Source organism: Tenrec ecaudatus, chromosome 4 (assembly GCF_050624435.1).
Source record: "Tenrec ecaudatus isolate mTenEca1 chromosome 4, mTenEca1.hap1, whole genome shotgun sequence".
NCBI lineage: Eukaryota > Metazoa > Chordata > Mammalia > Afrosoricida > Tenrecidae > Tenrec > Tenrec ecaudatus.
The window spans coordinates 32432190-32576368 of record NC_134533.1 but is presented as its reverse complement, the minus strand read 5'-3'; positions in this window follow the sequence as shown (position 1 = coordinate 32576368).

The window sequence follows — 144179 nt, the reverse complement described above, 5'->3', positions numbered from 1 at the left end:
TCCCTGGGTCAGAAAACCTAGGACCCAATTAAGTGCCTGGGGACACCCCACTTCCCAAGTGAGTCGTCTGCACAAATGCACTCAACTGGGCTTGCTCAGTTGGCAAGGAAGCCCACTGGTCTGTTTTATGCTCTGGTCTGGCGCTGCTCTTTCTGTTGGAACCACCCTGGTGCTTTCCCTGTATCACAGACATGATTGAGGAAGTCCTGCTCCAGGTGCAGAGGACATGCTTCACTTCTGACTCTTCTTTTAGGACCGCAGTGAGATCCCCTTTCTCACTTCTCAAAGGGATCATTTTATACACAGCAAGATGACAAACTTAGCCAATTCTCATGCTATATTTCCATATACCTGATTTGCATGTTTTGACCCGTTCAACTGCTAGGCATAGCAAATACTATGTCTAGAAGTATGTATCAAATAATTCAGTGCACTACACCCCTTGTCTGCGTGTGCGGAGGAATCAGATCACTTTAGAAGCAGCAGCATCCAGAGAATTGGCAAAACAAGGCCAATCTAAGAACTGAAAAGAAAAATAATCCAGATGCATTACTGTTGCTTGGCCAAAGAGACACGGACTGGATAATGCCCAAGGAAAGGGATAACAAACAGGACCGGGAAAGTTACTATGTCCTTCCTCCTTTCCAGGCTCAGCATAGGTGCCCTATGCTGGCCATTCAAGAAGACCTGTAAGTGCTCAGAGCTCCACCACAGAGCAGAATCAAAATGATAAGTTTGGGACATGGCAAATAAAGCCTAAAAAAGTGGTAAATTACAGCGTGGAGTAAGTCAACTGAAAATAAATGAATGACGAAACTAGTGGAACTAAAAAGAAGCAAGGAACAGAAAAAGATTTTTAAAACGTTACTGATATTCAAAATGCTAAAGAAATTAGCAAATGTTGACACAAATGATGTGTGTCTGCTATTATTACTCTCATTACTATTTGACAACCCTGCCTTCTCCTAGATAAACACAATGCCGCATGCTTACAAAATACCTTGCTATGGGAAGCTGTATTTCACCAATAAATAAATTAATGCAGGTGTTATTTGAAAAACCTAATACATAAATGCATAATACAATGTTTTAAAGTTTTTTATGAAAGTAGCCAACATGACCACAAAAATATTACAGGAAAAATAACTATCTTTTTTCCATCCCCCCAAATGTATGGTGTGGTTATGAGATTAAGTTTAAGAAGTTTTCATAAGGAATAATGAAAGAATGAGGCACAAAATCAGAAAAGAGAGCAAATGAAAATTATGAGACTTGGATAATTAATCCAGGAAAGCCAAAATGAAACTTGCAGATATAAAATAGTGTTTATCAACAAGAAAAATAGTGTTTGTCAACCAAATAAAGCTGTTTTCTTAGTAGTTTCTAAAAAAAGACTCGTTTTTTTTCTACTCTTCAGCATGTATTTTGTTCTCTCTACTATTGATATAGTTCAAACACTTTACACATGTATCTAATGTCAGTTTTATTCTAATTCATGCTTCTTTTCATCCTTCACAATGTCATATGATATTTTTCACTTTATGTCTATATTTTGTCACCCTACCTTTTAATATAGTATAAAGTTATTCACATCAGCCTTATTCTTAGTCATTTCTGCAAAATCTCTCATCTGCCAACTAGAGTATCTTGTAGAGACACCGTAACGGGCATCCTAATGATTTTGAAACTTATCTGTCTTGTTGGAGGGTACCTCTCTCCACTCCCCATTTCTGTTACTTCCCTGAATTGCATCTTGCTTTGACTCTTATTTTTAGTGTGACCTCAAGAACACCATTAAGTCTTTAGGCTTCGGGTCCTTCACTGTGAAATTCAAGCATCATGTGGGATATCTGCTTTTCCTTTAACCTCTAAATCCCAGATTTATTTTGTTAGTGGATCATGTGTAGGTCACCTTCTTATTGGAATACAGACATATATCCTGGAAAGTTAATAAAATATGGAATCAGAAATATCTAATGAGATGCTAAGTGAATTATTCATAAAGTTTTACTCTGCAATGCACAAAGAACTGTGTTATTCCCAAATGAATGATCCCTTATGACAGATTATGATTAGTTTGAGCTCCTATGGAAATAAAATAGCATATTCATTGTCTAAAAGATATTCAATTCAATTGGAAATAAAACACATTATATGGAAATTTGTATTTTTAGAAAGGACTTACTTAGGAAAACATTTTGGAAATAGAATATATTTGACAAAAGATCTTTTCGTTGTGACTCCTGATGTGGGGAGTGGTATTTTCATTGATTGCATTGGTATTGTTTTTCTGTGTTATGCTTGAACAAAAGTTATTTGCTCCAGCTTTAGTATTACTTTTATTTATTTATTTTCATTCTTCTTTTTATTGAATATTCCTTTTTACATTTGTCTTTGTGACTCCAAAAGGAATGAGATTAAGTGAAAAGAGAGAGAGAGGGCAAGTCATGGAGGCAGGAGAAAGGTAGCTAGATGATTGATAGATACTCAGAGATTCAGAGACTCAGATAGTTAGAGAGATAGATACTCAGATTCAGAGAGACTCGATAGAGAAATAGATAGATACTCAAAGAGATTCAGAGAGACTTGATAGATGATAGATGATAGATAGATAGATAGATAGATAGATAGATAGATGATAGATACTCAATGAGATTCAGAGAGATTCACATAGATATTTGATGGATGGTTAGATAGATAGATAGCAAATACACAGAGACTCAGCAGACTCACATCAAGAGAGACTCAGAGAGACTGGGAGAAAGGAAAGAAGCAATCTGAACTTATATCTTTGGGTTCATTAGGAACTTCGTGGTTGTGAGATAGAAACACATTTATCCTTTTAATGCATATCATATCTAATGATGAAAATTTTCATTTAACTTGGAAAATTCAAATGCACGTTGGCCTTTAGGTGGTCTTCTTTGAAGAGAAAATATAAAGGAATCAGATGTTAAGAGGTGAATAAAGCATGCTGCTCATTACAGTTGAGATCTAAATTGGTGGGGGGTATGAAGTTGGAGGAGAAGATTCAGATCAGACTAAGATTATCAGTTGGGTAGAATCTTCATGCTAATTAGGAAATGAACGCACTCCATCTTACGTCTGTGATTTGCCTTTACAGTGATCGTGTGTTTGCACTTTGCCCAATGGAGAAAGAAATGTCTCGTTAGTGCAGACAGTTCATGTGCCTCCCCATGTGCTTCAATCTAACGGAACATTGATTGTTTACAATTTATTAAAAAGTACTAAGCAAATGGAAGAAATATGTTTTGCCTAATTGGTATAAGAGATGTACTTAATGTGCAGCTCAGAATTTTTCTCTCCCCAAATCTGACACTTTGTCTTATGGTGCAAAGGCACTTTTGAAGTTCACTTAATTACCTGTCTTATTAAAACTAGAAAGTTACATTTCAAGGTCATCAGCATTCTGAAAACACGGTAACTGTTGAAGTAAAGGGAAAAAGGTGCATTTAGAATTTCTTTGTGAGTTAACAAAACTTTTCACCTTCTATAAACCCAGCCTCTGAATTTCTGTGCAATGAAGGAGAAATAATTGACACCAGTTAAAATATTTATCTTTATAATTTCTTCTATTCATGACATGTCAACTACTATTTATTTGGTGCTACATGTAAACATTGTGCTCTAGGGAAGTGAGTATTATAAAAGATGTATAAAAATTATTTTTTCCAAGACTATATTCTACCTGTGAATACAAGCAGGCCAATCAGCATATCAGAAGAGAAGAGTGACTATAAATTACGATATGTTAAGAAAATCCCTCTGTGTGTAATGCCGTTTGCTAAATCTAGCAAAGGAAATACAACTGCTATGCCAGATGATAGTAAAGCAAATGCTTGTATAAATTGGGTGCACATGATAGAGGAGAGTTAGGGAAATGAAGGAAATAGAGAATAAATGTTTCAATGTTGAATGTAAGATGGCAGCTTGGAATTTAGTTGAAAGATACATTTTAAAATAAATTAAACAAAATTTATATTATATGCAAACATACATACACTCAAATAATAATACCAATGCCAATTATATAGGCACTTCCAGTGTAGTTAAAAAATATCTCTAGCATGGTGCAAGTCACAGTCTTAAAAGAGAAGACATAATGCCATATTCATGGTGTCATTGATCCATAAGGATACCAGGTGTATTTTTGTTATTCATTTAACAAAAAATTTATAATTAATTCTCCCTTTACTGTTTAATACTTTCTTATTCTCAGTATCATTGTCAATACTGTACCAATAATGAAGGAGATCCAAAGCAACTCAATTGAACGAACGTAACAAATATTTGCCAATAAAATGTCCATGATTGTAAGCAGTGTGTCTTAGAAAATGAAATCAGAAGAGATCCACATTTAAGCAAGGCTTAAAGGCAGCAATGTGTATATGTTTCCAGGCCTATAACCTTCTTTGTGATAGACTTTTCTAAATGCATTGATACAAACACCTAACAACCCCATGCATGCACCTAAATGATATACTGTAAGATAGTGTGGTTAATTATTTAAATTTTTATTATAGCTGGAATTGAGATGCTAGACTTCAATACCTATTCTTACATGTATCAAAATACAGAGTTCCTGAAGCACATTAATTTCCTTCGAATGATGTAGTTACTTGAGCTCATCCTCGCTTGAGGATTTCCTTGGAACAGAATACACATTACAATTATTTGTCATATATGGATATGCAATGCAGAAATATGGTTGGATTTTTTAAAGAGCCACATTTGAAGAAGAGTTCACAAGTTAGACATTTTGAGATTTCAGCCACTAAAACTATGCAGAGCAACCAAATCCATGCAAATTATTTAGACTTTTACATCTAGTCTTAATTAAGACCCCCAAAGAAAGATCAAAGCCATAACGTATGATTCCACTTGTTACATTTTAGTTGACATAGTTGATTGTTAGAGAATTGGGATAGTAAAGACAAATTGAGTTAAGAGAAACATATCAGGTAACTGAGTACAAATATTTTGACAGTTAATACTTTCAATAAGCCTGAACAGAACTGCAGTTTGTTTTATGAATGTCAAATGAAGGAAATAATTTTCTGAAGTAAGAAAAGGTAAGGCGAACACAGCCCATTTCCACTAGCCTTCTTTGTGGCAACAAGAAAGTATAGCCCAAGGAGTGGCTGATTTATAACTCTGGTGGGTAACTGTGCTGCAGCTCATCCACCAGCAAAGCATGCATGTTCATGGACTTGACAGTAGCAAGTGCCTTTACAAAGGTGTTGAAAAGACACAGAGAGTGGGTAATCTTCACTCGACCCGTAAGTCATGGGCACAGTAGCAAATTCTGTTTCAGAAACCTTCACCTGACTGCCTCACACAAGCAGGATATGGGGGCAAGCAGGGCATAAAAGTTTAAGTATATGTACAAATATACATTTTTTACGAAGGAATGCAATTTTGATTTCATTTAATTTTTGTGACATTTTCATCAAATTATAATCAGTAGAAAATTTGGTTATGTAAAAAGTTCATTATCATCAAGGTGAAATGAGGAAATGAGGTCTAGCTTCACTCACAGGGAAAATAAATGTTTCAGGAAGATAGTGAATGCCAAGTAGGCGTCCTTCTTCTTCCCACTCCCACGCAGACTCCCCAATGTTTCAAACATACTTACTTAAGTGAACCAATGTGTTAGCCTTTAGAAGCATATGAAAAAGAGTGTCGTCTGTCCAAATGAGCTGTTGGAATGAAGTAGCACTGGGTGGATTGGCTGTGGTTAGGCTATCAGTAGAGAGCTATTATGATTTTTTTAATGAAACTTTCAAACAGCACACAAAAAATTAGAGGAAAATTCACTTGCTTCAGAGTGGGTAATTATATGCTAGTTCTCTGTGAAAGAGGATCATGCCAATATAGAAATTCTATATTACATTATTTTCCCATCTACTTTTATATGTGCTCAATAGAAGATGTAGCATCAGCAGAAAGCATGGCGGGAGAACGGAACCCATGGCACTGGGGGCTTACACAGCGGAGGATCCGACCATACTGGCTGCTGTACACTGGGAAGAGGAGTTTGAATGCTGATGACTTTGTTTAACCATGATGTAGGTGTGCATGAACATTTTAAATAAAGATAATATTGGAGATGCAGAAAATCTGTAACACAAACAAATGTGTCCCATCTTTTAGGTTCCTTCTAGCAAAGGCCAGGTTGGTGCATGAAGGGAAGGACAATTAGAGGCTTTAGCACTTCCCCGTAGGAAGGCCAGAGTGCTACTTCAAATTACTTTGCTAACCACATTTGGTATCTCATAAATTCCACAGACAGGCAAAATAGGAAAGTTTTATAAAGCGTAAGCTCAACTGTCATTGATAATGAAATTATTTACTGTGAATTTCCTACTTATAAAGTTGTCTTGGGAAGAGAGATAAAAATAGTGAGGACTGGGGCTCTCTCTCTATGGTTATGATTGCAATATTTATTGAGTTCTCCAAATGTACTAAAATCGCAAGAAATATTGTAGGCTGAAAAATTCTCAGAAAATAAAAGTAGAAAATGTATTGAAAAGTTTGAAAGAGAGCTTAAGCATCCTATAGGTTGCTGAGGAAAGGAAGAAGAGAGCAGAAAGTATAGAATTAAAATGTAATATCAAAAAAACTATCCTTGAGTCAGTCCAGGCTTACAGTGACAGTACACAGGGTTCCTGGGACTGTCACTCGTTACAGGAATAAACAGTGTCATCTTCCTTCCTGGGAGCAGCTGGTGGGGTTTCGCCATTGACCTTGTGGTTAGCGGCCCAGACTCTAATCCCTCAAATCACTTTGGAAACCTGATGGTGTAGTAACGTGTTAGTCTGGAAACCAGAGGTCAGAGCTTCTTCATAGCTGAAAGATGGGCCTCTGTGCATCCAGAAAGTTTATAGCCTCAGAAGAAAAAATGACCACATTTACTCTGTCCTATAGGGTCACTGAGTAAGAACAAACTTAATAGTAGTGGGTGGTGGTGGTAGTAATCATCAAATTTACCAAACAAATAGCTTTGCTTTAGATCAAGTAGAGAATAGCTCATATGATTCAACTAATCTAATATGGTGTGTTGAATATCCTATATAGGATGAGATAGGTGATCTGTTTATATAGTTTGTGATTATAGGGATGGGTACATCATCTTATCCCCCAAGCATATGCATACTTGTCAGATGATTAAACAAACATAATTTTAATAAAATGGATGTATTGATGTTGTTGTTAGGTGCCTTTGAATCAGTTCAGAATCAGGATGACATTACCCTATGCATAACAGAGCTAAGCACTACCCAGCCCTGCAACGTCCTCATACTGTTTCCTGTGCTTGAACTCATTGTTGCAGCCACTGTGTCAATCAATCTTGTCTAGAGCCTTCCTGGTTTTTTTGCTGCCCATCTAATTTACCAAGCATGGTGCCCTTTTCCAGGGACTGGTTGGTCTTTTCTAATAATGTTTCCCAAAATATGTAAGACAAATTCTCACCATCCGGAGCACTCTGGCCAGGCTTGTTCCAAGACATATTTGATTGTCCATTTAGTATACCACGGTATTTTTTATATTTTCCTCCAGCAACATAATTCAAGTGCATCTATTTTTCTTTGGTCTTCCTTATTCAACCATACCATGACTTGGGTCAGTTACATCTTTGCCTTCAAAGTAACTTCCTTGCTTTTCAATACTCTAAAGAAGTTTTGTGTAGCAGAATTCCCCAATACAAGATCTCTTTGGACTTTCTGACTGTTGCTTCCGTGAACATGGTGGAGCTAAGCAACACAAAATCCTTGACATCTTCAGTCTTTTCTCCACGTACCATGATGTTACCTATTGGTCCATTTGTGACACTTTTCATCTTTTTGACATTGAGTGTGAATCCATACTGCTTGTTGCAATCCATAATCTTTATCAGCAAGAGCCTCAAATCCTCCTCATTTTCAGCGTTTTAGGTTGTGTCATTTGCATATTGAGATTTGTTAAGCCATCTTTGAATATGCATGCTTCATATAATCCAGTCTCTGATTATTTACTCAGCCAACTGAATAAGTATGGTGTAAGGGTACAACCCAGATGCACCTCTTTCCTCATGTAAAACCACACACAAACCACTGTCGCACAAGAAACTGACAAACCAGTGGTGAGGATTTAATGAGAGGAACTTCTAAGTAAATATTGAAGAAATACTGCTATGTTTTTCTCTAAGTATGACTATGTCTATCTATGGTAATCAAAGAAAGTTAGAAAGAAGAGTTCTAGAGAAAATGCAGTCACACAAAACAAGGCTTGAAATTATGAGTTCTGGTCCGCAGGAAAGGACTCTGCTAACAGAAAGTGCAGCACAGGAGCATGAAATGACAATAGGAGTTAACCAGATATTCTTATTTTAATAATATGGGAAAAGTGCTTGAGGAAAGAATGTTTGAAATGGGAAATTTATAATATTTCACAAATCACATTATAAATAGGCTACTGAAAGCACCCCACAGTGTACTAAGACAGCCTTAGTAGGTGATTCCCAGATGCTCATCTTAGATGGATGGATGCCAAGATGGGTTAATAGATTAATTGAACGATACATTGATACTTAAAAAAAAATAAGTGAAGCAGAAATTGGATTGTATCTTTTAGGTGATCATCAGTGGTTTAAAGCCATTAAGGAAAAGAGACAGATGAACAGACATGTAATTTTTGGAATATCTGTTCACTGTGTAATATGAGGGCAAAATATAATTAGATGAAGATAAAACATGAGAGACCGTGACATACAAATTAATTTCATAGAAGCGAGTTCAGGTGAGGGATCAGTGAGGTCAAACCTAAAGAGTAAGATTAAAAAGAATTACAATCATGCACTTAAAGTGTTTGTGGCCTGCCCACCTTGAGCGCTCGCTAATGCAAATGAGTGACATAACACTTTCATAGAGTTTTGATCATGCAAATAAGGTGCATAGAATCCTAAGAAAGGGATTGGTCCATTCAATCATCCTTCTGGGCTTGAAATAAACCCTTTGAGGGGTGGATAAATGAAGAGAAAAGAGGAGAGCAGATCAGAGCACATCCTTTAGATCCCAGGTTCTTGGGCTGAAAACCGCTTAGACCCAGGTGACAGAGAAGGAGAAAGGATAGCGCTACCACACCAGCTTGGCGCATGACAGAGGAATGGAAAGAGAAGGGGCAGAGAAATGGCAAAAGCAAAACCAGTAAATCACCAAGTATAGTGCAGTGAGCTTCCCAGCCTACATAGAAAGGCCCTTACAACTGGTGTGCCAACTCAGAGACAGAAAGCTGAGCACCTTGCACAGGGAGCTATCTAGTGGCTTGTGATGCCCCCAGGCTCTTATTGGTGGAATTGAAGAGTTTTGTGTGGTAGTTACATAAATGTACGTCAACTCGAATATGTAAAAGGGTAGTGGTGGAGTCCTGCCGCTCAAAGAGGTCACAGCCTTATGGTGCTTCCTTCTCTTAAGGAGGGTCCTGGGAACCTGGCCCCCTCCCTCTACCATCACCTTCCTGCTGCTGAGCCACATGGAGACCTGCCAGAGCCCTGGAGATGTATGTGTCTGCCACCGTTGGATTCACAAGACTTGGCACCCACATTTGTCATCATTGCTTGCCGCTGTGTGAGTCTGAAGAAGGACCTATGGACCAGTGTTGGATTCCTGGACTTGTGTAGGACCGGCCTGGGGTGTTTCCTGATTTCCTCTTGATGTAAAGCTCGTTCTTACACATGAGCGTCACTGGATTTGTTCCTCTACTCCTCCTGGCCCAACATTGTGCGTTACATTTTGTAACAGGTATCCAAGCAGGGCAGAAGGTGGAAGGGGCCAAGGGCCGGAGGGAGGAGAAGTGAAAAACCAGAACAAACTCTGCTTGTGAGTACCACCGAGAACTTTCCTGACTCATAAACTGTATTTTGAATCATACCTGATCTTAATTTGTCAACTTTTCTTACCCGAATAAACCCCATAACTCTGAGTATGATTTGTGAGTTCTATGTGCCCAATGCAAGGACTTACTGGCTCCAGCCCAGAATTGAGACAGCCTTGGGAGAAATGACTGGTGTCAGATTTCATAGAAATATTTCAGTGGCGATCTATGACTGGTCTTTGCCTCAGTGGATTGATTCTTGGTGCTGACAAGAGATTCCTTAAATCGTGTGGACTTAGATGAGGCGCTCTATTACTGTCCCTACATCATTCTTATAAGAATGCAATATCACCACTAGAATAATTATTGTTTATTTAACTAATATTAAATGAACATTTAGATTTTAATATAAAATAGATAATATCTTTACCAACAAATATATGGTATAAAATTTGGCCACATATACTATTCAAAATAGATGTAGAATAAAGAAATATGAACCCAAAGATGGAAATGAAGAAAAGAGTATACAAATTGTATAATAACAGAGATTGGCCAATGTATTAGTAGGTGTATTCACAAAGGTATTTGACTCAAACTTGGCAAAGCATTTAGTGAAATAAAGAACAAAACTCGAAAAACTGTTTGTTTAGTAAAACCAATAACTGAATATCAAAGGATGTAAAGTTAATTAATTTGTTTTAGAGTAGTTTGTAGGTAGAGAATAATGAGGAATAAACAAATATAAAAGAAAATCAAGTCATGAAATCACAAAAATATTGTTAAGTAATAAAAGCAGAACCAGAGCCTTAGAAATCAAATAGAAAACAATATAAATAGATGGGAAATGAATAAAGATGGCAACTGAATTAAAAATAACAGAGAATAAGGAAAATAATTATAATTGCACATACAATGCCACGTGTCTGCTTCAAGTGATATGAACTGGATTTGTGACGATGAAAATGCAGCCCACTATGACCAAAATGAGGGGTCATATAATATGCAATCAGGGTGTGGCATCATAAGTGAATCAGAAATCTATTCACTGAGCTCAGGATACAATGTAAATAATACTGAGCAGTCAGTCAATGCTGGAAGCACCAGAAAAAAGGGATAGGGATTGGGGGTGGGGGTTTGTACAGAATATCAAAAAATAAATCCATATAGAAATAAAAAGAATATATGATACACTTTGAGAATTATATCTACAGACATCATATTGTGTCTAAATAATAGGAAAGTGATGCAAATACTGTGAGAATCCGATGATCATGAAATAGAATAAAATTTTAATAAGATCAATAAACTATTCTCACAATTAAATTTAAAATTTATTATATCTAAGTAGAAATCATAGAAAACAAGGCATTCTACCTAAATTTGTTTCTGCTGGCATTGCCAAAGCCTCATTTGTATTGAAAATAGTAAATTCCTCTGAGGAAATATAAATTATTGAATTAAAATTTCTGCATAGAAAGATTTATTGAAACCATGAACATAAGTTAATAGCAGAAAGTTTGTTTCAGTAGATTACAAAGAGATTGCAGAGCCTCAAAAACATTTTTTTAATCAGACAGAGTCATAATATGGGGGATTTAATAAAATTCATGGAAAATGGAATTAAAGATAATGGAGTTTTTCAAGAACATTTTGAAGACCCACCTATAATTTGGATTGTTACACTGAATTAGTTTTTAATTCACAATGAAATTATTGTCACTGTAAATTCCAAGTCTATGTATTAATAAGTAAAAACAGAGGAAGAAATGAATAAAGACATGAGAGAAAAAGAAAGGCAAAAACAAGGAAGGAAGAAATTAAGGAGGCTTTTGGGGAAAAAAATGACCCTTCTATGAGCTCTGGCTAATGCCTTTCAGGTTTTCAGTTCTGTTTCTCACATTGTCATATCTGTCAGAGTTTCATAAATTCAAATTTTCTCCCTGAAAATGTCTCAATTGGATTCCTCTGCCCAATTCCTGGACTTTTCACACATCCCAATTATTGAGGTTCCTTCCCCCCTCTGTTCTGGGAATTAGGTTAAATCCATATTGAATGTCTTTATTCTTGGTCACATAATTTTTATGCTAGTGTTTTTAATTCTCTTTCTCTCTCTTATGATGGCGAAGACCCTCCAGTGCTTTTCTGGATATGAATATCTGAGAAATTATTTTCATTTTTATAATACTTAATTTTGAAATACCAGAAGCTCTCACACACTATTTCTACATTTATGAATTCTATATGATAATTTTGCATATTGAATAATGGAATATTAGTCATTTAAAAATTCTTGTATGTTGATTCTTCCTTTTGTCACAGGATTTTAGGTTGGATGATCGCTTAGGGAATGGTAATACTCTCATAGTTAATGCTAATAATTGCAAGAAAAGAAGGGATTACTTTGAAAATGGCTGTATCATTTTTTACCACGAACATGCCAGGACTTGTCTTTCAGGGTGTGATACTACGGTGGCTGTGCATTGCTGTGATGCAGGAAGCTCTGTCACTGGTATTTCAAATGCCAGCAGGTTCCCTCAAAGTGAGCAGAGCTTCCACACTAAGAACGGATGAAGGAGGAATTCCTTACAGAAGGCTGAGCACTTCTGGGAAGTTGTTGTCCTGACAGATAGTCACTGCATGTTCAGCAAAACAACACACTATGCAGTCCTGTGACATCCTCAAAAGTGTTCTTGGGCAAGAGCCCATAGCTTCAGGAGCTAGGTCAATCCATCGCCTTGAGGGCCTTTCCTCTCCCTTGTTGCCCCCTACTTTACCAAACACGATGAACTCCTCCAGAGATTGGTCTCTCCTCACAACATGTCCAAAGCATGTCAGATGATGTCTGGTTTACTTCTGCTAAGATAGATCAGCTTGTCCTCTGAGCAGTCCATGATAATGTCAATATTCTTCTCCAGCACCACATTTCAAATGCATCGATTCTTGTTCAGTCTTTTTAATGCAAGATTCAACTTTCCATTGCACATGATGCACTTGAAAATACCATGGTTTGGGTCAGGTACACTTAAGTCCTCAAAGTGGCATCCTTAATTTTCAATACTTTAAAGAGATCCTGTGTATCAGATATACCAATTTCAACTCCCCTTTTGATCTCTTGATTGCTGTTGCCGAGAGCATCGATGGTAGATCCAAGCAAGACAAAATCCTTGGCGACTTCAGTGCTTTTGCCATTTAGCAAGATATTAGCTAGTGGTCCAACTGGTAGGATTTTGGTCCTTTTTACATTGATTTGTACATCTTTTTATTTTATGTCACACACTTCTTTGTATAATGCAGCTTCTCTGCCAATCTGCTCGGCATACAAATTGCACAATATGGTGAGAGAATACAACCCTGAGGCATCCATTAACTGATTTTAAACATGCACTATTCCCTTATATTATTTGCACAAATGATTTTTGATTCATGTACCAGTTCCTTATGAGCACAATCAAATGTTCTGGAATTTCCAGTCTTCTCAAAGATATCCATAGTATATTCAGGTCCACATAATCAATGAAACACAAGTAAATGTATCTCTGTTTTTCTCTGATTTCAATCAGCTCCATCTGACATCAGCAATAATATCCGTTGTTCCATGTCCTCTTTTGAATCCAACCTGAACCTCTGGCAGTTACCAGTCAATACACTGATGCAACAGTAGTTGGTTGATCATAGCAATATTTTACTGGCATGAGATAGTAAAGATATTGTTATAAAATTCGAGCATCCCATTGGGTAACTGTTCTTTGGAATGTACACATATGTATTTCTTCCAGCTATTTGGCCTAGTATCTGTCATCTAAAGTACATAGCATAATCTGGTGAGTACTGCCAGTGCTTTATCATCTTGTTGAAATTTTTCAATTGGTATTGTATCAATGCCTGGAGCTGGTTTGGGGCTAATGCTATCACCGAGGCCTGATCTTCTATCATCAGCACCACTGGTTCTAGCTCATGTGCTACCTCCCCAAATGGTGGACTGTCAGCTAGTCTGTTTTAACACAGTGACTGTATATTCTTTCCATCTTCTCTTCATGCTCCCTGCATCATTCAATCTTTTGCCCATATAATCATTAAATATTGCATCTCAAGGATTGATTTTTTTCCTTGAGTTCTTGTAGTTTCAGATATGCTTAGCATTTTGTTCCCTTTTGTTTTTCTAATTCTAGGTCTTTGCACATTTTATTAAAATACTTGCCTTTATCTTCTCAAGCTGCCCTTAGAAATCTTCCATTCAGCTCTCCCATTTCATCTTTTCCTCCCTTTGTTTGCTTTAGCTACTCAAATATGAAGAGCAGGGTTCAGAGTATCATCTGAAATTCACTTTGATGTCTTTTATCTTTCTTGTCTCGTTAATGAATCCCCTTTTGCTTTCTTTATGAATGATATTTTTGATTCCCTTCCACATCTTGTTGGGTTTTCTTTCATTAAAGTTCATTGCATCAAATCTATTCTTGAAAATCAGTTTGGATACAGTCAAGGTTAGATTATGGCTATCGTGGACTTATTTTAGTTTTTATTAGCTCTAACCTGAAATTACTGAAAGGAGAGAAATACTAAAAATAGGTTACTTGTGTTTTCTTGACCATGTAAAATCCATTCAATTAATTGTGGATAACAATGCAAATAATATGAATACAGCTCCTCCCCCTGGGGCCCAGAGATATATTATATATAAAGTCTTGAAATTTAGTGTGTCTTGGGGGGAGGGGCACCACCGCCTGCCCCTGGGGTCCTTTTTTATTTTCTGAAAATCACTCTTGGGACGGCCTCCTCGCTACTGGGGGCATATGCCCCAGCCCCCGCACCACCCCTGCTGCTGCCTGGGCAGGGGTCAGGGGGGGCACGGTGCCTGTAATTATTGAAACATGAATTCAATTAAAAATATATGAATACAGCAGTGTGTTCAGGTAGAATCTGAATATAGACCAACAGCCAATTGTTCAAACAGAATATGTGATTGTTAATGATTTAAAATAAAAAAAGGTGTTCATCAACATTATTTCTGCTCGCCTTACTTATGCATTCTGTATGCTTAGAAATTATTTGAGAAGCTTGACTTTTTAAAGAGTCTGGCTTGGGTGTTGATGGAAGACTCATTAAGGAGAGCAAGATACAGATGACACCACCTTGCTTGCTGAAGCACCTACTGATTTCGTTCAATTACTGTAGCCTTCCGTATGGATTATACTTCAACAGAAAGAAATCAAAATCTTTCAATTAGCAGCATCATGATAAATGGAGAAGGATTTAATTTGCCAAAGATTTCTTTTAACTTGGGCCAATCATCTGCAAGAGAAAGCTCTTTAAAGTTTTAAATAGCAATGATGTCATTTGAGGATTAAAGTAGACGTGGCTCTTTCCATAGTAATCCCAGTAGCTTCACATTGCATCCAAGGGCTGGGCAATGAGGAAGACTAATAAAGATTTGATACCTCTGAATGTTGGTGTTCCAAAAATATATATTGAATATATCATAAACTACCAGAAGAATAAACAGTCTGTGATGGAATATGTACAGCCAGATGCTCCTAATAAATGAAGATCTGCTCCCATCTCCCCTCCTCCCAGATCCCCCTGGAAACATGGGTCCCATTCGTTTCTTTTCTGAATTGTTTATCCCACCTATCTTATCTAGATAGACATGTAGATACATTAATAAGTGCAAAAAACCTGGCAAAGCCAAATAAAACCACAAAGGAAGTCAAGTCAACAAAATAATAACAACAAAAAGAAAACCACTGACAAAATGGAAAGGTCTATAAATAGTCCAAGGTCTGTGTTGGCCTTTATGAGTGTTTTCCTGTTGAGTCTGATGGGGCTCTGCACTTTGTCGCCAAAGTCTATTTTTGGTATTCCCCAGGGATTTCATCACTTTGCTCTCCTGGCTGCTTTGTGGCATGCCCTTAGTGTTTTGCCCTAGTGTGATGGGGTCGGATCGTGCACAGTTCCTACACTGTTTCCAGTGTTGTCCCCTGAAGCTAATGGTTTAGTGAGGGGTATCATATCTCATAGTGGGGAAGTCCTGGTGGACAAAAGGAAGGGGTGTGGGGATGGAACCAAGCCAGGGACAAAGGAACAACAAGTGAACTAAAATCAATGAAGAGAAGGGCATAGGATGCTTAGTGGGGCTTAATCAAGGGCAATGTAGCAGCGAGGAATTACTAAACCCGAATGAAGGCCAAACATGGTGGTGGGACAAGAGGAAAGTAAAAGGAATTAGAAGAAAGAACGTAGAGGCAAAGGACATTTATAGAGGTCTAAATATAAGCATGCACATATATAAATTATATATACACACATACATACATACAAGAAGGGAATAGAAATATATACTCATATCTGTATATTAGGAAGGTTGCAGATGGACATTAGGTCTCAACTCAAGGACTCCATCAACACAAGATCTTTGTTCTAACAATTCAGCATTCTGTGATGCTCACCTTCCTGGCAATATTGCTGAAGACAAAATGGTTACATAAGCAAATGTGGTGAAGAAAGCTGATAGTGCCCAGTTATCAAAAGATATAGCATCTGGGGTCTTAAAGATAAACAAGTGGCAGCCATATAGCTCAGAAGTGGTGAAGCCTACATGGAAGAAGCACACCAGTCTGTGTGATCATATGGTGCTGATGGTACCAGTTATCTAAGACCCAGAACAAAATCATACCCAAGGTGAATGGGGGATTTGTGGGGGGCATGGAATGGAGACCCAATGCCTATCTGTAGACAATTGGATATCCCTTTACAGAGGGGTCACAGGGAAGAGATGAGCCAGTTAGGGTGCAGTACAGGACCGATGAAACACACAATTTTCCTTTGGTTCTTTGGTGCTCCCTTCCCCCCACTATTATGCCCCTCAATTATATCTTACAAAACGGATTAGACCAGAACACGTACACTGCTACAGGCATGAGATCGCAACACAGGGAATCCAGGATAGATATACCTCCCAGAGCCAACAATGAGAGTAGAGATACCAGGAGGATTAGGGGATGGTGGGCGTTGATCACAAGGATCAACCTATAACCCCCTCTCAGGGGGGTGAACAATGGAACAGTGGGGGAGGGGTGACAGAGGACAATATAAGATATGGAAATAATAATCTATAACTTTTCATGGGTTTGTGAGGGAGAGCAGACAGGGGAGAGAAGGGGAAGAAATGGGGAGCTGATATCAGGGGCTCAGGTGGGAAGAGAATGCTTTGAAAATGATGATGGCAGCATATGTGCAACAGTGCTTGACACACTGGATGAATGCCTGTATTATGATAAGAGATGTGAGTTCGCCCAATAAAAGTATTAAATTAAAAAAAGAAGAAAAAATGAAGATTTGCAGAAGGTTATGGATGGCAGTGGGATCCCAAGACTCATTTGTGGGAACTACATAGGGAACAAGCCTCTGGAAAACTCCTTCTCACCATTCAGGCATGGGAGGAAAGGGGTTATTAAACAGAGGGCATTGAAGAAATGAGTCTAAAAGATCAAAGGAATGAATCTGACTTGAACATTTAAAACTTTGTCAGTTATCCTACCTGTGATGCATGCTGGACTCGATCTGGTTTTCAACATCTTCTGTAATTTTGTTTTCCTTTCTTTTGTTGTTGCTCATTCATATTCGGGTGTATCTCAAAAGTATTATGTCATTGGAGGTCACCCTCTTAGAGTTGTGTCATTTGGTTTTTTTTTTTTTCTGTTTTTTGGTAAATGAAACTCAGGAATGATGAACCTATAGGGACAGCAAGTAGAACGAGGCTTCCAGTGGCTGGGATACAGTGGTCATGTGGGGGGGTGTGTGAAATAGAGATGAGGTCAAAGAGTCCAGAAAGGAAAAGAATGTCTGGAAACTGATTGTGCTGGCAATGGCATAGTTCTGCTTGATGTGATTGAACTACGGAATTATACGATATATGCATAAACTCCCAATTAATGATAAAATAAATGAAGGTGATGAGACTTTGTCTCCTATACTTTGGACATGTCATCAGAAAAGGTTGGTCTCTAGGAAATGACACTATACTTGGTAAATAGAGGGTCAAAGAAACATAAAAAGACTCCAGATGAGTTGCAACAATGGGGTCAAACAGCAAAAATGACGAAGACAACATAGGTCAGGGCTGTGATTTGTTCTCTTGTAAACAAGGTTGCAATGAATCAGAATAACTCAAAGGCATCTAACAAGAACAACTATCCCATATAACATTTTGGATACTGACATTATCTAATTCCCATTATCAAAGGGTCAGATAAATATTTACAAAATGTATTACTCTTATAATGTGATAAGTAGAAATAAAAATGTGTGAAGGCAATGGAATGAATACCTGCTATTATCTCTCGCACTGTTTATGACAGTTTGCAAACATGTTTTAAAATCCTTTGACATTCTTTCCATGAATAGTTAGATTTAAATCTCTCTCTTTCAGAATATGTTCTAGCTTTAATGCCAAGCTTCTAATGGAGAGAACACTGCATCAATGATGCTGTATGTTGTCCAAGTTTAAACCATGTAGCTTCCACCTGACACTGTCTCGGGATGACTTGTCTCATTCTCTCTCCCTTCGGACCCAGCTGCTATGTTAGGTTGATGATATTTCTAAAAGAAGTACAGAGATAAATATTTGGTAGATATTTATCCAGTAAATCCAGTTGAAATCCCATATGAAAACTATGTTAAGCCTTGGATGAACCAAGAAGCCTTTGGGATTAAACAGCCCTAAGAGTAGCCTAATTAATTACCCAGTGCACATGTGGACTTTATTATAATTGTTTGGGTGCTGACATTCTAGTTCTCAATGGACATAAAATAAATGCACTAATGAGAAATAACTGTCCTCTAGTAACCCTGCTGGCCTAATAGTTAAAGTGCTCAGGTTCTAACCAAAAAGGTGTATGGCTCAAATCTGCAAGGCTCTCTTTGGGAGAAAGATGTAGCAGTCTATTCTCTTACAGTTTCACTGCCTCAGAAGCCCTGGGACAATTCTAATTTCCTGCCATCATTGCTGTAAGAACTCATTTGATAAGAATGAGCTTTTTTTTTTTAAAGAAGCCATTTGGCATGTAGATGTAATTTTTCATATTTAATCCAAAGAGAAAGGAATTTAGATTTTCCCCTCCTAATGAGGTGTTTACATTATGGTCCACAGTTCTAACCCCCTAGGCTGCTGTATAGGAGAGAGATGTGAATTTCTGCTTCCATCCAAATTTATAGCCCAGAAACCCCCTTTCATGTGAATTTATAGCCCAGAAACCCCCAGAAGCAGTTCTACTTGATTCTATAGGGTCACTATGATGGCAAAGCAGAATTCACTGATAACAATGAATAAGATCTGGCTTGAGACATGTTTGGATGTGGTCTAACCCTATGGAGAAGAGTCTAACTTCAAGGAACCCTGGCTGATGGTGATGTGCATTATCCTATTTATCTCTGCCCTGTTTATTCTATAAATAAGAAATGCATGTTGATCGTACCACTAGAGGCATCTTGTCTGTGCTCTGTTCCAAACAATCTTTCACTGGAAATTTGTGATGAGTGGCATTAAGTACAAATTACAATGTCATAAAGAACCTTAACCAGAAACTGACTCTCCCCTGACAATTCACTCTCATTCACTCAATGCTGACTCAGAGTGACCCTATAGGGCAGGGTAAAACTGTCCCTGTGAGTTTCCTATGTAAATTTTAATGAAGTAGAAAGCCTCATCTTTCTCTCATGGAGGACCAGATTGATTTGAACACTGGAAATTTCTGTGAAGCAACCTAATGCAAATTCACTAGACCAGCAGGGCTTTTTATAAAATTCCTAGCTGAGTGTATTTCCCCATATAACAATAATAAATCATTGTTGTTATTCATGTCATTAATTTCTGGCCTATATTTTACCCATTAACAGGAAGCTTCAACATTTATCTATCTATTTATCTATCTACCTGTCCATCTATCTCTCATGTAGAGTGAATGAGGTCTTGGATAGAGCTTAAACTGAAAGAATACTGGGGTCAAACAACAAAAACATAGAAGCAAGCTCACTCAGTTCTAATGAGCTTGGAATTTGATGTTTAAGTAAAATAAAACTATATATAAAAATTTAATGGACTAAACCTAGAAGGAATCCTAGAGATTAGACTCCCACTTTATGTTCTTAAAGAATGTTGAAATCTATTTACTGAATTAATAAGCATGTTAGAAACTAAATTCTGGCCCTAGTCCACATTTTTCCAGTAAGTACACATCTGCAGATATATTTCCTGGTAGCTTTTACCTACAAGTGAAAACTACTGATTGCTATTCATAACGGAGAACAGCTCAAAGCAAGAGTTTTTCACCTCTTTCCATCGCTGAGACCGTGAAAACTGTTTGCCTTGAATCATATTCTGCTGCTATTTTCCCCTATGATATGACGAAACGGCCAGACCAGATTTCAGCAGCACAACTGTGCACAGAATGAAAAATAAACCCTGATAAAGCCGTAGACATGGATGTCTCTTTTCCCACTCTATTTGACTCCTTCCACCTGCTGCTTACTCCAGTAAAAAGAACCTCCTTCAAGGCTTAACCGATACTCTGAACAAAATAATGGTCTCACAAGAGGAAATTAAAAAAAAAAAGACAGCAAGAGTGTTGGAACATGTTTTTGCATCCCAGATTTAGCATTAGAATCCTTTATTTAAGCCAGTGGCTCATTGCCCTATGTTTATAAGCCAGCATTTAAGGGCATGGATCTGAAAAAGCAGCAAGTATAAATGAACGTGTTAGTAGAGCTTGATATGTTAATTACATTGACTGAATTCTTGCCTTCCACGTAGGACCACTGGGTTTGATTTTGAGCCAAAACATCTCAGGCAAAGCCGTGATCCAGCTGTCAATGGAGGCTGGTGGGTTACTTTGAGGCTGAGTAGGTTGATTCAGCACAGGGCTCTGGCGAAGGTGATTTAGGAAGAGTCTGGTCTTCTACCTCAAGACATCAGCCAATGAAGACTTTATATATCACTGCAGTCTTATCCTATTTTTCATGGGGTTGAAATTAGTTTGTAGACAACTTCACATTAGCAACAACAAAGTAAGAAATCAATTGAATTTCAAATGGGTGTCCACGTAAAACAGGGTAATCCTTGGCCAAGCCACTTCTAGAAATCCCGTTACACTGACAGCTTTTGCATTTGGAACAGTTTTTTAGATACATAGGCCTGCAGATAAAGTGCCTGCTAACAGATAAAATATTTATTTACAGATTCTATTTGTGGGTAGCTCTCTGGGTTCATTTACTGGTAGCTGAGGGGAACAAGATAGCCATTGAAAAAGATAGCTTTGTTTGCTTGTTGATCCAAAAAATGCACATGTACATTGAATACGTTGTTATTGTTGCTGAGTCTGCTTTGGATTCAATTGAAGTCATAGAAATAGCATATGACCATTTTCTTGAATGTAATCTTTATAGAGAGAATCATCGGGTCTTTGTCCCTCAGAACTGCTTTAGTTCTGCATCTCCAAGCTTTTTATATTAAATATACAGTATGTGAAATTAAATGCTGATATCCATACATATGCACTTCATAGAAGAAACATTTTAAATTACTTTAATCACACATTTATATGGAATGTGTCCTAATTTCAAGTCATCCTCACTTTCAGCAAGGAAGGTTGTGTCATCTGCATATCACAGGTTGTTAATAAGCCTCCTTCCAATCCAGATGGTGCATTTTTATTCATATAATCCAGTTTCTCTGATTATCTGCTCAGCATGCAGAGGGAGTGAACATGATGAGAGGATACAACCTTGACAAACTCGCTGAAGACTTTCACGAAGTGCAGCCTGCAGCATGGATCACAGCTCAATGTAAAGAAAACCAAAATCTTCACAATTGGACCAATTGGTAACATTATGATCAGAAGAGAGAAAAAGTGATGTTTAAAGGATTTCATCTTACTTAAACCCACAATCAATGTGTTCAGGGAAGCAGCAATCAAGAGATCAAATGAAGCAGTGCATTTGGTAAATCAGCTTCACAAAATTTCTTTCATGGGTTGAAAAGCAAGGTTGATAATTTGAGTCCTAAGGTGCACTAGGCCCAAGTCATGATGTATTCAGCCTCATAAGCATGTGAAAGTTGAATATTGTATAAGGAAGACTGAAGAAGAATTGATGCATTTAAATTATGGCGTTTGAAAAAATATGAAAAGTATCATGGATGGCAAAAGAATGAACTAATTTTATTTGGAAGAATTATGGCCCAAAGATGCATTAGATGTGAGAGTGGTGAGGTTTTGTCTCAAGCTCTTTGGCACACGTTCTCAGGAGGGACCAGTCCCTGTAGGACATAATGCTTGGTAATACCAAGGGGCAGGAGAAACAAAACAAAAACAGAAAAGAGGGAGATCCTTGACAAACTGGGTGGTCACGGTGATTACAGCAATGGGCTCAAATACAAGAAAAATCATGAGCATAGCTGATGATGGGGTGGTGTTTTGTTCTCTTGTCCATCGGGGTTACTATGAGTCAGAACTGGCTTGAGGGGACTTACACAAGATGTCCTGGTTTTGATTTTGTTTTAAAATTCTAATTAAATTACTCTTTGTATCATATCAATCACTACTTCCTTTATTTTACAGTTTCTTTCTAGTCCAAGGTGTTTGTCAGAAATACCTAGGATATACGTTCAAAAACAGACTTAACTTATATGACCCGAGCCATAATGAATAGGTAATGCTGACACTATTTATTTTCAATTTGAAAATCATGTCCATATAAGTATAGGAAGATACAACTTGGGGAGAGGAGCAGGTCCACTCATGACAAAGGAAAAACTAAGAGGGAAAGAGAGAGAGAACTGCAGCCTAGCCCACCAAACTCCAAGGACGATATTCCTGCTCAGATCAAGCAATGCACAGTCAGGACCACAAGGTCGGCCTCATCATGACACACAACATTCCCTTACTGACCCAGAGCCCTATGGGGATAACATTGGAGATGCAGTGTGGGGAATTGTGGCCGACCGCCCCCGCTCCCCACCCCATAGACCGGGGTGAAACACAAAGGGAATGCAATAGAGCAGCAAGAGGAGCAAAGCAATGAAGTCCCCAAGGAATCCCCCAAATAGATTTAGGAGCCAGTGTTTGGCACCTCATCAGACTCAATTTGAAAACATTCAGAAAGGTCAGCAGACAGACCTGGAACTATTTATAGTTCCAAACCCAGGGCCAAGGGAACAACAAGTGATCTAAATCGATGGCGAGGGGGAAGTAGAATGCCTGGTAGGGTTTGATCAAATGCAATGTAGCCTTGAGGAATTAGTGAAAGCCGAATGATCAAACATGATAGTCGGTCAAGAGGAAAGTAAAAGGAAATAGAGGAAAGAAGTAGGAGGCAAACAACATTTATAACGGTATAAACACAGGCACATACATATGTAAATATATTTATAATGATTGAGACATAAATCTATGTACATATATTACATGTTAAGTGTTAAGGTAGCGCACAGACATTTGGACCTCTACTCAAGTACTCCCTCAATGTAAGAACACTTTTTTATAATAACATGTGATGCTCACCTTCCCGGTATGATTGCTGGAGACAAAATGCGTGCATCAGCAAATGTAAAGAAAACTGATGGTGCCTGGCCATCAAAAGATAAAACGTCTGAGGTTCTAAAGGCTTGAAGTTACACAAGCAGCCATCCAGCTGGGAAGCAACAGAGCCTACATGGGAGAAGGACATCAAACTGTGTGATCACAGGGTGTCTACAATTGACCATCTCCTCACAGAAGGGTCACAGGAAGGTTCAAGTCTGCCAGGGTGAAAAATAGCACTGATGAAATATATAACATTCCTCTAAATCTTTAGTGCTTCCTCCCGACCCCAACCACTATCATGACCTCAGTTCTACCTTGCCAATCTGGATAGACCAGAGCATGTACACTGGTACAGATAACAGCTCTCAACACAGAGAATCCAGGACAGACAAACCACTGAGGAACAATAAAAGGAGTTGTGATACCATGTGGGTAGGAGGAAGGAAGGATAGAGAGGGAACCAATCAAAATGGTCAACATATAACATCCCCCCCACACAGGGTGATGAACAACAGAAACTTGAGTGATGGGGGACAGTGAATGGCGTAACATATGAAAATAATAATTTATAATTTACCAAGGCTTCATGAGTATGGGAAGGGAAGAAACAATGAGGTCTGATAACAAGGGATCAAGTAGAAAGAAAATTTTTTGAAAAGGATGATGGCAACATATATACAAATGTGCATTAATGGATGTATCGATTGTCATTAGAGCTGTAAGAGCCCCAATAAAAATATTTTAAAAAATGTGTGGGAACCAGCATCCTAAGACTTGAGTATAAATTGTTTTTAGTTGGTACATTTTCAAGGTTAAGACTATAAACTTCTTAGTCTAATATTCTCACTGTGTACAGTGAGTAACTATTGTACCTGGCACATTTGATATAAAGACAATGCCTGTGAGTATGCATTTAACTCCTAAAAGTTAATGTAAATCTAAGTTCTTTTATGTTAGCACAAGTACCAACGAGCTTCTTAGCCTACAGATGTATGGAAATGATGGTTCACTCAAGTGTATAGTTTTCTGTTTTTTAGAGCAAACAGCCATTCTTTCTGCAAGCTGGCCCTAAATATTTTCAAGAGGTTGATGAAAAACATCAGCTGAGATGACTCCATGATAACTCTCTTAACTATTGAAAAAAAAGAGAGAAAACAGAAAATGTATTTAGGTGCATAAATCAGAATAAACTGATAATAATATGTAGCAGGTGTGTCTAAGATCTTCTTGAGAGAAATCATGTGTTAATATCTACATCTTCCATAACAGGCAGCCAATTTGTTGGATCTAAAATTCCAAGTTTGCTTAAAATCCATGATGACCACAATACCTGTGGAATAACTTCTTAGCATCTCACATCTTATTCAAAATACTTTTGTTTTGATCTGTGTTTAGGATCATTTCTATTTACATTTAATAATACTTTCTAAAATGTAGTCTGTGATCTGGTTCTAACTTTCTAACATAGTGTTTGTCATATGAGTGCATGCAGGTAAGTACCCACCTAGTATTTTTCTACATTAAATATTCATAGAGAGATGAGATCAGAAAATAGCATTGATTTTCATAGCTGAGCTTTTCTATAGAATTAAGGAGTGTTCCCATGCATTAGAAGACCGATGTGGTGAATTATTATGAATTTATATTAAATAAATGCATATATATATATTTGCGTATGATTTTTTTCCAGTGGCATATATAGAAGTGTATATTATAAAGAAAAGGATAAAAAGGCTTAATCTTGGCTTGTAACTTTGCTAGAAATATCTAATAAGAAGAAAAAATAATAATATAAAGATGATTGTTTAATATTAGACAAAGTCTAAGTAAAATAATGGGGTATGAAATCTTGGCTGAAAAAATAAAGAAGGGAGGAAGTAAAGAATTCAATACTGAGAGTTGCATAGCTTTGCATACATGGAGGAATATAATTTGTGGTCCCAAAAGTGAATGCAAAGATTAGTGATGATGGAAGTCGAAATGTGGGAAAAAATGAAAGGTGACTGGTCTGCAGTGATGGAGGAGGCAATTTCTGATGATGAGGGACTGTGGAGCTAGAGGTGGAGCGTAGTAAGGGTTGCATTTTGGCCCTATAGGCCAGCTTAGAATCTGCCCCTATCAGTGTCTGAGACTCTAAGTCTTTTCAGGGGTAGACAGCCTCATCTTCTCTGTCAGCAAATAGCCCGACATGCAAACTACTACGTCTCAGTGAGCTGTAATCAACATGATGGCAGTGAGTTTGGGAGAAAGTGTTCTTATTAGATGGAGAATTCACTGAGGGTGATGGCAGGACTTGGGACAAAACTTGAACAGACATTGATAATGTTCAATGAAGTAGCATGTAGATAATTTAGAGTGGAATATTATTGTCATCTTTAATTTACAGACAAGTAAGCTGTGATTCAAAAGGTTACGTATCTTACTCTAAGTACATTACCTGGTAACTGGCTAAACCAGGATGAAAAACCTCATCTTCTCAAGCCCATTATCTCACATACCCAGCAACATTACAATTTAGTATGTTCTTAAAGCTGAACCTGATATCATGCCAAAAGCTCTTTATATACGTAAAAAGTTAATTATACGTGTGAACTACTAGGAACTGTCACTCACGTGGAATAATTTTAGTGCATAGGGTGGACTCAGAGCCAATGTAACATTATTTTATCTATGGAACTCCATGTGTTTTCTTATTAAAAGAATAATTCTAAAGTTAACTTTATAAAGCAATGGATTCTAATAAACCTGAATAATTAAATAAGGGTTACCTACTATTAAAACATGCTATTCGTACACACTAATGAATAAAGAGTATAGAAGTAGATACTGTATGTATGAGTCCATGTTCTAGGGCAATATATTGGTATCACCAAGTTTCACAAATTTACCAACTGCAGATATGAGAATTCAGCATTTAGACTTACTGGGCGGGTTGATGACTGCCATTGAGTTGATTTTCAAATCACACTGACTTCATTTGAGAGAATTGAACTGCCCCATAGTGTTACATGGCTGCAATTTAAAAATATCATTTTATTGGGGGCTTGTACAAATCTTATCATAATCCTTACTTATATCCATTGTCAAGCACATTTGTACATTTGTTGTCATCATCATTCTTAAAACATTTTCTTTCTACTTGAGGCCTTGGTATCAGCTCTTCACTTTTCGCTCTTCCTCCCCCACCCTCCCTCTCTCATGAACCATTTATCATTTTTACATTTTTTTCATGTCTTACACTGACCAATGTCTCCCTTCACCCACCTTTCTGTTGTCTGTCCCCCTGGGAGGGGCTTATATATAGATCATTGTGACGGATTTCCCCTTTCTCCCACACCTTCTCCTTCCCCTCCTGGTATCGCTTCTCTCCTTGTTGTTCCTGAGGGTTTTATCTGTCCTGGATTCCCTGTGTTCCCAGCTCTTATTTGTTACCCATGTGTATGCTCTGGTCTATAGGCTGCAGTTTTTATAGGAGAAAATCACCAGGTATTTTTCAAGTGGATAGGTTTAAACCTCCAGTCATTTGGTTAATAGTCAAGTGCGTAATTAATGTACCACCATGGCTCTTTCAGATTTACAAAAGAAACAAAACAAAAACAACAAAAAACATAAACTCACTATCATGCCCCTGTGAGTTTCAGAGACAGTTACTGTTTACAGTAGTAGAAAGCATGGTCTTTCTTCCACAGAGTGGCTGGTGGTTTTGGACTGCTGACCTTTTTCAGATTGCAGCCCAACAAATAACCACCACACTAGAAATAGATATAAAAAAATGTTCAGCTCTCTATCGCATGTACTTTCTAGAAACCAAAAAATATGTGTAAATAAAAGGAGAGAGAAAGACAGTGTCCTGAGCCCCTTAGAAGGGACACAGTGTATAAAGTTCAAAATCTTGCTATTAAATGGAATCTGACTCATAGTAACCCTACAGGGTTCCAAGGCTGTAAGTCTACACTCAGCTGCTGGCCAAATGATGGTTGTCTAAATTCATCCAACCACTTCCTCCTGAGAACACCCTGGTGGTTTGCACCCATGAAGATTCCAGCAAAACAAATGCACTGCCATCAAATTGATTCCAAGTCATATCGACCCTATGGGATAAGTTAGAAATGCCCCTGTGGATTTCTGAGATTCTAACCCCTCGTGGAACTAGCAGTGTGGCTGCCTGTTGACCCAGTAGCTAGCAGACCAATGAGCAGCCTCTAAGCCACCAGTGCAGTGCAAAAGAGGCAGGCTCGCCACAAGACGGCTTGCCCTAGTGACTGCAACAATGGCTACCACACAGCAAGCATTGTCAGGCTGGTGCATGCGGGACAAGGTGGGTTTCCTTCTATTGTACAGAGGGGGAGTAGGCACTGATTCCGCGGCACCCAACAAGTCTTTACAGGATCAGAGAGACTTCTCGTTCCCTCACAAAACCTTGGGTGGTCTGAAATGCTGGTCTTGTGGTCAACAGGCCAGAGCTTACAGGAGGGCACCACCTGAACTCAGTACCTCCTGCAAGAAACTAATAAAGATATTAAGTTATAGAAAGACTTAAGATGTTTAGATGATCCTAACTGCTAGTGTTTATTGAGCCTTTATCTTGTGCCAGGCACACTTATGAATCATGCTGTTGTAAATGATCATCTCATTTATAAACGTCTTCAGCTTTGTAATTTTCAGTTATTCGCTCCCTGATGAAAAAATTGAAGCATAGAAAGTTCATGAACATAGATCTAATCACAGAGCTCCTAAGTAGTAGAACCATGACTTAGCACTTCTCTCTATTGGGATATACTGAGTACTTCTGTATACTAGTTCCCACTTATCCCAGCCCTCCTGCAAAACGACACATGATTTAATATTTCCATTTCCCTAAGAAAAATGTACAAGAAATTTAATTTTTTCTCTGCAGGATTATAACCCCCCCCAACCAATATCAGGTTAAGTTAGAATCCAAGTCCCATAGAAGGTATCATATCTGTTACCTATTATGGAATAAAGAATATCATGATACATTTATATTCTGATATTATTCACAAAAATTAAATTAAGACATCTATCAGGAAACCGCTCTATCACACCTTTCTCATTTGCAAATAGAATTTGTTTAGAAAATACGATCTTCTCTTCCTATTAGGTATATGTTGTGTTCTAGTTGCCCTGCATCTTCAGAGCCCGACGATGTATACGAAAGGTACGTGGAGTGAAGGGGTTGCTTTATTATAAGAAGAAAATTGATTACAAGGATGACTTATAAGACCAGAGGGACCAAAGTTCACAGAGCCACACAAAATAACAGAGCACATCTAATACGTACAAAGACAAGCAAAATGACTGTTTAATTATATGACATATCGAATATGGTTTTTAAAAGAAAGAAATTATGAGAGCAAACAATGTTTTGGCATTAGCTTTATTATTGGTCTGGTATATCCCTCATACAAAATAACAGATTGGGAGAGAGTTACTCACTGACCTGGCTTTCAGGCTTCCTTTTTTCACTTGATTCTGCGATTTTGGATGATAGATAGCAGCCGGTATTGCAGGCCTACAGCTTTGCTTTTCTTTGCTTTAAAAAGATGCAGCTAAGCATCCAAAGCAGCAAAGATACGGTTGATCTACAATTCCCTGCAGTGTTTAGAAGGAAAACTTGAAAGTTCTGAGCATATATAAAACTCTTCCAAAGAAATAGACATGACCTTCAGAATTGTCCCACTAAATCTAATGACAAGTTTTCTTTTTCTCTTTTCAACTCTCCTTTCTCCCAACTCAATCAGCAAAACTGCTATATCCCTAATAATTTTTCATGCCAATGCTGGAAAATGTGGCTCTTTTTTTCCCTTTATGTCTCTACTTTTCCTCTCATTTCTTAAAAAAGATGGAAGTTCAAAAAGTGTACATTTACTCATAATGAAAATAAAAAGTACCATTTGTTCAACCATTTTTTCCCTTGATTTTATTTAAGTTAAAACCAGTAGTTTCAAGACAGTTTTGATATGTTCCCTATGTTTACTTTAGAACTGCCAATAGGGTACGAAACAAGCTTGGCACTTATGACACAGAGCGCTTTTTGCAGTGGAAGCATTTCCCAATTAGGGTGGCTATGGCCACATTTATCTATGTAAAAGCAGACTATCCAACTCATCACATCTGTTCCCTATTTGTCTTCAAGTCACATATGCTGACTTTACCAACAAAAACAAATTTGTTGTAAACTTTCCCCCTTCCCTTGCAGTTGGCATAGCAAAGCTAGTGCAGATGGGCAGACTCTAAAATCCTTGCTTTCCCTCCCCCTCTCTCTCTGTCTCATCACCAGCAATACCATCAGACAAGTTCAACGCTTCCTCCCAGGTACTGAGAGACCAAGACAGAGACAGGAAGCTACATTTTAACTTGTATTCCATTTCAGGGGATTGTCATTTTACTTTATCTGCTTTTAATAAACAGTTTTATTAGGACATAATCCAAATATCACACAATTCAATAGTTTAATCTGATCAAGAAATGCTTTACAATCATACAATCATTACCATAATCAAATTTGGGACAATTGATCTTTTCTTGTACTTTTTGCTATTAGCTCCCCATCTCCCCACAACCTCCCCTGCCACATCTACAAGGAACTGTGGGACACGGATCCAGTTGCTGTCTCTATAGATTCACCTACCTTGGATTTCATAAACTGGAAAACCTACAAAAATTCAAAACAGAGTAAAAAATAAATAGCAACAATAAAAAAAGAAGAAAGCCCAGCTGAAAACATTAAAAAGGAGAACAACTTAAGAATTGGTCAAAGGGGAGATCAAATGATAAGGTGTTAGATTTTCACCAAGTTATATCTTTCATAATCCACTGTCCGATGCATTCTGTGTAATAGCCAGGTTCTTCGCATCCATAAAATTTTCAGGGTTGTGATCTTTTGGAAGAGATCACTAGACCTTTCTTCCAAGTTGCCTTGGCATGGATTCAAATAGTCAGCTTTTCAGTTAGTGGTCAAGTGCTTACCTGTGTTTCTCAAGGATTCCTATTGAGCCCTGCTCATTTGTCATACTTGTTATCGTGGAGTTGATGACCCCAAGCATTAAAGACGAGAACTGCTCTGTATGATTTTCTTGGCTTCCACTGTTATGGAGATAGATTGCCAAGAATTTCTTCTATAGCATTGCTGCTTGGGAGGCACCCACCAATCTTTACTCTTCTAGTTAGCCCTCGGGTTGATCAGAAGCTTCTCCCTTTGCCAGTCTCTAAGTGTTTCCATATCCCTGATTTTCTGTACTCCTGCCCATTCTCTGTAAGTTTTCGTTGATTTAAAAATCTGTTGATTTGAATAACCTGAACTTAAGTTTCTTTGTTACCAGGTCCTGAATAATATTATGATGAAGTTCATTAGCTTATCTTCAAATGTGGAAATCAAACGTGTGAGCCAGGATAAAGGTGATACCTAATCTTTTAAGATGTTGAATTTTGTTGAATGCCTTTTCTGCATCTGTTAATATTACCATGAGTTTCTTGTCCTTTTCTCCCTAACGTAGTGGATAATGTTGATGGATTTTTGGATTTTGAACCATCCCTGCATCCCTGGTATGAATAATGATTTTTTTCTTTGTCATGATGAATTATTCATTTTATATATTTTGTATTTTATTGGCCAAGATTTTGTTAGGGATTTTTGTGTTTATGTTCATTAGAGGTACCGGAGTATAGTTCTCTATTCTTGTAGGTGTTTTGGTATCAGTGGTTATTCTAGCGTCACAGAATGTATTTGGGAGTTTACTGCCCTTTTCTCTGTTTAAAATTGGTATTAGCTCTTCCCTGAATGCTTGGTAGAATTCTCCTGTGAAGCCATCTGGTAGTCCAATTATCTGAATATTGTTTCTCTTTATATGATTGTTCATTGTCCTTAGGTATTCTTCAGCTTCTTTGATTATCTTTTTTGATATTTTACTCACATTTATTGAATTCTGTTTGACTATCTTCAAGGTCACCAATACAATTCTCTACCTCTTTTAGCCTAGTGGTAAGGTCTTTTACCTCCTCCTTTGCTTCTGCCGCGTTTTCCATGAACTCTTGTATTTCCCTTTGGTAAGATGACCCTATCCTCTCTGTTTTTCAATGCTTTTCTGTATTAATTCTCTCATACCCTGTATGACTCTAAGCAGCATACTGAAGATTTATTTCTGTGACTGTTCAAAGTCTGCTTCTTCTATGTATGTCACTAGGTTCAAGCTCTCTTTGTAAAATTATATTTTGTTTCTCTTGCTTTCTTGTAGTGGTTGTTAATGTAAATTGCCGTCTTTTGTTGTTTTGGTGGAGGTCAGCACCATTTTCCTGGGAATCCAGGAGCCCTGTGACTTCTTTCTCAGGAGGCAGTAGGAATGCTTCTTAAGACTACCTGGAGCCAGCTGCATTCCGTGTTCAAGCTGTGTCACTTTGTCACTGCTCTTGACGCTCTCCCTACATAGCCAGTTATCTATTTGGAAGGCAGTGTGGTGGAGGGCATGGGTTCTACTCAGGAGACTTGGGTGTAGACAGGTCACAGGTGCCTGCCAATAGCTGCAGATCCAGTCTGGGTGTCAGCAATGACGGAGTCACTGGACAGGCTGGGAAAATGGGAATCTCAGCAAGTTTCCACTGCATTCCTCGTAGGCAAGAATCTGGGTAGTATGTCTAAATAGCTCCTATGGTTCCCTGATTCTGAGTCCCATTTTTAAGTTCCCTGAGTTTGCCTGGTTCAGTAGGGGGTGCTGGAGCTTTAGCCAGAGCTAAAGAAAGAGTTTCAATGGTGCAGGGGAGGGGGACTTCAACACAGTTGCGCTGTGTTTCCCATGGTTGAGAATCTGGGTGGGAAGTCTAAATTTCCCCTGCAGTGCCCCAAGTCTGAGTCTGGCCTCTAAGTTCCCTGAGTTTGCCTGCTTCAGTGGAGGGAAGCAGCTCCAACCAGAGCTGGATAAGGATCCACAACTGTTCAGGGAAAGGGAGAACTCAGTACAGTTTTGTTGTGGTTTCTTTGGGTGGGATAGGAATGGGGAGTTTGGGTCAAATCCCAGCATACCAAAAATTGAGACCCTGTATTTGGGCTCCTCATTTGACGTCCTTACCTGTCAATCTCTGATTCCCACCAAGACAGGTCTAGGCAGGGTATTCTACTTCGGTGCTATCTTCTTGGAAGTATTTTTATTTTTTAAATATTAATTTTAATTTTTTTAACAAATTCACAATCACATGTACAGTTTGGTAACTCTGGGATTCTTATTGTCTTAATTTTTTCCTTACAAGTAAAAGTGACTTCAAGATGTTTTTCCTGAAGAAATTGAGATCTTTATTCTGAGTCATTTTTCTAGATAGTTACCTTGATACTAATACATTGATAAGTGTTCCCAAATCAAATCTGAATCATTATAATCTTATGCAATCCATGGTATATTCAATATTCTTCATCACTCCCATAATTCAAAACCATAGATTATTTACTGGAATTCTTTATTTATTATATAGCTTTTACATGCATATGAGGTGATTGAAAGTGTCATAGTGTATTACACTGGGCTATCTTGAGAAACAAAACCAATGAAGCATATATATATATATATATATATATATATATATATATATATATATATATATATATATATATATATATATATAGAGAGAGAGAGAGAGAGAGAGAGAGAGAGAGAGAGAGAGAGTTTTGTATCAGGGAAATGGATCACAGAGTTGTAGTCCTAGAGATAAGATCGGATGCTTCTCCTGACCCCAGTAGCTACAGTAGCTGATGAACCTGAGATCGGTGAGTCAGGTAACAGGCTTTTGGGCTACAGTATGCTGATCTCTCACAGCTCAGCAAGCAATGGGGCAGCATACTGACAAATGTCCAGAGAACTGGTGATGAGCAGATGCAGAATCTGTTTTCTACTTATATTGGAAGCAAGACAAAAATAAGGAGATTTCATCATGGGGAATCACTGGGTCTTAATTGCTAAACCACTGATAATCCTGCTCCAATCAAGATGATACAAGACTTAACTATGATACATGGCTTGTATCAGGCATTTCTTAGTCTCAGGGATATCTTGCTCTTTAATACTTTAAAGACATCTTATGCATGCTATTTGCCAACATCATGCACCAATTGATTTTATTTTACTCTTGCTTTCATGATCATCAATTGTGATCAAAGTAAAGTAAAATCCATCTTTTTACACTTTATCATTTTATGGTTCATGGTTCAAGTTTTGGGTGTTTGTTATCTTTATGTTGAGGTGTGTAATTCATATTAAAGACTATAGTCTTTGGCCTTCATCCATAATTGATGACTTCATGGTCTCTTTGGCTTCAGCAAGCAAAATCTGCCATCTGCAATTCACAGATTGTTAATGAATTGTCTTATAATCCTGATGCTGTACTCTTTTTCATATAGCCCAGCTGTTCCAATTATTTTGCTTCGTATGTAAATCAAATACATATGTTGAGAGGACACAACCCTGATGTACTCCTTTCCCAATTTAAAGCATTTAGTAGTCCATTATTCAGTTTAAAATGCTTCTTGCTCTCTTGACAGATGCCATGTGAGTACAATTAAGTGCTCTGGAATTCATGTTGTTTGAAATGTTATCTATAGTCTGTTGTGATGCACACAAGGAATAATATTGGATTAAAATACAATATATTAATGCAAATAAATATAAAGATTAATATAATATACTACATACATAAATTTGTTTATTATACTTGACCCTTAAACAAAGAGGGGATTCGAGCCATTGACTTCTTGCCCAACCAACATTCCTTATATGATTTACAGTAGAACTTTGAAGAATGATTTTTCATGTGTTTTCAAACTTTCATTCAGGGTTTTTTTGGTGTGTGTGTGTGTGTGTTATCCTGAAGCTATTGTGAGTCCAAGTGTTGAAAATATCCTCTTGAAACATCTTGTGATACCAATTATTGTGACTTGTAACTGGAGACACAATGATTAGGCTTACACATATTAAGTAGATGCTCACAACCCTTTCACTTACCACAACTATAGTAGGAAGGACAAAAATCAAATTAAGTGGTTAAAGACAGCTCAAGCCTATATTTTTGAAGGGTCAACTGTGTATTATAGTGTTTCCAATTGACAGTGACTCTATAAGATTGAGCAGAACTGGCACATGGGATTGCATAGGCTACAATGTTTAAGGAAGCTGGCTGGCAGATTTTTCTTCTGTAAAAGTCACCAGTGAATTTGAACCACCTCTCCTTCAGTTAGCAGTCAATCTCTTACCCGGTGCTTCTCTTGCATTCTTCCTCTCTTTTCTACACACACACACACACACACACACACACACACACACACACACAAAATTATACATGCCCAAGGAAAATTTTTTGCACATATGTTCTCTAAAACAATGATATGCTCAAAGTAGTACTGCTTAAATAGGAAAAAACACAGGTACATTTATGGGATTTTTCATTTGTGAAACACTTTTTATCATTCTTTAAAATTATTATATTTCATTTTCATATTTACTCAGTTTGACCTGAATCAATATACAAGTAAAACTTAATTGAATCCAGAGAAGACTATGAAAAAGTAGTCATCATTTTGTTTGCTTGGTCTTAAGGAAAAAAAGTGAAACTCAGAAAAGTGAAATATAATGACCAAGATTATAGAGTAGTTAATACTAAACCTGACTTTTCACCTAGGTTTTCTGAACCTAAAAACCAGGACTCTTTTAGTCCTTGTCAGTTTTCCAATAGGATCCATGTTTTTAGGTATGTATTTTTATATATTTGTAGCAACCCAGTTGAGGTCAATGTTATAAGACGGTTGTATGAAGTGAAAATGCTGTTGCATGTTGTTCCTTTCTTTCAAAAAGAGTTTCAAGACCTAGATATAACTGATTAGGGCCCTTGTGGCAGAGTCGTCACAAATTGGACTGCTAGCCACGCCGTCGGCAGTTTGAAACCCGCAAGCGGTCTGTGGGAGAAAGATGAGGCTTTCTCCTGACATTCGCAGTCGTGGAAACACACGGGAGAAGGTCTAGCCTCTAGAATCCAATAGGGACACTATGAGTCGCAATTGATTCAATGGCATTGAGTTTGGTTTGAAGTTAAATATACTTTAGGGGAAGTAAAAATTTCAATATCAGTAAAATTCAACTTAAATTAGTTTAATTTTGAGTATTTCACAATCATGACCCAACTATAGAAGAAACACACACGCTATCTAGTAAGACACAAGCATGTGTGAGAAGGCACTGCTGCTACGAAACGGGAAATGTGGAAACTTCAACATTCTGGACAGTTCTTTGGCACCTCTATTTATGTTTCTCCATTAGTGGGTCTTTCCAGCATATGTCTATAAAGTAGATGAAAGTGACTGTTTTGCCATTTAAGGCACTGATAGCTACAAATTAAGTCGAAATAATAGAAAGAAATCATGACGGACTCCTAATTCCACCTTGTTTCATCAAATCACATCTGTGCACACACATGCAAATTATGATTCTTTTGATTCATATGTAGGTTATTATCTTCCTCCTACACACCTCCTGTTTACTAACCCAATGCATTTTCAGATAGCAAGGTAAATACATTCTAAACAAACTAGCAGTGCAATGACATTCATTTGAGCAGTAACTTGCCTGTGTGTGTGGCATTACTATTATTTGTGTCCTTGACTTGTGTGTGTGTTTACCATCTACAATATTTGGCATAAATAGCGTTTAAAAATGTGTATTTTAATAATTTAGTGAGCAAATATTTAATGGGGTATATTAGTGAAGTATAAGAATTCTTGTTTTGTTTTATCTTGCCCATGATTTACTGGTTTCTCTGGTAAAAGGTAAACTAAGCACAATTTTCTTAAAAAGTCATGTTCAGAATAAACTACAATGGTATTTAATTTCATTACATAAATATGCATCAAAACGGGTGCAACAGAAAATGTGACTTGCTGCTTGCAGTGAACAGTACATAGTAAGGCAGAAATATACTTATGGACTAAGCCAAATTTTTTAATATATGAAAGGTTATTCTTAAAATTAAAATAAAATGTGTAGTTTTAAAAATACATGGGTTTATTTACCAACTGATTATTTCATAAAATGTTTACGTAGTAGAACATTTTTAAAGATTATGTTAAAATACATGTGATGAAAAATTTGAATCCATATATTAAAACTAAATTAGTGAAAACCTGAATGTTACAAATGATAAGATCATAATAATTAAAAAAATAATCATTATATTGGTGACTTTTACAGCTCTTATCACAATCCATACAGACACCACTGTGTCAAGCCAATTTGTACATATATTACCATCATTATTTTCTTTCTGTCTTTCTTTTCTATAATCATTTTATTGGGAGCTCTTAGAGCTCTTATCACAATCCATACACAGCCATTTTATCAAGCACATTTTGTACATATGTTGCTATCATCATTTTCAAAACATATTTTTCTTACTTGAGCCCTTGATATCAACTCTCCATTTTTCTCCCTTTCCCAATAAAATTATTCTTATGATTACTTTTATAATTACAAATAGGTGTGTGACTATTTCAAACATTGACTCTACTAGTATGAAATCACTGGCATTTGCCCCTATTACCTATATGTTTAATATGCTCTATTAAGACCACAGTTTTCATGAGGTGTCGAAGGGATCAGGCCTAAAGCATCATCAGAAGAAAAAAATCTTACCATAGTGAATGAGGTGGGGAGTGCAGAGTGGAGACCCAAAGTCCATTTGTCAGCCACTGGAGATCCCCTTGCAGAGGGGTCTAGGCGAGGAGATGAGTCAGTAGTCAGGGTGCGATGTAGCACCCATGAAGAATACAGCTTTCCTCTAGTTCCTAAATGCTTCCTTCACCCCTCCCCCCCTCTATCACTATCCGAATTCTACCTTGCAAGTCTGGCTAGACAAGAGGATGTACACTAGTACAGACAGGAACTGGAAACACAAGGGATACAGGGCAGATGACCAGGGGTGTGAGGGGCGTTACTGGGAGCGTAGAGGGAGGGTGGGTTGGGAAGTGACCTCCTCCCTGGGGGACAGACAACAGAAAAGTGGGTGAAGGGAGACGTTGAACAGGGAAAGATATGACATATGACAAAATAATAATTTATAATTACCAAGGGAGGGAGGAATGGGAAGTGAGGGGGAAAATGAGGAACTGCTGCCGGGGCTTTAGTGGAGATCAGATGTTTTGAGAATTATGAGGGCAATGAATGTACAGATGTGCTTTGCACAATTGATGTATGTATGGATTGTGATCAGAGTTGTATGAGCCCCTAATAGAAAAGATTAAAAAAACCCACAGTTTTAATTCACTTAAAAATAATATAATCTATAGGTAGAAAATTTGAAATACTTGACAATTTTCATTGATTATTTGACCTGGAAAAGAATAATTTCTATATATTCTACATATTCACAAAAATATGAAAGATTTTTGTCATTTATTTTGAAATGTATGTGCATATTACATACACAGAAATGTGCATAATATTTACAAAAATTTCCAAATTTGTCAACTATAGTAATTATATGAATTGGTTGAATATTTTAGCATGCAAGATTGATTTCCTCTCTTGAAGCTAGGTTTGACTAAGAGATTCCATTCTGGCTGATAAAATATAAATGTTGTTTGTAGTTTACAACAAGTTTCCTAAAACAAAGGGAACACAATTCTCTTCGTCTCTTCTCTTTATTTATCACTTCAAAAGCCCTATTTAACCATGAAATGCCTTCCAGATAGGCGGAGCATGATGCTAAACAGAGCTGTCGCTGTGAAGCTGTTATGTCAAGTGCATTCTGCCTTACCATTCTTACACTTACAGTCAGACTAAGAAGAAAGACTGAGAGTCAGCAAGAGAATTAGAAATGAATTCACTTAAATAACTGAGATCTTCCTCACTGAAAGACAAATGTTTGGAATTGTTTAGGCCACTCTGAGGAAAATGTGCCTTGTTGAAAACCCAAGTACCCTGTATTTACTATGACTATATTTGTCCATGTGTTGAAATAGATATAGTTTTTAAAAAAATCAAGAAGGCAGTGTTTCAATCAAATGCTAGTCAAAATGACCTGAGAGAGAATGTGAGAATGTATGTTCAAATGTTAAAAATCCTTGTCCCTGAGGATAAAGTTGGAAATATTTTTTTCATCATATTTATGAAGCAAGTTTATATTATTTTCACTTTAAAAAATCTTTGCTATATTTAAAAAATTGTTTAATTGAAAATATGAAAGTCTGAGCACACATGCACGTTTATACAATAATACAAACAAATAAATAATTTACTGTTTACTTATATAAGTGATCAAATGAAAACTTCAGTTCCTACATACTATAAAAGAATAGAATGTGACAAAATTAGGGTTGAGGTCAAAAGGCCTAGCTTCAAGGTTAGACTCTTTCATGTAGCATTTCTGATTGAATATTCTTCATCTGAAAACGGAAATCCTAAATGTGTACCATACTCTCACAGCATTGCGGTAAGGATCACATATTCTAATTTCAAATATAGATTTCCTCTTTGAAAGGCTTCCTACAAATGATCATTCTTGCCATAATTCTATAACATTTGTAATATATGCTAATGTTAAATATGAAGGCATCCCTTTTTGGAAGTCATTGCATCTACTATCTCTTCCCTGTATGATTGATGCCAAGGATGACTAATTCTTGATGAAAACATTAATTCTCCCAACTACGTGGACACCTGCCCCTCCCCCCAGAAGAATTTACTTCAAAGGACAGCACTGAATCTGCAACTCAGGGAAAGGGACATGTCTGAGCAGATCATATGGGAGTAAATGAAGGGAGAAGAGAGATTGGAGCACATTCTGGCCCACCAAGCCCTGAGGACAATATTCCTGCTCAGAGCAGACAATCCACAGAGAAGACCACATGACTGGCCCCACTATAAGACACGATGTCCCTCAATGACCCATAGCCCTACAAGGGACAACACTGGAGACACAGTGTGGGAATTCTGTCCAATCTGATCCCACCATACCGAGGCAAAACACTAAGGGCGTGTAACGGAACAGCAAGGGGAGCAGAGCAACGAGGTCCCCAGAGAATAACAAAAATAGACTTTGGGGCCAGCACGTGGTGCCCCAACAGATTCGACTAGAAAACACCCCTAAAGGCCAAAAAAAACAGTCATTGAACTAACTACAAACTTTTCTTTCTTGTGTTTTGTTTTTTGTCATTGGTTTAATGGTGGTGTAGTTATTGTTTTGTTTTATTTTGTTGCTTGATTTTGCTCTGTCTTGTTTTTGTGCATGTTATTATCTCTGAACGTCTGTTTAAATAAAATAGACTGAATGAACAATCTGGAGGAGAAAACAATGGGACCGACAGTTCCGGGGGACATGGGAGAGGTGGAGGCGAGGGGAAAGGTAGTGGTGTTAAAAACCCAGGGACAAATTAACAACAGGTGATGCAAATCAGTGGTGAGGAGGGTAAGCAGACCTGCTAGGGCATGATCAAGGGCAATGTAACCGAGAGGAAATACTGAAACCCAAATGAAGTCTGAGCACGAGAGTGGGACAAGAGGAAAGTCAAATGAAGTAGAAGAAAGAGCTAGGAGGCAAAGGGCATATATGAAGGTCTAAATAAAGGCATGTACATATGAAAACATATTAATATTTGAGGATAGGGAAATAGATATTTGTGCATATATGTATAGGCTTAGTATTAAAGTAGCATGTGGAGATTGGGTCTCCATTCAACTACTCCCTCAATATAAGAATACTTTGTTCTATTAAACTGGCAGTCTATGATGCTCACCTTCCCGACACAACCGCTGAAGACAAAGTGGGTGAATAAGAAAATGTGGTGAAGAAAGCTGATGATGCCCAGCTGTCAAAAAATATAGCGTCTTGGGTCTTAAAGGCTTGAAGATAAACAAGCAGCCATCTAGCTCAGAAGCAACAAAACCCACATGGAAGAAGCACACCAGCCTGTGTGTTTACGAGGTGCCGAAGGGATCAGTTCTCAGGCATCAAAGAACAAAAAATCAGATCATTGTGTGCTCACCTCCATGACACGATCTCTGAGGACAAACTGGTGCATAAGCAAATGTGCCAAAGAAAGCTAATGGTGCCCGGCTATCAAAAGGTATAGCGTCTGGGGTCTTAAAGGCTTGAAGGTAAACAAGCGGCTATCTAGCTCAGAAGCAACAAAGGCCACATGGAAGAAGCACACCAGCCTGTGTGATCATGAGGTGTTGAAGGGATAAGGTATCAGGCATCATCAGAACAAAAACTAATTTCATTGTGAATGAGGAGGAGTGTGGAGTGGAGACCGAAGCCCATCTATAGGCAATTGAACATCACCTTAGAGACGGATCGCTGGGAGGAGACGAGTCAGTCAGGGTCCAGTGCAGCAATGATGAAACATACAACTTTCCTCTAGTTCCTAAATGCTTCCTTCCCACCTACTATCACGAACCCAATTCTACATTGCAAATCTGGGCTAGACCAGAGTATGTACACTGATACAGATAGGAACTGGAAACACAGGGAATCCAGGGTGGAATGTCCCTTCAGGACCAGTGCTGGGAGTGGTGATACCAAGAGGGTGGAGGGAGGGTTAGGTGGAAAGGGAGAACTGATTACAAGGATCTACATATAACTTCCTCCCTGGGGGATAGACAACAGAACAGTGGGTGAAGAGAGACGTTGGAGAGTGCAAGATATGACAAAATACTAATTTATAAATTATGAAGGGTGCATGAGGGATGGGGGAGCTGGGAGGGAGGGGATAAAATGAGGACCTGATCCCAGGGGCTTAAGTGGAGAGCAAATGTTTTAAGAATGATGAGGGTGATGCATGTACAAATGTGCTTTACATAATTGATGTGTATATGAATTGTAATAAGAGTTGTATGAGCCACAAAAAAATGGATTCAAAAACATTAAATCTAAGCTACCTAATTCAGAATAATATAATACTAGCACATAACTGTGGGGAAAGACTGGCTACATATTCCCTCAAACCGTTACAATCTGGCAAACTCAGTGGCAGGTCTACCCTGTCCTATAGGGCTGTGATCAGTAGGCATTACATTTTTTAAGTTAATATAATATCTCTTAGTTTTACTCTTCTTGGATATATGCTAAGACATTTTGGCAAGTCTCAAATAATTTACCAGTGATTCCTGCTGTCTTCACTTTCTGGAAGAATTTTCTAAGGTCACACATTTGTTTGTGAGCTCTATCCCAATTAGTCAGCCGTAAATTGGTGTCTTACAACAAAGAACTCGGTGCTTTTTGAGTTCTGTACTGTATACGTTTCAACTGAAGAATTTGGAATGGACATATTCCTTCCATTCTCTAGGGAAGAATATTTCTTTTCCTTTTCCAGATTCTGTTGGCTCCAGGAATTTCTTGGCTGTGGCAGCTAACTCTAATCTCTGCTTCCATATTCACACGCTCTTTTTCATTATCTGTCAAATCACCCTCTCCTCTCTTTTATAAATCCATCATTCCGTAGATTTTGTACCTCCATAATCCAGAATTGTTTTATCTCGAGATGTTTGATATCCAAAGACCTTTTTTTTTTCCTATTTTTAAATAAGGACAAATTCAGAATTATCAGGATTTATCATATATGTTGGAGGGATCAGTTCAACCCATACAGGATAGAAACCCAAAATATAGAGTATTTCTTCCTTAAATGTTTCAAAGAAAATACTGCATCTAGATTTCATCAAGGACCCATATTGGTGTACTACGATTAACTTTCCCCAAACAAAATTCTCCCTACTGCCTCTGAAGTGATGAATTACCTTCATGGAAAATGTCTTTTGGTAGACTACATTGGTATAAAAATGAGTTTGCAGGTATAGGTTTGCATGAATGTAGTACCACGATAAATGTACCACTGGTAATGGGAATGGTATCACTTACAATGATAAGTGTGAATTCTAAATTTTGGACATTATTAATTATTAACTACAGCTCTCTCTCACACACAAATGTAATGCAATAGCACACCCTCAATATTGTGGGTTGGTGGGAGGGGATGAGCAATAAAGGAATTAAAATAAATAAGAGGTTGGTTATGATTCTTCATCCCTGACTTTGCCATGACACACAGGCTTGCAGGGAACGGAGAAGGCCAAGAGGAAGTAGCCTGAAACAGCTCAATAAGTGAATACCGCTGCACTCAAAGAAAGTGTTTGTGAAGTCTGCTCAGACACTCTGGCTTGGGAGAGTGACGGTCATGGGTCTGCACCGTAGTAGGCACTCTTTAAGGCCTCTCTTCTTTCCCAGCTGCTGGTCTTTCTGGCATAAAACCCCCAAGGCAGCGGGCAGTGTTTATTTAATTCTAGATGAGAGAGGAATCCACGAGATTATTGCGTGAAATTTTGATTCATCTCTTTCTAGAATTTTTTAAAAATACAAAATAAGCTGAAGGGATTCATCTTTCATATATCAATTTTGAAGGCAAGATAAATCCTCCATATTACAACTGATGTATGTTTTCTATGCATTTGAGAAATATATTTTGATCATTAGTATGTCAAAATTTTAAATGTTTGCATTGCAATTATTTTACAATGAAACATCAAAAAATGTTTTATGAAAGACTCATCAATGAACACAATTTATTAAAATATATTATTTATGCTTCTGGGTTGTACCTAATTGTGTAACTTTGCTCAATTCACTATTCCTTCAGTTAGCCCAAGTAAAAATATAAATCATGATTAGGATTATGTACATACTAATGGGAATATAAAGAAGCTATTTAAAATAACTATACATAAGTGTACACATGTGTGGTCTTTACCTTCAAACTCCACAATCCAAGTCTAGTCACGAGAAAATCAGCAGCTATATCTCAATTGGGAGATATTTTACACAATATAAGATCAGGACTCCTCAAAACTGGCAACAGAATAAGAAAAACATGAGAAAGTATCAGTCAGGAAGGACCAACAGGGACATGGCAGCAAAATAAACTTTAATATCTTGAGTGAATCCTGGGTATTAAAAAAGCTTAATCAGACCAATTTACCAAATCTGAAAATGTATTGTTTCAATTAATTCGTAAAAGGTAAATTTTGATATCCTTAACTTCCAAGTCCCACCTACCCTAAATCCTTGCTTTATGGCAAGGATTCTCTCCCAACTAAACTAAAATCAGACCAGTTAAATCTGGGTGACTGGTACTTTGAAAAATGACTGGCCCCACTGATGCATATGTATACTATGCCAAAACAGGCTATCCATAACAGTAATCACAAATTTCACATATATTGTTAATTAGTTGTGACCTTGGAAAACCAAATTAATCTTCAGGAGCTTCAGTTTCTTCTTCTGTAATATTTTATTAATTTCCCAGGGATTAAAAAATAATCAGTTATTTATTCTATCATAATTGTAGAAGCCAGAAGTTTAAAATCAAAATGGTGGCTAGATTGGATTCTTCTAGAGCAGTGGTTCTCAACCTTCCTAATGCTGCCACCCTTTATATAGTTCCACATGTTGTGATGACCCCCAACCAAAATATTATTTTCACTGTACTTCATAACTGTAATTTTGGTACTGTTAGGGATTGTAATATAAATATCTGATATGCAGGATGTATTTTCATTGTTACAGATTGAACCATAATTAAAGCTTAGTGATTAATCACAAAACATGTAATTATATATTATGAAATACTTATTTCTATTTACAAATAAATGAAAGTTTGTCCTGAGGCATGGTGCAGCATGGGTAACAGTCTTAATATAACATCGGCAAACTACATTGTTACATTTTGTGACAGTATGCATAAAAAGCCAATGTCAATGCAAAGGTTGAGATAGCTTCTTTCTCACTAGATCAGAAATTCTCAGGGAAGTCTTTGCAAGAACATGATGAAGATCATCTTCCATAACATGTCTACTTCTGTATTTAGACTTGATAACCAACCAACAGGCTGGAAAACCCTTTTTCACAAAAAATATGTTGTTGAAAATGGAAGAAGGTGCAACACAGTCTCAGAAAAAACAGGATATATATATATATGTATATATACACACACACATACATGTAGTTGATGATTTTACAGTATATGATTTTACATTTACCCAGTAATTATAATTCATGAAGTATTGTTTTACCTCCAATACTGCTGCTTTTAACAAAATAGCTTCGTTCAACACAGCAGCTGCTTGCTACACAGTGGCTGCTCTCTACACATGTGTGACTGGTCCACATAAATACATTATGGAGCCAACCCTGTCACATGCATCTGTATTTGTACAGGGCATATGTCATGGAGTTGGCATGATGATGTCATCATGTCAGGTATTCATAGGTGGGCATAGCTGCACGTTGGCAGATCCACCTGGAGATGGATAGAGGAGCGGTGTCTCGGTTCTTAAGACCATTGGAAATATGTGTTTTCTTCTGATGGTTTTAGGTGACCCCTGTGAAAGACTCATTTGACCCCATATGGATTGCGACCCACAAGTTGAGAACTGCTGTTCTAGAGGATTCTGGGGAAATACTGCCCTACCTCTCTCCTATCTCCTATAGGGAAACCTTGACTAGTGACTTATTTGAATCCCTGCCTATACCACCACCTGATATTATTTCCTGGGTATCTGTCTTTGTCTCTCCTCTTCTTCTTAGAATGATACCAGTCATAGTGGAGTAGAGGCTACCTAAGAGTAAGTTACCTCACGCTAATTTGCAAATTACATTTGTAAAGATAATATTTCCAAATAAAATCACATTCACTGTTACTAGGGGCTTAGGACTTTAATGTATCTTTTGGGAGCACAAAATGAAATAGTCACAAAGTTATATTGTCAGCAGTCAGACAGAGGGAAAATCCTAAATGATAAAATTACTGATCCCACAGATTCATAGGGAACAATTCAATTCAGCATGCATCTTCTACTTTCCACTCTCTGAAAACTGAAGGTCAAGGCCTATGTTTGTCACTAATTGATTGTGTCACCTTGGGAAATGGACTTATCCATCGTGAACTTATCCATCATTTCTTTGATAAAATTGAGAACAGATAGTCTGCTGTGTTCCCGTTATCTTTAAAAACACTCTTATGCTATTTCCCCCCTAATACAACTGCCATATTCCGTCAAGATTGGTTATAACACCTTGATCTTCTGACAAGGTTGGCGCCTGCTGCTTATCGAGCTGAAACATCCTTACCTCAAGCACCAGCATTAGAAAGGGATTTATATACAGTATTATTCCCAAGAAGTGTGCCTTTGGCAGAGGAAAACAGAAACTGCAAAGCAAAATTAGGTTTGTGCATATTTTGCTGGAAAAAGAGCACTTCTCTTCCCCTGCGTCCTACCTTTTAAAATCTCAACTTTTGCCTCCACGACCCAAAGGAAACTACACATGGTGCAATTATTCAGTGAAAACGCAAGTGTTGTGCAGAGAATCTGGACAGCCCTGAGGTTTCATAGTTTACCTTTTTGTCCCTTAGAGAAACATGAATTTATACTTAGGAATGTATCTGCGTAAACATGTTACTAGCAAGGAAAGACAAACAAACACCGACCTGAAGCGTGCTTTTTCCTAATGCAGACACAAGTACATCTTCTGTGCCATGTACCTGGATAAAACAAAGAAGGTATAGAACTTCAACCACTTTCAACCCCTCAACATTGAGTCGCTCGGCACCTGATCCTCTTTTTCGCTCTCTCTCTGCTTTTGTACGCTTAGGGAGCGCTGGTGGCATCGCAGTGCTATGTTCTGTCATAAATTGGGCCACAGAGGGTGGGAACAGGCTTGATGCTCCCTAACAACAGCAACATGGGAATTGGCTTCTTAATTTTCGCGAAGATGCTTCAGAATTGAGGCACTAACTTTTCAATATTATCGTACCCAGTATCCCATCCAAGTCAGGACTGTAGGCTCCCTGATCTTACTAAATTTAGCTTTTGAAGCATACTAAAAATATACTGGCTTAGAACTTGTTTACGTGCTGTGGTTGTTAGATATCATATTACTCTGAGTACAATCTATGAACAGAGCCACAGCCTGATGATTCATACTTGGGGGTGTAGCTTTTTATAAGGAAAAAATCAAAAACTTGCTTCTTTCTCTCTGACCCTCACCTTCCAGCTAGCTGGGACTCTGTGTCTGCCACCACCAGCAGGCACAAGTGGGGTGGCAGACCCTGAGAGCTGTCTGCACTTGGCCATGATTCCACTCTCCTTGGATTCATGAGACTTGGCACCTACCAGCCTGTGATTGTACATTTCTCTTCATCTTCCTGTGTCATCACCCTGCAGCAATATGAGTCTGAAGAAGTCTCCTGTTTAGCACCCGGTTTATGGACTTGAGTGAACTGCTCTGGGATGCCTTCTTAACGTGGAGTTACGTCTTCATAGAAAATTGTTCTTATGCATAGTATCACGGGTTTGTTTCTCTAAACAATCCAGCCTAACACATCTTTTAACCTTGGCTTTGAATTTTCCTCTAGTTATTTTCCCCTTACGGTTCAGATTCAATGTTATGTCCTCATATAGACATTTAGGGAGTCATGCCCGAAGTAAGTCTTGAACACCTCACGCTGTTATTCTTGGTTGCAGCCCATTGGTTTGCTCATTCCTTTTCTAAAACTATGTTATTGTATGAATCATCTTTTAATTTATCGTCAATCTTCTGCAATCGAATGCAAATTCCGTATAATCACATTATATCAGATTACTCTCAAAGCGCCAGTTCTACTCTGTCAGGAGGAGTGGAGTCACTGTGGGTTGCACAAAAGGGTTAATGCCCCTGACGAACCCAAAGGTGTGGTTGGAATCCATCCAGAAGTGCTTCGAAAGACAAGCTTAATGATCTACTAATGAAAGGTTAGCCTTGAGCATCATGGTGAATGGAATTCTACTTTGCTAATCAGATGACTTCGATGGAAACTCGTTTTCATGTTTAAGTTACAATGTGGATTTATACATCGTGGTACCTCTCGGTAGAATGCATTTCCTGGGGGGCCTTATGCGAACAGTTAACTTTTTAGTGAATGCCAAATGGATGTCCCACAGTGCATTGGACTGCTCTTTCTCTAGTGGCCTTCTTGTGATGTTTGTACCTGCATTAGTGGAGGCAGGGGAAGAGTGAGGCAAGGGGCTTGTGTGGAGTGTGTGAGATGAAATACACAATTGCATTTACAATGGACAGAACTTCCACCTCCCAGGAGGCACGCTTGTAGAAGGCACCTTGCAATACCATCAAGCTTTCCCCACACTTAGTGGTCACGCACAAGTTAAAACGAGCGACGGATCTCTCCTTTAAAGCGGGCCAGCACCTGCGATCATTTTTCCCAGGCCACGCTTTCAAAATGCCTGCCGGTAATACAGTAGCGAGGGGATTGACGAAGAAGACACATCCGTTTCCTCATCAGTATAAAGAGACCCACGTTATCTACCTTTGGTAGTTTCAGAACAAATGTCCTCACACATTTCCATTTACACATCTTTACGAACAGCAGGACGGTGTCGACATTATTGCCACTCGGTGTGGAAAATGAAAGTGGATATTAGACAGCTCTGCATTGGGATTTCGAAAATAAACTGGCTCGAAGCGATGATGGCTATCCACAGTTCACACGCCCTTTGGAGAGAATTCAATCTATGAAAAGAGGCTTATCTAGATGGCAGAATCGTGTACACGAGTCCCAGGAAATGAAAGTGCCTGACCACTCCCAGGTAGAGCTTCCCCTCCTCCTTTCAGTCACCCCGCGCTCGCCCCTCACAACTCCCCCAAGTCCCTGAGAGTCGAAGGACGGCCCGAGCTCATTTCAGGACGCCTTCTGCTAGTGAGCCAGCGGAGGTGCTTTACATTCTCAGAGCATCCATTTCTCCATCTCCTGCCGCAGCTGATTGAAAACAACGGAGAGCTTTCAGTCTGGCCACCAGCACCTTCGTACTTTTCTGATTCTCATTTCAGATTAGGGTTGTGTTTCTGAAATTTTGAAAAATGAAAGGTAATTCTATTCTTTCTTAAATTCATGGGCAGGCTTGTGGTTGTGTCTACTATGGTTTGTGTTCTTGTTCTTGTGAGTTGCCATTGCATCAGGTCCGATTCCCAATAACCGAATGTATAAGGGAAGCAAACAGTGCCCAGGCCGGTGCCATCCTCACGATTGTTGCTATGTTTGAGCCCATTTTGGCAGCCACTGTGTCAATCCATCTTGTCTTCTATTTCACTTCATTTCCAATTTACCAAGCAGGCTGTTTTTTTTTTTTTCAAGGGATTGGTCTCTGAAAACATGCTTATTGTTGTTGTTAGGTACCAGCAAGTTGATTTCTACTCACAGTGATTCTGTGTAATAAAGTTGAATTGCCGCAAGGGATAGCCTAGTCCATTATCTTTTTTTAAATTAATAAATCTTTTTATTGGGGCTCATACAACTCTTATCACAATCCGTACATACATCAATTAAGCAAAGCACCCTTATACATTCGTTGCACTCATCATTCTCAAAATTCACCTTCTACTTGGGTTCCTGGAATCAGCTGTTTCCCTTCCCCCCCCTCCCCCTCCCTCCCTGCTGTTATCTTTATGGGGATAGATCACCAGGTGTTGCTCCTACAGACCCACAAAACAAAAACAATTAAAAAAACTCTCAGTGCCATGGAGCCTATGCTAACGCATAGTGACCCTGTGGGCGAGAGTAGAAGGGATCCTGTGTGTTTCCAAGACTGTAGCTCTTTACAGGAGTAGAAAGTGCCATCTTTCTCCCTTAGAGCAGTGGGTGTTTTTGGACTTCTGACTTTGTGGTCAGCAGCCCAACATGTAATCACTATATCACCAGAGTTCCCCCAGAGCTACGAGGTAGGTTCAAACTCTCAACCTTTAGCTCTCACCTCTTGTATCACTGGGTTCCTAATGCATTCCTGCATCACTTCATGTTCCTAATGCAGCCCATGAAATAGGATGTTATGTGATTCAGAGATTGTGTGGACACCGTCTATGGTCTGGCCTTGCTTTTTATTTAAACATCTCTCACAGACTTTATAACAGTGATGTCAGTCAATGTGCTGAGTGGAAATCTCTTTGATATTTGGTCCTAAATCCAGGCAACGGCAATTTTCAATATCTGATATTGCTCCTTTTGCATTTCATAAACCTTAACGTTTTCCATGGAATTGATCCTTATAATAGTAAGGCTTTATATCCCAAGTTATGATTACACAGACAGCTCCATGATGGGTGTTCTGTGAAGCAGCCAAGCAGTTCTGGGGAGAATGCTACTGTTAGTTAAGTGCCTTTGAGTCAGCTCTGACTCATAACAACCCTGTGTGCAACAGAATGAAAGCCTGCCTCGTCCTATGCCGTCCTCACCTCACAATTGTTGTAATATATTGGGTCCTAATTGTAGCTACCATGTAAATACATGTGGTAGAGGAGGTTCTCCTTTTGACAGCTCTTTACCACACCTAGAATGATGTCCTTTCCAGGATGTGAGACTGAGTGTCCCCACCCTTGCCCAAGGAGCATGCTGGTTGTCCTTTTTCTAAAACCTCTTTAATCTGGTTACAACCTTCATAAAATCGAGGGAGATTGTATGCATGGTGTGCCCTAATCTCAGTATAAATTGATAGTCTATGGGATCTGGCTGATCTTACTGCTGGCTTTGGATCTTGCATCTAATTCCGCAGCCTCCTGTTACACTGTGTGCCAATCTAAAGAGCCGTCAGTTGGTGATTTACCTTGGCTTCGTTCAGTCAATATTTGACTCATTCATCTGGGTGTTGGGCAACCTGTGGCTTTCCTACTTTATCTTCCTGCTTTCTGTTCATCAGCCGTGCATCTATAGGCATCATGAGAAGCCTCCAGCTCACATCTGGCCTCTAGGCTTAAACTGGACTGAACATACTCATTTCTACAACTTTGTGGGACTTTTCCCGATTTAAATATCTTTCTATAAACATACACATAAAAGTGTCACTGGTATAGCTTCTCCGGAGAATCCAGCTTAAACGATCCTTTAACAATTTAGTGACTTCTTTCCTTAATTTTGAAAAATATAGTGTTGACTGTGATATGCCTAAATTCCCAGCATTAGAAATTATGAATTTTCCATTTTCCGTTGCTTAGTATACTTTTACTTAACTTCCAAATTGCTACTTCTCCTTTTCATCTCGCTACTTTCATCACCCATACTATTTACCTACCTAAGGGAGCCATGATGTACTTCATGGAGATTTTTTGAAAGGTAAATAAATAAAGGACTAGCAGTAGAGCACTCTGAGAGATTTACAGTATATAATCTTGGATGAGGCTTCTTCCTATGAGTCAAGGCATACAATATACAGTAGAGTTTTAAATAGAAGGTTCAGTACAATATATACAGAAACTAAAAAGAAGAGATAGTTTGATGACTATCTAGAAGTCGTATATGCTTTTTATCCTTATATGACTGGCAGATAAACAACTTTGCATATAAGACACATGAGATTCATATTATGCAGAAGAAGTTGTTGCATTCATTTTTTCCATTCTGTCATTAGTATTTCTGAAATGTTATAACCTTATGGAAGTGCAGCTAAATAGTGACTGAGTGCGGTCTGTCTCCTACTTTGGGCATGTAATCAGCAGAGACCAGCCCCTGAAAAAAAGGCATTATGGTTGGTAAAATTGAAGTTCAGCAATAAAGAGAAAGACCTTAAACAAGATAAAGGGACACAGTGGCTGCAACAATGGGCTCAAACGTAACACCTGTGAGGACACTGCAGGGCCGGGCCATCTGTATTGCTGCTGTAGGTGGGGCTGTTAAGCTTTAGAATGGACACGCCCAAAGGAAGAGACAGATTGTAAGAAAGCTAACTGCCGGGCCTGGTAGTGTGCGTGGGAGCAGCGCTAGGAACCAAGACATTCAAATACTTCGTAGCTGTGCCATTCCTTTTAACTCTTTAAGGTAACGCTCATGTTACTAGCTCTAATGGAGTGATACCAACTCAGGGCAACCCTGCCAGGGTCTGCGCCCTCATGCTGATTGGTCGGGATCAGATCATCGTGGGATGGGTGGTTTTCATGGACTGATGTTCTGAAATAGACCTTTCTTTCTAGACTGTCTTTGTCTTCAATTCCACAGAAACTTATTTGCTATCATAAATCATTGAAAACTTGGGTGTTTACTATGTGCGTGACATGTTTGGCTAGGGATCATACCTGTGTTCTCCACATGTTATCGTTATCATACCTGTGTTCTCCACATGTTATCATTGTCATACCTGTGTTCTCCACATGTTATCATTGTCATACCTGTGTTCTCCACATGTTATCATTGTCAGGTGCTGTCATGTGGGTCCCAATTCATAGCAGCTCTTTGTGCGACAGAGCAAAAGACTGCCCTGCCCTGCACTCTCCTCAGAATTGTTGTTATGTTTGAACCTATTAAAGAGGTCTTGTGCATCTTTTTTTAAAATAAGTCCTTTGAGTTCTTGACTACTGTTTCCAAGAGACATGACTGTGGACCCATGCAAAATGCAATCATCAACAACTTTAATATTTTCTCTCTTTATTACGCTGATGCCTATTGGACCATTTGTGAGGATTTTGGGTTACTTTTCACTGGATGGCAATCCATGTGGAAGTCTGTTCTCCGTGATCTTCATTAGCAAGTGTTTCCAGTATTCATTTTCAGCCAGCAGGATTTTGCCATCTGTATATCACTGATTGTTAATAAGGTTTCTTCCAATCTTGATGCTACATCTTTCATAGAGTAAATTTTGTCTGATTATTTTCTCAGCATACGATTTGAATACACATGATGAAAAGATGCAGCAAAAGAGTTTTCTTGATTTTCAACCATCGACGTTCCCTGGTTTTGTTTGAATAAGTGCATATTCCATGCACAGGTCTGCGGGAACACAAAGATGTGTCCTGAGAGTCCTATTCTTTTCAAGGTTATGCGCACTTAGTTAAATACTTTCCACAGTCAATAAAAGAAGTAGACATCTTTCTGGCATTCTCTGCTTTTAGGTAAGATCCATCTGGTGTCAGTAACAAAATCACTCCTGCAGAGTTCCACTCTGAATCTGGCTGGAATTTATGACAACTCCTAGTCCATGTATTGCTTTCTTGTTTTTAATTGTCCTCAGCAAAATTCTCCTGTGATAGCAGTGATATTGTTAGATTATATCCACATTTGCTTGGGTCACCTTTTTTGAATGGGTGAAGAAATGAGTTTCGTCCAGTCAGTCAGTCAGGTAGATAAATGAGTGCTTGTATTGATTCATCAGCTGGTTGAAACATTTTAGTTATTATCCTGTCAATTCCTAAAGTCTTGAATTATCCCCAGTCCTTTAATGCAGATTGAACTTCTTCCTTCCATAGCATTGACCCTTGATCATATGCTGCCTTTTGAAATCATTGAATGTTTACCAATTCTTTTTGGTAAAGTAACTCTCTATTCCTTATATCTTCTTTTGATGCTTCCTAAATGGTTCATATTTTGCCCATGGAATCTTTTAATATTTTTACATGAGGCTCGAATTTGTCTTCAATTCTTCAGTTTGAGATATGCTGAGTGAGTTCTTCCATTATGTTTTTCTAGCTTCATGTCTTTTCACATTTCATTTTAATATTTTCCTTGTCTTCCCAAGCTGCCCTTTGAAATTTTATGTTCAGTGCTTCTGCTTCATAATTTATTCCATTTGCTATAGCTACCCTACATTTAAAAGCAAGTCTCTTCTGAAATCCACTTTGGTATTTTTCCCCCATCATTTTTAATGATTTCTTGCTTTTTCCATGTATTATGTTCTTGATGTCATACGTCACAGTGTCTAGTCTTCAATGATTATTGCTCGATGTTTCAAATCTATTCTTGTGATGTTCTCTAAATTCATTTGGAATATATTCAAGGTATGTGTTTTGGCTGTCATGGGCTTGTTTTGATTTTCTTCAAGTTCAGCCTGAACTCACATCTGATCAATTCACAGTATGGTCCTGAGATGACAGCTATGCTTTTTGTGACTGCTGAGATGGAGCTTCTTCATTGTCTCTTTCCACAGGTGTAGTCAATCTGATACCTCTCCAGACTCTCAGGCAAGGCCCACATGTGTTGTCACTACTTATATCATGGGGGGAAAAGTTATATGCAATGAAGTAATTAATCTTGCAAAATTCCATTATATGATTTCCAGCGTGGTTTCTGTCACCGAGGCCCCACTTTTCAGCTGCTGATATTTCTTCTTTGTTGAAAGCCTGCCATTCCAAATGCCAGGAGTTACATGCATCTCGATTTCTGCCTGAGCAATTTCAGACTAAAGGATTTGGTAGAAATCTTCAATGTATTCATCACTAGCTTTAGAGGTTGGCCCATACGTTGAAATAATAGTGGTATTAACTCATCTTCCTTGTAGGCATCTAGATCTCCTCCTCTTGTACGCAGCATTGTGCTTCAAGATAAATCTCAGTCACCTTGTTGACAATGCTTGTGACAGCATTCCTTTGGTATTTTTAATCTTGTCTTAGTAAACCATGATTGTCCAATGCACAGAGGCCAATAACAGTCCACTTTGGCTCACTGATGCCTAGTATATTTATCTTTATGCATTCCATTTCATTTTGACAATTTCAAGTTGTTCCTAGATTCATATATTCATGCATACACTCCAGGTTCTGATTATCAATTGATATTTGCAGCTGGTTCTTCCCATGTTGATTCTGTGTAGGTCATATTTTTAAATGCTTTAGATAACTTTAACTTCAGTATATTGTTACTAAATGTTTTGAATTTTACATTTAAAAGAAAGTCTTCTGGGCCCCTTTTGAAACAGAACTAAATTATTTTAGTAGCAGACTTAGTTTGGGGAAAAATTTGCTCTCTATATTTTCATATTTTTAAAAGCACAACATTATATCTTAGGAGCTCTGGTGTCAGAGAAGTTATTTATTGGGCTGCTAAATGCAAGGTTAGCAGTTCAAAACCACCAGACATTCTGCAGACAAAAGGCTTGGCTTCATACTTCTGTGAGGAGCTACAACCTCCTAAATTCTCATGGGCACTCTGCCTTGTCCCTTGGATCACTGAGTCACCATTAACTTAATGGTAGTGTGTTTGAGAGTTTATTTTAAGAATCTCTTCTATAGTCAACCAATATTAAATGACTTAAAAATTTGGGGGGAAATTGTATTAAAATATCATGGAAATTTTCACAAACTAAGCCTCCCATGGAGTTTTAAAATGAGAACAGAAAATAACATGACTTTTCATGGATTTTTAAGGGATGACTATGTTTCCATATTGAAATAAAATGTTCTTTGGAGTGATGACTATTGTGGACACAGAGATGCACAAGTACACAAAAATTTGCTTACATACAGGGCCTCTAACTAAAATCTACTAATGGCTTATCATTGTTTGTCAGATAAAAACAAACTCCACCAGGGCTTACTGGGTCTTATCTGACTGGCTTCCCCTAACCTCTGACTCATATCTTACATAAACATCCTCTTTCATCCCTTTTTCTATGAAACCTACTGTGGAACGAATTATTATTTTTGCACCAAATGTTTAGTCTCCCCCCCCCCATTTTCCTGGACATAACATCTAAGCCTTTGGAAGTTGCTGTGTGACTGACATATCTGTATTATTCACAGAAGGATCAGTGGCCACAGCTGGTAGTTTATGCTAATAAGGTAATGCAAGATGGTGCTACTCAAATCAGAAAGTCCCACAATGTGTTATCACCTTGATGTCTAGGGAGTTCCCGAATCCCTAGCACCATTTCAGCAGTTTCAAAAGAGAGCTTGAAGGATGTCTATGTTTCCAAGGAGACAGAGTTCAATTCTGACATCAGTGTGAAGGGATGCAGGTGGAGAAAACTCTTCCAGACTCAGCCAGCTGAAACACTGCCTGTTCCTTGGCTCCAAAACCCTCTGTGAACACTTTCTGCACATCTAACAACAAGGGCTGTTTTCTTCCTTATACCCAAGATTGGGATTGACATATTGCGTGTCTTGATAAAGAAAGACCATAGGGCTTTGACAACTGTCACCTTCCTAGAGGAAAAGCTAAGGAGATGAAACTAGAACATGCTGTGTCAATCCTTTGTGTTCAAGAAGTTCATGAAACCCAGGATAAGGACTCAAGACTTTGATGCCTGGGACCTCTATTGCTTTCTTGACTCTTGCTAACGTCTGCTGAATTTGTTCAAGTAAGGCACATATAATCCCAGCAGCATAGTCATAATTTCCATAAACATCTGTTTGGACAGTCCTTGCAATTTCTCCTGTTCTCTGCAGTTAGTGCTGGGACGGCAGGGAAGCTGGCATGGAAATAAAGAGCACTCAGCACGTCTATAGAGAGTTGAAGGCAGCCGGCTGATCCGAGCAGTTCTTTCTTCTTCCACTTCCTTTATCACATCGGATGTTGAACACAACTTGATAATTTTTCTTGTAAGCAACTAGACAGTAGTGATCAAGTAAAACTGCAACGAGCAATGTAGCTATTAATTTATTTAAACTTACAACATAATAAAAGTCGCATAAAAATCCTGTACACTACCCCAGTGAGCTATCAAAATTGACAGTATACTTATATACCAATGTGCCGGAGAGTGACACATCCTGACTCTACAGAGAGGAAGGCATGTAGGCTTTGTATTCAGGGTTCTTCCAGATTTCTCCTTATGCTCCTCCTCTTTTTGGTGCTTCTTTGTTCTTTCACTTTTTGTATTAAAACAGCCAAATAATAGTATAAGCATCATACTTAATAAGCATAGTGTTTTCATGAGTTTTGAAAGTCATGAATTTTCAAACAACTGAGATAGTAGGAATCCTCACACTCTAGTCAAATGGTCAGGCATATGGCTGTCCTAAGAATCCTAAGTTTGTGGTGGGCGTCCCACGGGGGAGTAGAAATCTTTGATGTTGCAGCCAGTTGGTGAGAAATATGGGCAGCTTAGAGATGACTTGGCACTAAGCCCATGGAGTTTTCTGTAAAGGAATTCATTGCACAATTGATTTTACACCTATCAAGAACTCTCTACCGGCTTTTATAAATTCAAATCTACATTTCTATTTAGAATGCACTGTTGTCCATTGTCTGGATTCCACCCCTTACCCTTTGATTTCTTTATCTGTCTTCTGAAGTAACATTTAGAGTCTAGGTCAGCATCTTTTGCATATCGTGAAAATGACTATGATTCTATCTTAATAGTTTATATAATTTGTATATGCATATGCCTGAAATAATTAGATGATATTTTGATCCTTTCCAAAAACATTACCAAGGAGGATAAAATCAATATTTCATTTATTGTATATTATCTATGTCCAGGATCTTATACAGTAAATCACACATAATGGACACACAATAAGTAACTGTTAAATTAGCACATGAGTGAATTAATAAAGTAATTTTAGGTTGACAAACTAAGCAGTAAAAATGATAATCTAGATCTAGAATAACTTTCATATTTATATCAGAGTTACATTACCTTCTAAATATCATAATTTGCATAACCAGTGAAGCTTTAAAACACCATAGGTTTTTCTGCACTAAATGCAATACTTAATGATCTTTAGAAGTAGAGCTTATTTCTAAAGCAAACACTAGTATGATTTTTATGAGGATATTCCTAACCTCAGTTATTATTAACTTTTTTCTTGAATTTTCTGTTCATTCCTCTGACAGTTCCTATTTTTTTAAGTGAGCATTTTATATCACTTGCTAAAAGAGTAGAGGGAAAAATTCAGCTGCACAATAAGGATAGAAAAAATCGTAATCTTTTTTGTTAAAGGTGAAAATATGAAATAAAACTTATGAGACATGTATCAGATAGAAAAGTGTATCATAATAGCTAAAAGAATCCAATATTGCTTCATTCGATATTAAGCTGTAGTGTTTCTCCCATTGTGTTCAGGTTTTAGATGATAAAATAAAGTATTAAATCTGCTCCAAAGACATTTTTCGCAGAGTCTGATAGAAGAGACAGTAAAAGCATTTTCAGAATTGCAGTGATGTTTGTTAAGCACTCTCAGACCCAGCGTAGGGTACTTTTCTTTTTAAATCACACAGTGCGGTTGGCTGAATCAGTAACTTTAAAATCAGAAAGAAGCAGAGAGTAGTTTGCCACATCTGCTTTCCTCCACCTGGGAGGTCCATCACGGATAGGTAGCCAGTGGTCTAGATCAATGAGAATGATAAAAGGGATGCTAATTTATATGCTTATCAATTAGCAAATACACATACGTATATGGATATATATACTTGTATATGCTGAAATGTTTAAAGACATGTCGCAGTTATCCTTGACATAAAGAGAAATGAAGGGCTTCCTCTGTCTCTATGTTTTGTGGGGTGTGAGGGACATGATAACACTTTTAGCCTTGTTTATCTGTATTAAAGTTAATGTAAAAGCTTCAGTAAACTCAATTTTATACTCAAGAAGTATTTTGCATTAGCCATCCTTCATTCATCAGGAAAGGAAACGTCAACAAAAGTAAAATCAGACTGGATTTTTAAAATTCTCTGGAGAGCCTAGCAAAAGTAAATATTTTATTTTATTTTTTGTAGAATTGCAAGATACCAGCTGCTAAATGAGTGGCAATGCTGATGTTGTCCTTTTAACGCGTTCGCACTCTCCATGTGCTCAAATGACGAATCTGTCAGAATGTAAACCCGAGAATCCACATCAAGTCTTGGCACAGGGAACAATGATGTTGAAAAGACGCAGTCCATTCGATCTGAAGTGAGTTACTGGTGGGAAAGAATACAGCCATCAATGCATAGCTCACCTTGGCTTATTAAATGCATGCATTCCTGTAATACAGATGAATAAAGATCAGAATGATTAGGTATTTTGCTCAAAGCTATGTCGCTAACTCTTACCTTGGTGTTAGAATCAGGGTTCGGATTAGGGCTAGAGTTAGGGTTAGAAGCAGGCTGAAGTGAAGATGGCCTATTGGCTCTCATAAGGCAGGCACTTCTCATCTGCTCCGGCACAAAGCATGCTCCCTGCAATCCTGTCGTGATGTTGTATTTCACAGCCAAGCCTCTATTCACATACCAAAACACTGTCTTGTGTGAAGCAATGGTCCTTTTGAAGAGCTGAACAGGAAAACAGCCTTGGTAGGAGAGCAGATGATGCTTTGAGCTGCTTATCCCAAGGTCAGTAGTTCGAGACTTAAGCTGCTCCGTGGAAGAAAGATGAGACTGTCTGTGTAAAGGTGCATTGTTTCAGAAATGCTCAGGCGCAGTTTCCCTCTGTTCTGTGTAAAGTCACTATGAGCCGGAATCAACTAGATGGAAGTAGAGAATCGCAGAAGATGGACTCCAACTGATAATTTTGTTATATGCAAATCTCTATTACTGGCTAGGTGACTTTTAACATGCTTAATCGATGCATATGCAGGAGGAAGACAAGGCTTTCTACTCCAGTAAAGTGTTACAGCCTTTTGAAGTCAGAGGGGAAATCTGACCCAGTTGGATAAGCTCTGTGAGTTGGAATTGAGGTCAGGGAGTGCTTTTTCGGTTCAGGTGCCGATGTGCAGACTTTCTGATGGTTGGTACAACGTCATTATGAGTCAGAATCCACAGTGGCACCCAACAACAGGCGCACTAGCATAAACTGTGCTTCGATACACTCATTCTGTCAGAGGGTAAATAAAACTAACCACTCTTAAGGGGATATGTCGTGCACTAAATAATTTATATATATTATGCCATGTAGTTTCATAAAAACTGCATGAGGCTATTCAAATGGTCTCTGTAGTATAAAGAAAACTAAACCTTGTAGTGTTTGAATATTAGTTTAATCACCTGCCAATGAGTGACAGAGTAGAGGTTAGAAGTTATGTCAACTCCAAATTCTAAATTTCAAGTGACTCTCTACCCTCCCCTGACGCTAGTGTGTGGTGTACTTCATTTATTATTCCTCTTTTGTTCTTTTTTCTCGGCACTCAGCTCAAAGAGCTCATAGAGCCTACTCCACAGAATCTGATGACATATATGATGCTATATTCTCACCAGCCTTCCACCAAGAATATAGTATCAGATTTGCAAACTTAGGACATTATACATGCAGTTGATTATAAATGGGAAATTTCAGTCATACTTGCAGTCCCCTGCCCACATAAAGAAACAAACATGCTTTACAAAACAAAATAAATGTGAAGATTTCCATCCTAATTTGTCGATTTCAGTTTGTTTAAATTGGGTTATAGATGTCTAAGACTGGCATAGATTTAAAATATATAAGTATTTCCTAACCCAATTCAAGAATTTTTCTGCAAGTGACTCTAAGCATATGAAAATAGGAAGAAATATTTGGAAAAAAAAGATATTTAAAAAATATGTTGTCAAGGTGTTACTCCACTGATAGTATCTGGTTTATATTGTTAATGTTTGAAAAGCTTAAATAAATTGATGAACTGTATTTAGTTTATAGTTTTTCACATTGCCTTTCACACAATTTTTACATACATTTTTTAAATGAAATTATCACTAAAGACTCCAACAAGTCCACTGCAGGTTTACTTACCACCTTTTATTTCACCTTTATTTTTTTATACACTCAGACCATTACTTAGGTTGAAGGATAAGGAATCTAGATAGATTTTTAAATTTTTTTATAGAAATATACTGAATGTATTTACCCAACCCATCTCAAGAAATAAAATCAGCAATATCCTGTTGAACCCTTCAAAGATGTGTTTTTCTCTTTGCCCCCTTCTTTCCTCTTCAATAGTCTCTCCCTCCCCGTTCTGTGTTCCTGCACCACTCCTTGCCTCCTCCTAGTCACCAGAGTCTGTCATCTGGTGCATAAACCACGTTTCTTTTTGTTTTTCCTTACATGAAGGATGTTATTAAATACTTGTCTTTCTAAGATTGACTACTTTTGCAAAGCATAATGTTCTCCAGCTTTGTCCATGTCTTGCAGTGGTTAAGAGAGTTGCCAGAGTTTGTTTGTATTGATACATAAGATTCCATTGTATGAATGTAAGAGAGCTTATTGATCCATTCTTCTATAATTGGGTGTTTTAAAATTGTTTCCACGTTTTTGTTAAAAGGGGATGAACAGATGTGTGTATATGTCTTTTCATATGTGATCTTTATTTCTTTGAAGTCCAAGTTAAGTGTTTAATGATATTTAAACAATTCGTGTCCCCAAACTATTTTGATTAGTTTAGAAATATATTTCATTCTTTGCAGCAAGTAATTATCAGATCAGCCTAATGATTCTTTCCACTCCTGCATGTTTTGTGTTGATTGGCATGGTGGCATTAGTTTGACTACATGGTTCGTGATTCATTGCTTAACCTTTGAGACAGGGTTCATAGTGGTAGACAAGTCATATAGATGCCAGCTACCATGCCCCTGATGTTAATTCTAGCATCTGTCTTGTATGCACTCTTCCATTTCATGCTTTTAGCAATTGTTAAATGTTACACCATATGCTAGAAAGAAAACGTGAGTGTGGCAATTTGGTTCCCATTTATTAGAAGCAAAAGAAAATCTAATCCTTAAGAAAAGAACAAAGCATATGCATTTGTAAAATATAAATTATGGTTACTTCTTTGAAAGCCAGAATGACCATTCTTAGTGCCATGCCTTTGGGCCCGTCCCCATCAGTCTGCTTGTTCTTTGAAATAGGAAGCCAGGAATAATTCACCAGTTTTAGAAAGCCTTTGTTTCCTACATATCTTGTGTTAAAGATAGGCTTTCCTTGAGTAAATATATGAAGCCAGTTTACTAGAATTGGATATACTTTTTGAATTAGAAGGGTCCTAAGATTCTATACACCAAAAAACATGTAAATTATTTTATTTAGATTGCCAAGTGTTTTTAGTTTTAGTATTGCATTTGCAAACATCATAAGCCTTTCTGTGGACTCAGAAGGGAAGGTCTTCTGAAAAATGCTTGGCTTGAGCTCATATTTGCATGAGCCCCAAAGTCCCAAACATTTATTTTACAAGTGAAAAGGGGTCCATGGAGGGTTGATGAGCCATCCAAAATCTCAGGGCTAATTAGACACAGTCTTTTATTGAAACTCAGCCCCCCTAATTCCCTAATGACATTACTAATTCTTTGGCTTAACATTGATTTCCCTCAATTTATGCAACAAAATCTAAGTAGGTAACTTTACATTTGTTTGTTTTGAAGTATTTTGCGGGGAGGTGGGTGGAGGGGGGCTCTTATAGCTCTTATAACATTCCATACATCAATTGGACCAAGCATGTATGTCCATATGCCAACATCATCATTTCCAAAACATTTTCTACTTGAGCCCTTCATATAAGCTCCTCTTTTCTCCCCTCCCCACCCTCCCATCCCTATGGATCCTTGAATAATTATATATTGCTATTAGTATTTCATATTTTATACTGTTTTACATTGTTTTCCTTCACCCACATTTCTGATATTTGTCCCCTTCAGGGAGGGCTATATCTCCAACTTTGTGAGGGGTTCCCCCTCCCCTCCCTTCCCGCTACTCTCATGATATCGCTGCTCCCACCACTCTTCCTGAGGGCTTTATCTGTCCTGAGTTCCATGTGCCGAGAGCTCTTATTTGTACCAATGTATGTTCTCTGGTCTAGTCAACTTAAGCAGTAGCAGAAGTAGGGAGAAAACTAGCGCTTTAAAAAAATCACTTTTACAAGACAATGGCTGTTTAATAAAATTATATTTCTAACTGCACAAAGCTTGTTAAAATTACCTCAGGATGAATGTTTTATATACTTGTCTTTAAGTGCTTCCTTTCTAGAACAATGGATTTCCAAATTAAAAACAAACAAAAACATATTTGGATTCTCTACTAAAATGTGGTTTCACTTAACTCAAAAACAATTGAAAACTTTGTTTTTCTGCCCCTTTTCTTGTTACTTAGGTAAAGAAAGATTCTAGAAAAAGTTCATGACTTTTTCTAGTTTCATAAATGTATATATCTTCCCTTGCTCCTATTTGACGTGTGTATTTGTTCACATAGCTTAAGCAGCTTACATGGCCACAGTGTCTAATAGTCAAGATCATGGGTTTGACTTTTGATTTCTGGAGTTTGAATTCGGGCTTCATCATATATTAAATTTTATTTGAAGTTAAGCTTGGATAATCAATAACACATTATTTTAGTTTGTAAAACTCTGACATTGATCCGTTCACTGTTTGTTAGCATAATATCAGTGTGTTCACATAGAAACATTCACTAAGTGACCAGAATAATTTTTGATGAAGATGGTGGTAATTATAATGCTGATAGCATACAATGGTGATATTGATACTCTGCAGCAATGATAACAAGGCCATTAATTAGAAGAGCTGGAAAGAAGGTAAAGGTAAGAAAAATGTAGTGGTTTTGAAAAACTTTCAAACTTTATTATAGGTGGTGGTTATACACAATAGTATCCTTTCAAATACTGAATTGGCAAACGCTGAGACATTAGTCACAGAAGAAATACAGGATTAGTGTCCTACCAGCCTCTCGTCACAAGACTTTTGCCAACCAATTAATACATAAAATTGTTTCATATATTTTCATGTTCAGAGATACACTATTTAGCACACATTATTCATTTATTAACAGTAGCACCACAACGCACGATTGAACAAAGTTATCTACCACATATAGATTTTCCCTAAAGACATCAGAACCTTTTTGAATTTAGGAATTCCAGACAGCATGTCAGCTTTTTCTTTTGAGGGCCATTTAAAAATAGATCTCCAAGAAAAAGCACTAAAAATTACACAAAAAATTAACTAAATAGACCCAAAAGGCACTTGAGAGATGAGAGCTGAATCAAGAAGGAAGAGCTTCTTTATGTCTGACCTCAACGGATAGCTCCCTCCCCGCTCTGCCCACCTCTGCAAGTGACCGTGAAAGGGTCATCTAATAAGGATTATGTAACCACTGCCCCTAGTCAATTCCAACTCATAGCAGCCAACTCATCAACATCTCGGAGGTTGTAAATCTTTACAGGAATAGAGAGCCGCATTTTTCTATGATGTAGTGGCTGATGGATTTGAACCATTGAATTTGGATTTCTTAGCCCAACACCTACTGGGATGTTCTATCAGGGCTCCTTAATTATTGATTAGAGGATGGATACGTTAGTTAGTTAGTTGGTGGCTTTGTAAATTTAAATTTAAGGAGATTCACCTCTATCTAGCGATTATTTGATTACCCTCCCTTTAAGAAGTGGGCCTAATGACCTTCCTTTTTCATGTGTACTGAACTTCATGACTCTCTTCTAAAGAATAGAAAATGATACTAGGGATGATGTGTCACTCCCAAGATTAGGTCACAACGAATGTTCCAGAGATGGACAGACACAGTGGCTGCAGCAATGGGCTCAAACACAGGAAGAACTGCGAGGACTGAGGATAGGGAAGTGTTTTGTTCTGTTGTGTGTGACTATGACTTACAACGAATTCAAGGTGCCTAACAAGAACAACACCCTGACCTGTAGTGTGTGTGTATTTATAATATAAAAGGCTTTTATCTGTTTGAAGATGATAGGAAGAAATTAAGTCATCTCTAGAAGAAATCATATAAAAAATAAGAAATCTATAAAAACGAATATTCCAGACTTGGTTGTAGGCCTCAATGTTTGCGATGATGGTTGACAAGAAATTAAGGTTGTGTTTGACCATGACTTGAGCTGAATTACCTATCTGACTGAGAATAAGAGGCCCACACAGAATGGAAAATGCTGTGTTACCAATCTGAAAGAAAACTGCTTGTGTCCTGAGATATTTATATGCCAATGTCACTTAAAGCATTATAGACAATTTATTTGATAATCTTTCTGCGATGAAGCAAATATTATTTACTGACAGCAAGTTGGGTTCTGTTTGATCATTGATACAATACAAATGTGTTTTATTTTCAGTTAACTGTATCTAGGAAAGTCAATTGGGACATAATTCTTGGAGGTGTGGCAGCAAATGAGAATGCATGAAGGATAAAAGCGAAGGATTCTAGTTCATGATCCAAATCCTGTAAACAATGGTACAGCCCCCCACCCTCCACTTATCTTAGGGCTTCTTGTTCTGTGAGCCAGAGACTGTATAGATACTAGTCCATATAGCTAGTGCTCAGAGCTTCTAAACTGGTACCTTCACACTAAGTCGAGGTTCTATATCATTGTTGTTAGTTGTTGTAAAATGATTCCAACTCATAATGACTCAATGTGAGAAAGCAGCACTAACCCATACTGTCTCTTAAGTTAGAATCTTTCATGGGAGCAGATTGCTGAGTCTTTCTCTTCTCGAACTACTGAGTGGGTCAGAACAGCCAACCACCTGGAAAGTAGTCAGTTGCTTAATCATTGCAATTGATTAATTGTTGCTGGCTTCCATATCAGAACTTAGGAAATCTCTACGTTAGAATCTAAGAAAGCATCAATCTTTATTTTGGACTGTCTGAGACGGTTTTATTTTAGTCACAGGAATTATCTTTGATATGAAAGTATACTGTCTCCATGTTGGCAAGATTATTCAGGGGCCATTCATATTGGAAGAGGTGGGTTAACTGGCTGCCTTGAATAAAGCAATAGCACCTCCACGGCTTCCAAACCTTCTGTTTATAAACTACCCTAAGCCTGTCACTTACAATTCCCGTATTCATTATAAATCAGCAGCAAAATGTGCTGACTGTCTGTGTTGCTGTAAAACACAGCTGTTTCCATTTGCTCTCCCATCAGTTTCATTCTCACATCACCCTGTAGTGGAACTGAATTGAATCATTTCATCCTCTAGTACATGGATTGTTTGTGCAGTTTAGTGGCAGGCAAACCTTAATCCTTCATTTCACTTCCTATATCTGATCCTCAATAGCCAACAATAGGAACTTCAGCTTCCAACTTGTCATTTAGAATCTGGGCTTTAGTAACTTTGAGCATGTTTTAAAAAATTATGACACCATCGTATATCAGCTAATCATAAAGTAACAGAAATAAGAGCACAACAAAAAAGCAATTTGCCTTGTTCACTTTCAAAATGTAGTAAGTACCTTTAAATTCCAGGTAATTATGATAAGAAATATGAAAGTGCAAGATTAGGGAAAATTGAGTTTATAAATGTATATTGTTTAAAGCAGGAACAACAGATACTTTAATTATGCCACTGTAATTTCTTGTAATAATTGACATTGTGCTATCAGTATTGCCTATTGTGCAAATAGTTGACAACATATCTCAATTAAAATGTCCAATTATTGAATAAGAACAGCATTTATTACCAACACCATAGTATGGATGATGAAGTGAAGATGGGGGGGTTATTATAAATGATCAATAAATGGTTAAAGAGTATAATCCAGTGTTTGAAATATAGAAGAAGCTTTGTTTGATCTATAAATAAATGTAAAATAAATTTGAAGCAGGAATACTAATTCACTTCCTGATATTCTTTTCAAAAATCCATGGTTTTCTACCCACGTTTAGAGTTGGGCTTAGAGGTTATCTGTTCCCGCACATAAAATTCATTATTTTGTGCAAGTCTCATTCAATATACGTGCATTTTTCTTAATATAATTTTGAACACATAACTTTATAAAGTTCTACATCACTCTTGTGCATCCTATTTTCTCTAGCCACTCTGCATTCAAGAATAAACTAGTCTCGTTTGACATTCATGTTCGTCTTGTCTTTCTTTATTGTTTGAAGTGACCTTTAGCTTTCTTTATGAATGACATCCTTGGTGTTAAATGGAAATAAATATGAAATGATAGAGCTGAACAGAAAATGTCAAAGGGCAGCACAAAAAGACAAAGTAGAGTATTATGTTGATGCTTGTAAAGAGCTGGCACTAGAAAATCAAATGAGAAGAACATATTTCTTAAGCTGACAGTCTGAAGGGATGAAAATCATGACATCGGAAGCATCAAAAGAAGAGGAAGGGAGTACACAGAGTGTCTACACCAAAACGAATTGATCAACAGTCAGTCATTGCAGGAGGTAGTATATGATCAAAAATTAATTTTTTTCTTAATCAATGGCTACCATTGGTGAAAGAAAAAAAAGTTTTTTATTAGGGAACATTGAGTTTATGTTAATTATGTTGGTGGAATACTTTGAAAATGTACATCAATAATAGTTGGATAACAGAGTATAATCACGGACAAAGAAATATGCATGTAGAAGGTGTTGAATTGGAAAAATGTTTTATTGTGCATATTTTAACATATTTAAAAAATAAATAATAATCACTAATTATTACAGGGAAGAAGAAACTGTGCTAACACTGAATTTGGTAATGATGGTACAATTCTTCTGGATACAATTGAACTATTGAATTGTATGTAATGTGGAGGAAGTACCAATAAAACTGTAAAAAAATTATAGAACTGATGACATTGAATGAAAAAGCCAGAACTGAACTGCAGGAGATATTGAAAGATAAGGCTCCAGGACATTATATGCCTCAATAACTAGATGAAGCAACGAGCATCCTCACTTTGTCCACATCAAGAAATCTGGAAGTTAAGTGGAAGGATGAATCCCTGCCTATCCCAAAGCAATGTGATCCAGTGGAATATTTAAATTAATAAATAATATAACAAATATCATATGCAACTAAAATTTTGCTTAAGACCATTCAGAAGCTATTGTACCACCACATTGACAGCAGCCAGAAATTCAAGCTGGTTTCCGAATCAGCTGTGTAAAGAGCAACAGCGTTGCTGATGTCAGGTCCTGGCTAAAGCAGAGTAACAGAAAGATGCTTACATGTGTTTTATTGAGTATTATTTATTGCATTAGACAATGTAAGTCATAACAAGTTATGAATAATATCTCAAAGGGAATTGCAGATGACTTAATTACACTCATGTAGAGTTTGTGACTAGATTGAGAGGCAGTTTTTCAAGCACACTTTCTTGTTTATAACTAGGGAACTGTGAATAAAAGGTATATGCTTTTATTTTACTTATTTGATTTACACGTTATCAAATAATTAGAGAAGCTATATAATTTCAAGAATAATGTGATACCAGGATTAGAGGAAGAGTCCCACCTTTCCTTACTTGAAGCACAGCTTGATGAATACTAAATATTGCAATCATTAGTTTGGATTACATTGAAAAATAAAGAAAACAATAATAAAACTTGACTAATAAAAAATATCACTGTGAATACAGAAACATGAAAGCTGTCAAGAATTTCATTTTATTTGGATCCAAAATCAATGTCATGGAAGCTACAATCAAGTTGATATGGTCATTTATTTCTGGCAAATCTGCTGCAAAAACAAAAAAACTCTTGAAAATGTAAAGCTAAGTTGTCACTTGGAGGAGGAAAGTGTGTCTGACAGACATATGGTGTTTTCAGTTACCTCGTATGAATGTAAAGTTGGGCAGTGATTAAGGAAGATTGAAGAAAATTCCCTTGAATAATGGATTTGACAGATAATGTTAAATATACCCTGAGTGGAAGAACAAAAAAATGTGCCTTGAAATATAAACAAGAAGAAGCCCCTTAAAAGTTAGGGTTGCAAGATTTCACCATCTGTATGTGGTAGGTGTCATCAGGAGGGAGATCAGTCCCTGGCAAAGGACATTACACTTGGGAGACTTTTAGTGAAATAAAAGAGGAATATTCTTAATGAGATGAACTGACAGTGGCTGATACTATGAGCCCAAGCAGCAATGATTGTATGATAACACGATTAATCCAGTGTTTATTTCTGTTGAACACAGATTGCATCAACTTGAGTGTACATAAAAACAACAACATAACTTCATTGTGAGTGGGAGTCAACTGAAAAGGCATAACAGCAACCACATAACATATCCATGTAGTCCCTGCCAACAGTCACGGACCGTGCCATTTATTCACGGATGCCCTTGATTTTACAGTTGCCCGAAAAACACCTAATGGAATATCCTCTCAGGTGTTGACATCTGTTTGAAGAGTAAGGGCAGGTGCTATGGTTCAGACCTGATTTTGACATTCAAGGACACTGATCATAAGATGATATTTCTAAGTGAAGGAGGATTCTACCAATTTACATATTAGACAGTTAACTAGTGAGCACTTTGATTCTCTAACCTCATTAGATTTTGTATTTTATAATGCTGTCTAGAAAATTCCTTAGCTTTCTTATTCAGGCAAATGTCATTATTTAAGACAATATTACCTAGGGACGGTTGACTTTTAATTTTTTGCACTTTCTTTCCCTTGCCCTCTCTTGGGTCCTCACTCACATTATTCACTATACTAAAGATTCATTGCTGTATTAAAATATGTTTCACTGTAAAAACTAAAGATGTTCTAGTAAAAGAACAATGTCTAATTAAAATTAGAGTACAAATAATAATTAAAGGAAAAATTAAACACTAATATGAAGATCAGAGAATACAAGAATTTTGTGGTAGTTACATAATCTGTTATCAATTTGAGATTATGGGGTAAGGGGTGGAGTTTAGCCTGTTAATCCGTTCACAGCTTGGTCACTTCCTTTGGTGGCACTAAAGAGATAAAAATCTTACTAGAGGCAGAACATAAGCTCACTCCCTGTGAGACATTTCTGTCGACAAGACAAGAGCTACACGGGCGCTCTGGAGCTGGAGGAGCCACCTGAAGACCCTGCCAGCCCTGAGATGCTTACAATGTCACTGGATCCACAAGACCTTCCACCCACTGGCCTGTGATCTTCCTGCTTTCATTGTCATTGCATGTGTTTTGTGAGTCTGAAGAGGACTTTATAGATTGGTATTGGACATCTGGGCTAATATCAGAGTTATGGACTTGATTTGGACTGGGCTGGGATATTTTCTCAATATTGCTCTTGTATAGAACCTCTTTCTTATGCACACATAAGTGTCTATGAATATGTTTCACTAGTCTACCTGGACTAACACATTATGATATTTTTTTCACATTATGATATTTTATGAGTGATACTGGAGTTAAAGAATCATAAATAGAGAGTGCATGTTTGGTTGACCTCCCCCTCATGGTAGCGTTTCTTCTTTGGCTAGCCAGAAGTCAGATATTAACTGGCATATTTCTGGAAATAATATGTGAAGTTAAAGTTTTAATTATTTAGTTTGGTGTAGTCTTTGGTTATTCCTGTGTGAAATGGCAAAAATGAATGTGGTTAATATAGATTTAGAGCTCAGGGTGCAAAATTGCCCCTTGAATTTCTCAAAGCTAATCATGGCTGAACGAAGGCCAAACTGGCTGCCAGAAATCCTGGCTCTGGCTTGATGCTGTCAGAGGCATAATTCCAAATTTTGGATCAATAAAATAGTTTAGATAAGCATTAAGATAAACTAGATAAGGACTGAACTTGACTGTTTTAAGAATTAAGATTACCATATTCCCCAAAAGTAAGACATCCCCTGAAAATAAGACCTACTTACAGTTTTTCCTCTCGCTGAAATAGAAAGCATTCCCCCCCCAAAAAATAAGACTTCCCTGAAAATAAGGCCCCCAAAAGCTACCGTAACTCTGGACTCTGGACCATAGTGGTGGGCGCCGCCATGCAGCTCACTGTTGGCCGCTACACAGCCAGAGCAGACAGGAAGCAGGAGGTCTCTTTTAGTAAAACAATAAATGTGTACTGTATTCTTCTTCATGGAAAAATAAGACATCCCTGAAAATAAGACCTAGCACATCTTTGGGAGCAAAAATTAATATAAGACACTGTCTTATTTTGGGGGAAACAGGGTAGTACCTCATCCTACTTTGTTTATTCTGATTCCTTTTATTTATTGTTATTGATATAAGGATTATTTGAATGTATGACAATAGGGAGCTTGTAAACCCACTTGCCTGAGTCATGAAAATTTTGTTTAATTAAATCCATTTTTATTTAATACTTACCAGACTTTTTTTTAATGTTTATCACATATATACTGACAGCCCATTTGTAATCTATTATTGTTGTTGTTAGGTACCATTGAGTTAGCCCCCATGCATAGTGACATTATGCACAACTGAACTAAATACTAACTAGTCTTCACAATTGTTGCTCTACCTGAGCCCACTGTTGCAGCCACTGTGTCAGTCCATCTCATTGAAGACCCACCTCTTTTTCATGCCCCTCCACTTTACCAAACATGATGTCCTGCTCCTAACAATATGTCTAAAGTATGTTAGAAAAATTCTTGCCAACCTTGCTCCTAAGGAGCACTCTGGCATTACTGCTTTCAATACTGATTAGTTTGTCCTTTTAGCAGTCCATGGTACTTTCAATACTCTTCTAGCACCGCAAATAAAATGAATCATTTCTTCTACAGTATTCCTTATTCAACATCCAACATTCACATGATGTAATGGATAATACCTTGGCTTGAGTCAAGTGCACTTGAGTCCTCAGCGCAACGCCCTTGCTTTTCAAGACTTTAAATAGGTCTTGTGCAACACATTTATCTAACATGTCTTTTGAACTCTTGACTGCTGCTTTCATGAGCATTGGCTGTGGATCCAAGCAAGACAAGATCCTTGCCAAATTCAACTTTTCCTCCATTTATCATGTTACCTAATGGTTCCATTCTGAGGATGTTGGCCTTCCTTGCATTGAGTTGTGATCCATACTGAAGGCCACAATCCTTGATATTCTGGAGCAAGTGCTTCAAGTCCTCCTCACTTTCAGAAAGCAAAGTTTTGTCATCTGCATAACATAGATTGTTAGTAAGCCTTGCTCCAATCCTGATGCTGCGCTCTTCTTCATACTATCCAATTTATTTGAATATTTGCTCACCACACAGATGGAACAAGTGGTGAAAGAACAATCCATGCCATATTCCCTTGTTTTGTTTGCATATTTGCTAATTGATCCATGTATTAATTCCACTTAAGCACAACGAGGTGTTTTGGAATTCCCATTCTTTTCCAGATTATTCATAGATTTTTTATAGTCCACATAGTTGAATGTCTTGGTATAATCAATGTAACACAAGTTAACATTGTTCTGATATCCTCTAGTTTGAGTCAAGAGTCATCTGACATCAGCAATGATATCCTTTATTTGATATCCCCTTTTGAATCCAGCCTGAACCTTTGTCCACTCTCTAGCAATGTACTGCTGCAACTGCTGTTGGATATTCAGCAAATTTTACTTCTGTGTGATATCAATTATATTGTCCTATAGTCTGAGCATTCTGTTGGGTCACCTTTCTTTGGGCAAAAATATGGATCTCTCCCAGTCAGTTGGCCAAATAACTGTCTTCCAAATTCCCTGGCATAGATGTGTGCATGCTTCCAATGTTTCTTCAGCCTTCTCAAACATTTCGATTGATATTCCATTAATTCCTTGTTTTTAGCTAATGCTTACAGTGCAAGTCAAACCTTTTCCTTCAGTATCATCTGTCATTGCTCAGATGTGACCTCCTTAAATGATGTAATGTCAACTAGTCAGCTAGTTCCTCTTGGTAACAGACCAAACCAAATTCACTGCCATTGAGTCAGTGCTGACTCATAATGACCCTAATGGGTTTGCCTGTCTGTAACTGCTCATGGGAGTAGAAAGCCTCATCCTTATCCAACAGAGCTGCTGGTGGTTGTAAAATGCAGCCCTACCCAAAGCCACTCTACAGCCCAACACAAAGCCACTACTCAGCCCAACACAAAGCCACTATACAGCCAAACCCAACTACTACTCAGCCCAACAAAAGCCACTATATAGCCCAACACAAAGCCACTATACAGGCCAACACAAAGCCACTATATAGCCCAACACAAGCCACTATATAGCCCAACACATGCCACTATATAGCCCAACACAAGCCACTATATAGCCCAACACAAGCCACTACACAGACCAACCCCAAGCCACTATACAGCACAACACAAAGCCACGATACCACCCACGATACTCTCTTTGCTGCACAGAGTCTATATTTTTCCATTTTTTGATGCTGCTTTCAACTTTCAGTATTTTCCAAATAGTCTTTCAGCTGGAGACTTGAATTTTTATCTTGAGTTCTTTTAGTTTAAAATATATTGAGTATTTTCTTTTTGTATTTTCTAAGTCTTTGCACATTAATTATAAAACTTGTCTATTTATTTCAGTCACGCTGTTATTATGAACATGTTTTAAAGTCTCTTGACACACACTTTGATCATTTATTTATTTATTTGTTTGTTTGTTTATGTTATCTTCATGCCATCATTATCATTGAGTGGTAGATGAGGAAAGTTTAGTTTTTAGAGGATAGTTACTTTGGGAAGCATCTGGTCACACCACTGTAAAAATTCAGGTCTGCATGGCTCTAAGTGTTGGCCCATTTTACTCATCAAAGTGCAGAAGGAATTGGTTGAAATTCAAAATAATATATAGAGTGAGTCCAACATTCTCTTTTTAAAATGCCATGTACAGTAATCTATCCTATCTCTAATGCTTTCTTACTCTCATTCTGTATCTAGTTATGGAGCATACAAAAGGAGGCTAAGAATTTTAGTGTTTATCCTGGAAAATCAAAATCATAAAAATGGTCACACTTGCATCTGATCCATATTTAGGGAAAATAATATTAATAACGAGTGACTTCCGTAGATTACACACTTTTTGCCACTTAATTCCACATGCATGGGGGAAATAAAGAAGTTTGTAAGCCTGTTAAAACATCTTGAACATTAAAATAACAATTACTAGCTTTCATAGTATTCTTTATAATTCACAACATCAAGGAGAATCATAAGTTGGTTAAATAGAATTCAGTTTGCAAATAGGACATTGCATGTGCTTTTCTTTCTGATATATACTTTAAAGTATTCAGAAAATATACCATCATTGAGAAGACTGTTTGACAGATGTATCTATCACTAAGAAAAAAATCATGTTTTTTTTTAACTTTCCTTAGCGAAATCAGAAAACACATTACAAAGAATGGATTTATCTGAAAAAGGCCTAGTTGAAATCCATTCATATTTTTGAGAGAAAAGTTTTTTTTTTATTTTCTTATCGTAGATTGCACAGCAATTGATGTTTAAAGGACATGCTATTTATTTGCAAATAGTATTTTCCCCAATGCGGTGGGGATAATCTGAACAAGAAAAAATGGTTTTAATGGCTTAGAAAGAGTGTCAAAATGCTAAGCTAGCTGCATCATTCACACTCTATCTTACATGAATGGAGACTAAAATGATTCCAGAGAAAGTATACATTTAAAAATCATTTAATTGGACATTTTTTAAGCTCCCTCAGATACTGAGATTGTTTTTTCTGCTGCGCTGTTTGCAGGCCTATTTCAGAACACGTGGAAACATTAGAAATGGATCAAGGACTAAACACATACAAATGAATGTGATTGTTGGCTACTGAACTTGAATAGAATATTGATGAATCTTAATTGAGATCCCTTACTTCTTTCAAATTATTGGTATCATTGTAGTTTGAAGAGGATTGTGAAACATATGCTGTAGTTGAGGAACGGTGATCTGAAGTGTCTACCATATCATATTTACTCCTATTTCAAGTAAGTATTTCTCATTTTCTCTATTGAAAAGCCCATTTGGACTCTAACGTAAATTTGATGCACCCTTTTTAAGTAATCTTTCATTAAAAAAGAAGAAATATCACATTTTGTTTTCCTCCTTTCCTCTAGGTCTTTGATGAGGAGGAAATTCTTAGTGCATTTTCTTTGCCAACATAATTATTTTTCTTCCCACTAAAATGATCATAATCAAGCAAAGAAGAAATCCTACAATTATTACCCAAACAATAATAACTAATAATTATTGTATAAGTTGACGATTTCAGTTTAGACCTTGTACTGTTTCTTGTAACATACTATTTCCTTTGGTTCTATAGATTTCTGATACATCCTAACAAGAATTTATGTAGGTGAATGGTTATTTAAGGAAAAATAATTGACAAATATTTAATGAAATTCCTGCAAAAAAAGAAATTCCACCTTGATTAAATGTAAAATGTATTTATTTATTAAATTATGAATAAAAGTATACATAGACAAATATAGGATAAATATTCCAATATAAAAGATGTTATCTACAAAATATGGACCTAATTTTATCAAACTGGTATACATGAAGAGAATTGGCAAATTTATACTTTTATGTGTGTAATATAATATTAATGAGTGATCACACCCCCACTCAATTTCTGGAACAAAGTGATTAAGCTGGTATTATTTTGTACTATAATAAGGAAAAACTGTTCCTATCAGGTGATCAAAAATAATGTGAAACTATTGAATTATATCATCAATATCACTGTTGAGATTATTCCAAAATCATATCAGTTGTAGAAGAACTAACCAAAGATCAGCTGGATTTCAGATGGATTTTGACTGAAAGAAGAAAACGTAAAAATGATGTTTACCTGTGTTTTATAAACCATGCAATTGTGTAGATAATGAAAAATTACGGTTAACATGTATTATGCAAATTTCAACACTTGTCTTTACACAGAGTCTGTAGATGGATAAAACACAAATTAACTCACTGACATAGAGTTGATACTGATTCATAGCAACCTTAATAGGATAGTGTAGACTGTCACTGTGAGTTTCTGAGACAGTGAGCATTTAAGGGAGTGAAAATCCCAGTCCCTCCTGCAGTGCTACTGGTGATTTCAAACTGCCAACCTTGTGGTTTGCATCACAATGCATAACCACTAGTCCAAGAGACATTTTTTCAAACAAACAAGGGTATAATATGTTCAAACATTGGGAAAGATGTGAACCACACTTGTACCCTTTCATATTATTTAGTCAATATGTATGCTTAACAGAATTCGTATTATTATTTCAGGATTGGAGAAAGATTTATTAATTAATTATTATACACAGAAGGCACAACTTTAGTTGATGAAGATAACGATGACTTGATCTACTTAATGATGAAAGTTAAAGACTATAGCATCAGTATGTATTATGCCTGTATATGGAGCAAACTAAAATCCTAACAATTGGGCCAATAAGCAGCATTACAATAAATGAAGAAAAAAATCCATGCTATTGTAATCAATGGTCAGTGTTAATGAAAGCAGAAGAAACCAGTATATTGCATTTGGGAATATCTGCTTCAAAAGACTTCTTGAAATATTTAAAAAGCAAATATTTAGAACATCACTCTGATCACTAAGATATATGTTCCCAATACAACATTTTTCCTGCCGCTCATACACAAGCTAACACGGGAAAACAGAAAAAGAAAGATGGAGAGTTGATGCATTCAAATTGTACTGCTGACAAATGGACTACTGGTACAATGAAGCAGTCATATATATGTATATAAAATCAGAATGGTGCTTAGAAGGAAGAATTACAAGACTTTGATTCACTTTGGGCATGTCATCAGGAAAAAAGATATCATATTTGGTAAAGTAGAATGCCAATGAGAATGATAAAAAAAACCTTTACTGAAATGAATTAAATGAAATAGTCAAATAATAGTTTCCAAAATACCAATGATATAAAGATGCCTCAGGATTGGGCAAAGTTAATCTGATAGAGTAAAATCAGCAGGGTAACAAACTGACTTGATATCAACTACCAACAACATGCCCAGCACTCAGTGATGAAGAGCAAGGTTGACTGTTGATTTACATAGAATTTGGAGAAGTATGGAGTTCAGAAATTAATGGAGTAGCTACTGAAAGTGTAGAATTGGCATCCTTTGTAGAGTAGATAGGTAGGCAGAGCAATAGGGAAAAAAGATAGAAGAATTGATGCATTTAAATCCTAATGTAGTGAAAAAGTAAAGTACTATAGATTGCCAAAAGAAATAGCAATAAGAGGCTCCTTAGATAAACGATGGTAACATGGGCTTGCTTTGGACACTGATGTCGTCAGAAAAGACCTATCACTGGAAAAGAACATCAGCGTTGGTAAAGTAGAGGGCTGACAAAAGCAACCGAAAAACTCATCAAGGTGAATTGACTCAATCGATGGCACAGGGCAGGGACTTGGTAGTCAGCATCTGCTGGAGTCAATGCAACATGATTCAAAGCAATACAGAACCATATCCCACCTTTGCTTCCAAATCAAGTTAAGAAGTACTTAAAACTTCCACAAAATCTTCTTGATAAGTATACAACTTACTCTCAATATAGTTACTACAAATTTCTCTACCTTCAGGAAAAACAAATTCAAAATAAAAATTAAAAAATATAAAATTCAAACATAAATCAATACAATTTGTAGAAAACCAGGTTATACTTATTAAAATAAGATATATAAAATCAATATAATCCTATGCTTATTAAGTTTATCCTATTCTAAACTATTGTATTAGAATTAAACTAAGTATCTTTTATTGTAAATATATCCTGACTTAGCTCCAGATCTTTCCTTTCTTGGTTTGAATATAATTTCTAGGATCTATATAATATGCCTAAAATAAGCCATCCCGCTTTTTTGGGAGGGATTTATTTTCTGTAAATAATATGAATAAGAACTCAGGACCTTAAACACTTCTATACCCTTCTGGTCAATGAATATGCCCTAGTGCCTGCACTAACACCTAAGTCATTTTTCCTCTCTGAACTCTATCCAACTGTATTATTTGATTTTGGAAAAGGATTTTGAACATGGGCCTGTTTGACTAAGCAGATGACCATTTTCCTGTTCTCTCCTTTTTAAATGTTGAGTGGCAGAGGTGTATTATGGAGGGTAATGAGTTCATTATATCAGCAGAGGGAACTGCCCTTCCAACAGAACATCGAAGCCAAGTTGGCTAAGGGAAAATGCTCCCTATCACAATGAAGGAGCCACCGGAGAAAGGCTGACAAGTTGTCACCTCAAGCACAAACACAATGACTACAGGATTACAGAAATCTACTTAGTCATTTCATGAACTGAATCTTGTCTTTGGAAATGGCAAACAGGGAAGACTGTGCAGCATTCATTCATATACAAAATACATATGGACTGTCAAATGATTGTTCAATAATTTATTACCTATGCGTTTTTTGGGGGGGTGTGAAAATTGAATTGGAAAAATTGAGTAACTAATTAAAAAGAAAATTTCAGAAAGTTTGTCAAAACAGAGGCATATACAGACACTAATTCCACTATTCTCATTTTATTTACACAGATGCTGTAAATACCTATTTTTTCTTCTATTTTTTCTATACAAGCTAGTTAGGTAACTATACAGATTTGACTGTATATTCTTTTAAAAACATAAAAATGCTCATTGGTCAAAGCTATATCTACATTATCACTTAACTTTCTAACAATTTCCAGATTACAACTAGATAAAGCTCAACATTTAGAAAAATAATGTATAATTGAATAAAACCATTTACAAATAGAACAAAAAGAATTTTTATATAAAACACAAAGTAGTAATGAATCTAAAAAACATGGGGAAAATAGCTAACACCATTACAGGTTCATATATATTGAAACCAATCCTTCAGATATGAATTAAATTTTCCAGTAAAATATTAAGAATTGCTACTGAATTTGAGATCAGTAGTATTATTTGAGTTTACTATTGTTGTAGATACAAAGCAACAGAATAAACATTTCCAAGCATTGGTTGATTTTATAAATTTCCTTTGCTGCTGGCCAGTGGATGTTCTGTGGCTATGGCACAGTAGTTTGGAATTCTGGGGATGAAGAAACCAACTGATACATGTAGGGTATAATTTTTTATTACTGCTGTGCTTATCTCCTTCATTTTGTTCATCCATCAGTATTTCACACATCAAAATTGTCATTTTTGAAGGCTTTTCCCAGTTGCCTTTAGGTTGTGTTTTTTAATGCTTCCTTCGTTGAGAGAGTTGTCTTGTTCTTATAGAAAAATGCTTAGGTAAAAGTTAGTGAAAAAATTCTTTCTCTAGTATAAATTAATTTCATTTAAAAGGCAATAACAAGAAAAGGAAGATATAGACTAGACTTGAAGGATGTCAGAATGGTCCTTCCAGACAACTGAAACTACATAGAAAGCACTTAAAGATAGGTAAAATTACTTATACAATAAAAAATTATCGTAGACTAAGTACATTAAACCATAATTTGCTGACACCGAAGTTGTGAAAAGGTAGTACAATTTTGGAATAACTAAATCTTATAGCATTCTCTGAGGTATTAATTATTCAAGTTAAAAATACTGTTAGATAAATTATTTGTAGGTCACTACTATAATTGTGAAATTAGAATGAGAGGAACGGATTAGTTTACTCGTTTTCAGGATGCACATCAGGAGATAGTGCAGCGATTCTTCAACAACAACAAAAAAAAACCCCCACATTTTTAGCTTCCCATTTGTAGTGCATTGTTTTACACAGACACCATGACATTGGACAGGAGAAAAGACTATCATTCTAATAAATTATTTGGCCACTGTGAGCTATCATTTTTATGGAGAAAGTGGTTGTGATTTGGAGGGGTGACATGGCTTGTCTTAGATTACATAGTTAGGGAAATGAAGGGATTGTAACTAAAGATATATAGTTTTTTTGCCTATGGGCACTGAATAGCACATCAGAACCCCATAAGCTTAAAAATACATTGGGCATTGTGAAAGTTCTCCCCAAGGAAAATAAAATTCTGAAAGAATAACACAGTGTTCAGGCTGTTTAGGTGCCTCCACCCCCGTGCCCCAGATATATTGAATTTGTTCAAAAACTAATTTTCAACCTAGGCCATGCACCATAGCAAACAAACAAACCTAATAATAGAATATTGGCTCAGAACACTAAGCAATAAGATTAATGAAGTAATTTATTGTATCGGAAAAAAAAATGAAAGGAACTTTAAACCACAGAGTAAGTTACTTTAAATTTAAAAGTAAAGAGAAAGATATTTTTTTAAAAGCTTATATTTTGAACTTTATAGATTAAGGTAAAATTCTATTTTAAAGATTAATCTTGAGCTAATATCTTCAAAAAAGGATGATCTATTAGCTATTTTATTGATTAGTATTATCAATAATCTCTTTAAATTAAATACAATTACTTGTTTCTTTGAAATAAGCTTTAGGATATTCATTGATGTCACTAAGTTAGTGGTAATAAATAATTCCTAAGTATGGGTTTTCAAATATTTAAATATTAAATTTTACATTTACAGTGCTTAAAGAAATGACTGTTAACCAATAATTTTATATTTGACAGATACATATTTCAAGAATTTGTATTAAACTAAAACACATGAAAAAGGATTCTACTCATGAATAAAGGGTGTGGAAATAAGTTGGATTCCACTTGCCAAGTACTCAAGTTTTACCCAAACCTTAACGCCATTTATAAAAATACCCTCAAACCAATCTGAGACAAGTAAAATCTAAAATGATAAAACACCCAAAAGAAGACATAGGTACTGGATTATTCATTATACTACTAACGACAAGGTAAGCCGTTTGAACACACTAGCAGCGAGCTGCTTCTCAGTAGGAAATGGACACTTTCTGGTTTCATAAGCAGATAGTCCATCAGCCTCTAGGGAACATGTCGAGTACTTTGAGTCGGATGACTTTGAGTCTGAATTGGCTAACCATCTTAAAAAATGCAAATGATCAATAAGCACATGGAAAGATGGTTATTATTCTTAATGGAAATAGAATGAAATATCACTTTCTCTCCACTAGAATGATTATTGCTTGGAAAATAAACAAGAACAACAACTGTTGTTGGTAAGGCCACTGAGGAATCAAAGCCCTTGTCCATTGCTAGCGGGATTGTAGACTAGAGCAACCAAGATGGAAGACAGCCTGATTGTGCTTCAATGTTAAACACTGAATTCCCGTGAACTCCAAACTCACTGCCATCTTCTAACCCGACTCATAGGGAACCCACAGGCCAGGATAGAACTGCCCTTGTGGGTTTCCGAGACTAATTCTTTAAGGAAGTCAAGAGTCCCGTTTTCCTCCTCAGGAGATGCTCGTGGTTTTGAACTGCTGACCTTGCAGTAAACAGCCCAATGAATATACAAATCTACTAATAGATATAAATCATAAACTTCAAAGCAGTGACTCACATCATCAGAATTTCCAAATTGTTGCCTGGCTTAAAATTTTTTGACTCATTATTAGTTTGGCCAATTGTGTATACAAGGTGGTACCCAACAAAATCCAGAACTTGTTTTTCAAGGGTCTATATTTAAATTTTTGTACAAAACATTATCACCTTCAAAGTACTTCTCATTACACTCAATACATTTGTCAAATCTGTAATTCCATTCTTGAGAACATTTTTCAAAAACTTTATCTATTTGGTTGGCTGAAAGCACCTCCCACTCTTTGCTCCTTCACTTTGATGTCATCATTGCTGCCCTTTCATGCCCCCCTTCATTCGCAGAAGCAAAGAGAAGTCTCATGAGCGAGATCAGATGAGTTAGGTGCATGGGGCAAGAGAGACATGCTGTTTTTTGCCAAAAACCAGTACAACGAGATGGTTCCATGAGAGGCGCATTGTTGTGGCAAAACCAGTCCCCAGTTTGCCGCAAATTAGGCCTCTTTATGTCACACACATTTATGCAATCTTTTCAGAGACTCTAAATAGAAAGCTTGATTAACAGTCTAACCTGGTGGAAACACCTCCTCTTGTACGGCAAGTTGACATTTTCATCCATTTGGGAAATTGATGGACATCCAGAATGAGGTTTGTAATTAATTGACATTTCACCTTTTTTGAAAGGAGGAAACCACTCATACACTTGAGTTTTTCCCATAGTGCTGTCCTTGTAAGTGGTGTTCAATATCACAATAGTTTCCGTGGCATTTTTCCCAAGCAGGAAACAAAATTTCATGGTTGCAAGCCACTCTCTTAAATCAGCCATCACCAAGAAATAGGTTCGATTGAAAATGCTTTTACACGAAAGGCTTCCCCACTGAGTTTGTGTTCACCAGTGTGCAGTGAGCCGTCTATTCTGGGAGAAAGAGGGGCCACGCTGATTACCTCCTGTGCAGGTTCAAACATGCAGCCCGAGCTGGCAATGAAGGCTGTACACATGGAGTCCGCTCACAAGGCTTTTCCGTAGGATACCGTCTCTTCCGTATCTGTAGGAAGCTCCCTATTGTGGAAGAAGCTTTTTCTCCGTTCCGTACAGCCATAGGGTTTTTCTCTCGTGTGAGAGCTCTCCTGTTTGGTGAGCCATGACTGACAGTGAAAGGATTCCCGACACTCAGGGCATACACAGCGCTCCTCATCATTATGGATTTTCATGTAATGATCGAGGGATGTGTGATTCCTGCAGGCTTCCTCAAACTTAGGACAACTAAAGGGCTTCCCTCCACTACGAATTTCTTTCTTTTTTTTAAATCTTTTTATTGGCGCTCATAAGACTCTTATCAGTCTGTACATACATCAATTGAACAAAGCACCCTTATACATTCGTTGCACTCGTCATTCTCATAATTCACCTTCCACTTGGGTTCCTGGAATCAGCTCGGTTTCCCTTTCTTCCTCCCCGCCCCCCTCCCTCCCCAATCCCACCCCTGGTCCCTTGATAGTTTATAAATAATTATTATATCTTATCCTACACTCTCCAGCCTCTCCCCTCACCCCCCTCCCCCTTGACAATCTCCCAGAGAGGAGGTTACACATAGATCTCCGAGATCGGTTCTGCCTTTCTACACCCCCTTCCCTCCTGGTGTCGCCACTCCCACCGCTGGTGTTGAGGGGTTCGTCTGTCCTAGATTCCCTGTGCCTCACGTGGTAGAAGGCTTTGTGTCATTTTAAGGTTTCTAACTCAACAAAGCCATGCCTTGTTTTATTGTGCTTCACAGATGTTGCTATTTTCCACAAAGGGAAGGCTTATAGAAACCTAATTGAATTTATTAAGGAATTGTGTGCCTGATTTCTATCACCTTTGTGTCGTATATACCATAAAGCTTCAAAAAATGTAGATTATGGATTGTTACTATGAAAATTTGAAGCCTCATTATTTCACACACGCATAAAAAGAACAAAAAAAGATAAAACCAATATCATTGGGTGAGGGCCATATACTCAGAAATATGACATCCAGTAACCTGTGAAAGTAGTATTTTTGGAGAAATGTTTTCCTATGCAGAAAATGTTTGATTTTCAGCTGCATTTGTATTCATTTAAAATGTGTTGTCTAAAATGTGTGTGTATTTCCTTGATTGTCTAAAATGTGCATGTATTCATAATGCCCTACACTTATAAATATTCAAGTTACAATTATTTTTCTAAAATATATGAATCTATGCATCTCTAGCCTACATTTGTATTAGTCTCTCTGGATAACATTAATAATTTTAAATGTTCTAATGCTTTTGCCTAATAAAATGACATAAAGAATTAAAAAAAATAAAAAATGCTTTTACAAAAAAATTCACTGTGCCCAGAAAGAACCTTCGTAGGCAATGTTGCTGGGCGCACTCACTGAGAGCAAGTTGGTGCCCAGCATAATTCTTGTTTTGTGGGGGTAACCCCTCATATAATATATTAATCTTATTAGTTGTATTTCTGTAGAAATCTCTGGGTAAAAGAACGTGTCCTTTGCATGTTCTCTTGGATAACACACATTTTGGTCACACAAGAAACAAATTAGTGCAGCAGTTTAATTTGAATTCCTAATTTCCAGAATACTAGCAGCGTAATTGACCTCATAATCCGCTCGCTTCCCATGCCTTTAAACCTAATATCAATTCCCTCTATTAACTTTTTTTAAATTTGAAATACTTAGATTGGTTTCTGTGAATGCTAACAGATAAAGCTAACATTTATTTTTCGTGAGGATTTTTACAGAATTATAACTTTTGGATTTACCTCAGTACCAAAATCCACTGCCGTTGAGTCAATTCTGATTCAGAGCAACTCTTTAGGATAGAACATAAATGTCCTTTCTGAGTTTCCCAGGCCATACATTTTTAAAGGGGCAGAATGCCTATTTTTTTCTTTTGTGGATGATGGATTTGATCTGCTGACCCCCACTACAACACAATACACTATAACATTCAAATTCACTGCCATCTAGTCAATTCTGGCTCAGAATGACCCTACAGGACAGAGAAGAACTGCCCCTGAGGGCTGCACAATGTGAACACTTCAGTAGAACTAGAAAGCTTTATCTTTCTCGAGCAGAATGGCTGGTGGTCTCTAACTACTGACGAACCTCGTGTTACACCACTAGGTCTCCTCTACAATACCACTGCAAAACCCTCATGGAGACTGGATGAACACTCTTATTTAAAGGTCTGAGGTGGTCAGTAAGTAACTAAGTTCAATTGGCTAGAAGGCAACCTTGATTTTATTTCATGGGCATGTATGTACTTATTTAAAATATAAACGTTTATAAAGTTTTTAATCTGGAAAATTAATTACTATTCTGTAAATATCATTTGCTTAGGTTCAACCTATGGGACATGTATGATTTGCCATTCCCTAATCTAGATAACTGATTTGTTTATATGTGAAAAATCTGACACAGTGATAAATTGAATGATTCAATCCCCCGGAAAATATGGAATATATATATATATGTATCCTGAACTGAACACCACATATGAACGTCATTGCATTGCTTTTCCTCCCCGGTTCTGGCTCACGTAGCTCATTAATATAAAAGGTTCAACCTATTAGTGCCTCTCAAGGTCTAACCTATTATTGCCTCTCAAGTTCTTGCCACCTGCAGAATGGGATTTGAATTTGTTTTTTGAATGAAGACTAAGATGTCCACTGCAAACTCCATGAGGAAATTCTGCTCCTGTCAGATTTGAGTTCGGACCATCCTTTAAAGGAATACGGACTGTATGGAAATCCATTTCACTGAGCATAGGCATTTTCAGCTACTCAGGCCAGCTTTCAAGTTGTAATGTCACATTAAAGTTTTCTCAGAAATTAAACTTGGAATAGTTATATATTGATGGTGTTTTGTATTATTTACAACATAATTCAAAATGATCTGTCCTATTATGTGACTATTATATACATCCTGTCATATGACTCATAATCTACTCTTGATATGAGATTGCACTATAAAAATGGCATAGAACAAGCCCCCTTACATATATGGTTTAGCCATTTGGATAAAAATGTAAAGTCATGGAACCGTTTGATGCTGTCTTTATTTCCCAGGTCCATTAGAATATTAGACACATTCTGTATATTATTTGTGGATAGATTTTTGAGATTGTAACAAATGAACCTTGAAGGTCTGGCTGGACTCAGCACACTCTCAACCATTTTTTAGGATAAGCCTCTTGGACAAGTTCCTTCCTGAGGATTAGCCAGCCTGCAGAGGTCGGTAAAGCCATCACCCATCTCCTTGAAGAGTTTGCCTCCTCACTGAGGAAATTATACTTCAGGAAGTCAGGGAGATTAGAGTCTGTCTGGGTTGAGGGCTAGGTGTGCATTTCCACAAAGGACTGGCTCAGGTTCCCCAGGGCCAAGGTGTTTTTCATGTGCACAGAGTTCCTCCAACGTATCTTAGCATGGTTTCTGTACATTTGTTTTGTAGCTTCAAGAGATGCTTGACAACTTTAAGTTTCTTCTTTGCCCGCTTGTGAAAGAAGTGTAGTGGTCAAAATAAAAGTTCAGAGAGTTAGATGTAAGAAATTCTTACCATTCTATCTATTATGTGGAGTGATAAATATAAACAATTTTTATTATTGATATTTTAGTAGTTCTTTGTTATCTAAGTACTCAATAATAAAATATATTATAAAAGTCAAATTAAAGAAATCCTATATAAGTTAGTTATAAACTTACTAATTTTCAGGGTGATATTAGTATATTACAATTTAAGTGTATTTTCTATAGGCAGTTTCTCTTATAGATATATGATTTAGATAAAAATGGACAGTTTAATGGAATAATTCTGTTAGATCTGAAAGCTCATGGTTGATTGAAGATTTGGATGTAACATTAAAAACAAACGAGCAACAACAGCAGAAACTAGATGGCAAAAGAGATGATCCTGGAGGTTTTTCCTGGGGGAGAGGTAGGAGTCTATGGGGCTGGACCTGTGTGTTTGTTCCCAGGTGTGTTTGGTCCAAACACTGTTGATGCAAGAGGCAGACACACAGGACCTCCAGGTGAGGTTTTTCAGTTTTCCTTTCTTTTTTAAGCCTCCTTATCAACAAAAATGTCAACTTTATTAATACAAATTTCTGAATTATGAATTTAACTTAAAATCTGTTTTCTCTATTAACATATTTCCCCACTCTATTCCCTTTCCAATATAGAGATTGTCAGAGCTTTGCCATCTCAAAGTAATATATTATGATATAATACCACTATTTTCCTCATTAAGCATCTAATTAAGATGTCTTCCCTCTGGCTACATGTACTATTTTTTAGCCAAGACTGAATTAACTTATATGGAATATATAATTTCCTTTATTGTTACCAGTATACGACACATGGCCCAGAAAAGCAAGGCAAAGGTGAAACATTGAATTAAATGCTTCTTTTTAAAGGATAAAGGCACTGATGAGGCAGTAATTAAAGGACTCAATTGTTAGTAAAAAGGTCAGTGGTTGGAACCCAAACCCATTCAAAATAAACCTAATTAGCATATTGTACATTCTTAAAAATTTTCCAAACTAGAATTTATTCTTAACATCTTTAAAGGGGAATCATCTAATAGTGCATATTTTATATGAAAAGTATTTTTGTTGATATTCTTCCTATGTATCATCAAATTGGTTCCTACTAATAGTGACAATAAGTGACACATAGCAATTAATAGGTCTCTTATAGCTTAGTTATTAAATTCTGGTAGTGCATCATTAAATATATCTATTATTATATATTTTGCATATGTTGTTCCTAGGGTCGCTATGTGTCTGATCTGACTGGATATCACATAACAACAACTATAATATATTTTTAAAATAAACATATATTTATGTGTACTATGTGGTAGTTATATATGTGTATGGACAGTGTTAATATATCTAAGTATGAACGATTCAAATGTCCTGGCATTGAATAGCCTGTCAATAAATATTTGCTGAATATTTTAACTATTTCATATCCATCAAATGTTTCCTAGTGTCAAATAGTGACTTTCGTTAGCCTAACCTCACTGCTATTGAGTCAATGACGACTCATAGTGATCCTGTAGGTCAAGGTAGAACTGCTCCTGTGAATTTTTGAGACTGTAACTTTTTCCAAGAGTAGAAAGCATCATATTTCTCCATAAGAGCAGTTGGTGCTTTTGAACTAAGGACCTTGATGTAAGCAGCCAAGTAAGTAATCTCCATGTCCCCAATGGCTCTAGCATATTTTGGAAGTAATTATAGCCAGATCTAAAAGAACAGCTAAATTGCCAGTTCTAATCAATTTAGAAATAAGGCAGGATAATGTTCAAATAATTTGTCTAAGTTGACAATTCTATTGTGGAGTAGAATTGAGATCAGCCTCCAGATGGACTAAGGTAGCTCCATAGTGCATTTGATGACATCATGGTTCTTCTCAATTGTACACGTGCAAATCTTAGATGGTTTCTGCTTGTTTTACTTCTTTCATCACTATTACAGGCATAGGAGCCATGCAACAGCTGTACAGATTGGTTCCTTTTTGGCCAGTTCTGTAGGATGGCTGGCCGTGTAAATAATGGTTGATCATCCTGTTGGTACAGAATTGTCCTCTTGAACATCTCTACTATATGGTTGTGTTTTCCCATTAGAAAAAAAATGACTAATTTGTAAACTTTTGTTTCCTCAAGATCAGAAAGCATGACTCCTATTGCTTTGAACGTTTATTTTATTGGCTAGGCTAGTATACCCAAGAGCAAGATCTTGATGAGCCCAATGGACATTCAGCCCCCATTCTCGGTTTCTCTTGCCTAGCTGTACATATGGTCCTATATGAGATTTTTAATGCTGGCATAACAAATTACCACAAATTAGTGCCTTATCATAGCACAGATTTATTATTGACAAGGACAGGAAGAAGTCTGTCTTGAGACTCACTAGGTTAAAAACAATGTTCTGAAAGACTTTAATCTTTTGGGGTTGCTCTAAGGAAAGATCCATTTTCTTGATTGTCACATTGTTTAGAAGATACTCACATTCCTTGGCATTCCAATATTCAAAATTAGCAATGGTAGTTTAAGTCTTTTGAAGATTGCCTCATTCTAATGCTCTGTTTCCTTCATCTACATTTCTCTGACTGTGGTAGTTCTGCTCCCCTCTCTTCAAGGGGAATTATGATTACATTGGATCAATCTGAACAATCCAGTAGAATCTCTTGATTATCAACCATAATCCTATCTGTGACCTACCTTACCACTGCCATGTGCCATATCCACAGATGGGGGAATTAGAATTAAGATATTTGGGAGAAATCAACATCCTGCCTACTACAACTGTTTTTTTTTTTTTATCATTTGGTGGTACACATTTTCCCTACACATACAAAAAGTAAGCAAAAAAAGCATTGATACTATGGTCCCAGTTCATCCACACACAAGTTTATTATGATCAAAGCATGTTTAATCGTGGCTCTGAGATCAGTGGATGGCTACAGATAAATCCTCTCAGTATTACACTTGTCTTACTATTGTTAAAGTAACTTCCTCAAAAATAATGCAATCAAAAAGCCCAAGAGGACCTTCTGGGACAGTGAAATTCAAGGAGGAGAGTTCAGCTCAGAGGTGATGGTGGTGCTATGGGGGATTTCAAAGGACAGGGTTGATTAGGTTGCTATGCCTCTGAATTGATGTGATAGCTCTGAGAAATTTTGATAGATAGTTTTGAAGGACAATGTTATGATCATAAGGACTTCTTGGGGAAAAATAATAAAACTGAAATGGCTGCATTGGTGAGGAAAAGGCTGGGGAAAATGTGTCTAGAACTTTATTTATATCGTGACAATGTACCCACTCATTCATCCAGAGTAGCAAGTGTTGTGCTATAAGAATTTCATTGGCATAACTTTTCCTTTCAATCCTGTAGCCCTGAACTTGCCCCTTCAGAGATTGTCTTCCCCGAAAGTAAAACAAAACAAAACCAAAAAACCCATGAGGTCTCCAGATTGCCCATTTTGAATTGGTGTAAGTCAAAGAGCCTACAATATTTGGGAGAGGCTTAAAGAAATGGCAACATTTCCTTCAGGAATGCATAGATGTATGTTTTAGGGTGGATTTTCTATAGATGCAAAACCAGTGGAGCTTATAAATGTATATACATGGAGGTTTATATCAATAAAATGGGTCACACAGTTGTCACGTGTGTGAGTTCCAAGTGAGGGGCAGATGTTATGCTGGAGTTTTCCAAATCATATAGCTATAGGGCCCCATGAAATCAAGATCAGCAGTGCGATTTGTAGCTTTTTCATGGTTGTAGATGTAAATTAATTCAAGTTTGGCAGGCGAGAAGGTCAGCAGATGAGGACAGCCAGGCGCAGCCGGCAATATCAGGCCCTTGGCTCTGCTTCCAAACCAAGGACCAGAGGTCGATGAACTAGACCCAGCAAAAAGTGAGCAAACAAGCACCCCCGAATTACTTATATTTAGAGCAGTCTATTTTCTCAGAGATCTCCTTATGGGAGATAATCAGTCCTTAACTTCCACATTGATAAAATCTTAATTATTCCACATCTTAATGGAAGATGTGGCAAGAAACAAGCAAACAAAAACCATTGCCTTACATTTTGATTTTTTAAAAACATAAGGTTTCTATGCATTTGTAGCAATCCTTTCCGACTTGTCCTTATATGCAACTGCGGATTGGCATCTGCTTGAGTAGAATGCTCTGTCCTACCTTGCATACATCAACCATAACATTGCACCTCAAACTCAAACTTAAACTCATTACCATAGAGTATATTCAGACTCATAGTGTCCCTATAGGCCTGTGTAAAACTGCTCCTGTGAGATTTCAAGACTGAAACTCTGTTGGGAGTGGAAAGTTCCATCTTTCTCTCACGGAGTGACTGGTGGTTTCAAACTGCTGACCTTGTGGGTCACAGACCAATGTGTATCCATGACACCATCAAGGCTGCTAACAGTTGTCTTAGAAGGGCTAAATATGCATATATATATTTGATAAAAAATAAGTTTAATGTAGTTTGATGTAAAAATATATAAATCTTGCATAAAGATAAATACAATGGACAGATAGATGGATTGTGATAAGAGTTGTGTGAGCCCCCAATAAAATGATTTTTTAAAATATAAATACATTATCTATGCTATGTTTGCATTATTTAAAAATATTTCATAGTTTTTCCATATGCTAACCTCTGTTCTAGATGCTCGGAATAATGAAGGAAATGCTTAGAATTATTTCCCAGTGATTAGAGAGAGACAAAAGTAATGATCAAAATAAAGAGTACATGACAGTGTGTCAGGAAAGGATGGGTTCTATAAAATTGGAGCGAGGAATCAAAACACAGAGTGCACGTGAATGTGTCAGCGTCATCTTCCATATAGGTAAAGGCAGACACACTTGAAATGTCCATCACCAGGTAAATGGATAAATGAAATAAAGTATAATGATACAATACAACACTACTAAACACTAAAATGGAAAATGAAAAACCGAGATTTGATAAAATATAAGCCACTGAAATTTTATGTTATTAACTTTATGAGTATAAGCATTTGGTTTTAAAAGACCTTGAAGTATAACAGATTATAATTGTTACTTATAAAGAGCTTTGAAGTCTTAAAGCAAATCAGAAGTTGCATTTTTTACAAAATCATTTCTCTGATTCCTGTCATTCATATCATACTACAAAATGCACTGAGAAATTATGAATACATTGCATCACTTTTGTATTACCTATCTTATTCATGATAATGTTCTCTTCTTCTTTAAAAACTGTAAATACTATTTTTAAAAAGATATATGTTTCTTTGATGTTCTGTTCCCCAGATATAGAGAGTTGGCAACCTTACACTGCAAAATAAATTTTAATTTAATTATCCCCTTAAAAGATATAAAATTTAATTCACTGTAACCCTCCAGCACATTTTGTATCCTATAACAAACTATTTTAATTCCTTTAAAAATACTTTTCCTATCTATTTAATTCCACTCTCTTTTTTGAGAGACAGCAATGATTATGCTAGTTAAATTACTGTATTCAATCAGTCATAGCTCCTAAAGACAACAAAGAACTTCTCTAAATAAAAGAAAACTACTTTTAAAAGTTCCCAAGAAGAGATACGTACAGAGCGAGGCAAGACTTTCATATCAGCATCTCAGTTCCTCCTTCTCTCCTTAATGTTAGTTGTTGAATAGATTCCGACTTCTGGAGCCCCATGTGTTACATACAGAGTAAAACTGCCCCAAAGAGCTTTCGTGGCTACAATTTAACAGAAACCGATCGTCAGACCTTTTTTTGCACAGCACAGCTGTATGGGTTCCAACCACCAACCATTATTGTGAAAATGTGAATATTATCTAAAGTTCTTTACAGATTCAATGCAATCCCGATTCAAATTCCAGCATCATTTTTCAAAGAAATGGAAAAAAACAACACATATACCAATTTCATCTGGAGAGGGAAGAAGCCCAGGCTAGGTAATGAGCTGCTCAAAATGAGGAATCAAGTAAGTGATCTTGCTTTCCCTAACCTCAAAACCTACTGTACAGTTATAGTTGTGAGAACAGCCTGGTATTGATATAATGATGAATACACAGACCAATGGATCAGGACAGAAAATCCAGAAATAAAAACATCTGTATACAGACAATTTATTTTTGACAAATACCCAAATAAACATTAAATGGGAAGCATATGTCCTTCGTTAATTGGCATTGAAAAAGCTGGATATCCATGTGCAGTGGAATGAAACAGGATCCATATCTCCATACACAAAAACAAACCCAAGGTGGATCCAAGACCTAAAGGTAAAACCCAAAGCTATCAGGATCACGGATGAGAAAATTGGTACAAAACTAGGAGCCCTAGTGCAGGGAACATACATGACATTAGAATTAACAAAGGAAATATACACCATAGAAGATAAAATGGATGAATGGGACCTATTAAAAATAAAACACTGTGTTCATTGAAAGACTTTATTAAAAGACGAAAAATAGAACCCACAGACTGGGAAAAGAAATATAGTAATGACATAACAGACAAAGGACCAATTACTAAAATCTACAGAATTTTACACACTTACAAGAAAAACAATGAATAGCCTTGTGAGAAGGTGGGCAAAAGACCTGACTGATGATCCACAAGGATGACACTCAAGTGGCTAGTAAACACTTGAGGAAATGCTCTCATTCATTGACAAGCTGCGGAATGCAAATCAAAGCAACCATGCGATACCACCTAATGCCCATTTCTGTAGTCCAGTTAAAAGCAAAATAAAAACCTGAGAACAAGAAATGTTGGAGAAAGTTTGGGTGTGGTTAGATGGAAACTCCTCTCCACTGTTGGTAGATATGGCGATACCTGAAACAGATGGAGATTGAACTACCAAATGACCCAGCAATACCATGAGTGGGCTTATACAAAAGGAAATTAAAAACTAGATCACGAACAAATGTTTGCTACCCCATGTTCATTTTAGTACCGTTCACAATAGAATAATCTAGATATAGCTCAAATTCCCATCAATAGGAGAGTGGATTGAAAAATAAACAAACTCTGGTACATACAATGGAATAGTACACATGTCTGAAAAACAATGGAACCATGAAACGCCTCCACCCATGGAAGGATCTGGAAGTCGTGTAAGTGGAGCACAAAAGGACAAATACGGTATGAGTTCACTGCAGTAGGAACAAGCAGCAGGAGAGGCAGAAGCTTAAGCTTGCAGGCCATCAGTCTTCTAGCCAGGGACCTGATAGCCTAGTAAAGAGGCAGACCAGTGCTAATAAGCCACACACCATCTGCTCCAGATAAGTATAGTATAGGGTACTATATTAATTTTATTTTATAAACACGTGACTCAATCCATGTCATCGTACTTCTTCAAGAGTAACATAGGGTTGGCATGTGATTTCGTGTATTTTCAAAGGGCTAGGGATACCCAACAACAACTTAGCCAAACATTGACTCCTAGGAGGTGCATGTCAGCTATGCCTCCAACCTTCCAATCTTCTCCACCAATTTTGAAATTATTTGTTCTTCCCAAGGCATTCTCTGTTTATCTTCTAAATTCAAACATTACTTTCAATGGACAAAAAGAACTCACAGGCAATACTTGTAATTATTGTGTTTATTAGGCAAGTTAACAGGTTTAACAGGTTAAAACTCCAGTTCAGAAATCCTCAGGATACAGTTCTTTCTGTAAGGAGAACCCCTTCTCAGGTAAGCCATACACATATCTCTCTCAGGTCCTCAGCATTTCAGCAACATAGCCTCCTTGTCCTCTGCCCTAATAGCAAACTGTTACACCGCTCCTTTAGTGCTGTCAATAAATACCTAATGAATAGTCTACTCTGCAGGTGAGCCTTCTTCCAAGAGACATTCAGCTTTAATCCATCTGAAAAAGGCAGCCCACCACTCTGATTCATACTCTGGCACTGAGATCTGCTACTTCTGTTGTCTTTGAAACTGTCTTATCTCTGACACATATCAGATTTGCAGTCCTCTGTCTGCTGCATCAAGCAGGTGAAGGTTACAGGAATCTAGGATTCTTGAGGATAAATCCACAATTAGTTCTTCTCTCTTGATAAAAGTGAAATCTCTCGATCTTGCTTCTGGCTAATTTTAAACTCAAGAAAATTTAAAAATACAAAGAAAATATCCCTTCATTATATCCCCACACCTTTTTTTTTTAGGGGGGGGCTGATATCACCCAACTTGGAAGCATGCTGGGAAATTTGGAGGACAGCCACTTGGCCAACTGACAGGAAGAGATCCATATCTGTACTAGTTCCAAAGAAAGGCAATCCTACATAATGAGAAAATTACAGAACACACCATGGCGATCACATGTAAGTAAATTTCTCCAGATCTTCCAACAGCAGTTGCAGCAGTACATTGACAGGGAGAGTGCCCGGCATTCAGACTGGATTCAGAAGAGGATGTGGAAAGAAGGATATCACTCTTAATGTCAGATGGATTTTGTCTAAAAGCCGAGAATACCAGAAAGATATTTCTGTGCGCTTCATTGACTATGCAAAGGCATTTGACTGTGTGGATCATAACAAATTACGGAGAGAATGAGAAACTGTGCTTCTGGGGAACTTGTCCATGGATCAAGAGGCAATTGTGCAAACAGAACAAGAAACTAGTGCCTGGCTTTAAAATCAGGCAAGGTGTATGTCAGGGTTTTATCCTGTCACCATATTGATTAAATGGATATACTAAGCAAATCATTAGAGAAACTGGATTATATGAGAAGACTGTGGCATCAGGACTGGAGGAAGGCTTAGAACACAACCTTGTTCACTGAAAATGAGGAGGTCTTGAAGCACTTGCTGATGAAGAGCAAGGATTGCAGCCTTCAGTGTGAATAACAAGTCCAAGCACCAGAGAACATACTCCTCACAAGTGCACCCATAACTACCATCATGATCAATGGAGAGCAGGTTGACCTTGTCCAGGATTTTGTCTTCCTTGGATCCACAATTAATGCTCATAGAAGCAGCAATCAAGAGATCAAAAAGGTGTATTGCAGTAGGCAAGTCTGATGCACAAGACCCCTTAAGAGTCTTAAAAAGCAAGGATGTTATTTTGAGGACTAAGGTGCGCCTGACATAAGTGATGGCATTCTCCATTGCATCACATGCACTGAAGTTGAATGTTGAATAATGAAGACTGTAGAAGACTTTATGCATTTGAATTGTGGTCCCTGCAAACAATAATGAAGGTACCATGAGCTGGCAAAAGAACAAATAAAATCGACTTGGGAGAAGTATATTCAGAATACTCCTTAGTGGCAAGGATGGTCAGTCTCAAGTATTTTGGAAATGTCAGTAGAGACCAATCCCTGAAGAAGGACACCATGCAAAAGACCCTCAAAAAGACGGATTGTCACAGGACTTGAAACAATGGGATCAAGGACAGGAACACTTCTGAGAATGGCATAGGACAAAGCAGTATGCACGGGGTAGCTGTGGATCACAACCAAATCAGTGGCACCCAACAACAACAACAACAACAACACCTAGCTCCTTGGTAAGAAGTATAAGACCTGGTTGTCAGTCCTTTAGTAAATAGTTCACTATCCCACAGCTGTTAACAAAATTAGAAGTAACTTGTTTACTGTTGAAAAATTTAGATACCCTCTATGCAAGGACCATATTTGTTGAAATTATTCCTTTTAAATATGTACATAAGACTACACACAAGAATCTGGAGATTCAATATGTGCGAAATGCCCAGTCTTTCAAAAATGTTGTACTACTCCATTGTCGCTGGTATTAACAATTATTCCTCCCTTTAGTACGTTCCCTTATGTCAGATGGTTCTTTATTTGCCTCAATGGTCAGACAGAACTACCACATATAGAAAAATGACTCATCTCATACTGGTAAATTTAAAAATCCAAAGTTCAGACATTCAGCTAGAGGATCCTCCTTATCTACAAAGCCGTGGATATTTATCAATGCCGGTCATGTTATAAGCAGCAACTCAAGCCCCAGGAATTAAAAGTCAGGCAGGAAAGCACACCAGATGCAGCATCCAAAGATGTTTTTCCCTATTGACTTTCCTTTCTTACTCGTAATGATGTCCCCGCTTCATGTTTCTGAGACAGTTCATATTACAACCAAGAGGACAGAATCTACAGTTAACCCTGTGAACAACCATGCATAGGTGAATCATGCAATCTTATCAATACCTTCCTCCTCTTAACCAGCTCGATCAGAAAAACAGTCATTTGATGGGTGTAATAATCCAACGACAGCTATAAGAGCAATATTAAATAATTCACAGCTCTATCAGTCTATCCAGGCTGCTCCTAGCCATTGTCCTTTTTGTACATGAAAGATTAATATCATGGCATGCAATCATTGTAAGACAAGTGAAAGGTAGCTAGATTAGGGACAAAGGGGGCTGTGTCCACAATGCCTGTAAAGGCCCACATAATGGGGTTGGAAAGAAACCAGGAACACCAATTGAACACCCATGGGAAGACACAAACTGAGCAAACACTGACTACGACCCTCTAGCGCAGGTGTCTTAAGCCTAAAGACATCTGTGCCTATAACATCACAAAGGTGAGGCTGAACTCAGCCAGCGGAATCAACCAATACCTTCAATGCACACCTCTGCAGCAAGAGGTCTTAAATACCCCAGCTACAGGAAGCCCACCTCTCTTTATACTCTGCTCCTGTTTAGTGGCATGTGAAGGTTGGGGTCTCCCTCCTACAGGTGGGTGCATATGTGCCTGTGTGCCCCAGCCTCCAGGGATTCCTCAGTTCCACATGTGTAGATGTTCTTCCCACATGGGTTTTCTTTCTTTTTTAAATTGTTTTATTAGGGGCTCATACAACTCTTATCACAATCCATACTTACATCAATTGTGTAAAGCACATCTGTACATTCATTGCCCTCATCATTCTCAAAACATCTGCTCTCCACTTAAGCCCCTGGCATCAGGACCTCATTTTTTCCCTTTCCTCCCCACTCCCCCTCCCCTGTGAGCCCTTCATAATTTACAAATTATTATTTTGTCATATCTTGTCCTGTCCGACTTCTCCCTTCACTCACTTTTCTGTTGTCCATCTCCCAGGGAGGAGGGCACATGTAGAGCCTTGTAATAGGTTCCATCTTTCCAACCCCCCTCTCCCTCTACCCTCCCATTATCTCCACTTACACCGCTGTCCTGAAGGTATCATCTGCCCTGGATATCCTGTGTTTCCAGTTCCTATCTGTACCAGTGTACATCCTCTGGTCTAGCCAGACTTGCAAAGTCGAATTCGGATCATGATAGTGGGAGGGGGGCGGAGGTAGCATTTAGGAAATAGAGGAAAGTTGTATTTTTCATCGGTACTACATCGCACCTTGATTGGCTTGTCTCCTCCCCTTGACCCATCTTCAATGGGATCTCTAGTGGCCAACAAATGAGTTTTGGGTCTCCAATCTGCACTGCCCCCCTCATTCACCATGTTAAATTTTTTTGTTGTGATAATTCCCTATACCTGATCCCTTCGACACCTCGTGATCTCACAGCCTGGTATGCTTCTTCCATGTGGGCTTTGTGGCTTCTGAGCTAGATGGCCGCTTGTTTACCTTCAAGTCTTTAAGACCCCAGACACTATACCTTTTGATAGCCAGGCACCATCAGCTTTCTTCGCCACATTTTCTTATGCACCCATTTGTCCTCAGTGATCGTATCATGGAGGTGTGCACACAATGATATGGTTTTTTTTTTTTTGTTTTTTGATGCCTGATAACTGATCCCTTCTGAACCTTGTGATCACACAGGCTGGTGTGTACTTCCCGTGTGGGCTTTGTTGCTTCTGAGCTAGATGGTTGCTTGTTTACCCTCAAGCTTTTAAGTCCCCAGACACTGTTTCTTTTGCTAGCCGGGCATCATCAGCTTTCTTCACCACATTTGCTTATTCACACATTTTGTCTTCAGTGGTTGTGTTGGGAAGAGCATCATAGAATGCCAATTAAATAGAAAAAAGTATTCTTCCATTGAGGGAGTACTTCAGTGGAGGTCCGATGTTCCACATGATTTTTCATGTCCGTTTGTGAACCTCAGCATGACTTCAGTGGCTTGGTATGCTTTCTAGAACTAGTGTGGACCCATTTGAAACTGTAAAACCTGAAGCTTCCTTTCCTTCATAAAAGCTCACTTGGAGTTCTCTGGGACATGAATTGTTTCAGTGAAGAGAGGTATTTCCCAGTCCAAAAACCTAACACAAGAACACTCATGAAAGCTTGTAAGTCAATTGCTTCTTTCTTCTATCCCAGTCCCCTCCAATTTAAGAAATCCTCTTTCTAAATTTCCCATTTCTATCTTTTATGAGAAAAGCATGTTTATTGATGAGAAACATCTTCCCTTTGACTGGGAACTCTGACCATTTGCATCACAGAACAAAGTCCATCCAGTGCAAGCCAACACATTTCAGCAAATTATTTCAGATTAGAGTTGTCAAATATTTTTTTCCATTGGTTGAATTTTGGTCATCTCAGCCCTAACCATCCTAGTTGGTCAAATGGGTATTATCTCTAAGCTTTGGGAGCACACACAAACCACTCTACACTTCAGATTAGCTGGTCTCTTTCACTCATATTTCCCCATGGGCCAATTGAGTAGTCATAGGATCAGGGGTTCACAAAACTCCTCAATTGAAGACCATCTAACCCTTTCTCTCCTCTCTTAACTTAAATCACTCGGTCAATGTCAACTGATGCCAATGGCATAGGACAAAACTCATCCTTTCTCTTCATTTCTATATTTTCCATAACTTGCACTCAACCAGTAAACCCATAACAACTATAATAAGCATACCAGGCTGACTGCTTGCTGTTTCATTTAACTTGCAGTCATAGTCGGGGGCTTTCTCTGAGGTCCCCAGACTGTTCCTACATTGATGCACGGATCAAGTAGCAAGCCACTTGCTCACAATTTTAAAAAGCCAGTCCCTCATTCTGTTGGTCTTCCCTTCAGATGCAAATCTCCCATTTCCTCAGCACTGCTTGATGGGATTCTGGTTTCCACTTCAACCTTCAAGTTTACATGGGCTTATGCATTCAGGGCAATTCCCAACTCCCTTTTTTAGCATAGCCAATAAAGAATAAACTGAATGTGACCTTACAAAATCTCTATAATCATAGTAATCATACTGATTTCCATCGCATATGTTGGCCTATTTTGCAATAATAGGTAGGAGAAACAGTCAATAGTTACAATGCTGTTAGATAACCACATACCCGATAACCATTTCAATAATACCCAAATTTAATCTTCTCTTCTCCATTTATATGCTTATGGTCCTGAGTGGATCCTGGTCCCCAGTCAATCATGCATTTCATTATTAGCCTGGTTATTGCCCCAGGCCACTCAGAAACAGCTTCTCTTACCTCTCATGCAGCATATCTCTCACTACTCTGGCAACTATTCTAGGTAACAATAATCAATGTAGTCACCCAAGAGCCCAAAGTTTGACTTCACACACAGCTTCTTTCTTTCTCTTACATGGTCCCATGCTTCCATGAGTCTGGAGTCTTTGCAATGAATCCCATTCCTGATGCCAGCTCTCTCTTTCCTTTTCCATGGAGAAACGAAATCCCGTCCCACTAATAAGATCCCCTTTCTTCAAGAAGCATAACTGACAGTGTGTTACTACTTCAGGAGTGAGCTGAGATTGAACCCGGCATAGGAAGGACTGATAAGACTTATATACTTTTCCATCTTTAACTTCCACAAGCCAATCACAATGTATATCTTTGTAGTTGTCCTGAATTAAATATTTATATTTACCCACATTTATCACATAACAGAAGTTCTGTGAATTAGGCAACTAACCAAAAGATTTGTAATTGGAAGATATAAGCTATCCACAGGGAAGAAATGAGAAAATCTGCTTCCGTAAAAATTTACAGCTGTAGCAGAAACCTTATGGGGCAGATCTACTCTCTTGTAATGGATAACTATGAATCAGAATTGACTGGATAGTAGTGAATTTGATCACACAACAAAAAGGAAATTATTTCAGTAACTTCAAAAACTGCCTAGCTGAAATAGTAGCATTTATTTTAGTTCACATTTATTATATCATGATCTAAAGCAGGCAACTATCTTAAAATCTGTCTTCTAAATAGACCAGTGTTTGCTTCCAAATGCAGAATTAGCATCTGGTATTTTCCTTTTATATTCACATCAGGTAAACGAAAATCCCATCAATTCATAACTTCTGCCTAAAATATCTCTGACTTATTGAGCAATTGAGATAAATGAGCTTCATTCTCTTTCTTCTGAGGTGGATAGGTGGACATTTATAATATTGTTCCTCCTTCTAGACACAATCCATTAAAGAATCACACCGAAGGCAGCACACCAGAAAATATTTTTGTGGTTCTTGATTTTATCTTTTCCTAGACTTATATGTCAGTTTAAAAATACTAGTTTTGACTTTGCAAATGGAAAATATTTCTCTTTTCTATCCCTACAAAGGCAACTTTTAATGGTTTTCTTGAAAATGAGGCTGAGGTCACAGTTCTAAGTATGGTTTTTGATGATGATGATGATGATCACTGTTAGGTATTTCCCGATTGCCTTCCAGCAGCCATGAATGCCTTCTTTTCCCTTTTGAAGTTGGATCACTTTCTTCTTCAAGGTCAGAAGCGTCTTGTGACTTGTAGTCTTTGTCAAAAAAACTTAGCAAAAAAATTCCTAAACATCTACAAGAAGTGAAAGTGCATTAGATTTCAACATTTTAACATTTTTCCACGAATTCTAATATATTTTACACTGTGCTCAGGTTTTTTTAAAAAAGGAAAATATAAGAGAGATAGATGTCTGTATAAGCCACAATCATAAGCTTTTAACTTGTGAAGCATTTGGAGAAAATAGTAGCAGCCATCTTTCTCTCTGTGTGTGGTGTTAGTGGGTATGATGCTGCTTGTCTGAGGATGTGTGTGCTGAAAGACATCCAGGAAGAGCATCCTTGATGGCACAACTTCCTTCCACTCTTTCTTTTGGTTCTTCCTTCCTCTTTCCATTCTTCCTTCCTTTTAGTTTCCTTTTTTCTCTCCTTCCCTTTCTTAAAAGTTATTTTTATTGTAACATATAACAACTTTCAGAAACACCTTTTATTATTATTTTTTTATTACACACCAGGTATTGACTCACTCATTCCTTCTCCATTTTTTGGTGTTCTCTGCACAAAGTTTGACAGAATAGGTCATACTTACATAGAAAAACCATATGACCTTTCTAAGTTCAACAAATAAACTAGTGGCAGATTTTGTACAATGAAGAATGCGTCATTTTCAACTAATAAATCTATCTCAGCAACCACATTCAGGCCTAATATTTGTGGATGTATCATTTTTTTAATCTAAAATACTAGGCCATAATGATTGTCCTTTTCAAAGTTGGACATTGGAAACAATTTTTCCTTGTGTATAAAATATTAATAGCCCTAAAGATATTTAAATGAATACTGCTTAAATAATCAAATACACTGTCTAAGAATAGTCCAAATTAATGGATTAGGAACTCTGGCGCAATATTGCAAATAATTCTTTTGAATTTTAGTTTTTCTTTGGTGGGATATTTTTTAATATTAATTATAAAATATTGTCTTATTATTACTTTTCTTCTTTCTCCTAGAAAAACACACATTTTCATGGGCTATATCTTATAATTTATGGCTCCTGCAATTTACTGGCAACCAACAAGACACATAATCTATGAAAAAAATTGACCCCTATATATTCAGCCTGTGCTCTGGTGGTGTGGTGTTTACATGTTAGGTTGCTAATTACAAGGTCAGGAGTTAAGAAGCAACACTAGGTATTTCTACTCCAGTAAAGATTACAATCTAGGAAACTCACTGGGGCAGTCTACTCTGTCTTACAGGGTTGCTATGTGCCAGCACTGACTAAATGACAATGATTTCGGTTTGGGCTATATCAAACCATATTGTCAATAAGCAAACTAACTGTCATGAAGTTGATTCATAATAGCAAGTAGTTAGGGGGGAAATGATATTATTGTTTTATCTTTGTACATCTCCTATGAAAAAAATACTTTCTTTTACCATATTTATCATGTTAAATGAAGTGTTGAAATGTGACAAACTAGTTTAGCAGCTTACACCTTCCTTTATCATCTTGTTTTTATTGTTGTTGTTCCCATGATTTGATCTAGTGGCAGCTGTCAGAGTACAGTTCCTGAGCGGTTCCCGATCGTGAAAGGCATTATTAGATGCTCAAATGGGAATACTGTCAACTGTGTTGGTAATAAAAATTTCACAATTTTGACAAGATAAAAACATGTCATGTTAGAATGTTAGAATTCTAACAGCAATGTTAGAATGAAAAATCTCATTGGGCCCAACAGATTTTATTAACTTGAATATCTACTAGCCAAATGACAATCCATAAAAGAAGAAACAGGGATACAGGATCCCCTTATTAATAACTCAGTAAGAGAAATAAACTATCATGCCAGTTTTTAATCTACAATTATGTCAATATTATTGATAGATTAGGAAAAGCTAATTCAATTACAGTTTCACTATAGGTGTGGATATGCTGAGGCTAAGAGTGCCATTACCTAGCTAGGGGAATATAAATTCTTAAACTCTTTCTAGAAAACAATTAAGCAAAATGTATTCATAAGCCTAAACAGATTTTATGTATTTTTATTTTAATTTAGTAGGACTATATTCTATGAAATTAGCTAAATAGAGATTACATTTAACGCATACACAAATACTTTTCTATAATATGTATGCATATTTATGAAGGGCGATAAATACATTTTCAATAATTTTGGTAAAAGTTAAATACATATTTCTATAAATTTCTATTTTTTTGCCTAATGAGTTTATTAAGGATTCTAACAGCTTACAAGGTAGTTTTGAAATACTGAGTATATGGCTGCTAAGACATGTTACCATGCTCTTCCAGACTGCTAATAAATGCCCAGTTGGCTTAGAACTCTACTAAGTGCCTCTAATTTCTAACAAGTAGGTTTTTTTTCAGATTTACCTTCTTACTTAAAATAAGTATGAACTTTACAAACAATCAAACCAGCAACTAATTGAAGACACTGGAAAGCAAACAAAAAATGTAGAAATTGAACATAGGATAAAGGAAACAATGTGTTTGATCCGTATTTATCATTTTTATCCTGAAGAAGCTTCATATCCTGAAGAAGCTTCATATTCTGCAAGGTAAACTTAATGGCATGAGACATAAGAGATCAACATTTTGTTGTGATTGAACATCTCAGGAAAGTAATGGAAATAATGGAAATTCATAACGTGAAAAATGTAATATTTGAGAAAATAAACATTGCATGCTCTTAGCAGGATATTTGACAATGCAGACTAAAATCATTGTGAATGTGAAGAGAGGGCAGTAGAAAACATCCAAATTCATATAAAAGAATAGATTGAAAAAATGGAGAGCACTTTAACAGCTATGGTACAGTATAAGCCATTTAACATAAGTCAAATAGAAATCCTACTTGGATAGTAAAAGAAACTGAAATAAAATGTAATTGCTAGATTACAATAGCTAATCACTGTGGAATTTCATACAATATATTAACTTTACAGACCAAGAAATTCAACAAAAAATTACTAACAGTAAAAGGAAAATCATAGATGGACACATCATGAAAGTCAAAAATAAATACAATTTTTTCAAATCAGCTAGAGTGAATATGATATTATGTAGGTAAATAAATTATGAGAAATAATTAAATTGTCATCAGAAAAACAGTATTAACAATACAAAACTCCCTCCAGATTCCTTCGCCCTCAAACCTAAACAGTGGTCTGAGAGACTTAAAGAAAAAGAAGGAAAGTGAAACTGAAGTGAACTTGGAGTCTTGTGACAAACAAGTTCACTTCAAACAACACACACACACACACAACAATACAAAACTCCATGCTTTGCAAAATAGAAACATATTATTAACATTTATTTACATAACATACATTACTTTCTCCCACACTGACCAAGAAATAACTGTGATTTGCTCAGATCAATTATATATAATAAGTAAGTGTAAATTTAACTTATTGATACTTGCTACACATTATGGTCATGACTCAACCTTCCACTGGCTTGCTGAAGATGAACAATCTCAAGCACCAGATCTGTTTCACTTTGATAATTCCTATACCAAGCTATAGTTATAAGTTATGACATTTGGCATTTTGGAAACACCTTTATCTTGAAGCCTTGTTGCATTGATTGAGAAAAGTACTTAGAAACAAACAGCTAGGTGTTGGGTGTGTACATGGGTGAGAGGATGTCACTGCTTCAAGCTTTTCTTAGCTCATTATCCTGGGATAAAATTAGAAAGGCAGGTAGAAGATAATCCTGAAGTGTAATATGTATCAATATATCTACTTTTCCCTTACCAACTATGTCACTATATAACATTTCATATTTACACAAATAGTGAAACTCTATTATCTGACTGTCCTGCATATTAACAATTGCTGAAATGCCCAGCAAAAATAACATTGACTATATGATTAAGGTTATTCATCAACTTAATTGGGTTATAAATCTCAGTGGTTTGGTAGTTATATAGTGATTTCATTTGGAAGTTGTATAATGTTACTTTGCAAGTGTGTAATGATGTAGTTATTCTCCATTTTGTGATCTGACGTGGATATCCTCTTCTTTGCATAATGCTGATTTTTTTTGCATAATGACTTGGTCTTTGGATCCCAGTGAGGAGCGGGTACCTATGTTTAAGTGAATGAAGAATGAAAATTGAAAATATAGCTATAATAGGAGCAAAGCAGTACGACATTGGGATATTCAGAATGTCTATATCAAAATTAAAATATTAAAGTTCTCTAAGAGCAGATGTAGGGTGTCTTTGATGAATTGTAACCAAGCAGGCCACTTTCTACATCAAAATATTTTCAAAAAGTGATTTTGTAATATCTTTGAAAAATATTGGCTCATTGAGTAAAACACACAAATGAGTTAGATAACCAGGTTTAGGAAGATAGTAAGAACCCTTTCATTTTTGAAGACATGAGATTAGCTAACCATTGAATGAGCTCCAAAATTAGCTTGCTCTACAGCATCAGTTTTTACATGCTGAAATCTAACATGGTACTTTGAAACTGCTTTTCTACCTATTTGTAATTGAGATTATTTACTAGAATTTCCTAAATTATAGTGAAAGTTATTTAAAAAAAAGATTCAAAGTAAAGTAATTATCCCCCTAAATGAAAGTTACATTGTTTAGTATAAAGATGTTTCAAGACAAAGAGATTTCAAAAAATCATCCATTTTAACTAAATCTTGTGTCTATAGGAAAAACTACATATAGAAACTAAGTCTAAATAATAATGTGTAAACATCTCCCCTCAGATTAGTAAGTTTATCATTTGCACAGAATTTAATTTTCATATTAAAAATATTTTTGAATATTTAGAGAATAAGAGCTATTAAAATATCAATGATATATAACCATTTATATTTCCTACTCATAAGATAGAATAGTAAAAATGTTCTGCAGACACACCACTCTATTTTATGTATATATTTCCATAAATAACTCATTTTATTTAAGTGAACATTACTAAACATTTGCGAAACCACTAATCTCACGATGATGCACTCACTGTTACATCATCAAGCATGTACAGTGAGATACATGCAAGCTGCTTAAAACTTGTCTACGGAGGAGGAACGGTCCAGAATGCCTACCCATCGGATGCAAAGGGACACGTCACTTTTATCTTTGAGAGATAATTACTGCACTGACACCATAGATAAGATAGTCCTAAAGGAAAAAATAATACATGTATTTTCTGGCAAGACATGTAGAGATGTGAGAGACTTATGAACACGTTTCTCCCACTCTATAGATGGCATTAATTGTTATCTAGTGGTGGTGTTGCAATATCACTCATGAGCTTGATATGATGGAAATCCAATCCTAAGACATTAAGCTTACTAAAATAGTTTGTGTGTGTGTTGTGTGTGTGTGGTTTTCATTGTTTTCAGGGGGGGGGTTGCTTTGTTTTTGTTGTTTTTAAGGTGCTATTCAGATGGTTCTGATGCACAACAGAATGAAATACTGCCCAGTCCTACATCCTTGTCACAATACCCCTTTCCTTTACCAAGCACGGCTCTCTTCTCTAGGGACTGATGACATGTCCAATGTACATGAGACATAGTCTTGCCATCTTTGCCTCTAAGGAGTCCTCTGGCCATATTTCTTTCAGTCCATGATACTTTCAATATTTCCCTCCAGTACCACAATTCAACTATACAATGTCTAACTCTCAAATATATGAGGCAATTGAAAATACTATGGCTTGGGATACCCACAACTTAGTGTACAGGAATAATCTTTTAAGATTGGGACTTGAAATCTACTCTAACAATGTTGTTGTTCGGTGCCAGGAACTGGGTTCCAATACATAGCAATCCTATGTCTAACAGATTCTGTACTGCAAGCATAACACTTGGTACATTGAAGCCCATCTGTCTAGTCGTCTCTAAATACTTTCATCTCATGGAAGATTTTATTCTTTTTTGCTGAATCTCTACTTTTTCAGGGAATAGTCTCTACTGATAATATGTCCAAAGTTGGAAATTAAATCATCATGAATTTTAAGAAACATCCTCAAAGACATATTTGTTCATTCTAGTAGTCCAAGTTAAAACCAATACTTGCTTAAAACACATAATTCGAAGGCTTCAATTCTTCTCCAGTCGTTCTTATTCATTGTCATTTTTACATTAATATGAATCAAATAATAATCAAATAAAATGGCTTGGATCAGAAACACTTTAGCCCTCAAAGTGACATCTTACTTTTTAACAATATATAAGATCAATTTGAAATTGAAATGAACTACTTTTTCTCTTTTTTTGGTGAATATATTTACCATGCTCTCCTAACCTGCTTCTTTTGCTAGCAGAAAGCTAGTTTAAATAATGCATGATTTGACTATAGACTCCTTTGACAAAACCTAGAAATGATAAGATTGAATTATTAAAGATATAAAAAATATGAGATGTCAAAAAGACAAAGCTGCAAATATTCATAACACCAAAACTTCCTTTATTCAGTTAGAAATAATACATATTTAGCCCAAAGTAATGCTCATCCATTTTTACCTGATCGATCACATTTTCAGAAGGTAGTGCATAAATTACTGTTATGTATTCTTGGGTTGACTCTGCCTCATAGTACTGAATGTGCTACAGAGGAGAAGTGGTCAGCACTAAGCTTCACTGGAATAGACCGATAGGCTGCTTCTTCTGTAGTGTCACTGGAAACATTGAAACCATCTTTTATTGGGTTGGCAGTCAAATACAAAGCATTTGTGTCACCTAGGTATCTTAAAGGAAACTTCATTAAAATCAATTTAGCTAGAACAATCTGGGCAATTCATTTAATCCTACAGTTTAAATACATGGGAGTAAATAATTTTATTGTCAGATTATTTTTCTTGAACATGTATTTGTTACTTTCTTATAATAAAATTCACTTCTTTAAATGTTTCTTCGCTGAATGCTTTTCAGCAAAATGTTATTTGCATGTCATGTCAATGATATTGTTTCATCAGTTCCAAATTCTGTTAGGTGACATTTGAAATGGGCACAAATATGAATCCTCCCAGCATATTTTTTTGAATCTTCTGCTGAGAAAATAATTAGAGAAATTGCATTATATAAAGAAAAATGTGGCATCAAGATCAATTCACTTACTCACTGCTTTTGAGTTAATGCCGAGTTTTATAAGGCTCTAACTTTATAATGATAGAAAGACCTATATTTATCCCTCAGAATGACTGGTGGTTTTGTGCTGCGGATCTCGTGGTTAGCAGACCAGTTCATAAATGGTGTGCCACTAAAATCCTTTATCAGGACTAGATAATGAATTATTAGCAATTGCAATACATAGATTTGGTATTGCCCTCTGACACAACCTTACCTGCTGAAAGTGAGGAGATCTTTAAGCACTTGCTGGTGAAGGTAGAAGATTTCAGACTTTGGGATGGATTACAATTCAATATAAGGAAGACCCAAATCCTCACAACTGGCAAATAAGAAACATCATGATCAATAGAGAAAAGGTTGAAGTTGTAAATATTTTTTCTTGCTTGTATCCAAAATCAATGCTCATGGATACAGTAGTCAACTGATCAAAAAACATGTTGTGATGGGTAAATCTGCTACACAAGAACTCCTTAGGGTATTGAAAACAAGGGGTTACTCTGAGAATGAATATTTATCTGACCATCCATCTTATTTTACCTGGTCTCATATACAAATCAAAGGTGGATATTGAATAGAGAATACTGGAGGAAAATGAGTGCATTTGAAGTTTGGTGATGGTGCAGAATGTTGAAAGTACCTTGAGTGGAGGCTCAATGTCCTTCTGCTACCTTAATACTAAATCTATAAATATATGCACATAGACCTATTTCCCCATCCTCATACATAAATATATTTGCATATGTACATGTCCTTATCTAGACCTCTATTAATGCCCTTTGCCTTCCAGCTCTTTCCTATATTTCCTTTGACTTTCCTCTTGTCCCACTATCATGCTCAGTCCCCACCAGGGTTTCAGCAATTCCTCTTGTTTACATTACCCTTGATCATGCCCTACCAGGCTTTCCCACACCCTCCTACTCCCTCAATGCAAGAATATTTTCTTCTATTAAATTGGAGTTCTATGATGATCACCTTCCTGATACAACTGCTGAAGAAAAAGCGGGTGCATAAGCAAATGTGATGAAGAAAGCTGCTGGTCCCTGGCTATCAAAAGATATAGCGTCTGGGGTCTTAAAGGCTTGAAGATAAGCAAGAAGTCATATAGCTGAGAAGCAAAAAAAAAAAAAAACTAACATGGAAGAAGCACACCAGCCTGTGTGATCACGAGGTGCAGAAGGGAACAGGTATCAGGCATCAAAGAGCAAAAAATCATATCATTGTGTGCTTGCCTCCATGATACGATCACTGAAGACAAACGGGTGCATAAGCAAATGTGCTGAAGAAAGCTGATGGTGCCCACCTATCAAAAGATATAGCATCTGGGGTCTTAAAGGCTTGAAGGTAAAGAAGCGGCCATCTAGCTCAGAAGCAACAAAGGCCACATGGAAGAAGCACACCAGCCTGTGTGATCATGAGGTGTCAAAGGGATCAGGTATCAGGCATCATCAGAATAAAAAATCTTACCATAGTGAATAAGGGGGATAGTGTGGAGTGGAGACCAAAAGCCCATTTGTAGGCCACTGAACATTGCCTTACAGAGGGTCTCGGGGAGGAGACAAGCCAGTCAGGGTGCGATGTAGCAATGATGAAACATACAACTTTCCTCTAGTTCCTAAATGCTTCCTCCACCCCCACCCCCTCACTGTCATGATGCCAATTCTGCCTTGCAAGTCTGGCTAGACTAGAGGATGTACACTGGTACAGATAGGAACTGGAAACACAGGGATCCAGGACAAATGATCCCTTCAGGACCAGTGGTGTGAGTGGCAGCCATACTGGGAAGGTAGAGGGAGAGGGGGTTGGAAAGGGGAAACCAATTACAAGGCTCTACATATGACCTCCTCCCTGGGAACAGACAACAGAAAAGTGGTGAAGGGAGATGTCGGAAAGAGCAAGATATGACAAAAATAGTCTATAAATTAGCAAGGGTTCATGAGGGAGGAGAGAGCAGGGAGGGGTGGGAAAAATGAGGACCTGATGCCAGGGATTTAAGTGGAGAGCAAATGTTTTGAGAATTATGAGGGCAATGAATGTACAAATGTGCTTTACACAATTGATGTATGTATGGATTGTGATAAGGATTGTATGAACTCCTAATAAGATAATTAAAAATAAATTTAAAAAGAGATGTTAGACCACCCAATAAAAGTATGTTTATAAAAAAGGGAAAAAAAAGTACTTTGAACTGCTAAAGTTACAAACCAATCTGTCTTATAAGTATGGCCAGAATATTCCTCAGATACAAGGATGGCAAGACTTTGCCTTACATATTTTGAACATGTTGTCAGGGAGACCACTCTCAGGAGAATGAGACCATGTCTGGTAACGTTTAGAAAGGGAAAAAGAGGGAGCCCCTCTAGGAGATGAATTGACACAGTGGCTACATCAGTGGCATCCAGCATTGAAACAATTGTGAGGATGGAACAAATGGGAAGTGTTTCACTTTGTGGTGCATAGGGTAGCAATGGATTGGTTCCAACTTAATGGCACCAAACAACATTGAAAACATCTGCATTTGAAAAGTGGACATTGAATAAGGAAGACTGATAAAGAACCTATGTGCATGAGTTATAGGACTGGGAGGAATATTGAAAGTACCGTGGACTGCCTAAAGGACTGGCAAATCTGTCTCATATGAAATACAGCCAGAATGTTCCTAGGAGTCAAGGATGATGGAATGTCCTCTTAAATAATTTTGACAGGTTGTCAGGAGATACCAGTCTCCGGAGAAGTATGCACATCATCCTTAGCAAAGCAGAGGGACATCGACAAAGAACACCTTAGACCAGATGGATTAACACAGTGGCTTCATCAATGGGATCAAACATACAGACAATTGTGAGGATGGTCCTGAATGGTGCCATAGGTCATTCTGTTGTACATAGGGTCACTATGGGTCAGAAGTAACCCTATGGCACCGAATAAAAAGAAAATGAATCTCTATTTTAGTCAGTCTGGTAGCTGCCTTCCAAAGCTCTTGCTACAGGGGCAGGAGTGCTTCCAGTGCTTCACCAACTTGTTTAGAAACGTCAATTGGTATGCCATCAGTTCCGGGAGCCTTGCTTTTGGCTAATGCATTCTGTGCGGCTTGAACATCATCTTTCAATAGCATTAATTATTGATTAAACTTTTCACCGTCATGCAGTGCTTCCTGAATCATCCAATGTTTCACCCAGAAACCTTCCCATATTCGATGTGAAGGTTGAGGTTGTTCTTCAGTTATTTCAGCATGATAACATGTTGAACGTATTCTTCATGTTTGTTTTTGTATTGCCGATTTTATTGTAATAGTTTTTAGTTTGGCCTCTGAAATCTCTTTAAAATCAGGGAAAGTGTATCGAGATCTTATCCTTTCACCATAAATTTTCAATCTGCACTGAGCAAATAATCTGAGAAAATTCAACCTATGAAAAATAACTGGGCATCAGGGTTAGAGGAAGGATTTTAAACCCCCTTCAGTATGCAGACGATGCAGCCTTGCTTTCCATAAGTAAGGAACACTTGAAGAATTTACTAATGACCATCAAGGACTGTAGCCCTCACTGTGGATTTCAAATCATCATAAAGAAAAACAAAATCCTCTCAACTGCATCCGAAGATAACATGACAATGAGCGGAGAAAAGAGTGCAGTAGTCAGAGACTTCATGTTGACTGGATCCACATTCCCTGCTCCTGGAAGTAGCAGTCAAGGAATCAAGAATACATTACACTGGGTAAATTTGCTGCACAAGACTTCTTTTAAAGTTTGCAGAGTAGGGATGTCATTTTGACAACTAAGTTATACCTGACTCACACCATTGTCTTTTCTGTCACCTCATATGGACGTGAAAGTTAAACAATGTATAAGGAAGACCAAAAATAATTAATTTATATGGTCCTGGCAAATAATATTGAAAGGGACATGGATTGTCAAAAGGACAAATAGGTATGATAAGAACGCTACTTAGAATCAAGAATAGAGTCTTCCTCTCAGGTACTTTGTTTATATCATCAGGAGAGACATCAGGCAGTATCAGACATGAAAAAATAATAATTTATAACTTATCAAGGTTTCATGATGGAGGGAGGGTAGGAAAGGGAGGGAGAAAAAGTGAGGCGCTGATACCAAGGGCTCAAGTAGAAAGAAAATGTTTTGAGAATGATTATGGCAACAAACCTAAAAATGTGCTCAACACAAGGGAGGGATGGATGGATTGTGATAAGACTTGAAGGAGCCACCAATAAAATGATTTCGTTTAAAAAGAACATCGTACTTGATAAAGTTGAGGGTGAGAAAAAAGGAGAGGACCATCAAGGATTGCATTGGCTGACAAATGGTCTCGGCATGACCAATATGAGAATGCAGCAAGGCCAGGCAGTGTTCATTGGGCTGTGCAGTCACTGTGAGTTGGAAGTGATGTGAAGACACCACATACCACCACCAATAGGGTTCAGTTCAGATGTACACAGGCTTATTCAGAACAAGATGATTTAAACATGCTCCTGCAACCAGTACATGGAATATGCTTCATTCATGGTAGAATGACTTTTAAAAAAACTGCCCAAAACGGTCTTCAAAGGACATCTAGTTACACACTGTACTTCGAAGTCTTGGTGACAGGCTTGCTTATGTGTTTTTCTTATATTTCATGGAAACACTTAACCTTTATATATTTTTCAAAGAACACAGGATAACTATGGGGACAAATTATTACATTTTATGGAAAAGGAAGATTTCACTGGTGAACATTTTCTAGGAAATTTTGCCAAAGTATTTTTTCCCCATCAGGATCATCAGTGGGTCTGCCATCTTCATGATTTGTAAGGACAGCCCTTAAAAATTTTTCTTTGGACATTTACAACATCCATCCTACAATTCTAATCTTGTCCTTCCATACATTTTAGTTGTAAAACCTCAAACATCATTTTAAGTAAACAGCATTTGAGACTGATGAGAATGCTCAAATTGCCATTTTGATATGGTATCATAAATCACAAAACACACATTTATTTAGGAGAAGGACTAGAAAGATGTAACTTCATCTTCAGATTGTATAGCTCTTGAGAATATGTTGGTAAACAATATTTTCCATTTGATATTTTTTGTTTATTGAATGCTTTTATGGTTTCAGGTTATTCTTTTTGACCTAATGTGGTATTTAGCTACCGTTTATACTCATGTATGAGCCAAGTGATATATGCTGAAAAACTGGGGTTCAGCGTATACACAGGTCAGTGGTACCCTAGCGGGGTGTAACATCTTGCCTGCCCCGCCCTCCCCAAGTAACGGGATGAGTGCCCGTTATCTCACGGGTGATTGCCGTTTCCCCACTGTTCATTCAAAGCCCTGCTGACACTGCAGGTCTTTGAATGTTTGTTCACTCACATCTAACCAATCAGAGCCGTCCTATGACATGTGTCTTTGAGCAAGCCATTTTAAAGACCATGTGCGATGGATGTGGCATGAATGGATGTCATCTGGTCAAGCCCGACTAACAAAAGGAGGAAATCTCATGAAGCCTGACATAGAGTTAATAGCAAAGTGGGTTCGAGATGCATGGGAAGACATGGTGCGACGTGCCTTCCAGAAATGTAGTATTAGGAATGCTATGGATGGCAGTTAAAACTGTCATTAGTATGAAAATGACAGCAGTGATGGTGATGACAGCGATCTCAGTGAGGACAGCGTCTATGATGACCTCACACCAGCTGAAGCTCTGCATTGGGATACTGATGATGATGAGTGTATTGGACAGGGTTCTCTAGAGAGACAAACCAGATTGCTAGTAATTATATATAAATATATTTATAAAGATAGATATATAACTCAAGAAATAAACCGTTAAATAATATACAGATAGATAATACAAGAAATTAACAGTTAAATTTTAAAGCAGTGAGACACTAGCAGTCCTTCAAGTTTTGAGAGCTACCAGGTACTAGTCCCCTTCTGTAGAGAGAGCTGGGCTATTTATACCCAGGCAGCAAACTGCAAGGCAGGTCCCCAACTGTCATCAACTGTCAATCCCAAGCTCCAGAGATGAACATTCCAATCGTGTGGGCTTAAAGGGACCTCAACTTACAGCGACACAGTCCACAGGCTAGGCATCCCACAGGTAGTGTACCCCTTTAAACTGAGGCACAGAACAAGCAAGCATTTATCCCTTTGTCCTTCAGTTAATCCTACTTGTGTTTATCGGCCAGGCTGGCACAATAAACTATAGCAATGTGGAATCCAGTTTTGAAGAGTTTTAATGCTAAATTTTAGCTTGGTTGCTGATTGAGCTCAGGGAATAGTATTCTTAAGGTATCACTGTTGATGCCTTATTGTTTTTGTTTTACCTATTTTCCACTTACTGTGCTGGTTTACTAATGTTAAATGACTTCTTGTCCTTTTATTTATGTTTTTTTAATTTAAAATAAATATTTAAATACATTGTCTCACTGATGTCTTAATTTTTAGTAATTTTTATTTTCATTTGTTTCGATTATTGAAACTCACCATTAGCTTCTGCATTTCCACCTTAGGCTTATACTCAAGTCAATCAATTTTTCTGGTTTCCCAGGTAATAATTAGGTATCTCGGCTGGTAATAATTAGATACCTCGGCTTATACTCAGGTCAGCTTAGATTCGAATATATCCGGTAATTCCATATCAACTTGAAGATAGATGAATTATAAGGGTGATATTCAACCTGTCAATCAGTTTATAGCCAATGGCACCTCCTTGTGGCCACTGCCTTCTCAGAAGGAGGGCCTAGGGAACCTCAGTCTCTATCTTTACCTTCACCTTTCTGCTGGCTGTTCCTGACTGCTGCCAGAGTCACCACTTTAGATCCACATGACTTTGCCTGTGGTCTTCCTGAATTCTGCATCTTTCCATTTGGCTGTGGGAGTCTGAAGAGAGACTTACGTACCCGTACCAGGCTTATGGCATTGAGTTAGACTGAGCTGGGATGTTTTCTTGATACATAATTATTTCTTGATATAAAACTCTTTCTAACAAATAAATGAGTGTCACTGGATTTGTTTCTCTAGTCAACTCAACCTAACACACCTATCCTCACATTTTTCTCATTTAAAATGAAACACAGGAAAACACAGGGAATCCAGGACAGATGACCCCTCAGGACCAGTGGTGAGAGTGGCAATGTCTGGGGGTGGAGAGAGAGTGCGGTGGAAAAGGGGGACCCGATTATAGGAATCTATGTATGACCTCCTCCCTGGGGGACAGACAACAGAGAAGTGGGTGAGGGGAGATGTCGGACAGTGTAACATATGACAAAATAATAATAATTTATGAATTATGAAGGGTTCATGAGGGAAGCAGGAGTGGGGAGTGGGAAAATGAGGAGCCTATATTAGGAGCCTATATTAAGGGCTCAAGTAGAAGGCAAATGTTTTGAGAATGATGGTGGCAACAAATGTACAAATGTGCTTGATACAATGGATGTAGATATGGATAGTGATAAGAATTGTGCAAGCCCCCAATAAAATGATTTAACAAAGTTGTAAAGGAAATTATTAAAATTACTAAGCTTAATATAAATGAGAAATAATAGATGATCATTTATAAATGTCATTTCAATATGTAAATGTTTTGAAACAACTCTATTCAATACTATTGTTAGAAGATTCTATTGGAATGAGATGACAAATGTAAACTTGAAAGAGATGTATTATATTGCTAATTCAAACACTTTAAGTACCTCAGTACTTATATGAAGTTCAAAATTGGTGAAAAACCTGGGTGAATTTTTGAAAAAGAATAACAAGAAAGTTTCCATTTGAAGCATATTGACTAAATAGTTTATTTTTTAAATGGAAAAATGAACTTTATACTAATACAGATTATTCTAGGCCCAGGTGCTTATTGCTTAGGGCCATGTTCTCTAGAGTAACAGAATCAGTGAATGTATATATATATATATATATATATATATATATATATATAAAATGGGTCACAATATTGTAGATGTCGGTGATTTCAAGTTCAGGCAAGTTCCAAATCTATGGGTCAAATGTTAGTCAGGAGGCTTCTCCACTTGTGTTGCTGCACGGGCTGATGAGCCCTATATCAGAAGGAACATGGCAGGTTGGTGGCTGCAGAGGCAAATGGACCCAACATTAGCAAGTTGGATGGCAAGCTATTGATGACTTCCAGGATTGACAGATAATATTTCAGGCTGAGGGTTCAAGTCCAAGTAAGTGGAGGTTGACAAGTCAGATGCAGAATTCAGACCCAACAAAAAACCATCTCAGATTTTCCAGTATCCATTTGTATTGGGAAGCGGCCACACCGCCAAGGAAATATCCTTCAGCATATTGGCAGCTCAAACCAGATCTTCTCATTATGGAAGTGTTTACATTTTGCTAGCAGTCATCGTGGAAGATACTATTATGTCATAATGACCAAACCACAGAAAATCCTGACCCCGCCAAGGTGGCACAGAAGCTTAACTGTCATAATTATAAGGAGACTTTTCTCCAATGTGTACTTTGAGACACATGGAAGCCACAGGGGAGTGGAATATCAATTTCAGACTTGAAGCATGGCTAAGGTGTGCTTGAGAAAGTAAACCATAAAAGAAAGGATGAAGCTAAGACTGAACGACAGAAACTTTGAAGTTTTACAGGCAGAGAACAGAGATTTTACTATAAGCTGCTTGAAGCTCAGCTTTCTCATTTGTAACATCAAAGGGACAGTTTTGAAACTGTATCATTTAATATTCAAATAACATCTTGATATCCCTGAGACCCCACATATGCATTCTAAACCATAAGATGTCCAAAGAATGCTCAGAAAAAGTAGTACAGTTTGGTGGCAGTCCTGAAATATCATTGCTTTAAGAGATGAGAATATTTCATTTGTTCTGTTGCAACAGCGAATGTTGAGATTGAAGTATTATCTTAAAGCACAAACAGTTTTAAAATGTTGCTGCATTGATATTTTATCTACCTGGAAACCAAATGCATGTGTATTTGATTTAGGTTTACACTCTGAAATTTATATTTTGCTATTTCCTTCAATCTGATAATTTCTATATTTTAGATCATTTATTGTAGCTGCTTCTTCAGGAATAACCCTGAGTGGAAAGAAGACTTGCTCCATGGGGAATGGGAAAGAGAGAGACCACACTGTCAGCCACCCACCCACAAAAGCTACAAAGAACCTTTAGAAGCATGCTTAAGGTTGGTAGAAAATGGTGTGTGAAGACAAATCCCATGAAAGTATCCTGTCTTGTGGTGTCTGTTTCAGAGCTGCGAGAGTTAAATGAAATGGGAATCAGAACTTGAATGTGAATAAAATCCTAAATAAAATATAGAGAGTCCTCAAGCTGCCCCCATCAGATCAACATTCATGTAGGGACAGGCCAACTCCCAAAGGTAATATGATGGTCATCATAACAAATAGCTACTATTTTCAACAGTCTTCTACAATTATTGTGACATCTGATATTGTTACAGAATTTTGAGGCATCTGGAGAAGTTTCTTTAGTAGATTTTTGAGAATAGAAATGTATACTATTTACTATCAACGAAGACAAAACTTGGACTAACTGGCATGAGATATAATCTTGTTTCCACTAACCTACAAATTCAACTAAAATTTGACAGATATATGAACAAAACTTGATTGTAATTGAAGTCTGGCTTTAAAGCTTTTTTTTCAATCTAAAGACAAATAATTCTGTAGAAATAAATGACAGATAGCCCCTCCCTTGAAAAACATATAAATATTAAATATTTAGAGTGAAAAACATATTTCTTATCTAAATATTAATGAGAAGCATGCATATTAAAGCTTGTATGTAGGTTTGGTTCAACCATTTATGACAAGAAATATGGAAGACAGCTAACTGGCCAACCAACTCTAAGGGACACAGATATAAAGGAGCAGAAAATTATATTTTAAGCTGAATAAATGTGTAATTATCTAGGGAAATGGACAAAGTATCATAAGTAGGTGACATGAAAATGAGGAAAGAAGCAACAGCAGAGAGAATAATTATTTTTTAATATTTTGGAACAGTTGACATGCTGTGCCCTTTAGACAATGAAATTATGAAATACCAGTCGTAAGTATCTCTTCTCTTTCTCATTTTTTAACAATAGCCAGCATTTTATGTGCATATACTTTACATTTACCAGAAATGAAAATAATAAAATATATACTTTATTTGGAATAAAAATCACAAGCAGCTTGTACCCTGTCCCTTTTTTTGCCCTGGACATGGTCTTTAAAAATAGCAGAAAGTAAACACTTAAAGATAATGTGTCCAAATTGCCTCATAAAATAAATAGATTTTTCTGTGACAAAATTGACAAGGCAAGCATGTATGAAAGTCCGCTAATAGAGAACATCCCTGCTGTGGAATCGTTTCTGACTCCGACAGTAGCTAGTACTATGCTTCGGTTCTCAGTGTAAGCAATATGAACAAGTAGCGAATTCCTAAGACAATTATTCTCAGGCATGAGACCACACAAAAAGTTGATAGGTGCACAAAACAAAACTTACTAAGATGGTTCTAAATGCACTTTCTATATCAAGATATATCCAAGTAGAGCCTCAAGAGCAGAATGAAGAGAAGCAAAATAATGATTTAGGGGCTGCAGTGGCTGACATTTGTGAGGCTGAGTACTAGAAACGAGGGGTCTTCAGGTAAAAGAGATGCCACCGGCCTGCGGGGGATTTACCTGCAGCGCTTTGTCCAAGAGTTTGACTGCACATGAGAAGAGCAGACTCAGGCATCCAAATAAATTGTGAATGAAGTTATTGATAATTAGGGCTTATAAATTTTGGACATGAACCTAAATCTGAGTGCACTGATATTATACTCCACTCCACGTCAGAAAGGATACAATTACAAAGTCGGGTTATAAATTAAAAAACAAACAAACACATAAACGACTGTATCTAGCAATCCATGAAACCAAACAATAGGTTCAAGAGTTTTCATGAAATAATTTGTTCATTTATCAAAGTAAAGTTTCAAACAATTTAAAAGCCTGTATTGGGCTTATTATAACACACGAGACTCAGTTTTCTGAATTTTATTTAAAAATCACCAGACTTGTATTTATAATAAAAAAATCAATGGAAAATGTAGTTATCACAAATAGAAATCAGTTAGTTTAATTCAGGTATTACAAATATGTTCTGGGATCTAAAAATAATTGGCTAAAATGGCTTCATAATGGGGTAATCTTATAAAAGCTAAAAAAAGGGAAAGTTTTAGAAGAGGGAAGCATAATAACTAAAATTACAAAATCAAAACCTTTCTCAGAATCAGATGAAAATTCACTTAGATTTTAGAGACTAAATGGTCAGTGAAACCCAAAACAAGGTGCATTTCCAATCCAAAGAATATAGATAAAAATATTGTGAAGAAGAGTTTAAGTAAACCTCAGTTTCACTTGGAGACTATAATATAGCCCATTAGTGTGAAAATATCTGCCCACGCCAAAATCTGCACAGAAAAGTTACAGGTGGTTTATTTTTAAACTTCAAGTATGGAAACAAACCTTCCTGTCTTTTAGTGGGTGAATAAATCAATCAATAGACCCCCAAACAAACAAAAAAACTGTGATAGATCATACAATTGAATGGTGTTTGGTAATTAAAAAATTAAGTCACAAAAATACCTGTATGACACTTAAATATATTTTCCAGATGAAAGTTGTTCAGTGAAATGGCTACTAATCATATTGTTTTATCGACATGGCTGTCTTCACTAGATGGTAATACTGCTGTAACAGAAATGGCAGAAGTAGGTGAATTTATTCTCTGCTTTGGTTTTCTCTATTTTTCAGTTATTTTCATTGGTTTCTTGGTGATATTCATGAAACATTTGCTCTGTCTTCCATCTCTGTTAGTTTACTCTACTTTTAATCTCAAACAAGGTTGATTTGGAAGGAATAGGTGAAGAAACTGTACAGTATGGGGAATGATCTTCCTAACAAATGACCTCTTTGCTATGAGGCCAGAAGAATTGGTTGGTGTTTGACTAAGATTACTCAACATTTTGATCTAATATTTTATAGGGGAAGAAAGAAACGAATGAAAAGGGAGAAAATCCAGAACAAAAATTTGTATTGAATTTTATTGAATCATGTAGGCTGGGTGAATCTCTAAAGATATTGATCTGAGATAATATCAAATCTTAAACTAAAAATTTTGGTTTAAAACTGGAAATTTTCTTAAAATCAAAATAATAGGTTAGCTTAACTAGTCATAATAGTCTTCTGTGAGCATTATGCTCCCATCTATGAAATCAAATTGAAAATTACTACTTGCAAGATTGGATAGGAACCTTAGTTATTTTTGTTAATTGAGGAAGAACCTCTCAGAAAAGCAAGTTGAGTATGATTGCCCATCTCAAAGAATGTAATACATATCACTAAACTGTACAAGTAGAAACTGTTGAATTGATGTAGATTTGTTCAATGGACATGCTCAACAACAAACAAATTTAATCAAATGTAAACATAAGTTGTTAAAAGACCCATATCACACTAATAATTCCTTGTTACTAAAAGAGGCCATTCCTAAATAAAACTATAGCCAAAATATATAAATAAAAACTTATAACCAATATTGTGGGGGGTACAATTGAGTCCATAACAATGTTGTTGTCATTAGGTGCCATCACCTCCGACCCATAACAACCTTATGCACAACACACTGAAACACCCCAGGGTGCTGTGCTATCCTCAAAGTGTTCTCATTCTAGAGCCCAGTGATGAAGCCACTGTGCCAGTCCATCTCATGAAGGGCCTATCTTTGCTTTGCTTTTGTTTTTTTTACTTAAAAGTTCATTTTACTGGGGACTCTTAAAACAGCTCTTAAAACAATTCATACAACAATTGTATCAAGCATATTTGTACATATATTGCCATCGTTATTTTCTAAACATTTACTTTCTATTTGAGCTACTCTTTTCTCTCTCTCTCCCCCTTCCAATATCATGACCCCTTAATAAATTATAAATTATTATTAGTTTCATATATTACACTGACCACAGTCTCCCTTCCCCCACAGTTTCTGTTCTTCATTCTCATGGTGGCGGGTAGTGGTGGTGGTTATATATCAATCATTGTGAACGGTTCCCCCTTTTCCCCCTATTTCCTAATACCCCCCACAATCCCCACCTTTCCCCTACCCTCCTGGTATCACCACTCCCACTCCTTTTTCTGGATTCCATGTGTCATGAGCTCCTGTCTGTTATGTGTGCCTGTCTACATGCTCCAGTCTAGCCCACAGTGAAAGGCAGGATGGGGAACATGATAGTGGGGACTGAAGAAGCCTCAAGGAACCAGAGAAATAATCTGTGTTTCATCGGTGCTATACTGTGCCTGGGTTGACTCTGTGACTCTTCTGGGAGGGGATGTCCCATTATCAAAAATGGGTTTTGGGTCACTGCTCTGACACCCCCCCCCTTGTTCTTAGCCATATGGTGTTTTTGTTTGTTTGTTTTGGGGTCATCTGATGCCTGAGAATACCTCATGATCACACCGGCTGGTGTGCTTCATGCATGTGGGCTTATAGATTCTTACAATGTTTATAGAAGCCCTGGTGCTGTATTGGATATCCCTGGGCTGTGATTTGCAAGGCTGACAGTTCAGAACACCAAGAACTCTGTGAAAGAAAAACCATCTACCCCCATCAATAGTACAGTATCAGAAACTCAGAGGCAGCTCTTTTCTGTCTTATAAGCTCACTATGAGTCAGTTTTGACTCTAAGCAGTAATTTGCTTTTGTTTGGGTATAACAATTTTACATTTCAGCTGTAGGATGCACATGTCCCAGTCCCAGTCCCAGTTTTAAATGTAGTGAAAGATACACAAACGAAGCCAACATGAGCCTATATTCATTCAAAACAGCATTTGTGATCTTAGTTATCTCTGGTTATTAATTGTTACTAAAACAAAGAAAAGATTGCAGTGGTCAAGAAGTTCATCTTGCTTGAATCCACAATCAACACACATGGAAGAATAGTCAAGGGATCAAAAGACCTCTGCAACAGACCTCTTTAGAATATTGAAGAATAAGGACGTCACTTTGGTAACTAAGGTGCACATGATGCAAGCTATGGGTACATAATTGGTATACGCTGAATTTTCAAACCCTAGGAACTCTGCCGGGGAAAGATGAAGGTTCTACTCCCATCACGAGTTATAGTTTTGCAAATCCCCAGGGGCAGCTTTACTTTATCCAATAGGGTTACCATTGGTTTTGACATGTCATTGGATGTTCAATATCTGCATCTACAAATGAAAGGTGGACATAGACTAAGGAAGATTGAAGAGGAATCTATACACTTGAATCATGGGGTTGGTGAGGAACATTGAAAGTACCACGGACCGTCAAAGAACAAGTAAATCTGTCCACAGGAAGTAGCTACCATGGTCATTATAAGCAAGGATGGTGAGAGAGTTTTGTCACCTACTTTGGACGCGTTCTTAGGAGCCATCCGGACCTGGAAAAGTGTATCAGCTTGGTGAAATGGAGAGGAGGCACAAAGAGGAAGATCTTCAACAGGACGAATTGACCCAGAGGCCGCAACATCAGATTCAAACATAACACTTGTGAAGATGGTGAGAAGCAAGGCTTTGTTTTGTTCTGCTGTGAGTAGAGTGAGTAGTAGTCAGATCCCACTCAAGGGCACCTGCAACAATCAACCAGCATCTAACTTCTAATTCTAAAACCCAGGAACTAATTTCTAACTCTGAAGTTCATAGAAAATATTCAGATACAGCGGTCACAGCTCACTGGTTACTGAACAAAAGCTCCTTTAAAAAAATATCTGTAAGAAACAAACATTATATTACAGTCATGTTTAGCTCAGCTGGGGGAGCCTAATGTAGCCTGAAATATGTTTTGCTATGGTGAAGCAGTGATTTTGACTTGGAGTGCTCTCTCTCACTGACTAGGGATGCTCGAAGAACCTAGTGCCATCGTGGGAGAAGACACTTAAAATAAAGGTGTGCACTGTAAGAGGCTAGAAATATTGCTTCTGTTGCAACCACGGGGCTTTTTGGGCTTAATTTGTTTGCTGCTCTGTTTCTGTGCAGTATTTTTGCTTTCTTCAGGATTGCTAGCTTGAGCTTCCTTGGTTGCCACAGTAATACCTCCAGGGAAGTTCTCATCTACCGGTATTTGGCTTCCTATTGTTGATTTCTGCTCTTATCCTGTGTTAGAAAGCCATTTTATTCTTAATATTACTGAGAAGTGTTAGAAAATCTATTTGAAGAATCAGCTTGCTAGTTTTTCCTATTTCCCAAGCCAGATAAGACGAGCTTTCTAGCATATCACAATTTTTCTAAACTCATCAAAGTAAATCTTAAGTAACCGTCAGTCCAAAATGCATTTCAAATAAATGCATAAAAGTCATTTAATCAGATATTGTAATACCATCTTGATATCAATGAATATATGTGATTATTATATAATCCTATCTGAAGCACATTGTAAATTTTTGTTTTGTTTTAACTCCATTTTATGCTATTTTACAAATTTATGTGATATCCCACAATGTGTCTCATGTAATAACTTAAGTTCTGCCTTTTGTAAGCCTGAGTGCTAAATGGTACAATACAGTTTAAAATGCTTGTGTCTCCCATCTTTTTCAGTATTTGAACATGAAAAAGTTTGGAATATATTACAAATTTTAAACAAAAAATATAAACATTTTTCTGCAGATTACTCCATTTTGTTAAAAGAGATATATTATTGGTATAAATGATATTCAATTAATGTTGCAGGGGCAGTGAAATATTTAATGTATACCTTCCAACCAAAGTCACTGAATTACCACCAATCATTCCCTATATGATCTAGTAAGAATATGGGGGAAGATACTGATAGAATTCACCTGTGAGTAAATGCTAACAAGATTCTCTGAAGGGCCATCCTACTGTGTATAAAATGAGTGGGAGGAGAGATCTCATTACAAGGAAGACCCAGGAGTGGAGTTTGTCTTCTGGACCAGACATCCCTGCACAATGAACCTGCTGAGAACAAGTGTACTACCAGAGGAGAAGCAGCAGAACCAGGAGCCAGAGTATGGGACAGAATGCTGGATTTCTCAACCGACAGCGAAAGTCAATCTGAGTGCCTTTGTGAAGGATGCTGGCATGTGGAATGGGGTGCCCCTCAACACTTAACTGGAGAAATTGGAGTTGCTGACCCATGGAAGTGGAACTAAGAACCTTTGGGTTGAGGCTTACTGCAGTGGGGTTTCTGTGGACACGTAATTCAGGGAACTGGGTCTGCTGACTTATGGAGCTTAAACGGAATCCCTTCTGGTTGCTCTGGTAACAGAGTAGTAGGTCCTTTAGGCATTTGTTAGCAGAACTTGAACTTTTCTCAGTGGCATTATAACTTGTGAACCTCCAAAATCATGTATTTTGTCTGAGTTCTGTGTAGTAATTTCAATAAATATCAAAACCCAGGGAGATAAAATAGAGATATTAATTTTAGAGATATTAATTTAGGCAGTTAAAATGTTAATACAATTGATCCTTAGTTGGTAATTATTATATAATGATAAACAAATTAATATTACCACTATTTTTATTTTATATTTAGTAAGACACACTTCAGGTTAAATATATTTCCCAGCATTTTAATATTTATATTTCTCTCATAGAGCTACATACACTGCAAATAATAATAGTTTTGATTGTAGAGTATGTTAAATTTACCACATCGTTAGACTGCCAATTGATGCTATCACTTATTATATCTAATTATGTGTGAATTGTGAAAAATTTATTTACATGGGATTCTGAAATCAAATCTTAAATTCACTGATAACAAATAGATAAAACACAATCCCATGTTGATCAGCAAGATTTTAACAGTGTTCTCCCAGAGAGAGTAATATTATATATAGTTCTAATTTTATGGCACTTAAAGAAAGCATTTTATTCATAAACTGGGGAGTCTCCCCTTAATCTGTATTTTTTTCATTGTTTTCGTTTGGAGATGTGGGAAGATCCCCCTTAAAGGAATATTGCCAAACTCCCAGTGATTGACTTTGGCAACCTGTCATGATTATTTGTGCTTCGGTACCCAACCGCCACTGATTTAATGGTGTGTTGGAAACAAAGTACAAGTTGGCAGTCTGTCAGGTAGGTTTGAAAATAACTCTGATCATCTGCAGACAACCTAAACTGGTCAGCAGGTGTTAGCAGTGTCCTGATTTCCCCATTTGTCTTGGCCTTTTATTGGGGCATGGGGCTAAATAAAACTTAACATTATAAATTCCAGCACCTAATTTTAAAACGTTTTCATTCAAAAGGGCATAAATGTTGATAGAAACAAATATGCTTTCGCATATAATCTCTTCACAATATACCCATCATAACTCGGCGATATCAATTCTGATAACTATTTCGCTCTCCTACCAAGTGGTAGGAATAGCATTCAAGAGCGGATGAGAAAATCATATTTGGCTCACAGAAAGCACAGCCCTCAAAATCTCCACAGCCTCCCTGCTTTCGCACCGGGAAATATGTTCAAGAAGTAATCCTTTAGATGGAAGTCAAATGCCTGAGATGTGAATTGAGGCAAATGAGAATTTGTTTTCTTCTACTCTTTTTTACTTCATTCGACAGAAATGATGAAAACACCAAATGGTCTTGATAGCATCCCGATGCTCCATTTCTTACCTGCACATGGAATATACTTTAGTGAACAGCTTCTGAGCTATCACCAATAAGGCTGGATTTTTGTGCATATGTAGTAGAGTTCGTGTCCACCGATGCAAAAACCCTTAAAAATAATTTAGTTTATTCTCTTCCTGCAAAATAATTTCAGGATATTAATGCTTATAGCACCCCAAACAAGCAGAAATATTGTTACAAAGACATAGAACTTCCTTCAAATTTTTCAGCATTATAAAAGGTTTTAAAATTGAAGCTCTACAGTATCATAATTTATACCATTTATTGACTCTCCACTATCTAGATGGCAGTGCACAAATATTTACAAAGGTATTAATTTAAATTTTATATATATCCTATAGGATAGTATAAATTACCAGATGATATATATAGAAAACTGTGATTTTTAGAAAGATTAAATACTTCATTGATTGAGAATACATACAATCTAACACAACCAATATAGATATAATAGAATTTAATTTAAAATGAATATTAAACATGTTATTATTTTGTGTAATAATTTATAAGCATATTTTACACAATGAGAGAGAAGAAAGTGAATCTGAATACAGAAATATATGTGAAATAGAAGTTGAAAAATTATGAAGTTAAAAAAAATCTATGTAAGATGTGATATTAAGTTATTGGCTTTAATAGCATATCAGCTACTACAAAAATAAACGAATTACTTAATTGGCATGAAGTGTGAAGTCAATACAGTAAATATGATCCAGATGATAGCATTTTGGCAACTATAAGTTAAAGATGCACTTCATGTATCTTCCAATAACCATTAAAGACATATAAGTTATGTGACAGATGATAAAGGGCTAAAAATACAGCACTATGTCATACTCAATGAATCAAAATAAGCAAAGAGGGAAAAGCCAACATCAGTTATTAAGTATCTCCAATTTTCAACATGCTATAAACAACAGAATGGAGCACTGTTCCATTGCACTGCCCCTCATAGTACTTGGTTTTTGAGGCCATTGTTGCAGTTACCATGGCAACTCATTTTGTTGATGGTCTTCTTTTAATTGACCCTCTACTTTACTAAGACTGATGTCCTTCTCCAAGACTCATCCCTTCGGATAATATGACCAAATTATATAAAAGAAAGTCTTGTCATAGTCCCTTCCAAGGAGCATTCTGGCTGGATTTCTTCTAAGAGATATGTGTTTGTATTTCTGGACATATATTATATATTCTATATATTTCAAAAGTTATATGGCCTACCACTCCATTTATGAAAAAAATACCCTGCCAATGAAAAAAAGTGAAGCTGGCAACTGAAAACATGTGTACTGTAGCCCATAATCCAGGATGAAGTATGGATATCTACTTTTGCAGCACCCCCTAGATCAGTTCATTACCCTCCAGGGTATAGTGTCACCTATTATGGAAAACATAGAGTAGATTCAATATTTCTTTACAGCATGAGAATTCAAAGACATCAAGCACAAAGCAACTGAGACTCTTTTGTCTTACTGCTTCTAAAGAGCAATCTGCTTTACTTCTTCCAAGACACATTTGTTTGGTCTTCTGGTATACAATGCACTCAATAGTTCTTACCAGCACTATAATTCAAACACATACATTCTTTTACAGGTTTTCTTATTAATTGCCCAATTATTGATTGCATAAGGCACTATTGAAAAAATATCAGCTTGAAAATATCTCAGATTGCATGTGGTACTATTGAAAATATCTCAGCTTTGTCATGATTCAAAAAACACCTCAGATAGGCGGGTGGACCTTAGTCCTCCAAATGCCATCTGTGCCTTTGTAACACCTTAAAGGGGTCTTTTGTAGCAGGGTTTTCCAATGCTATTTGTCATTTGATTTCATGACATATGAATGGTGTCTCTAGTTTTATAAAGCAGAACACCAATAGTTTTTTAATGGCTGTGATTTCCAAAATCAATTAAAAGTATCTACTGGTTGATTTGATTATATCCATAAGGTTTTATCTGGAAAATTCCTCAAAAGTACACAGCATATTCCTGCTTTGTAGTCTGTTATTCTATTCTAGAAGTACTTCTGAAACAAGTTAAGCTTGGGGATCCTACTGGCATTTGAGATCCTGGTGACATAGCAATCAGCATTGTAACAGCACACAAGCCACCACAGAAGGACAATCTAACTGCAGTGCTAAAGTTGATCAAGCATGGAGTCAAATGCACTGATAATTATTGTCAAAGGGAGTGAAAAAGTTTGAAACAAAAAGGAAGAAGCAGTAGTCAGATAATATGGCTGTGGTGACAGAAATGATGTCAGAGATCATATGATAGAATTTTTCAAGACCAACGACTTCATCACAAATACCTGTTTTTTTCAACAGCACAAAGGAAATTGTACACTTGGACTTCTCCAGATGGAATACACAGACATTAAATTGATGACATCTGTGGGAAGACATGATGGAAAAGCTCAATTTCAGTAGTTAAAATCAGGCCCGGAACTGACTGTAGTGATCCACCATCAATTTCTCATATGTACATTCATATTAAACTGAAAGAAATAAAGACAATTCCACAAGCGCTCAAATACAACCCGCACCTGAATTTAAAGGAAACCTCCAGATCAGATTTGACTCATTCAACAAAATGGATATAAGAACGCATACTGAAAGTTGCTCTTAATTATAGGGTAGCTAAGATAGGCACATGGGGAAAGGAGTAAAATTAAAAAAAAAAAACTTAACAGAAAAATTCAAAGGGACACTGGAGAAGGCAAAGTAAAATATTATAATGAAATGTTCAAAGACCTAGAGTTAGAAAACCAAAAATGGAGATCATGCTCAGCATATCTCAAACATAAAGAACTCAAGAGAAAAATTAAGCTTCAAATTGTGATATGAAAAGATTATTCAAGCAAAATATTGAATGATGCAGGAAGCAACAAGAGAAGACAGAATCAATACATGGAGTCACTCTATGAAAAATAACTAGTCAACATTCAAGCATATCACCCAAAGGCATCTGAGCAAGAATGAATGGCACTGAAGGAATGAGTCCTAACTGCACTAAAAGTGTTAGTAAAAAAGAAGGCTGTAGGAATTGATGGATTACCAATTGAAATATTTCAATAAAAAGATGTATTGATCACTCACCTATACTAGTAAATTTGAAGCTAGCTACTTGGCCAAATGACAAGAAGATATCCACATTTGTGCCTGTTCCAAAGAAAGGTGACCCAAAATAATTCTCAAAGTTTAGAACAATATCATTAATATTATATTCAAGTAAAATTTTGCTGAAGATCATCCAAAAATAGTTGTAATTGTACATGGACAGGAAGCTGCCAGAGATTCAGGCTGGATTCAGAAGAGGATGTAGAATGCTGGATATCATTGCTGATATCCGATGACTCTTTGCTGAAAGCAAAGAATACTAGAAAGCTGTTTCCTTGTGCATTATTTACTAGCTCAAGGCAGTTGAATACAACAATGAATGGATAGCCTTGAGGAGAATGGGCATCCCAGAAAACTACTTTATGTTCATGAGGAAGCTACACATGGATAACGAGGCAGTTGTGAAAAAAGGACACCAGGCATAGTGCATGTTTCAAAATGTGGAGAGGTGTGTGAAGCCTTGCATCCTCTCACCATGCATGTCAATCAGCATACTGAGCAAATAGTCATGGAGACTGGATTGTGTGAAGAAGGGTATAGCATCAGGATTGGAGGAAGGCTTATTAACTACTTGTGATACATAGATGACACAACCTTGCACGCTGAAAGTGAGGAGGACGTGAATCAGTTGAAGTAGTTGCTGATGAAGATGAAGGATTGAAGTTTACAGTAAGGATTAAAACTCTCTGTAAAAAAGGACCAAAAATCCTCACAACTGGATGAGTAGATAACATCATGAAAAACAGAGAAATTCTGAAGTTGTCATGATTTCATCTTGTTTAGATCCATAATCAATGCACATGGAAACAGGTGTCAAGAGATCTAACGATGCACTGCAGTGGGTAAATTTCCTGCTAAAGTGTTGAAAAGTAAGGATGCTACTTTGAGGACTATGGGTGCCTGACTCAAGACATTATATTTCAATGGCCTCAAATGCATGTCAATATTTGACATGGAATAAGGAAGAGAGAAGAAGATGCATTCATTTAAATTGTGGTACTATAGAAGAATATTGAAATGCAGTGTGCTCTGATCAGACATGTCCCCATCCCTGAGCTATAGCTTCAGTGTTGTCCTCTGAAGTAAATCTCTTGGGGAGCCGGAGGGGTGGGTGTGGGGTGCTGTCCACATGGTTGGGATTGGGCCAGCCCTTTAGACCTCACTATTGGTTCCCTGCTTCATACCAGTATGTTACATTCACTTCTTGTAGTATCAGGTTGAACTCTTGTCCCTCTTTCCCTGTGGATATATAAACAGCACCCTCCCCTTGGGTGAGTTAGAGCACAGAGGAACAAACAACAAAAGAGAAAGTTAGTGGAGCACATCCTGGTCCACCAAACCCTGGGGATGGTATTCCTGCTCAGAGCAGCCAATACACAGAGAGGACCATAGGGCTGGCCCCACCAGGAGACAAAGCATCCCTCACTGACTCATAGCAGTATTGGAACAACACAGAGACACAGTGAGGGAATTGTGCCCGATTTGACTCCACCACACAGAAGGGAAACACTAAGGACTTGCAATAGAACAGCAAGGGGAACAGAGGAATGAAGTGCCAGGCAATATCAAAAATAGACTGTGGGGCCAGGGCATGAAACCCCATTCAGACTCAACTGGAAAGCACTCCTAAAAGTCAACAAACAGACCTTGCACTATTTATAGGCTTTTCTTTTGTTGTTGGTGGTGGTTTTGTTGTTGGTGGTGGTTGTTCTGGGTTGTGTTGTTACTTGGTTTTTCTCTGTCTTGATTCTGTGAATATTATTGTCTCTGCATGTCTATCAAGGTAAGATAGGCAGGATAAACAATCTGGAGGAGAAAACAAGGGGGCAGATGGCTCTGGGGGGACATGGAATAGGGGAGGCCAGGAAAGGAAGTGGATGTTAACAAATCCAGTGACAAGGGAACAACAAGTGATCTAAATTCAATGGGGAGGAGGGTGTAAGAGTCCTGGTAGGGCTTGATAAAGGGCAATGTAACTGAGAGAAATTACTGAAACCCAGATGAAGTCTGAACATGCTAATGGGACAAGAGGAAAGTAAAGGGAAATAGAGGAAAGAACTAGGAGGCAAAGGGTATTTATAGAGGTCTAATACAGGCATGTACACATGTAAATATATTTTTATATGACAATGGGAAAATAGATCCTATGTACATATATTTTTAGGTTTAGTGTTAAGGTAGCAGATGCACATTGGGCCTGTACTCAAGTACTACCTCAACACAAGAACACTTTGTTCTACTAATCTGGCATCCCATGATGTTCATATTCCCAAAACGATCACTGAAGACAAAATAGTTGCATAAGCAAATGTGGGGGGAAAAATCTGATGGTATCTGGCTATCAAAAGATAGAGCATCTGGATTCTTAAAGGCTTGAAGTTAAACAAGCAGCCATCTAGCTGAGAAGCAACAAAGCCCACATGGAAGAAGCACACCAGCCTGTGTGATCATGTGAAGTTGATAGGATCAGGTGTCAGACCCAGAACAAAAAAAAAAACACACATCATTGTGAATGAGGGGGGCTTCAGAGTGGAGACCCAAAGCCCATCTGTAGGCAATTGGACATCATCCCCTTACAGAAGGATGGCAGGGAGGAGATGAGCCAGTCAGGGTGAAGTATAGCACTCATGAAATATACAACTTTCCTCTAGTTCTTTAATGCTTCTTCCCCCCACTATCATGACCCCAATTCTATCTTAAAAATCTGGCTAGACTAGAGCATGTACACAGGTACATATAAGAGCTGGAAACACAGACAATCCAGGACAGATAAACCCCTTAGGACCAATAGTGATAGTAGCCATACCAGGAGGGTAAGTGGAAGGTGGGGGAGAAAGGATCAATTGATCACAATGATCTTTCTATAACCCCCTCCCAGGGAGATTGACAACAGAAAAGTGGGTAAAGGGAGACATCAGTCAGTGTAAGACAAGAAAACAAAAGATAAGTTATCAAGCGTTCATGAAGGAGGAAAGGCGAGGGGGGGCGCGATGTGAAGCTGATGCCAAGAGCTCAAGTAGAAAGAAAATGATTTGAAACTACAATAGCAACAAATGTACACGTTTGCTTGACATGATGGGTGTACACACTGCCAATAAAAAATTATTTTAAAAAAAGAATATTGAAATTGCCATAGACTAACAAAAGACAAAAAAAATGCCTTGGTAGAAATACAGCCAGAATTCCTTCACAGGAAAGGCTGTTGAGACTTCATTTCACATATTTTGGACATGTTGTCATGAGAGACCAGTGCCTGGGAAGACATTATTTTTGGTAAAGTAGTGTGGCGATGAAAAAGAGGAAAATATCTGGGAAGATGGATTGACATGGTAACTTCACCTCTTGGCCAAAACAGTCAAGTGTGAGGGTGGCACAGGTGAGAGCAGTGTTTCATTCTGTTGCACATAAGGTAGCTCTGACTGAGAACCACTCCAAGACCTGACAACGTGTAGATTCATATAATTCGCCAACATTTACATTAGCAGCTTTGCATGTCACCTCTGTGGCTCTACTTTGTAGTCATTGTCCACTTCTCTTATATCTGTCTTTATTTGTAACAATTTAGATTTTCAATGCTCATTTTAGGTGCCCCCCCTTTTTTTCATTGGGTTGAGTCTTCAACGTTCATAGTTTAATTCCTATCTAGATTTTCTACAACCTCTCTTACTCTACACTTCGGTAAGAGTAATTTTCTTGGATTTCTGTAATGATTCCTGACTATTTCTAATTTCATTTAAATTTCATTGGTAGATTCAATTTTCCCTTGACATCAACATAAACATGTTGACAGTTGTAAGAAAATCCTTGTAGATGGGACCTCTTATTTTTGTTTGATTTCACATTTCCTCCGACTATTGAGAGCACAGGGATGTAGATGAGGCTTTCTATTCCCTAAAGAGCTGAAATCTCAGAAATCCACAAGGGAATTCTACCCGGTCCTATAAGATTATTAGTCACAATTGACTCAATGAGAGTGAGTTTAGGTTTGGGGGACTAATACTCCCCACAACCAGAGATATTTGCATATTTTTTCTTTTAGAAGTCATGACATTTTTGAAGGGTAAGTTTCAGAAGTATGTGTGCGTGTGTGTGTGTGTGTGTGTGTGTGTGTGTTTAACCTCACTGATCTTCTAATTATGTCAGTAATTGTGTTAAGGGACTTCTCTGCAGCGTAATCCCGAGTGTGGATGGGGTTACCACTTCTGACAGGTGACATTTACCTGAGCCACACTCAGGATTACCGCCAAGGAGGTTAAGAGCAAATAACCATTTTGTGAGTCTTTATAGTTTTCAAAAGGACATTATGCATGGATTTTGGATTGCTAAGAAAGGGATAAATTAGAGTGTTTCTAGGAAAAACATTTTGAAAAATCCTAAAATTAAAAATTACCAAGGCTCACAGTTGCTATTGAAAAACTTGGTTTGTAACCTGAAAAATATCAATAGCAATTTCATACTTTTCTTAGTAATCCACTTAACACCATGCAGTGATGTGAACTAAATAAAATGCAGGAAAAAAAACCAATCGATTTTCTTCTCTTTTTTACTGTTGAAAGCAGTTGCTCTCCCTCTCTTCTCTCAGCACCTTGTAATGCATCATATTTTAGGCTGTTTCCCCCAATAAATTATTCTTCAATAAAAAATTAGGTATTGGTTTTACCGAACCAGTGTGAAGCTGCTAAATCTCATCACTCTTTGTTTTTCATCAAAAACCCTCAAGAGTAGCAAGGGTTGCCCTCTGAAGAGTTTGAGAAAACTTTTCCCACCCACCCAACTGCAGTCATCTTGGCCCTTCAGACTTCTTTTTTTCCAAACTCAAGACCACTAGAAAAGCACAGGATCAGGTCCCTCAAGCCGGTGCAAGCTGTGGTTCTGGTGTGGTGAATAAAAGAGCACCGACGTTTGCAAGAACACATGAGAGCGATGGAAACGCCAGCTTCCGGAGTGCATAGTCTTAGATGGAGACGATGGCGAGTAACATACTATCTTCACGTTTGGATAATTTTGTGTAATAAGTTTCCTTGTTTTTTACTTAGCCTCCTATTTTCATTCTCAAACACGATTGTTTATGGGAAAACTGTTGTGATGAATGAGAACAAGGACTCAGGAGAGACATCTGCTATTGCTGTTGTCATTGGTGTAGGTACAAGACACGGTAACAGTGTAGCGGAACCATACTTTGTCTTAAAGATTCCTGTTGACTTACATAGGAATCATTATGATTTTCACCATATAATGCTCAAAGAATCATTGAAATTACTGGTCAATTGCAATAATAATAATAATAAGAGAAAGGTCAAAGGTAGATGATAATTACTATTTTAGCTTTCATCAGCTTTTGTCCTCTCTTTGAGAAAGCATATTATGTGTTGTAATGCATGAAATTTCACTATTGATTATTATTATCACAATAAAATTATCTTTTCTTTCAGATTGATACTCAGAAAATTAACTCTATCTATCTATCTATCTATCTATCTATCTATCTATCTATCTATCTATCTATCTTACTCTATATTTAAAGTCTCTTATAGGAACGGCTATTTGCTTCCTCCATCCATGTAATTGTTTCTGTAAGATAATAATGGAATGAAACATGCCAATATTTCAATTTCAAATTTACATTTAGGAAGATAAACTACACATGTACATGCTTTCTCACACAGACACATGCATATGAGCAAGACGGGGGAAAGACTGAAGTGTGCACATTCTTATTATTCCATGATGGAATAGTATCCTTATATATTGGTATTTTAAGAGGAGAATCAAACACTCTAAAAAGGAGGAGAAGGAAAAATGTCATTTATTTTTCGCCCTCTCAATAAGGTCTCATTGTGTGTGTGTGGCTACTCCTTTCGCCTCCTGCTCTCACAATATACTACATTTGAAATATTTAAGATATGAAGTTTGGAATATTTTATTTATTCTGCCACTGTTTAAAGCATAAGCAAATAATTGAAACCATTTGAATGCAATTGCTGTATCTAATGCAGTACATCTTTCTATAAAAGTCCCATTTGTGTTCATTTAATATGCCCAGTCTGTCACTAGACTGCACTTGTTGTCTGTGAAATGCCATTCACTGTCAATTTTGGCTTCTCTGCCAGGGAGAAAAATTATTATTTTCTTGTCTTAGGTATATATACCACTTTGACATATTTTTAATATAAATGCCACTTATCTACTCCTATATATTTGGAAATGAAAAATTCAGAAGAAAATTTCTCCAAATACTCCACTCCTCTGTGCTTTCATTCCCAGACAACTTTGTGACCTCTACTTTGTCAACATTTTTTATCTTAAACTGAACATCAGCCTCAATTAAGTCACATGGGATTCATGCCTTTTTAATTTTGCTTATTAATATTAATCTACAGAACAAAATTGTACAATGTGTTCCACATTCCATCAATCTACTACAATGATGTTTCCTTTCTCTTCATCCTCTCATATTTCAATTTGGAGATAAACCAGGAACTTGTACATCACCAAGATTCTGTTTCTCTCTGCCTTCATTTTTCTCTAAAGAATAACTTCCATATTCCAGATTGCATCATGAATTCGCTAAAACCTCTTGAGTCCACTAGGAGCTATGGTTTCATAGGCTGAACATATCATGTTCAGGTCTAAAATCATCCATCTTTTAGTGATCTAAGAAAAGGCATTGGTGGGGTTGAGGTGACTTGAGTATACTTACATACGTTTCCATGGTAAGGACAATCAAAAGATAAAAGAGGACTTGAAAGGGGCTACTGCAAGCACATGTCAAACGCAAGGTGTGAATGAGAAGCTGTCATAAGATCCTTGTAAAGTCCTGTATGTGTCCTCATGATGACTGGAGACCAAGCACCATTGTTTTCATAAGGTTCATTGAAGTTGGCGTCAATGGAAAATAGCAACAAATAAGATACATTTCCCAGATATTATTCTTTAAAATAACATTTTGTTTAGGAGCAAAAAATTAATTATAATCCTTGACTTTTGATACATTTTGATGAATTTTCCTGATATAATATTGTCATTTCCTTTACTATTTCCTTGGTGTTTTGTCAATGGTGTGCATGATATGGGATTAACTAGGTAAACTGACAAAAATGCACATAATCTCAGTCATGGCTACTAACTATAGAAACAAAAGAATATAATTCTAAATTGTCATTGAGCATTTAAACATTTGGATGGTTGAACTTATACTAAAATTATATTGTTGATAAAATACAGTTTGTAAGTAGTGTTTCTAAAATAATAGAGGGCAAAATCAGGATTGATACAGCAGTGATAAAACTGCTTATTGATTAATATTTTACCAATGTTGCTCTTGAAAGATTTCAAAACTCAACTGTAGCAAACATCAATGAAATACTTCACAACTAGATCAATAAGTAGCATCAGAGTAAATGAAAAAAAATATATATAAATTGTTAAGGATTTCATCTTTCTTGGAGCCACATTCAATACTCAAGGAAGAAGCAGTCACTAAAACAATGCCTTGCCTAGTGTAAAACCGCTGCACTAGACTTCATTGAAGTGTTGAAGAACAAGGCTGTCACTTTCAGATCTAAGGTGCCACTGACACGACCAGGATACTTTCAGGTGAAAGTTGGACTTTGAATAAGGAAGATGAAAACAAGGATCGATGCATTTGAATGATGGTGCAGGTGGAGAATATTGACGTACCATGGCCTGCCGAAAAAAGGAATAAACCTGCCTTGGATGAAGTATAGACAGAATGCTCCTTGGAAGTGAGGGTGGTGAGACGTTGGATGTATATCAGGAGAGACCAATCTCATGAAAGGGACATCATGTTTGGTAAAGTAGAAGGCAGTGAAAAACAAGAGGACACTTAACTAGATGGAATGACACAGGGACTGCAACAATTAGCTCAAACCGAACAAGTGCGAGGAAAGGACAGAACTGGGGATGGGTCATTCTTTTGTGCATAGAGAGAGTACCTGTGATTGGAAGCTGATTGACAGCACCAATTTTGCTATAAATAAAATTGGAGTTTCAAAATTACGTTTAAAAATATTTTAAGATGACATTTTAAGGCTATTTATGTGTTGTACATCTCACAAGTAAATATATATTAATATCAGTAGTTGAAATACACAAAGATATTATAAGAAAGCCTCATTATTTAATATTTTAATACTGCTTAGGTGAAGAAAATATAGATGTTTATATAACATTACATAAATAATAAGAACCCTTGATAATTTATAAATTATTATTATGTCATATCTTGCCATGTCCAATGTCTCCAAAGGTTCATGATGGAGGGGGAAGCAGGGAGGGAAGGAAAAAAATAAGGAACTGATGCCAGGGACTTGTTTTGAGAATGATGAGGGTAATAAATGTACAAATGTGTTTTACACAATTGATGTATGTATGGATTGTGATAAGAGATGTATGAGCCCCTAATAAAATTATTTAAAAATTACATAAAAACTAAATCTAGAGATTTAATCTTATAAAATACACTAAATTCATTGGAGCTCTAATTTCCCGGTATTTGTTGAGCTCTGAACTGGGGAAAGAAAAAGCAAACCTACTGTTGCCAACAGGAAGGCCTCTGAAGGCACCCATTTGCTTCAGTCTTGCTTATTTACTTCCAAACTAATGAATTCACAGTCTGAGATATTTGGTTGGAGGTCTTGTGAGATAATATTTTTAAATTCTTGTATCTTAACAGCATGGAATAAAAAATTTCCTCTCCTGAAAATAATTATAATTTCTGAACTCCATAGGGGCTTTCTGCTTTTAATTTCTTCTGTCATAGATAACGTTTCTTATATTTCATCATTTTATTTCTAAGATACTATTTATTATTAGGCTACTTGGAATGTAAGTTATAGACTGATAGTTAAAATTGACACACACACACACACATGTATTCAGATAGATCTCACATGTACGATTTCCTGTGTTGGTCCATATTCTTTTTCCTTTCTTTTCTTTTTATTTTTGGAAAAATGTGTTTATTTTCCTAAAATTAAATATCATTTCTATAATCCCATGATTGAATTGCTTTATTTATAGTAAAATTTGTAATAGTTATTTTTGTGTTATACTCTTTCAAGCATGAGTAATGTATATTAAGATATGTATTAAAAACAATTTTCAAAATAAAGAATTAATCTTTTAAGTAAAAGTCAAGGCTTCTTCAACATGTACACATACATATTTTCAAAAGTGAGTATTAAAAATGATCACTCCAAAAATAAAAATAAATTTTTAAAAATAAAATTGTTGGTGGGTTAGTAAAATTAATTCTTTATTTTGAAAATTGTACTTCATTTTCTTTTCTTTATTTTTATTCCTCTCTTTACTTAAAGGAAAACTACTGTCTTGCATTATAGGCTCCTGTTTTCACCAGTTTGGCATTCCTATTGTTATGATAAATGAATGTTGACTCTAATTATTTCCTCTATGAAAAAAAATAATACTAAATTGATTGTTATTAGTTTGAGTATAGAATATATAACTTCTATCTTTTTTTTTCAAGATTAATTTACCCTGGACATGTAAAGGAATTTTACCGACCTACATTAACATTAGAGAATTAGCATGGTTTTATATTCTCTTTTTCATACACTATTCTAAAATTATAAACTTAACATACAAAAATTATCATTAAGGTCATTCACAGAATAAAAAATATTCAATTTAAATTGTGCCAACTAAACTCAAAACAACCTTACTTTTTCATCTTGACAACAGAAATCTAGAAATTATAGTAATCACATTTTATAATTAGATTAAATTTAATGCAATGTTTTAATTGTTAACATTAATGAATGCCACGTTAAATGCAAAAAATTAAATGTTAGTCTTATGAATAGGAAAAAAACCAAGAGGGAACAACAATTGAAGATTTTCTTAGGATATTTTCTATCCTACTTAATATTAACTAACAACCTTCATTATAGGACAAAGACTTACCAAGTATTAAAATAGCAATTTGAGTTCCATAAGGCCTTTAGAATTTTAATGCTAGGATCAGAATAAATGAATTGGGAGAGCTGTACAAGACACCTCAGTGACTATTAAGTAGTTGGCAAATTTCAGTACACATACCAGATATCATGAGGGAAATAGACAGTAATTGAAGGTCTGGTTATAGAAACCAATAAAATCAAATAGCTCTTAGATATTTGCTTGTGGGTCAAGGAAGACAATGAGGTTTAATCAATCAAATTTACTCTGTCTTCATAGTTCAAAACAACTTCATTAAAACTAACAAAAACATACCCAGGCTGCAATAAAATCCCTAAGGGCTAGCCCAGCCATCTGCACTGAGATAATTCACAAGCCCCAAATTGAACCAACGAGTATCAACAAAATGTTAAAGGTCTAGTAAATTATTGCTTATTTGATTTATGCCTCATTTTTGTCTTTCTGAAAATAAAATGCTGGTGTAAAATGCTCTTGTAAACATGCAGAAGCCTTAACGAAGTGGTAAGACTTTCAAATTAATATCACATAGATATATTTTAATATATCTGTAAATTTAGCACTCTGAAAATTTATGAACTATGAAGCTATTATTATTGACTAAAGACAATAGTGTAGTATGCAATTAAAGTATTAAACTAATTACTGATTCTGTCATTTTACAAAATAACTATAAAGTTTTTGCTTGTGAAATCATTTTTAATGTGAGTTGAACATGTTCTTTCCAATAGACTTTTCAACAAGTTTTGCTAATTGGTTCCCTCACCATATCATCTGATTTTTCACTTGTATCAAGTCATGTTTATGTCCGGTTTATTTAATCTCAATTTCAAAACAGCTCAGGTGACAGAAAACTGCCTTAGACTTCTGAATAACTAAAAATATATATCATATTGTATGTCCTCATTTATAAGTTTAACTTCTTTTGCTGAAGCCATGGGGAGAAATAGATGTATCATTAAGATACATCTGCATCAATTTCACATGGAATCATGATAAAAATATATTGAGCATTCTGGAGTTTACCTCATGCTTTTAATTAGTTACTACATAATGTAACAACAGATGTTAGTTTTAAATTTTACATAAAAAGATGACAATATGGAGTCAAGATATCATCCAAGTAAAATTACCTGCCCAGCGATCCTGCAGTCAGACCAGAAAATTAAAAGGTCAGAGGGCCAAGATTGGGAGGCTGGGTGCTAAAAATAGATTCAGTGTACTAAGGTCTGGCTCAGACCTTCCCCTTTGATTTCACCCATGAAGTGATTCACAATCTCACTGAAACACTCAAAGTTCATTGTGTCTGCCTGCAGATTCCACTAAAACCACACCAGCTCCAGAAGGATGGTGTCTACCACCCCTTTCTGCTCCCTCGTCCCTCAGCTAGCAGTGATTTCTCCAGGTTTCTGTCTAAAATTGGTCATAATCCCAGGCTTTCAGAGATCCTGTGAGAGCTAGCCACAAGACCCCACACCAGAGTTTCTCGCACTTCTAGCCACCCTGTGCGTGTTGCCTAGGTCATAGCAACTTCCCTACCAAGACAGGAATAGAGGTAATACATCAGACATACCCTCCTCACCGCTTCCCGGCTCCACGTCTGTTAGCGTGGGCAACAATAGACAGTTAGATGATAATTTTCAGGCATCAAAGAGCCATTGGGATATTTAATCTTGACAGAACCCAATTCCACAGAGCACAGCCTGATAGGTGGGTATGGATTCAGTTCCAGTTGGCCACCAAATCCCTCTCTGATAACCTAGTTCCCCTCCCCTGGGGGTCAATGAGGCACAACCCAGAGACCAGGACACCACAAGCCCAATACAAAAAGTTAAAAACTTTTATGAGTAAAAACACTTTCAATTCCGGGCTATAGTTCTTTGTGTAACTTTGAATGACAAGGTAGCCAGAGCATGGCCCATGTTTTTTTAACATAACAAAATGGAAAGACCAATAGACTCTATCGCTCTTTGAAAGGCTGCATTCTGGCCTGACACCCATACAAGATCTGCAGTCAAGGTCCAAGCCTGCCCCAACACAACCCTGGGACACACTGATAGTCACCAGGCTCATCCCAGACTATGGGACCCACCACCATCGCTGACCCCTAAGTCGCCATGGCACCCTGAATACAAAGTATTCAAACTCACCGCCATAGTAGTCCACAGACAATCCTTGAACACACACTTATCAGTCACACAGAGAAAGAACCCAGGGTCTCTTGGTTTCCCATAAATATGGTGCCCAGTTCTTCCAAACAGCACACAAACATCCACATAAAGCAACACCCTCAACAAGAAAACAAGAAAGACAAAACAGCGGTGATAACAATGCTCATAGAAGATTTAGACATGGATCTGCCACAAGTAGAAATCTTCAGAAGGCTGCTCATAGTAATACAGGAGATGAAAAGGAAGAAACACAATATAAGGATGTAATAAGAGGAGATGAAGTCCACAATGGAGGGAGTGAAGTCCACACACCAAAGGGATAGACAAGAGCTTATAGATGAGGGAACAAAAGCAAAACACAAGAACATGGGTCTCACAAATAGATTTGAAGAGGTAGGGAATCACAACACTAGTCTCACAGAAAATCAGGCAGACTTCAGCAAATGAGAAAGACAGTCAAAAAAGATACTCATAAAGGCAGAATAAAACCTGAGACCAATGACAGATGCTATTAATAGGAACAGCATTTGAATAATTTGTCGTGCAGAACAAGACAAAATGAAGTCAACAGCTAAATTAGCGAGGAAATTTCTGGGAGCAATGTTCCCCACCGTAATGAAGAGAATCCTACACACATACAGGAAGCAGAGAGCACATCAATTACAAAATAAAAAAACAATGAAGGGCTCACAAAACAAATAATAGTTAAATTATCCAACTTTGAAGATGAAGATAAAATTTTAAGAGCGTCAAGAGAAAATGAGGTGGTAACATTCAATGGTGCTCAGGTAAGAATATGCTCAGATGTATCAGCAGAAACCATGAAGAAGAGAGAGTGGAGTAACATCTTCCCAAAAGCTGGAAAAAAAAATGCCTGCCTGAGAATCCTCTACCCTGTCACTCTATCTATTAAGATAGAAAGTGAGGTAGGAGTATTCCTGGACAAGGAAAAATTCAAAGAATACACCATAAGACACCCAACCCTGTGCAAGATTCTTGATGACCCACTATGGTCAGAAGACCAAGATCCACCAAGCACAAGCAAGAGACCGCCATGTACCTCAATGCCAAACAGAAACCAGTGTGCCAATAACAATTACTAAGATATTGCCTCAGAGGGAAAAAGAAGACCCCCACACAAACACAGCTCAATGGTATGAAGGGAGATAGATAGGAAAATATCCAACACAAAAGGTAAAAGATGATAGTAACGAGTCCACAGATAAAGTTAATAACTGAATATCAAAGATTTCAGTTCATCCATTAAAAGACAAAGATTAACAGACTGACTCAGAAAACACAACCCTGTTGCCTGAAAGAGACGTCTTAAGTTTGCAGACAAAAATAGGTTAAGATAAAAAGCTGGTAGAAAATATACCAGACAAACAGCAATTTAAGCCAAATATCTGACATAATTTCCCTTAAGGAGTAAATCATAACAAGACAAGGAGAGACACTATATAATTCTAAAAGAATCAGTAAGCCAGGAAGCAGTGAGCATCGTAATATATGCACGTCCAATGAGAGACCTAAAAAATCTGTCAAACAAACTATTGAAAGGTGAAAAAGGAAATCATAGAATCAACAATCATAATAGGTCACTTTAGTAACCACTATCAGAGAAAGATACACCACTTGGAACAAAGCTCAGCAAGGAGGCCACAGAGCTAAATATTATAATTAGGCAATTGGACCTGATAGATATTTATAGAGGCATCCATCCAAATGCAAAAAAAATTCATTCTTTCAAAGTTCACCTGGCTCATTCTGAAAAACAATCCTCGTGCTGGGGCATAAATGAAGCCTGAGTAAATTCAAATACAGAGAGAGTACTCAGATGTCCACTTAATATCACCATGCCATAACGCTGAAGATCAATAAAAGTATGACCAGGAAGACAAAGGCAAACAACTGAAGGATGAATAACAATCTTCTTCGACATGAATTGATACTGGCCCAGACTAGATCGGAATTTAGGAATTATCCAGAAACTAATGAGAATAAGAATATAATATATCAAATCCTATGGGATACTGCAAAAGCAGTTATCTGGGGTAGCTTGATAGCAATAAGTGCACATATAAAAAAGGAAGAGAGACTTATGAGTGATACACTATTACAAAACCTCTAGCTAGTAGAACGGAGTCAACAGAGTAACACTTCCAATAGAAAAATAAAATAAATAAAAATCAGGGCAGAGTTAAACCTGTGGAAAGATAAGAGAACAATGCAAAAATTGATGCAGCAAAAAGCTGGCTCTTTCAAAGGATCAACAGAATCAACAGAGCAGTTGCAAGACTGACCGAGGAAAAGAAGGAGCAAGCCTCAATAGGCAGAATCAGGTAACGCAGTAGAGGAAATCACAATAGACACCAACAAGGTTGAAAGTATAATCACGAAGTTCTATGAAAGTCTGTATTCTAATGAATTCAACAACATGGAAGACATGGACAAATAGTTTAAAAAAATTCTCTCCCTAGACTATCCCAGATTGAGGTCAAGAACCTCAACAGACCCATAGCAAGAGTAGAAATAGATATGGTTATCAATAAACTAAAATAGAAAAAAGCTCCCAGGCCAGATGGCTTCACAGGAGAATTCTACCAAGCATTTAAGGAAGAACTGATAGTGATCCTCCACAAACTATTCCAGAGCACAGAAAAGAATGGCAAACTCCCAAACTCGTTCTATGAAGCCAGTATAATGCTGACACCACAGGAAGAGAAAACTACAGACTGAAATTTCTAATGAACATAGATGCAAAAATCTTTAACAAAGTATTGGCCAATAGAATAAAAAGTATATAAAACATATCATCCACCATGATCAGGTAGGTTTGCATGCAGGGATGGTTTAACATCCAAAAATCCATTAATATTACACATCACATTGAGAAGAAAAAGTATAAGAACAACATGATAATATGGATAGATGCAGGAAAAGCATTTGGCAACGTCCAACTCCCATTCTTAATTAAGACACTCAAGAAAATAGGAATGGAAGGAAATTCCTCAAGTTTACCTCCCTGGCAGTAATCGTGAGTGGGGCTAAGGGCAAATGTTAACTGGCAGAACCGATAACCCCGAGCCACACTCGGGATTACACTGCAGAGAAGTCCCTTAAGGAACCTCAAATTACAGTGACACAGTCAATGGGTTAGGTAATGTAGCTTGCACAGGTAGTGTAGCTTGCAAATTGAGGCACAGAACAAGCAAGGGAGCCGCACACTGGTCTGATGATCAAAGAGCAAGAGACAAGAAAGGTGAGGCTTGCCGAGCCATTAATCTCTCCACCCTTCAATTCACAAAATTACTGACACAATTAGACCGCCAGGGAGGTTAATAAAAGCTATCTATGAAACACCAACAACCAACATCATGGTCAATGGAGAAAAGACTAAATCAATACTACTGAAAAAGAGTACCAAAAAGGATGCCCCTTGTCCCCACTGCTATTGAATATCATACTGAAGGCCCTAGATAACAACATAAGCGGAAGGACACTAAAGATATCCAACTGGGAGAGGAAGAGGTGAAACTATCCCTACTTGTAGATGACTTCATTCTGCACATTAAAAGTTCCACAACAGGAGTACTGACAGTGATAGAGGAATACAGAAGAGTGGCGAGATCCAAGATCAACAAACAAAAGCTTACTGTTTTGCTATATATATTGGATAGGACCATGGAAGTGGAGATCAAGGAGGCAGTACTAGTCACAATAGCCAAGAACCAATAGAAATATCTAGGGATATATTTAACCAAAAAAAAAAAACCCCAAAAGACTTTTACAAGGAAAACTACAGCAGGGCCCTATTGCAAGAAACCAAAAATGACCTCCACAAAGAAAAGAATAACCGATGCTCCTGGATAATGAAGATGCCAATCTTATCCAGACACTATATAAATTTAAAGCTATTCTGATTGATATATCAATAACCTTTTTCAAAGAATTGTAAAAGCTGACTACCAATTTCAGATGGAGAGGGAAGAAGCCCAAAATTAGCAGAGAACTCCTCAAGAAGAAGGATAAAGTCAGAGGGCTCACTTTATCTGACTTTAAAACCTACTACACAGCCACAATGGACAGCACAGCATGGACTGGTGTAATGACTGATACGCAGACCAATGGAAAAGAACAGAAAACACAGAATCGAAACCATCAGTATATATACAAGTGATCTTCAACATGGGCCCCAAAAGCATTAAGTGGGAGGCAGATGTTGTGTTAGACAGGGTTCTTTAGAGAAATAAAACCAGAATTCTAATAATTTATATATATATATATATATATATATATATATTTATACAGACAAATGTATTAAATAAGAAATAAACAGTTTATTAAATTATAAAGCAGTACAAATGGCTCAGTGCAACTCACTCCCATGAGACAGTTGGACTGCTTGGTAGTCATCTGTAGAGCAATTCAGGCTATCCGGGCATAAGCAGCAAACAGCAAGCCAGGTCACCAACAGTCAGCAGGATGACAGGGTCAGACAGTCCCCAGCTCAAGAGATGTAAATTCCAATGATATGGCGAAGCAGTTATTGAAAGAACCACAAAGTACAGCGACACAGTCCATGAGTTAGGTGTCCCACAGGTAGTGAAGTTTGCAAATAGAGACAAAGAACAAGCAAGGGAGCTGCACACTGGTCCGATGATCAAATATCAAGAGACAAGAAGGATGAGGCTTACGGAACCATTTATCTCTCCACCCTTCAATTAATCCCACGTG